The sequence below is a fragment of the Carya illinoinensis genome, chromosome 4 (assembly GCF_018687715.1).
Source record: "Carya illinoinensis cultivar Pawnee chromosome 4, C.illinoinensisPawnee_v1, whole genome shotgun sequence".
In the NCBI taxonomy this organism is placed as follows: Eukaryota; Viridiplantae; Streptophyta; class Magnoliopsida; order Fagales; family Juglandaceae; genus Carya; species Carya illinoinensis.
In genome coordinates this window covers 19,599,962-19,709,786 of record NC_056755.1, presented here as the reverse complement: position 1 = coordinate 19,709,786, position 109,825 = coordinate 19,599,962, and the positions used below count along the sequence as shown (strand labels likewise).

The 109,825-nt window shown below is 37.0% G+C and overlaps 3 protein-coding genes, 1 long non-coding RNA gene and 2 other non-coding genes across 10 annotated transcripts; 3 read left to right on the top strand and 3 right to left on the bottom strand.

The window, feature by feature from the left end:
- The first annotated feature begins 31,265 nt into the window (after positions 1 to 31,265).
- On the top strand, positions 31,266 to 37,317 carry LOC122307487 (ADP,ATP carrier protein 3, mitochondrial-like). Its single transcript, XM_043120395.1, has 4 exons — positions 31,266 to 31,530; positions 35,245 to 35,737; positions 35,894 to 36,268; positions 36,713 to 37,317. Exons 2-4 carry the CDS (start codon positions 35,267 to 35,269, stop codon positions 37,010 to 37,012), a joined length of 1,146 nt encoding a protein of 381 aa, XP_042976329.1. The 5' UTR covers positions 31,266 to 31,530; positions 35,245 to 35,266; the 3' UTR covers positions 37,013 to 37,317.
- Positions 37,318 to 39,178: 1,861 nt separating this feature from the next.
- On the top strand, positions 39,179 to 41,795 carry LOC122306335. Its single transcript, XM_043118766.1, has 4 exons — positions 39,179 to 39,357; positions 39,461 to 39,905; positions 40,236 to 40,316; positions 41,712 to 41,795. The coding sequence occupies exons 1-4, from the start codon at positions 39,179 to 39,181 to the stop codon at positions 41,793 to 41,795; spliced, it is 789 nt and encodes a 262-aa protein (XP_042974700.1).
- Positions 41,796 to 48,268: 6,473 nt separating this feature from the next.
- Positions 48,269 to 48,376, bottom strand: LOC122308660. The gene has a single exon (XR_006242174.1). It is a non-coding gene; the product is annotated as a small nucleolar RNA snoR31/Z110/Z27 (small nucleolar RNA).
- Positions 48,377 to 48,447: 71 nt separating this feature from the next.
- LOC122308661 lies at positions 48,448 to 48,532 on the bottom strand. The gene has a single exon (XR_006242175.1). It is a non-coding gene; the product is annotated as a small nucleolar RNA R32/R81/Z41 (small nucleolar RNA).
- Positions 48,533 to 53,057: 4,525 nt separating this feature from the next.
- Positions 53,058 to 55,348, bottom strand: LOC122307844. Its single transcript, XR_006241838.1, has 2 exons — positions 54,105 to 55,348; positions 53,058 to 53,266 (listed from the first exon to the last, which is right to left on the bottom strand). It is a non-coding gene; the product is annotated as an uncharacterized LOC122307844 (long non-coding RNA).
- A 21,942-nt stretch (positions 55,349 to 77,290) lies between these two features.
- LOC122307483 (dihydroorotase, mitochondrial) lies at positions 77,291 to 103,464 on the top strand. Of its 5 annotated transcripts, none has more exons than XM_043120388.1 (9): positions 77,291 to 77,603; positions 78,380 to 78,463; positions 78,563 to 78,708; positions 78,844 to 79,025; positions 84,755 to 84,891; positions 91,347 to 91,512; positions 91,624 to 91,740; positions 92,268 to 92,428; positions 103,067 to 103,464. In XM_043120388.1, the coding sequence occupies exons 2-9, from the start codon at positions 78,434 to 78,436 to the stop codon at positions 103,259 to 103,261; spliced, it is 1,134 nt and encodes a 377-aa protein (XP_042976322.1). In that variant the 5' UTR covers positions 77,291 to 77,603; positions 78,380 to 78,433; the 3' UTR covers positions 103,262 to 103,464. The 5 variants fall into 5 exon arrangements, with proteins under 5 accessions (XP_042976322.1, XP_042976321.1, XP_042976320.1 ...); XM_043120387.1 differs by having other exon boundaries at positions 77,292 to 77,599; positions 78,383 to 78,463; XM_043120386.1 differs by having other exon boundaries at positions 77,293 to 77,603; positions 78,383 to 78,463.
- Positions 103,465 to 109,825: the final 6,361 nt, after the last annotated feature.

Below are 109,825 nucleotides of genomic sequence, written 5' to 3'. Positions count from 1 at the left end.
ATCAGACCTCCACTAGCATCCAGTCAACCCTCTGCTACTTCTGCCTATCAATGATCTTTCTATTATCTTACACCCGCATTCTTATGCTTGAAATTGGTAAAACTTTTCATTTCTAACATTTGAGCACTTGTTGATTTTCACTTTCTATGCAAATTACGATCTGGGCATTTTCTACTTGCAGAGTCGTCTATAATAATGGGCATTGTGTTGTACTGTGCTTGTTCTGCCTTTCTAACATAATAACATGATTAAAATTTTTGCTCCTTTCATTATGATTGGATCCGATTACAAATCTCATTTTTTGTTTTTTGGGTTTTGTGATTAACTGACCGGGCTTTCAGCCATGGCCATAACCTTTACTCTTAGCTAATTAGTGTTAGTGTTATGTGATATTGGGACAAATTCTAGTTTATTTTGAATGAAAAACCTATTATACATGTGAAAGAGAGCACGGTGGAAATACACAAAATAGATGTGAAAGAAAATAAACATGAGAGACATTTTGATTGGTTTCTAGAAGATAATGAAGACTTGGACCAGCTAGATTTGGTGTATTTTCCAAAATTATGATTTTTGGCTTGCTTTGTGTATTTATCCTAGTAATGAAACGAAAGCCAAGCAAATGAAAGTGAGGAGTAGTGGGCCTCTTCTCTCTTTGATAAAATAGAGGGTCAGCGATTTATCAAATAAAAAAAATACCAAAAAACTCATATGATAAATTTTGATGATAAATTATCAACAACATATTTTAATTTTTCAAGACCCATATATAAAGCCCTTTAATATTTTAGATATGTCATTTTTGTGTTCTTTTTTGTTTGGCAATTGAGACACAATTAAGATTCTAATTGAATACATGTAAAGACGAAATTTTGTTGGCTTTTTTGTTTGTCTTGGAGAGAAGTTTAGAATATTTTTTTAATGGTTTTGGGGCTTTGGGTATGTCAATTGATCGTTGTTGATGATCACTCCTAGAATTTCACTTTTAATTTCATTTATGGTTTATATAAGAAGTTGATTTTTTATAGTAATTGATGTTTTATTTTCAAACTACATTATGTTCTATTTCAAACTATATTTGCTTGTTTTGACAGTAGTGCTATTTTTTTTTTCTTTATCCTTTTGTATCATGGAGGGCAATTCGAATGTTGTCTGGACAATGGATACCGACATAGAATATTCAAATAAAGAGTGATGAGGTAGGAATTGATAAGGAGATTGAATGTGATGAAACTATTGACGAACCTACAGTAGGAATGAACTTTTCATCTGTAGAAGAAATTCGGTCTTACTATATGAAATATGATAAGCAGAATGGCTTTGGAGTGTGTAAAAGGAATTCTAGACATGATGATTATGGAAATGTCAGATGAATTTGCTTGGCATGTGCACAAGGAGGCACATCAAAGAGTAAGGTTGTCAATGTTATGAAACCAAGACAAACAGAGAAAATAGGATGTATGGCTAGGATTAAAGCAACATTGAATGACGAAGGTGGATATACCCTATTTAAAGTGCTCTTGGATCATACACACGTTTGTAGTCCAGAAAAGGCAAGGCATTTCAGATACTTTAAGAAATTTTATGCTCATGTGGCTAAGAGGCTTGAAATAGAAATCTGGAGTTTTATTACAAGATAGATGTTGACAATAAAATGCGGTTAAAAAATGTGTTTTGGGCATACGCCCGAAGTAAAGTTGTGTATGAATCATTCGGGGATGTGATTATATTTGACATGACATATTTGACTAATGCGTGTAAGATGCCTTTTGCACCGTTTGTAAGTGTGAATCACCAAAGACAGTCAATCCTATTCGGGTGTTGATTGATATCCAATAAGGATGCAAATACATTCGAGTGATTGTTTGAGTCATGGTTGAAGTGTATGAATGATGAACCACCAAATACAATCATTACAGACCAAGATAAGGCTATGAAAATTGCAATTTCGAGGGTGTTTCCAACATTTAGGCATCGTTTTTGCTTGTGGTATATAATGAAAAAGCTTCTTGAGAAGTTTGGATCACATTATCGATATGAGAAAAAAAAGAGTACTCTCTACATAGGTGCGTTTATGACTATTTCAGTGAGAAAGAAGTTTGGGGCGATATGCTTAATATCTATGATTTGCATGAGAATGCATGGTCGGTATCACTATATAGTGATCGGCATTTTTGGGGCTAGCCTACGTTAAAAACACATTTTGGGCAAGAATGTAAATTACACAACGGAGTGAAGACATGAATACATTTTTTGACAATTACGTTAACTCTAGAACAACTCTTAAATAATTTGTTGACCAGTACGATTCAGCCCTTTGGAGGAAGGTTGAGAATGAAGCAATTGCTGACTTTAATTTATTTAACACAGAGATTCCTTGCATCACCATATATCCTCTTGAGAAGCAATTTCAAAAAGTAGATACAATTGCTAAATTCAAAGAAGTACAAGAGGAATTGCGAGTGTGATGACCCGCTTTTAAGTGTATTTTCGCTGAAATAATTGTTTTTATTTTAATTAATATATCAGTTATTTATTTTAATTTATTTGCGTTTTAAAATTTGGTTTTTAATTTAATTTAATTTATTTGATGTTGTGTTTTATTTCTTTTAGTTGTTTTGTGGTTTTAATCTTTTTGGCGGTTTGTTTCGTTTTCCCGGAGTGAGGACTGGACCTCATCTCTTTTCACATCTTTTTTTCCTTTTTTTCTCTTTTTCCTTTTTTCTTTTTCCCTTCTTTTCTTTTTCCTTCTTTTTCTTTTTTTCTTTTTTTCTTTTTCTCTCTTCTCTCTCCCCGATCCAGAACCCCCCCGTGCTCTCTCTCTCTCTCCTCCCTCTCCCTCACGCCGGCGTCCCCTTCTCCAGCCCCTACCGCCGCCGTCCGTCCACCGTTCGGCCTCCCACCGGTCCCATTCTCTTCCTCTCCCTCCGGTGCACCACCCCTCCAAAGCCCACCCCCAACCGGCCGGCCATTTGGCCGGAAAAAGCTCAACAAAGCCGCACGGTTTTGGCTCCGATCCGCCGCCGTCGCTCCACCTCCGGCCACCACTTCTTCACCACTTCATCACCGACTCCTTGCCGTCCTAACCCACCCATTTCCGGCCTCCAACGACCACTGGAACAGCTCCTACGAGCTTAGTTTCCGTTTTGGGTAATCCGGCCATTTCCGGCGATTCCGCCGCCACCCACGGCCAACCACCACTTCCAATAGCTTCACAACCATCCCTAGACCATACCCTATCAATATCGTGTCCTAGTTTGTCCCCGTTCAAAAGTGGGTATTTCACAACCCACGGCCACAGTGAATTTTCACTGTGACGTTGCTGTTTTTCCGCCGTTTGCAACGCCGCTTGTTTTCTAAAATTGCCATATAGCGCTGTAAGTATTTTCCAAACTCTATTTTCAGATTTTAATATATATTGCTCATTCAATTATTTACTGTTGTTGGTTGTTGATTCCGGACTGAGTCCGAGGAGTTTTCGGGGGTCGGATGGATGGAGGACGGAGTTGCCTGTTTATTTGATTTATGATTGTTGGATTATTTTATTATGCATTGTTATGGCATTACATGGTGCATGCACGTGTGTTTGTGGATTTATGTGAAAAGCCTGTGTTTTGGCGTAAGTGTATTGCGGGTGCGTGTGTATCACGAGCCCAAGCCGGGATGGGTTATTATCTCGGTGGAACTCCTCTGGTCACTCGGGAGCGGAATAAACTGAGTGATATCCCCTGAGTTGTCGAGAGAGATGACGGGAGCGGGGCTAGGGGATGCTTGGCTACGAACGCGCCGGGCGCAAAACCGGGCATCGCCCTACTCGCAGACTCCTTGGCCCTTCGCTGGCGAGGGCTAGAGGATGCTTGGCTACGCACGCGCGGGGCGCGGAACTGGGCATCGCTCGTTAGGTGTCACATGCGTGGTGGTACTCTACGGTGTGACACTGGAGCCAGGGTGTGCGGATGACCCCTAGGGGAGGTCATGGTGCATACGGTTAAAATTGGATAATGGTTTATGAGGCCAAATGGGACTTTTGGCGTGGGCCAGATGGACTTCTGGCGAGATATTGGGCCGGATGGACTTCTGGCGAGATATTGGACCAAATGTGACTTTTGGCGTATTTTTCGGAAAGGATGTGTTTTTGGGCCAAATGGGTTTTTGGCGTGTGTGGAAAACTGGTGTTTTATGGGCTTTGTGCATTGGGCATGGTTCATGCATCTTGTTTGAGTTTTATGTGTTTTTATCTGGTAGTGTTTGGGTTTTACTTACCTACGGTACCATTCGTGGTTCCGTAGCTTTTGGTGCAGAGTTAGAGGACGAAGAGGAGGAGGCTGAGCCCGAGGATGCGGCTCCGCCAGGTTGCTGATGCTATCTTTTATATTTGTTAAAGCTGTATTTGTGTTTTGTAATATTTTATCTATGTATGTTTTAAACAGCTTGTATTACGTTAAGAAAAATTCTGGTACTTAGTTATGACTTTCGTTATCCGCTGCGTGTTTCTCTGTACACATCTGTTGCCTTGCACACACTCGGCACCCGTCGATGGGATGGTGACCTGGGTTGTCACCATCCAGACGTCTCAATTTTCCCGTGTTCGGGCGTGGGGATTTTGGGGGCGTCACAGCGAGGACTTATATATTTGACTACCTCTTTATTGGGATGTGAGGGTGGTCGATATACGTGTGTAGTTGCCAATGAGATTCAAGTTGGTGATAACTTGTTATCACCGTATGAATTTCTATATCGAAGTTGATGAAGATCCCCTTGATGTTAAATGTAGTTGTAAGTTGTTTGAATTTAAGGGCATATTATGCAAGCACACTCTTCATATCTTGACTCAGCTAGGCAAGGATACAATACCATCAAAATACATCTTAGATCGGTGAAGGAAGGATGTAAAGTGAAAATACATCTTTGTGAAAAGTACTTATGACACTAGTAGCATCGACAATGCCTGAAGGTACGATAGGATCCAAAATGCTTTCTATGAACTGTGTTCCAATGCTTTAAAGGCCAAGAGCAGCTGTGTGAAATTGATTAGCCCGATAGAACAATTGAAGGTACAATACCCTAGTATCGCTAATTGTGATACTAGCACCACAGTTGATCCAGTTGCTTCCATGGAAAGCACGATAGGTAAGGTTCTTAGTCCATTAGTATTTCGGATTAAGGGAAGACCACCATCTAAATTAAGAAGAGTGCACCCTATTGAGAAGAGTCTTAAGAAATCTAGTACGAGAAGGCAATTGCACCACGATGAAGCTTATGTTCCTTTTTATTAATGTTGTGTACTAAATTTACAGTTCAAAAAATATTATTTTTCTTATAATGATAAATTTTTATTTTCATTCCAATGCACAGCGAAATAGTCACACTCCAGATGAATGCACTATGAGCAGCACACAACAGGAGGTTCCTCAAACTCAGGTTGTTTTTTCCTATTCACAATGGCTACATTTTTTATGTTTTAGAACATGGTAATCATAATGAACTTTTTCTATAGTATCAACAAAGTCGAGTTTGAACACATGTGCTAGATTTTTTCAACTCCTTCAATTGCTATGGATTATTTTGGCACTAGAGGGACTGCTCCTCCCTCACAGGTAATTCAAACGGATGCAAACGCTCTAAAACTACCAAACTTGTCATTTTACTCCCCCCTCCACCTCTTCTAATGGCTTATCATTAAAATATATCTAGCCTTGACATAACATCATTACTGAAGTTGCTTGAGAGATAGGCTCTAATGGCATACCATTAATTAGTTGTTTAATTTATGGGTCCAGATCTATCAAAAGATCAGTACTAATTTATAATATGATCTTTAATTCTATGGAAATCCTATGCAAAAGGCTATCTCATTTGGTAGCTTAATTCTAAGATTTTTTTGGTAGTAACCTGGATTCATGAGGCGATATACTAGGATTAATTATATGTAACAATTTTGGGACTGCTATTTTTTCACCTTTTAATTAAATAACTTTCTTTATGTCACTCACAGTACACACCTCATTAAGTATACATTAAGGATTATTTTGGTATTCGAAAAACTGCTCGTCCCTCACAGATAATGAGAAATACATTATTTTGGTATTATTTTTTGTTAAGTGCGTTGCCACTTTTAACAATTTTGTATGCCCTTCTTAGGACACAACTGATCAGGTATACACTACGGAGGCTTTTCATGTTGGATCGAGTGCTCCTATAATGCAGGTAGTCTGGACGTGAAATATAGCGAATTTAGTTTTTTCATATTTTCTTTAGATGATAAAAGTGACTTTTTGATCATTTAGGCGCAATAGAGAGGATTGCATCTCTCATATCAGGATAATGATCCAAAAAATAATCATAAATGATGCCACTTATGGTGATTGGAAGGCCCCGTATATTTTGGAAGATAGCTGGTATATAAATATTATATTTACTCCTCCCTTTTTTTTGGTTGATTAATAAGGAGGGTCCAATGGTATAAATTTTGGAAGATAGTTGGTATATATATATATTATATTTGCTTTATTTTTTTGGTTAATTAATGAGGGGAGGGTCCAATGGTATATTTGCTCCATTTTTGGAATTGAAAGATATTTTGTGATGAAGCTACAGTTTTTTGGGAGAGACCAATTATATATTTGCTCCATTTTTTAGGTTCCTCCATATTTTGTTATGAAACTACATTTCCATAGTTGATTAAATGAGAGGAGGGGCTACATTATGATATATTTCCTCTGTTTGTTTGGATGCCCCCTTATTGGTGCATTGGCGTTGCACATTATAACATCAAAAGATTGAAGAGTGAAGCAAACTGAGTTGTGAGTGATCTCCCACAGAAACCGAAACTTTAAGCAGCTTCCTCTTAATGCACTGTATCAAATCAGAATATATGGCTTGTTTTTTGCCTTTTAACTATCTGAATGTTGCACAACTGTTTATTTTTAGTTGACCAATGTAATTTTTAATCTGATAAACACATTTTTGGGTACGTTTTTTTAGTTGTGGTGAAATTAAATTTAAACCTTAAGAACAATCTTCATCCTACATGCTTTAATCTCAAAACCTTGAGGGTCTTTTAGATGAGGGTAAAAATCTCTCATAAGGAAAAATCTTGTTACAAGCACAACTGCGTATTAATATGTACACCAATTTAATGTGATTGATCAAAAGATAAATTTTATTGAAAATAGTGTAAATTTAAATTTTGAATATGAAGGAATCATAATTATTACGTAAATTAGTATGCGACTTTGCTTATACGTAGCATAACTCCTCTCACAAAGACCAGATTCAAGCAGCCATGATTCCAAGAGTTTCAAATTCCCATGGTGATTCCACTAAGAACAAGTACAACAAATTGGCAAGAAAAAAAATAACAAACTGGGATAGACTACAGAAAGTCGTCAATAAACATTCCTTACAAGTTTACCAATCCTCCCCTGAAAATTAAATTAAAATATATTACATTTTCTTGTTCTCAAAATTTCCGAAAAAGCATGCCTAAACAAAATACCTACAACATTGAAATTACTAAAAGTATACTAACCCTCTCAAACATTCTCTTGTGCCTCTCAGTCTCTATTTTTAGTCGATGTCGAGTTGTTTGGATTAGGGCTGAGCAAAAATCTGAAAATTCGACTTTGACCCCGACTCCACTCCGGCTTCGCTCCGCCTCCGATAAGTCAGAATTTTTTTTCCGGTGGGAAGTCAGAGTTAGAGTCGGAGGCCAGGCGAATCCGACTCCGATTCCAATGCTCCGCCTCCGACTCCCTATTCCGACTCTGACTCCGACTCCGCATCTAACTCTGCTCCGCTAATATAAATATTTCATAAAACATAAATGTGTTTTTCTATATATTAATCATATAAATATAAATATAATAACATGTAATGTTAATGTATAAATACTAAAATACTTAATAACATGTAACATTGTAATACTAATGTATAATATAACATATAACACTAATATATAAATAATAAATTTATAATAGCATGTAATACTAATGTATAAAAATTAAAATTGATTATATAGATTTTATATAACTATATCTTATATAGTAACATCATTAGTTAAATTCAATAATATACTAGTAATTAGCACTAGTTACTAGTTACAAACTTATAGTAAATAAGTTAATAAATATTACTAATTTACTATATACTAATAGACTAATAGTATTAGACTATTAGTATGTAGTAAATTACTAATATATATAATAGTATACTATTAGTTATATATATTAAATTAATATCTTTAAGTTATTATCTATTAGTACTAGTGTAACTAATGTTATTAAATATTATTAGTTACTAGTTATTACATCTAGACTATCTAGTTATTAGACTATAGTAAATAAGTTAATAAATATTACTAATTTACTATATATTAATAGACTAATAGTATTAGTATTAGTATATTACTAATATATAATATATATATATATATAATAGCATACTATTAGTTATATATATATATATATTAAATTAATATCACAATATAATTATATAAGTATTAAATATATTCCCTTGGATATAAAAATAATAAAAAAAAAATTCAAATTTCAAATATATAACTAACTCTCTAAGTTAGTAATAATTAATAAAGTAATAATTAACTAGTGATTTTTTTAGTGAGTTAATTAAATAATACACATTAAATTGTTACTTAATTTTATTTTTACTAACTTAAATATATTTTTACTTACTTATTAATTTATTTTTATTATTTAGAAGTAGAATTTAGAAGTAGAAAGTGGTAAACGGCGCCGTTATTAGAAACTGGGTTGCGTGAAACGACGCTGTTTCACACAACCCTTTTTTTTTTCAAATATCTGTCACTAAAACGGCGTCGTTTGGGGTTAAACGGCGCCGTTTCAGTGCTTTGTATTAGGTTCCCCCCCTTCAGCCTTCCTCCCCGATTCCCTCGCCTCCCCTTTCACCGAATCGCTCTCTCTCACCTCTCATCTCAGTCTTCACTCTTCAGAAATTAGAACCCTCACCTCTCATCTGAACCGTGCGTAACAGGCCGACGTCCCGTAACCCATTGCCGTGCTGTCGCCCTTCCGACCTCCGTCGCCCCTTTGAAAGCCCCTTCTTTGCAAAACCGAGGTGCCTCTCTCTCTCTCTCTCTCTCTCTCTCTCTCTCTCTATATATATATATATATATACTTTTTATATCTTAACTATTTTTGCATTATTTTTGTTTATTTTCTTGATAGTTGTGGATATTAGGCTTGTTTGTGTGCTAGAATCACTGGATAGTTGTGGATTTTAGGATTGTTGTGTGCTGGTTTGTGGTGGATAGAACCTGTGAAATAAATTTTCCCCACTTCTCGCTGTGCATTTCGGTAATTTTAGATGTTGTGTTGAAGTAAAGCCTTAACAAAAATCTTGTAAGGAGCCGGAATGATTGTAATGTTTTGCTTTAGTTATTTTTCTGCTTTAGCTTGTAAGTATGTGTTTCTTATTTATATATATCCTGTTTACTTGAGTTATGCTTATTTATTTGGACTAAAATTTCTCTTATATAAGACCCAAAGTGTCGCCTACCCATATATATATATATATATATATTATATTATACAATAATTAAGAAAACATGTCGGATTTTCATCAATATATATATGCTTGGGCAGTTGATAATAATTAAGAAATAATGGATGAAAAAGTCTCCTTTTTAGTCTTGTACTAGGAAAACATGTTGGATTTTCATCAATATATATATGCTTAGGACAACCTAATTACATGAATTTCTTTCCTTGTCTTTATGGAACTCAAACATGCTAATCAATGCTAATGTACTATAGCTCTCTTCTTCTTAATCTTCATTTTTTTTTATCGGCAAAGTTGTAGACCTTTAAATGACCTCTTATCATTTGTGGTGTGAATAGAAAACTAGACACATAGCTGTGTACAAGAGATTTCATTTTCTAATAACTGATCAAGTTTTCAAAGGTCAAGCATATTGAGAATGACAAAAAATAGTGTGAAAGAAATTATACTATGTGGTTTTGATCTCACCGCTTCAAAACCCGTACAAAACCTTTTTTTTTTTTTGAATGTGCAAGTAGTGAATGAATGAATTACTTAGATTTGGTTGTTGATTTGTTTTTTTTTTTTATATTATGAATGGGCAGATTTGGTTGTTGATTTGTTTGTTTGTTTGTTGATGTATCAGATTTTTCATTGTTCATGATAATGCTAATGAAGTTTGAATTGTGAATAAGCCTAAGTTCATATAGATATTATTTTTGTGTTTAATGCAATTTATTTTATATGGCATATATTTTGTGAAACTAGTTATGTTTGTTAATTAGTATACTATTTGTGAAAATAAAATGTTATGTATTGGATGCTTTGGAATATCTATAATGAAGTGAGGCTATGCTAAATGGATATTTTGTTGTGTTCTACAGTTCTAGTTATTAAATCATGGATATGGAAGGCACAAACACTCCTACATCCATAGGTGCATCTTGTCCTGGCATCCCAGCCCCAGAACAACCGATTGATATTCTCAGTCCAATAGTTGATGAGTCTGGCGGACCAATAGGCTCTTTGGTAGGCACTCCTAATGCCTTCCATTCTACCCCTCGCCCTCCACCTGGTAGCAGAAATCCTAAGAATAGGTTTGATGTATGGTCTCACTTCACAAGAGTGCTCGATTGTGATCCCGGAGAGCCTGTAGCTACTTATAATCATTGTCATAGGCAATGGAAATGTCATCCCAAAAGGCAAGGTATTTCAGCTATGAAAATACACATCCAACTTTGCCCCAAAAACCGTAAGAGTAAGTTGGACAAGAGTCAAATATTTTTTGTCCCGGAAGTAAGAAGTGAAGGAGAGAAGACCTTAGGAATGGCCAAATATAATGAGAAAAAAATCCGAGCTGCCCTTGCTAGGATGATGATAGTGGATGAGCTACCATTTAGATGTGTTGAGGGAGAAGGGTTTCGGAAATTTGTTAAAGCCCTTGATCCAAGGTTTCCTATTCCTTCTCGATTTACCATAATGCGTGACTGTAAGAGGGTATTCTTGAGAGAGAATGATAGTTTGAAGAAAATGTTTTTGACCACCAAACAAAGAGTATGTTTGACCATCGACACTTGGACTTCTATCCAAAATATTAATTACATGTGTGTGACCGCTTACTTCATTGATAATAATTGGAAGTTGCATAAGCGGATCATTTCATTTGTTCAAATTAGTGACCATAAGGGGGCAACGATTGGGAGGGAGTTGGAGGAGTGTATGCTTAATTGGGGCATTGACAAAATCCTCACAATTACAGTGGATAATGCTACCTCTAACGACTCCGCTATTGATTGGTTGAAAACAAGGGAAATAGGAACTGCAGATTGTGTTGCAAGTCATGAGTTTATTCACATGAGGTGTATGGCACACATCTTAAACCTTATTGTGAGTGAAAGTTTGAAAGATGTTGATGACTTAATTGTAAGGGTCTGAAATTTGATTAAGTATGTGAAGTCTTCTCCCTAAAGATTTGCCACTTTCAAGTCTTGTGTTGATAGATCAAAAGTTCAATGCTCTAGTTTTTTGACTCTTGACTTGTCTACTAGATGGAATTCGACTTTTCTTATATTGGACGTGGCTGAGAAGTATTAAAAAGCCTTACAACTTTTGCTTTATGAAAATCCCTACTCACGAGTTTATTTGTCTGAGGATGGACATGGGAAAAAGGGTCTAGAAGCTCCTGGGCCGGATGATTGGGAGACCATAAGAAACTTTTCAAAGTTTCTTCAAATATTTTATGGTGTTACATTGCGCATTTCTGGTACACTATATGTCACATCAAATATTTATGTTCAAGAGCTTATTGCCATTCATAAACACTTGAATAATTTTTGTGATAATAGTAATCGACGTTTGAGTTCAATGACTTTCAGAATGAAGACAAAGTATAATAAATATTGGGGTGATCTTGAAAAAATAAATCGATTGTTGTTTAGTGCTGCTATTCTTGATCTGCGGTTTAAATTGGTTACTTAAGCATATTGGTTCAAGAAAATATTGGGTAAGAAGAAAGGTGAGGAATTTGTTGCACTCCTCAAGAGAGATATGGAATATTTGTATGAAGCATATGTAGAGTCTGGTGGTGGGTGCGTAATTGGTGTTAACAAAACTCAGAGCAGTGAAGCTAGTGCATCAATGAGAAGTAGTAGTACTGTTACAAATTATGATCCCTTGGATTTTTTGATAGAGTTCCATAAAGAGCATACAACATCCTTGATGGATTGTAAGTTGGAGTTAGAACGATATTTGTTGGCGAGCATTGAGATTTCTACGGGAAGTTTCGAAATTTTAATTTGGTAGAAGGTCAACTCCACTAAGTATCCGGTTCTTGCTCTAATGGCAAGAGATATCTTGGTCATTCCTATCACCATCATTGCATTTGAGTCAGCATTTAGCACAGGAGGCCGTGTCCTATATCCGTTTAGGAGTTCTTTGACTCCTAGAACTGTAGAAGCTCTTGTGTGCTCGCAAAACTGGTTGAAATCTACTCCTATATGCTTGAGTCAAAATTATTCGGAAGCCATTGATGATGCAGAGAGCTATAAGCTAGACTCAGGTAATGTATTTAGAGATTTTTTTAAGTTATTATATAAGTTGATTTTAACATTTTGTAATATTAATTTCCTATACTTTAACATTTTAATGCAAAATTAGCCAATTTTATGGCCAGCATACTTCGTGAAGAGGATTAACAATCTTGTTTAACTGTTTATGGTATCTTATTTCAATTTTGTTTTCTTTATTTTTATAAATTTATATGGTATCTTATTCCCTTACTAATTTTGTTCTTTTTTTTAGGCACAAGTTGAAAAATGGTATTTTTTGTAATTTGTATTGGTTCTATTATTGCAAGTTGTAAATTGTAACTTATTGATGTTGGAATTAGAACTTGTTGATGGATGATGAGACATGAGTTGGTTGGATAATTTAGGAGGATAGATGATGGAATCTGGATGGGTTAGATGATTGGTGTTTTTGGCTCTATGTTATTTTGTTTTTTGTTGTTGTTGTTGAAATGACAATAGCATGGGGATGCTAGATTTGGTTGTGTTTTTTAACTTGTAATTTTGAATGAATGATTTTAGGTTGTAATTTTGGTTATGTATTTTTAACTTTAGGTTGTAATTTAGGACCTTCGGTTATGTATTTTTAATTTTAGGTTTTAATTTTGGTCATGTATTTTTAATTTTAGGTTGTAATTTTGGTTATATAATTTTAATATGTGTATTTAGTTTTAATTTAGTTTTTAATTTTGGTTGCACATTTCAATTTAGTTTTATTTTTTACAGTGATGGATTTTGAATTTAGTTTTATTTTCTAATGTGATAATTTTGGTTAGATAAATTAGAAATCTCAAATTATATTTTTTTTAAAAATTGATATAGAAGTCCAAATCCGATTAGAGTTGCAAATTGTAAAATTGAAATGTTAATTGGTTCAAGGAAAAAAGTCTAAAAAAAAAAGCCCAACAAAAAAACCCAATTCCGACTCCGCTCCAATAAGTCGAAGCGGAGTGGGGTACAATCGGAGTCGGAGTCGAAGTCAGAGTCGGAGGAGGCCAAATCCGACTCCGAAAAGTTGGTACTCATCCCTAGTTTGGATATCCATTACTAGTTGTATCTTTTGAGTTTCAGTTTTTAAATGGTTGATTCTCTTCTCACCATATGGTGGTATTTCTTGGTCTTACCAACAAAAAAACCCGCAAGAATGTCCAGCCTACCAAATCAACCAACACATATTAGCAAACAAATGTTATTAATAACTTCTTGATAAAAAAGAGTTAAATAACATAGCTTAAAGTTTTGGCAACTGAAAAATTGGCACCCCTAATTATTCTCTGTATGCGCGGTTCCTCGACATGCTTTAATACCACAAAAGCATATTGGCTATTTATTTTTACAAAAGTTTCTTGAGCATGCGATATTACTAGTGCTACTACATGTTTCAACATATTAATTCCTCTATTTCTAGACTACGAAATGTTTAATCATAGCCACGCTCGGCTTCACAACCCAACTTAATTATTAAAGATGTGTGGATCAAATACTGACTCTTCCAACCTTTCATGAACAATGGCACTCATTCATCATAGAAAGAATGGCTGTAGGGCTTAACCCAATTGTAATATAAAGAATGGCTAAGTCGAAAGCAACAAGAAAGGACAACAAAACTAACTTTTTTTTTTGTGCCTCATCAAAAAGGCTAAAAAAAATCAAGAAAGCCAACATGGTAAGAATGCATGTATTCTCTTATACATGAGATTAAAGAGTGTTAGAATATAGGAATTTATGTGTTCATTTCTCATTGTCTTGAGTATTTACACAGTGCTCTATTTATAGAGAGGATCACGATAGCATTGTAACAAACACATAGTGTGCTGGCAACCTACAGCTAGCTGTATGGTAGTGCTCACAACAGAAAGATGCCTTTAGTACAAACAGAATTACACAAGAATATTTCATAGGATTAAAGAGAAGAATTTCTAGAGAGTTCTTGCAAATATGATGACTTGACGTCCTTGTGTGCATCTGAGGTGGAGCTCTGCAACTTAGTGTGCTAAGTCATGGTTGAGTTGGAATCCTTTGTAATGTTATCACCCTCCCACGAGTCTAGCAGTGGAACCATGGTGAGACTCATTCTTAGTGTGAGAAACCTAGAAGAGAGCATAGGTTTGGTGAATATATCGGCTAGTTGATCCCGAGATGAGATGAAGGCAACATGTAATGTCTTTGAGGCAACTCGGACACGTAAATAGAAATCAATTTCCATGTCCTTGGTTCTTGAATGGAGGATTGGATTGGCTGAGAGATATGTGGCTCCCAAATTGTCACACCATAGAGTGGGTGGGTGTGAGAGAAACAGGCCAAGTTCTTTAAGTAGTGACTGCAACCATAGTAATTCAGCAGTGGTGTTGGCAAGAGCCTTGTATTCAGCTTCAGTACTTGATCTAGCAACTGTTTACTGCTTCTTGGAATCCCAAGAGACAATATTTGATCCAAGGAACACACAATAGCTCCCAATGGAGCGACGGTCATCTGGGCATACTGCCCAATCCTCATCAAAAAAAGCATGGAGATTGTAAGAGGGAGAGGGCCGAATGTGCAAGCCATAGTTTGTTGTGTGTTTGAGATACCTGAATATTCTTTTTACAGCTTGCCAGTGAGGAAGTTTTGGGTCATGCATAAACTGGCAAACTTTGCTTATAGCAAAGGCAACATCAGGTCGTGTAAGGGACAAATATTGGAGGCTTTCAACGGTGCTTCTATAGAGGGTTGGATCAGAAAAGGCAGGGTCATCATTAAGGGAGAGATGAGTAGAAGCTGCCATGGGAGATTTGACAAGTTTGGCCAAGTCCATTTTGGTTCTTTGCAACAGATCACATACGTATTTTGTCTAAGATAAATGAATACCATTGGACATGGTATTTATTTCTAGACCAAGAAAAAATCTAAGGGGACCCAAGTCTTTGACTGGAAAGGATGTGCTGAGAAGGGTGAGGATAGAGGTGATGGCATCCGAACTGGAGCCAATGAGAATTATGTCGTCGGCATACACTAGAATAAAAATGATAACAGAATTATTATTGTAAATGAAGAGAGAGGGGTCAGAAATTGATGGTGTAAATCCAATTTCAATGAGATGTGAGCTCAATTTGGAGAACCATGCTCGTGGTGCTTGTTTGAGACCATAGATGACCCTGTTCAAGCGACACACATGATGAGGATAATTAGGATTTATGAAACCGATTGGTTGAGACATGTGCACTTGTTCTTGAAGATCCCCATGAAGGAAGACATTGCTAATGTCTAATTGCCTAAGGGGCCAGCGTTTAGACACAGCAATTGAAAGAATGGTTCGGATGGTAGTGGTTTTAACAATTGAACTAAAAGTTTCAGAGAAATCGATACCTTCATGTTGATGAAATCCCTTGGCTACCAAACGAGCCTTGTAGCGCTCGACAGAACCATTTGAAAGCTTCTTGGTACGGAAGACCCACTTGCAACTAATTAAATTTGTGACGCCAGATGAGGGAACCAGGGTCCAAGTGTTCATCTGCAAAAGAGCATGAAATTCATCAGACATGACTTTTCGCCATGGTTGGTGTTTAACAACCTCTGTGTTGGAATTGGGATTTTCAGGGATGGAGCTAGTGATGGTAAGATAGCTATGGGGAGGTGGCCAAAGCACTGTACCATCAGTGAATTTTTTAGGACAAAGAGAGTTGGTGTGAGATCTAGTGATGATAGGTCCTGGAGGAGGAGTTGGGTTAGATGGTAGAGCTTGCGAGGAAGAAGACGTGCTGGATGATTCTGGAGAGGACAAAGAGCTAAGAGTGTCGGGTGAGGTATCAGGCTAAGAAGGTGATGAGTGTTGGGTTGAGGTTGGCCTGGTATATGGCGTGCTAGGACTGAGTTGATTAAGAGAAGAAATAGGGGCTAAGTTGGGACTAGGAGGTGGGCCGAGAATAGATGGAAGAGAGGCAAGAAGGGGCGTGGGATTATTTTGTGACGTGGAGGATTTTTCAACAAGAGGAAAAAGACGTTCATTGAAGATAACATCTCTGGAGACATAGAGTCTTCTAGTAGGAACATGGAGACAACAATAGCCTTTGTGAGAATCATTGTATCCTAGAAAGAGACATTGTGTGGATCGTAGATCTAAATTGTGGCGATTGTATGGCCTGAGATGAGACCAACAAGTATTGCCAAAAACTCTGAGAAAGGTGTAATCTGGTGGTTTGGAAAATAATTTTTGAAATGGTGATTGATGATGAAGAATTGGTGTGGAAAGACGGTTTATTAGATAGACAGCAGCGTGGAAGGCATCAGCCCAAAAATGTTGAGGTAAAGATGCATGGGCCATGAGTTCTAATCCGGTTTCAACGATATGCCAGTATTTTCTTTCCACGGCACCATTTTGTTGGTGACTATAGGGGCATGATAGACAGTGTGAAATTCCTTTTGATTGAAGAAGAGTGTGAAGTGATCTGTATTCACCACCCCAATCACTTTGTAATGAAAGAATTTTGGAATTAAAAAGTAATTCAACATGAGTTTGGAATTGAGTAAAGACTTTAACAACATCTGATTTTTGTATTAATGGAAACCACCAAGTATAACAAGTAAAGTCATCTAAAAAGGCTACATAATAATGACAACCATCTCTTGAAGGAACTGGGGAAGGACCCCATACATCAAAGTAGATGAGTTGCAAATGTTTTATTGAATGTTGATGAGAGTCACAGAAAGGTTGCTGAGAACTCTTTGCTTGACAGCATGATGAACATGGTGATGGAGGATCACGAGTAGAAACTGTAAGAGAGTTGTGTGATATGATTTGGTGGACTAACTAGAGGGAAGGATGCCCATGTTGTGAGTGCCACTAAGTGGAGGTAGTGCGCTCGCCAACAAGTGCTTGGGGTGGTAAAGATTAAGCTGGAAAGGAGTATAGGCCATCATGTGTGGGACCACAGAGGAGGGGTTTCCCCATCTTGGAATCCTTCACAATAAAATGAGAAATGTGAAATTCAAAGAAAACCAAATTATCAAGTCAAAACTGTCTAACTGAGACTAGGTTCTTAGTGATATTAGGCACATGTAGCAAATTTTTAAGAATGAAGGAACGAGAAGAAGAGGAGAAAACAGAATCACCAATGTGTGAGATTGTTAGTACATTGTCATCGCCAACCCGTATCTGGTCATTACCACCATAAGGAGAGGAGTGCATGTTGAGGTTGGCTAAGTAAGAGGTGAGATGATTTGTGGCAGCGGTGTCAGGATACCACGACTGGTCAGGAGACGAGGCAGAGGTAGTGTAGTGGGCTGTTAGAGTTTTCAGTGGGTCACTCTAATAGGCCTGGTCAAATCTATGATAGCAATGCATGACAACATGGCCAACTTTTCCAAAGAGTTGGTAGATGGGTTTGGAGTGGGGAAGAGAAGGAAATTGTTGAGAAGAATTGTATGAGGACGGTAGAGGAGAAAAGGAGTTGTTACGACCTCTGCCACGACCACAGAAACCACCATGATTATTACCTCAGTGGAATCCACGGACACAAGAAGAAGAACTAGAGGTAAAATTGGCAGAGAAGTTTGTTGAGCTGGGAAGATGATTAGAGTGGGACAAACGACTTTCATGAGTGAGTAAGAGACTGTAAATTTCTTCAGAGGAAAGAGGCTCAATGCGAGCGGTAACAGAAGTGACTAAGGCATCATAGTCACTGTTAAGGCCTGCAAGTAAATAGGAGACAAATTCATCAGATGAAAGAGGAGTTCCAGTTGCGCTCATGGTATTGGAAAGGTGTTTTACTTTTTGAAAATACTCAGAGATAGGGGTAGAGCCTTTTGAGACTTTGGCAAGCTGGTAACGTAGTTGAATAATTCGGGAATGAGATTGAGAAGCAAAGAGAGTTTCTAGAGCTAACCAGACATCAAGAGCAGTGGTTTTTCCAACCACTTTGTGACGAGATTATTCGAAAAGGATGAAATGAGAGTGCTGAGGATTAGCTGGTCTGTTTGGGTCCAGGTAAGATAGTCTAGATTTAGGGTGGTGGTATTGGGAAGGAAACGAGGAGGAGTACTTGACCCATCCACGTCGTGTAAAGTTGTTGGCCTTTAAGGTAGAGAACCATTTGAGTTTTCCATAGCAGAAAATTCTCATTAGTTAGCTTGACAGAGACTAAATGAGAAAGATGGGGAAGAAGAGAAGGTGTGGGTGATTGTGGGCTTGTGTTTTTCACCATGGGAGACGTTTGTTTAGAATGGCTCTGATGCCATGTTAGAATATAGGAATTTATGTGTTCATTTCTCATTGTCTTGAGTATTTACACAGTGCTTTATTTATAGAGAGGATCATGATGGCATCATAACAAACACATGGTGTGCTGGCAACCTACAGCTATCTGTATGGTAGTGCTCACAACAGAAAGATGCCTTTAGTACAAATAGAATTACACAAGAATATTCCAGAGGATTAAAGAGAAGAATTTCCAAAGAGTTCTTGCAACTGTGATGACTTGACGTCCTTGTGTGCATTTGAGGTAGAGCTCTACAACTTAGTGTGTTGAGTCAAAGTTGAGCTGGAATCCTTTGTAATTTTATCACCCTCCCGTGAGTCCAGCAGAGGTTTGGTGAATATATTGGCTAGTTGATCCCGGGATGAGATGAAGGCAACATGTAATGTGTTTGAGGCAACTAGGTCACATACAAAATGGCAATCAATTTCCATGTGCTTGGTTCTTGAATGGAGGACTAGATTGGCTGAGAGATATGTGGCTCCTAAATTGTCACACCATAGAGTGGGTGGGTGTGATAGAAACAAGCCAAGTTCTTTTAGTAGTGACTGCAGCCATAGTAATTCAGCAGTGGTGTTGGCAAGAGTCTTGTATTCAGCTTCAGTACTTGATCTAGCAACTGTTTGCTACTTCTTGGAGCCCCAAGAGACAATATTTGATCCAATGAACACACAATAGCTCCCAGTGAAGCGACGGTCATCTGGACACCCCGCCCAATCCGCATAAGAAAAAGCATGGAGATTGTAAGAGGGAGAGGACCGAATGTGCAAGTCATAGTTTGCTGTGTGTTTGAATTACCTGAATATTCTTTTTACAGCTTGCCAGTGAGGAAGTTTTGGGTCATGCATGAACTGGCCAACTTTGCTTACAGCAAAGGCAACATCAGGTCGTGTAAGGGACAGATATCGGAGGCTTCCAACGGTGCTTCTATAGAGGGTTGGATCAAAAAAAGCAGAGCCATCGTTAAGGGAGAGATGAGTAAAAGTTGCCATGGGAGATTTGACAAGTTTGGCCAAGTCCATTTTGGTTCTTTGCAACAGATCACATACGTATTTTGTCTGAGATAAATGAATAGCATTGGCCAACCACCTTCTATATGACCATGGAATAAGTGAGAGAAAATGAATAACTAAGTTAACTCTAATAAATAAGAACAAAAACATAAATATTATTACCACCATGAAAAAGCATATTAAGTTTTTTTTTTTTTTTTTAATGAAAGGAGAACTAAGCTCCTAAATTTATTGAAAAACCTTACTTTTAGTTGAGGAATAACATGGAGACAAATGAGGGGTTGTGAGTAGATTTCTCCAGAACTGCTTCCCAATGGGAACATAAATCGATTACAGAATCTCTAGTTTGTTGCTGCCATGTTTTTATTGTGGAAAATTTGCATGTTAAAACAATAATTTTTTTCTTCAATAGAAAGGTTTATGTTTCTTGCAGTACTTCTATTAATAGTACAAGTTAAAAGGGATGATAAGAGTTATGAAAAAGAAAATTACGTTAAACATTCTCCAAAATAAATATCAGAATAAAAGTATGCATTACCACTAACAGATTCCAGAACAAAAGTATGCATTCCAAGACAAACGGTATATTATGAAAAGCCATACTTCAATTCCTTGTGATAGGATGTCATCGTCAATTTCTTCATCTTTTCTTGTTAATCATTCTTTGAGGAATAACCCAATGTGCACTTGTGGAAAGCCTGCGTCACTTAGAACATCGAATATGCCAAAAAATCTGGGGCAATCATTCTTTGGGTGTCTAAAGTACAATACGAAGGGATAAACAATATCAATTACATTAGTGTGCATCTAAATTAACTTATTTTACAAGCTTCTTTTACATGCCTATTGTGCATCTAAATTAGCTTATTTTATATACCTGTTGTTTGTTTGTTTATAATCAAGGGTAAACGCATTGCAACTTTTTTAAATGGGCAGATAGCAGTGAGGTCAATGAAAAATCACTTGTGAAGATAGAAACTAAGTTGTCAATGAAGGAGGAAGATCTTCGAAAAAGAGAGGAAGAGCTTCAAAAAAGTAAGGAAGAGCTTTGAAAAAGTGAAGAAAAGATTGTAAAGATGAAGTTGGGATATTCAAAGGCAACGAGCATACTTCTTTGTATCTATTGGCTAATTCTTATATTAGTGTCATTGTACTTGATACAATCACAATGAATGCCCACTGAATGCAGTCATTGTTTATTTTGTTGTAATGGACGTAGTCATGTGTATTTTGATTTAATGGACGTAGTCGTGTGTATTTTGTTGTAATGGACGCAGCCATGTGTATTTTGATTTAATGGATGTCATGTGTATTTTGATTTAATGGACGTAGTCATATGTATTTTCTTCACTTTAATTTAATGGATATAGTCATTGATCACTCATGTGAGGAACAGGTTTTACCTGGGAATTAAATATGTGGACCTTATTGAACATTGAAAATTGACCTTAGTATTTTTTTTCTCTTCTTTTGTCAAGTAGCAGATGGATAGAGATCCTCAAGACTTCATTTACTTCCTTTTGCTTTCTTTTTCTTGCATTTACTTCCTCAAGACTTCAAGAGGATATAAAGTAAGAGAAATAGATGGATAGAGATCTTCCAATTACACTGTCCATTTATGTATTGAGGCAAGATGAAGTAATAATTACAACTATCCGTTTGTTTCCCATCGAGTGAGAAAAAATAAATAAATAACCACATACCCACACAAGAATTAGTAAGAGGAAATACAGAAATTGTAACTTCCTCTTGTAAAAAATTTGAATATCATATAATATTTCAAGAGCACATTTACAATTCAAGGTTACCTATCATCCTATACTTTTTCTAGCCTATGCATATTATTCAAATATGTTCAAAATGTTACAATTGCTGGGATCCATCTAGAATTCTGATAATAAATAAATGAATAAGATGAGAACAGTGTAACCCAAAGCTTGACTTGTGTATCTATGAGGTACCAACACAATATCATCATCAACAAAAGAGGCATGAATAACATCAAAATCAAAACTTATTGATTCTCATTCTCGCTATTTTATAAGGCAAAAGGATTAGAACTGTTTCGGGTGTTGGATGTATCTTTCTTTCGATCCCTTTACCTTCAACAGAAAATTGAAAATTAGAGAGGTTTGGACCATCCAAATTTTGTTATTCTATTTATTCAAGTTTTTTTCAAACATTTCTATTTCTGAACTGACACCACTCTTTGCTTCTCCCCTTTGATTTGAACCAAGATGAGCTGTCTCATTTACCTCATTTGCTTTCTCTATAAGATTCAGTTAGAGCCAACCTGTCACATAATGCATCTTTTTAAATGGAAGTTCAACATTTCTCTAGGAACTCATGCTATAATATAATCTCCTAAGATTACTCAAGTAACAAGAGGGCTTAGGCTACTGAGATCCATTAAGAACCACAATTATGATTATTTTGAAAATTATGATAAGATGACTGAGGCAACTCCAGCGGCTTGTGTTAAATTATTGTGTTTCAATAGCAATGACATTTTCAATTTGCTCTTGTAAAAGGAATCAATAAGAGGAAATACAGAAATTGTAACTTTCTCTTGTAAAAAATTTGAATATCATGTAATATTTCAGAAGCACATAAAAATTGACCAATTGGGTCCCAGATTGTATCTAGCAAGGATGAAAGGATAATTGCATTTCATCAGGCAAAAACCACAAGATCAATTGACTTCTGAGCTATAATGTTAGCAAATTTTCTAACCAATGAGACATGGCAAGAGGGACAAAACTACTCTAATCATATTCCAAGCAATAAATAAGGTACTGGACCTTGTATTCAGCAAGACGTTTGGTACTTTTTTCTCTAATTTTTGTTTTACTTTCTTGGCTAACGGAAAATTGCAAGAGTACTTTATAGCTAGCATTTCTGTTCTTCAATTTTTCTTTTTTCTTTTCCTTTTTTTGGGTAGCCAAGATTCAAATTTCATATATTTGAACCATTTACAAATAAAATTTCTTGGAAATCTAAGTCTAATCAAATTTACCTTCTATTCCAACAAGCCAAAGATGTTCACTCTCGCATCAATCTCTAAAGTCTATTACTTATGCAAGATAACAAAAAAAAAAAGCATTTTAGACAAAAGAAGTTGGTGGGTGTCAATTGAAAGAAGACATGCAAATTGACAATATACATAGTGACATCCTCACAAATCCAATAGGCTTACTTGAAGGTATGCCACCTGCAGACTTTTTGTCGGCTTAATGATCCAGATGAAGCACCCTTGACTCAGTGCTTTTGATTCCCTATTTTCTTGGCTTGCAAGATGAGAGAAATCTACCTTGTTTACAGGAAAATAACGAATGCAGCCTCAAAACCCCCGCCCCCGCATTTGACTTGTGTTGGATGAAAAGTGGTGAAAAGTTACATTATTTTTTAGATGAACAATAAAACTAAAAATGTGAAAGTAAATACCTTTTTGGGAAGATGATTTTTACATATGAAAGTGGAATGTTGGGTGCAATTCTCCTGCTCAGACTACTATGTACTCTAATGTAAACTTTGAAGCTAAACAGGGAGTAATCTGTAATGCTCCAAGAAGATATGAAAATGAGAGATGAAATTAGAGAAAGTTAGAGAGGAGTTGGCGAGCAGAGATGAGAATGGCGGAGGAGATCCGTGGAGGTGGTGGGTTTGGAGCAGACGCCACAGATGGGACAGATGAAAATAGTAGGACGAGTTCTTCTTCATCATATGTATTTTGTTTCCCTCATTTTTCACTCTTTTTTTTATATATTAACCTACCATGTCAGCATTGGTGTGTTGTTGGGACGTAGTTTTGCCTACCTGTAGAAGAACTATTTTCCTTTTATAAACCATTAGTACATACTTAAACAATTGTATAATTATAGTTTAACTACTTAAACAAAAATGCTCATATAATATAATTCTTTTTTCTATATGTTTAGTATTGTGTTCTTTAATCTATTGTATTCTTTAATTCTCTTTGCAATTTTTTAATTTAGTATTAGGTTTACTCTACTTATACATTCAATATCTTTGTATGTGAACAGCTTTAAAGATGCGGACGGTTTATACATCAATAAATGATATCACTCCAAATACAAAGAATTGGAAAATCAAAATGATCGTGGCAGACAAATCACCCAAACGAACAGGTCAATGCTAACTAGTGAAGTACCAAAGTCTAACATTGATTGATCCATAAGTAAAGTATTTGTTTCTATTTATTGTCTTTTTTTTTTATTATTGTACAGGAAACTAGGAATGGATTTTGTTATTTTTGCATCTTGTCTATTAAGCTTTTTTTTTTTTTTTAACTACTGATTTGTTGTGTCTTTTGATATTGGATTTTTTAAATCTTTTCATATTATATAAATGTCGATGATGTTTCATTCATTTAGTTCTCTACGTGTAACACATTTTAAAAAATATTATTCTTTTAAAACCCAAAATCAATTTTAAATCAAAAAAAATTATTATACTCAATTATTCATTATAATTTTTTATTGTAAATTATTCGCTATAATGTTTTATACTATACAAGGAAATTGACTAGAAGTTACGATGTTTGATAAAGATATTGATTCACAAGATGACACTTTGCATATTTTTCGATCATATTACATCAGCAATGCATATGTGAGGTCATTAGATCTGAAGTATAGAATTGAAACACATCAATATCAATGGATCTTAAATTCTAAAACGATAATTGAGGAAGTTCCAGACGATGAAGAACAATTGGAGCCACCAAAGTACCAACTCATTCTGTTCAATGAATTAGACACTTAAAAAGACTCAATTGCAAAAATATGTCATTTACTCTTTATTTTAAAATCTTTAATTATTAATACATTAAAAATTTAAATCTTATTTATCAGATATTTTAGCTGTTGCGATCCATATCAAGTCATGTAGAGAGATAACTTCAACGCATAAATCAACAATTATTCAAGAAATATATATTATTGATTAAAGGTAAAAATATTTTTTTAGTTGTTCGCTTGTTTACAAATTTTTGAGTTTCAATCTTAATTTCTTGCATATTTTATTAATTATTTTTTATTCCAATTTTATAGGTTAAACCTTATATATTTAACTATGTGGGGTTGATTTGTGCAAAATGAATGCAAACAAATCTCAGAAATAATTAGAACAAAGCCAATTATACTTTGTACAAGAATAAGAGTTAGTTCTTATAATGGTATTTTTAATAATTAACAATCTTATATTTTCTTTTATATCGTATATGCTTGCATTAATCATGATCTCTATTTTCAATGAAGGATTATCTATTTCATCAAGTCTAAAAAGTATATTTGCAATTAATCATGTTGTTCCTGAAGAAACTTTATTGCAAAAGTGGTAATTGTTACAAATAAGTCATTATTTCTTTTATATTATATACTTAAAATATAAGTTTCATGCCACTTGAATATTGAAATCTTCATATTTTTCTTTCTTATGTTGCATTTGTTTTTATGAATTTTAAAGGTGATGATTAGTAATTCATTACTTGAGAGTATTATTGCAAAATACTTGAAATACCCACCTATGTCTCTATCTTCTATTGGTATTCGAGAAATAATCAAGAATTGTGATGTTGCTAAGTTGATCAAAAGTTTACAATCCATGACAATAAAATTCTATTTTTAGTAACAAATTCAAATATTTATACAATTATTTCATCTAAAAAATTATTTCTAATATAATGTAGAAAACCAGTTTTTGGATACAGGCAAAGATAATTGTAATTGACTTGTGCCAACTACTTTTTTACATATCATGTATTGACTGTAATAAAGGAACTGGTTATGATTACAATGATAAATTCCTTTATCACCATTGCAAACACCAAAACATTTCTCAACCACGATATATATCTTTCAAATTTTTTATTTGATAATTTATGTGACAAATTTAATGTGTAATTTTTATTGATTCAAACTTAAAATGATATTTACATTAAATTTATAGTTGTTGAGCATATGTTGAACGTGACGATGGTACAGAAAGACTGCCTGCTATTATGTTTGGTGAAGTTATAGAAGAATCATTCAGTTGTTCAACAATTGAGCTTATGAATCATACTGGTGAGATATGTTTTCTTATTTTCCATTACTTTATTTTTGTGAGTAAAAAAATCTATTTTAGAATTTCTGACATATTTACTACATTATCTATAAGTACATTGGGGTTTATATTAAAAATAAAACTATTAAAAGCAAATTATAACAAAACCATTTTGATTGATTTTATATACTTGTTTGTTATGTCATTTTTATTTTTATTTATAACATGCATAGTAATTTAATTAAAAACATGGCATTCTGAGATTTGTATTAATTTACATGATATCAATTTCTAGCATATAAGTTCTTTAAGTTTTTATTAATCATGCAAAGCTATTAAAATTTTACTTTATATGAATATTTGTCATATATAGAAAATATTGTAGCACAATCTTCATAGAAAGAGTAGATGATTCAACTTTTTGTAAACCCTGACCAACTTAACCAACAGAAGCACTAGAATTTTAATGTAATCTCTATTGATGACACCAAATTATGGATCATAGTAGAAATATCAAAGGACTCATATTTTAAACTAATGTTTTTGTTATACTTGTTACTTGTATTAAACTTATCGCATGCAATTTTTCTACAACTATCAATGTTATAAATATGTATTGCACTATGTTATATTTTAAACTAATATTTTTATCTTTTAATCTATGCAAGCATGTAATTATTAAGAAAAAATCTAGTTGCAAACACAATTGTGCATTAATATGTGCACCAATCTATTGTGATTGGTCAAAAAGTAAATTTTATTGAAAACAGTGCTAATTTAAATTTTAAGTATGAAGGAATCAGTATTGGTATGCAGATTAGTGCGTGACTTTGCTTGTATGTAGCAAAACTCAATTATTATACTCTACTTAACTATCATTACCCCTAAATATTTGCTAGAATTCATATTTTTCCCATATGCCTTAAATTATTGATTGAAATCAACTTTTTTATGAAATATATATTATTTTTTTTTAAAATAATTTCATTTTACCCAACTATGCAAACTTGTTTTGCACATTGATCCTGTCCTAGTATATATATATGTACAAAAATTGAAGCTATAGCTATCTAATTGAATGAATTCTACTATAAGCTCTTATTCAATCCTCAAAGAAGGTTTTAAATTTTAATTATGGAATTAATCCTTTATATCCTAGGGAGCAAATGAAAAGTTTTAAAAAGATCAGTAATTTCCATCTTATTTTCTAAAACTCACAACAATGATTAGCATTACATGCACCCCTCTTCGAGCAAAATATATCCCATTCTCTTGATAGTCTCCTTTGTATTCCTTATGTTTTCTCCTACATGCACACGAAAGAAACCTCCTCATAAATATATTGTGTACATACCTACGAACACAAATATCTATATTTCAGTTATGTTTTCGTATAGGTGTATTTGTATGTTTGGATGCTTGCTTCCCATTGTCTTGTTGGCCTTGAGGAAGAGAGTAAACGTGAACTTGAAAGAGAAGAATTGAGAGATAGCAGAGAAAGTCTAGAGAATATATGTATATATAGAGAGAAGGTCAAATGGTCATTACGTGATTATTTTATAGAGAAGAAGAAGATGGGACTTTCAATAACTCAAATGTTGTGAGTAAGAAATTTTGAGAAGGAGAGGACTATATAATCGTTGTTGATTTAGGATAGTGCACCTTGCGAAGAGTTTTGAAAGATTCTACATATGCCTATAAGTTGTTGGGGTTGTTCACTTTGGATGATTCTAATTGGGTTGGGCTTTTTATCTGATTAAAGGTCCGCTTCTTAACTAAATCTTCAAGAGGCTTTAACATGGGTCGTGGCTTGTCTAGCACTCTCTAGTAAGTAGGGGTGGGCAGCAGGGGCTTGCACTCCGCTACCTCGCCCCCGTTCGCCCTGCCCTAGCGAGGCCCCACCCCACCCCCCACTTCGCCTACTTATATATATATTTTATATAAAGATATATTTATACATATTTATAAATATATGTTAATAGTTTTACTATATATAAATATCGTAATATGTATTAAGTATAATTTTTACTTAATACTTTGTACAAGTTATAGTATGGTATACTGTGGCTTTTATATAAGAGACTAAGGCAATACAAGTGTCTTATTTAAGCAATATGAGACTCTTGTATTGTCCTGTCATAGGGTGCATTAGAAAATCTAAAAATTAAGTTATTGGAGTGAGCGAGGGGTGGGCCGGATGAGGGGTCCACCATTGCTTAAGTGAAACATTTGTCATATGCAGTTCAAAACTAAAATGGCTGTTAAAATTCATGATTTTGTGGGTTCTGTAGTATAAAAATCCTTTTTCAACCTTAAAAAGTTAGAGCTCGGGTGTTCTATTATAAAGTTTCTTGGGCTTCAACCAAGTTTTTCTTTATCTCTAAATCGTGGGCCAAACCTCTCCAATGCTATCCAATTTGATCCATTTCAAGGTGACTTTTAGAGATTTGTAGGCCCAATAAGACCAACACAATTTCTAGTCATAAAGAATATGAAAAATGCTTGTATGCTCCTTCCATTTGTCCCCTCAAAGTGACCGCTGGTCACAAACTTTTTTGTTTTAATTTTTTTATTTAATAATTGAGGAAGTGATTTTAAGTATATTGACATTTTTTTATTTTTTAAAAATGTTTAAATATATTAAAAACTGTGAAATGAAAAAAAGAAAAAAAGATACAAAGGGCGGCACATCCAGCGGTAGACGCTGGATGGTAGGGGTGAAAACCGATCATTCGGTTTCGGTTTTGGACCACGCTAGATGGTAGGGGTGAAAACCGAAACCGAACCGATATCTTTAAAAGAGGAGAAATCTCGATCGAAATCGGCCATTTAAAGGGGAGAAAACCGTCTACATTGGTCTCGGCGTCACTCCGGTCGGTTTGTCGGCGTCTTCGGTGGCGACGGAGCTTATTTTCAGGAGATGATGCCGCACTGCCGACTGGGTGAGAGAGGACGCTGAGAGCTGAGAGGTGCGAGTCGCGACACTACGATTTGAGAGTGAGAGAAAGAGAGGCCCTCTGACTTGCCATGTTGTGCCGTGTGAGAGAGAGAGAGAGAGAGAGAGAGAGAGAGAGAGAGAGAGAGAGAGAGAGAGAGAGAGAGAGAGAGAGAGAGAGAGAGAGAGAGAGAGAGGAGGGGGGCGGCGTCTGATGAATAAAGGAGAGAAGAAAATCGAGGAAGAAGGAGTTTAAACCTTAGAATGAAGCGGCACCGTTTGGCTTAAGCCAAACAGCACCGTTTCATTAAGTTTTTTTTTTTTTTTTTTTTTTAACTTCAGATATTAAACGACGCCGTTTCACTTATTTAAGTGAAACAACGTCGTTTAAGTAAGGTATAAATCAAAATTATAAACCTTATTAAGTCGGTCGGTTCAGTGGTTTGAACCAGGGTCAAACCGCTACCGAACCGACATTGGTCGATTTTGAAGAATATCTGCCGTCCACAGACCGGTTCATCTGCAGTTCCGGCTGGTTCCTGACGCTGCTGGTCAGTTCTAGTCAGAGGAGGCTGGTGGCGTCGGTTTCTGTATACCCCTACCGGACGGCATAGTAGCATCGTCCAAGGAATATTGGTTTTGGCTGTAGCAATTTGAGCAATTACCTCCAAATTATCAAAAAATTGTAATGTATCCATATTAAATACAATTCTAGTAGTGAAAGTCTTGTATATTCATTTTTAAAAGAAAAAAAAATTCATGATTAAAAAAATATTTTTTCATATAAATTCTAGATTCATCCACTTTTTTCAAAAAGAATATGTGGAGGTTGCACACTATGACTGTAAATATCATTTTTCTTTTTTAAAAAGTCAAATTGATATTAGAATGTCTTAGAAACACAATATAATTTGATTAAATAAGAAAATAAAAAACACAATATCACCCAAATCCTTGTGGTTGTCACACTACGTTAAGGATATAAATTAATAAGAAATTTTACCTCTTCTCGTCAATTTAAATATTAAGATAAATAGTAATTTTATATCCGATTTTGATTTTGTCAGAGTTCGAATCCAAACTCCGAATTTTACTTATGCAGGCTTCAATCTGATTCCAACTTTAACTTGTTGGAGCGGATTCGGATTTAGACTTTTTTTAACTTCATATTTAGTCTATTTTTAAACAAAACTATTTTATGGGCTTTCAAATTTCAAGTTTGCTAAAAACATAACCATAATTCTTTGAACAAGATCAACAAGATGCTCTTGCTAATGGTCATTCCACATTAGTATTTATAATAAATATTTAATTATAAACACTAGATAAATAGTAAAAAAATCACAGGTTTAAAATTCAGATACTACCATGTATGCCAAATCAGTTGCTTTTGTTTAACTTATTTCTAATGTCTAATTATATGTTATTATATTTTAGAAAATTAGTATTATGTGTTATTAACTTATTAGTTATTTCTATACTAGCGTATATTTTATTTATATACTAGACTGATATTATAATGTCTAATTATATGGTATTATACATTAGTCTTACATGTTATACTAGTGTCTAACTTATTTCTAACTTAATTATATACTAGACTTTTTAGTGTCTAATTACATGTTGTTATATTTTAGTAATTTAATATTATGTCTTATTAACTTATTATACTAGATTTATTTCAATACTAATGTCTAACTTATTTTTATGGTTGATTATGTACGGTAGTAATATTATGATGTTTGCATATAATAAACAGTTACTAGTCAATTTATATTAAAATGTATAAGTATATTATTTTATAATATTTAGTCCATACTATTTATATTATTGAATTTAATTATATAAGTTCTAGTTATATAATTATATAAGCATACTAGTATATATGATCAATATATAGATAAATGCATATTTTTTTAACATATATACAATATCGAAGTCAATTTTAAAGGGCAAAGTTGGATTCGGAGTCTAAATATAAAGTCAGAATCAGATTGAATCAGAGTCGGAGTTGATCTGACAACACTTTAGACTCTAACTTTAATTCGTCAGAGTCAAATTCAAAGTTGAATTTTTGCTCATTCTAAATTTTCACAAGATTTAATAAAATATTTAACATATTGAGTTCACTCATTGAAGTGATTTTAGCCCACACATGAAGAGAAATTTTAAATATTTAAATAAATAATAAAATTTATTTTTTTATCAATTTAAACTTTTGAGATATCATGTGATTTTGCGTACTATTATAAATTTTTCCTTTGTATTTATTTGACTTTTTTATTCTTTGAAATTTTTAAAAGAATATCGTCACAATGAAAAATTTGGAAGATGAAATAATTTAAGGAGTCATATGTATTATTTTATATATATATATATATATATATATAAATCCGTAAATAATTTTACATATGCCGGGATGTCTTTCCTCTTGCTCACGGTATCAGTCTCGGATTGTCTCTCGTCTCTCAAGACCTTCCCCTACTACCTGGAGGACTTTCACTGTTTTAGTGGCACGTGTGTGATTTCTACCTTAAGTCAAGGTCAAATCCCTCATTCCGTGACAAACCCTATGGCTGCTTTGAACTCCCCATTTATACATTCATCTCTGTCGCCTACCATTTTCCCACCCTCTCAGTCGGTGCTGTGTCTGTGAGAGATCTTTGCCTACAACTCTCTTTCTGCGTCGGCGATCTATTCGGGTTAGGATTTCTTCCACCGATCTATACTTTCACTTTCTTTGACTCTTTCATCTTCGCTTAGACCGTTTGGCTGCCGAGAAAGTTGAGCCAAGGAATGGAAACGAAATGTTTCCACCTTGTATACCTGTCTATTTTTGTGTATTTCTTTAGAAGTGATCTTCGTCGTGTTGCTTTCACTTTCTATGAGATGTGACTTCCGGACTTATGTGGTTGTGAAATTTGTTTTGTGTTGTGGTCAAAGCTGATATTTGCAATTTTGCTCTCATTTGTCTCACCGCTGTTTGGTTGCTGCGGAAATCCAGTTAGATTTATTGAATGAAAATTGTGTTTTATGTTGTGCTTGTGTGGGATCGTTTTTATTTTGCTCTCATTTTCCTTCATAGACTGTTTGCTTACTGTGGAAATCGAGCGACAGAAAGAAGAAGAAACTTCCTAGCTGATGTATTTTTTTTCCCTTTTGCTTTATGATGATTTTAATTGAAGTTGATTGCAGTTGGTTTCATTTTCATTTGTATTGGTTTCTGTTGCTTAATATCATACAATATATGCCTCTTGGTTTGCTTGAAACTTAAAATATGTGTACCCTTTTTGTGTACGATATGCTTGGCTGCTGGGAAAGAGAAGAAAGAAAAGGAAATTTGGGTCTTGACATTGTATGTGCTTTTGAATGCTTTAAAAGTGAGAATCCATCATCATTAAATGAAATACTTAATTAAGCTCAGGTTTATGGAATATAGGACCTATTGTTTTATTTTTCTCAGTTTTGGAATTATCTCTTTTTAATGTGTGATTCAAACTGTGGTTTATCTTCTTTCAACATGTACTATGTAATTATTTGTGGTGTTTGATTTCATGGGAGGGGCACTATTGAAAGTAATTGAACGATGTTGGCCATTTTGTTAAGCAATGGGTTTTTGGTATTTGTAAGTTTATGCAGTATTGCTCTTGTATAGCATTGCTATAGATGTAGAAACACTATCTGAAAAACTTCTAGCAGATAATGTAGTTTTCATTTTATCCTTGCAATGCAAATCAGGCTTTTGAAGTGTTTTGAGCTTTACTACTTATATATGGTAGCAAGCTGTAAGGAGTGGCAGTGAGGTCCTTATACTATAGGAGGCTATAAGCAGTGGCTTGACTGTGGTGGTTTGAGCCATGGGAAGCCAAATGGCAGGTGTACCTTTATCCCCAACAGGAGATAGGTTGTAGCTATATTATTTAGAAGTTTAGAACTCTAACTGGGCCATTTGTAATTATGATGTGAGGTAGTGAACAGCACATCAAATGGACAAAAATTCACCTTTTAATTATGCCCTTTTACCATGCCACCACAACCTAACCAACACCAATTCAATCCTGCTTGGGCAACTAGAACGAATGATTCCTTGATAGGCAAAAGGGCATGGGAAGGTCTTGCTTGTGATTCGTGTCTCTGTTCTGTAAACCATATCCTAGTGCATATGTTTTCTTGCTAGTTAGCACCCCTTATTGAAAACATCAAGGAAAGACTTTAGATATTGATTCTTTTAAGGTGCTTACATTTTACTATAAATTGAAAAAAGGAAATGATGGGTAAATTTCAATCCTCCTCTCTTTATATCTGGCTTCTAGCTTGTAATTGCAGTTGTTGGAAGTGCACAACGTAAATCTCTAGTCCATTGTACAACCTATTGTCGGCAAAGCTGAGCCTTTTGGTTTACTCCCCTATTTGGTCCGCCATTTCACAAGTTTGTCTCCCCTCCCTTAACAGAACGAACAGTCTGTCTCATCTTCAGGTGTATTTCTGACAAACTTTTGGTTGTTCAGTCTCTACTACTGGGGGTGGGAGTGCCTTTTAATCAGGTTGCACAGGTTTGGAACGCTTTAAAAGGGCCATTTTCTTTCAAATGATAAATATATCTTCCTGCGGCAAAGGCTTTGCACAAAACCAACACCCTTCTCCCGCTCGATCTTTTTCACTTTTCTTTTGTTATATATTTATGTTGCATATTTCTTGTGCTGGGTTTGTTGGTCGCCTTTTTATATATAATTGTTTGTGACTGACGTCTTGGAATAATTGCTAAGGATCATAATCTTCACATGTTTTTTAAGTTACATTTTGTGGATGCACCTGATTATGGTTTTCAAATTTTTTTTTTTTGGTATGCTGTTCATATATTTGCATAAGAAAGAGTTTTTTTTTGTTTCTTTGAATACATTTTAGAGAAAATTGATCTTTAAGTAATGGTTTTTCCTTTCATAGCATAGGAATAGAATAGGAATTTCACCTTATTTCTCTGAGGAAAAAATATCCTAGGAAAACGCTAGCAACTTTTGTGTTTATACTCTAAAAGGACCATTTAAGGTTGGAATTAGAGTTTTTTGAGATCATTATAAGCCTAGATCCACCCAGTAAAGAACTAATGTGAGACTTTGCTCCCATATAACTTCTTAACTCTCTAATTCACTAGTCAAGGTTACAATTGAAGTTCTTGGGAATTATCATAAAGCTTGGTTCCACCTAGTAAATAACTAAAGCAGGATGTGATAGTTGTAACCTCCTCACAATTCACCTGCCTAATGTGGGATCGGGTTCATTACAATCTCACACACTCAAATTTCTGATGTACTCGTCATCAGAAATTCAGCTATGGTGTCAAGGTCAGCATCAAACAGTACTTTGTCATATGGTGTTACCAATTCAGCTATAACAACTCAAAGAAAGTGCTGACCACAGTGCATTTATAGTCTAAATTACTAGTAAAAGTTACAATTGGAGTCCCTTAGAATCATTATAAAGTCTGACTCCAACTATTAAAGGCATAGAATTTAGGGGTGTAAAAGTTTTCCTTTGTACTGAGAAAACCGACTGGTTTTGGTCAGTCCGGACTGGACCGATTAAGAGACCAGTCAGTCTCGGTCCAAGAAAGTGAAGAAATTGAGTTTTCATCTGGTCTCAGGGTGGGGTTTTTTCACCCACAATCAGACTGGATTGAATTTAATATATAAGTTTTTGAATAACTTTTTATATGATATTTATAATTTTTTTTAAGTAGTTATATAAATTAAAAGCGAGTAATTATGTAATTTTCTTCTAACTAATTATAAGTAATTATTTGATTTTCTTTTTCTCGAAAAGTAATTATTTGATTTTCTTCTAACCAAATTATTTATGCTTAGATTATATATAAATTTTAGGTTAAGAATTTTAAGACAGTATTAACTATTAATTATTAGTAATACACATACTATTAGCATTATTAAGTTATTATACTTAATTAAAATATTTGATTAGTTAAGTATATACTTAGTTAGACAACTTAGATTATATCATTCACTTGATTTTTTTTTTTCGTTTTATATAATCTTTTGTAAAAGAAAAAAAATATGGTCCAGACCAAAATACCCTGATAAGACCGACTGGACCAAATCAAAATGGTTCGGTCCAGTCCAAAGTCCTTAATGGTCCGGTCCAGACTTTTGGTGGACTGAAAAAATGCGACCAGACTGAAATTCTCCTCCAAGACCAACTGGACTGGACTGATTACACCCCTAATTGAATTCACAGAAAAATATTGCAATTATTAGATAATATATTCACCCAATACGAGATCCAAGGAGCTACATTTAATTAAAGATTTGTTACTGATTAGAAACTGATGCTGATAACGATAAATTAAAGGAGCTGTTTAGTTATTCATTCTTCAGTGTATATATAATGTTATTCCTTTGCAGGTCACCATACTGAATCTCAAACATGGCAGATGGATTGCAGCATCCATCGATTTTTCAAAAGATACATGGGAAGTCTTACCTCGTTTCTAGGTTCTCCCCCAACATGCACTCTCGGACTTATGGTGCTTGTGATGTGTATGCCAATGGGGGTATGCAGAGTTCGCTGCAGCTGGTTTGCCAGGGCACTGGCTTGGCACATTTCTCAACCATGTCTCCCGTGTTTGTACCAGCCCCTAAAGAGGAAGGTGCAAAAGGTTTTCTTATAGATTTTCTCATGGGAGGAGTTTCTGCCGCTGTTTCCAAAACAGCAGCTGCTCCTATTGAACGTGTTAAACTTCTAATTCAGAATCAGGATGAGATGATCAAGACTGGTCGATTAAGAGAACCGTATAAGGGAATTATGGACTGCTTTGGCCGAACTGTTAGGGAAGAAGGTGTCCTTTCACTTTGGAGAGGAAACACTGCTAATGTTATCAGATACTTCCCCACTCAGGTCATTTTTTTCTCTCTTAGTTTTTTATTGCCTGGAAATGTTTTTCTTGCATTTTTTCATGTTAGTGTTGATTGTAGGTTTCACTATTTCTCTTTTGTTTTGTTTTCATTCTCTTCACTTGAAATTTATATATCCTTGAACCTCCACATATACCAGGCCTTGAACTTTGCTTTCAAGGACTACTTCAAGAAACTCTTCAACTTCAAGAAAGACAAAGATGGATACTGGAAGTGGTTTGCTGGTAACTTGGCATCAGGAGGTGCTGCTGGTGCTTCCTCTCTTTTATTCGTCTATTCCCTGGACTATGCCCGAACACGTCTGGCTAATGATGCAAAGTCTGTGAAGAAGGGTGGCGGTGAGAGGCAGTTTAATGGTTTGATTGATGTTTACAAGAAAACCCTTGCATCTGATGGCCTTGCTGGGCTTTATCGTGGATTTACAATCTCATGCGTTGGAATTATAGTTTACCGTGGGCTTTATTTTGGACTCTATGACTCTTTGAAACCCGTGGTTCTTGTTGGTGGATTACAGGTATGTTACAAATTTGCACTGGTGCCTGCCTCTTAACTTAAAAAGAAAAAGAGAAAAAAAAGGGGTTTCAGTTTACACTCATGTCCACAAAAGGTGCTGAGTTGGATTCTCATTCTAAGCATTCTTCTGGATCTGTGGGATCTAACTAATCTCTCATTGTTTTCTCTATTTTTGGGATTGATTATGTTTTAATTACTGGGAAGGAGGCACACCTGTGAAGTCTCCAATTAGTCTTCCTTGCCTACACTGTTCCGACTCAGACTGAGCGAGTGTCATAATTATTACTGTGTCAAACTTTTGGACTTATGCATCTTTTTTTCTGCATTTGTTCAATCTCGTATTTGTTTTTTAGTTTATGTAATATAATGGTTAATGCATGTTTTAAGTGGTGTTAGATATTGGCTGGATTGCTTTATGTTCACTACCCATGTTTGTTGTTTGCAGGATAATTTCCTTGCTAGTTTCTTGTTGGGATGGGGAATCACCATAAATGCTGGATTGGCTTCTTACCCTATCGATACCGTACGTAGAAGGATGATGATGACCTCTGGAGAAGCTGTCAAGTATAAGAGCTCTTTGGATGCATTTAGGCAAATAGTCAAGAATGAGGGTGCTAAATCACTCTTCAAGGGTGCTGGTGCAAACATTTTGCGTGCTGTTGCAGGTGCTGGTGTTCTTGCTGGTTATGACAAGTTGCAGCTCATTGTATTTGGCAAGAAATATGGATCTGGTGGTGGTGGTTAATATGGGACGATTTGTGGTGATGTTGACGATGAATGCCGATGATGATTGTGTTTGTTTCTCTTCAAGCGTTGAATAATATTGGAAGGTCGATAGGACCCAGTATTTTAATTTTTGGGGTGGATATTACAAATTGTATATATGAAGACATACTAGAATTTTCCGTTGTTTGGTTTATTCGCTTGAGCTCGAAGGTGTAACTTTCTGTCTTTCTTTTGGTGAGGATAATGGCCAGAACAATGCTCGGTTGGCATTATAACGGATGCTTATTAGATAATGTTGTAACAGACGGTCTTTTTCTTCCTCTACTTGCATCGCTGTGGCTCTTGGGACAGAGAACATGATAGTTGCTTTGAGAGCCAAACCTGGGCTGCTAGATTAGAGAGTTTCCTTGACTGTGTTTGTCGCCTCAGTCTGAGTTCAGACCCAAAGGTAGGGACACCAAAGGTTTTGAGACACGATGGATTGTCTCGAGGGTTGGGCTATAAATTGACTATATTATTTGATAAATCGTCTATGATGGACAACAAATTTGATTTCGATTCATGAATAAATTATTCGTGAATAGAAAATCATGATCGGTTGTCAAATAATATTTGACTATGTTATTTTCCAAGTCAGACATACATGCCATGGTTCAAGTGGAGGATGGTACCGTGGAACCTTTGTTCCTTATTGGAGTTTATGGCAATCCTATGCAACTAGGAGACATGAAACGTGGAGCCTTCTTAGATCTTTATTGGTCCCTCAAAATCAAGCTGGGTTGTTGTTAGGGGATTTTAAAGAGATACCAAGCAATATTTAGAAGTGAAGTGTGGGGTACTGCGAAGGACAGAAAGACAAATCATAGAATTTAGAGCAGTGTTGGATGATTGTTCACTTAAGGATATAGGTTATAATAAGAATAAGTTCACATGGTGTAATAGGAGGGTGTCCAAGCATTAGTGAGAGGCTTGATAGGTTTCTTTCTAATCTGAAATGGTGTTCTTGTTACCCATTAGCTAGTGTGAAGCATGGTTTAGCTGCCTACTTTGATCATGTGTTAATTATTCTTATGTTGCAAGTTGAGCATCACCAAAGGAAGGGGGAATAGATTATTCGAGTTTGAGGCAATGTAAGTGGAATTGAAGGAATGCAAACAAGTAATTGAGACTGCATGGAAAGGGACCTCAGGTCCACAAGAGATGAGCACAATAATGAGGAAGATTCAATCTTGTGGTGAAAAATTGACTATTTGGAACAAAAATAACTCTGGGCATATCATAAAGGGATTAAAGAAGGTCAGAGCTCAGCTTTTGTTATTAAATACCATTGATCCCCAATATAGAAGAAGAACTGAACAAAGGGAAGCAAGAGCTAAGGTGCAAAAATGGTTGGAAATGGATGAAATAATGTGGAGGCAAAAGTCAAAAGCCCTGTGGCTAAAAGAAGGTGATACAAATTCAAGGTTTTTTCACAACAAAGCTTCTCGGAAAAAAGAAAAAGAACTTCATCAAATGTGTGAGGGATGCAAATGGAAATTGGCAAGTGAATGAAGGTAGAGATAGTGTTATCCTAGATTATTTCAAGTCTCTTTTTAAGGCCTCTAATAAGGTTCGGAATATGGACTTTTTGGAGGGTCTGGCAGGAAGGGTCAATGCATAAATAAATGAAAAGCTATCGAGGGATTTCTATGCTAATGAAGTTTGTTTGGCTTTAAAACAGATGAATCATACTAAGGCTTTAGGACTTGATGGCATGGCACCAATCTTTTTTCGAAAGTATTGGACAGTAGTGGGCAAGGACGTAACATAGGTTGTGCTGAAGACTCTTAATAGTGGTCAACTTCAAATTGAGATCAACCACACCTTTATTACTTTGATTCTAAAGAAGAAGTAACCTGAAACTATTTCTGATTATAGGCCCATTAGCCTTTGCAATGTAATTTACAAATTGATCTCAAAGGTTCTTGCAAATAGACTTAAAGGCATATTACCAAGTGTAATTTCACATTCACAAAGTGATTGTCCTGGGAAGGCTCAATACTGATAATGCCCTTGCTGCCTATGAACTAGTTCAAACCTAAGACAAAAGAGAGTTGGAAAGAAAGGCTTCATGTCTTTGAAATTTAACATGAGCATGGCTTATGATCAAGTGGAATAAGACTTTTTAGAGCAGGTGATGAAGATGATGGGTTTTGATGATAAATGGATCAATCTGACCACATTGTATGTGAAGACTGTGTCTTTCTCAATTTTGGTGAATGGAGAGCTTAAAGGACCTGTTTTCCCCACTCAAGGCTTGAGGCAAGGGGATCTCATTTCCCCTTATTTGTTCCCGTCATGCACGGAAGGTCTAATTGCACTACTGTAGCAAGTAGAAGTGTCAAGCAAATTCATGGAATACAAATATGCAAGAGAGCACCAAGATTAACCACATTTTATTTGCATATGACAGTATTCTTTTTTGCAGGACAACTTTGCAGACGAGTTTAAACATTCAATACTTGCTAGAAATTTATGAGCAAGCCTCTGGTCAGAAGGTGAGTCAAGAGAAGACTTCTATGGTGTTTAGCAAAAATGTTCCCCATAGTCAGGAAGAGGAGATCATGGATTTTTGGGGGATCCAGCACTACCATCAATATGAGAAACACTTGAGACTCCCTCCTATGGTTGGCAAAAGAAAGAAAAAGACTTTTTCTGATCTGAAGCATAAAGTGTGGACTGAGCTCAAGGGGTGGAAAGCGAAGCTACTATCTCAAGGAGATAAGGAAGTACTGATCAAGGCAATGGCTTTATCAATCCCCACTTATACAATGAGTTGCTTTAAACTCCCTAGTACTCTATGTTATGAGCTAGAAAATCTTATGGCTAAATTTTGGTGGGATCAGAAGAAGGATGAAAATAAGATGCAATGGGTGAGTTGGAAGAATATGTGTTAGTCAAAATCCAATGGGGGGATGGATTTTAAGGATTTGCATATTTTCAACCAAGTTTTACTAGCCAAGTAGGGGTGGAGGATTTTGAAGTAAGATAAAACTTTGTTACATCAAGTTTTTTAGGTAAGTACTTTCATGATACAAGCTTTAATAAGGCAAAACTAGGTCTGCACCCTTTTATGTTTGGAGAGGAATATGGGAGACAAAAAAGAAGTTGCTGTAAGGATGTAGATGAAGAGTGGGGGATGGGAAGTCCATAAATTATGGACTGATTTATGGTTGCCAAATCATAAACTGATGCCATCTCAGTCCAATGCAGCTGTTGGTCAAGAAAACGTGTTTGTGGCAAGTCTTATTGATGCTAATACTAAGTGGTGGAATGTGGACAAGGTAAAAAGAACTCTAACTCCTTGTGAAGCAGAAGAGGTGTTGAAGATCTTGCTTAGCTCAGAAAACATGCATGATTGCCTTATTTGGAAACATGAAAAGTAAGAAAATTTTAGTGTGAAGAGTGCATATAGATTCTTTAACTCAATTGGCCAACCAGGATAGGTAGGTGAATGCTTTAATGCTAAGGAATAGAAAAAGATCTGGAAGATGAAAATACCCAACAGAATTAAAGTGTTTGCTTGGAGGGCTTGGAAGGAGGGGATGCCAACATTGAAAAATTTAAAGAATCTAATGTGATTATGGAGGCCTCTTGTTAGTGGTGTAATGAGGAGGAGAAATATGTTAGTCATGCTCTTATTTACTGTCCCTTAATTAGAGAGTGCTGGTGTAAATAGTTTCCCTACTTGCTAGCTATTAAAGAACATGTTGATTTTTTGCAGATAATAAGAAAAGTGCTGCACATGTGGATTCAAGGAGAGTTAGAAAAGTTTTTTCTAATTGCTTAAGGTATGTGGTACAAGAGGAACAAAAAACTGTATGAAGGTAAAACTCTAAGGCCTAAGTAGGCAGTCGAGTATGCTTTATCTTTGCCTATGGAATACAAGGAAGTTCATGACTGTCACAAGAAGAACATGCAAGCAAGATGCAGCTGGCTTCCACCTCCTACTAGGACTTTCAAATTAAATGTTAATGGGGCTATTTTTGCTAATCAGTGTAGTGCAAGTGTGTGAATCATTTTAAGGAATGATAAGGGTAGGGTCATCCTCTTTGCCAGTAAAAAAGAAAGGGAGGTAAATGATCCTCTGGAGATAGAAATGCTATTTTCAAAGCCTTACAAATTTGCATCCCCTTGGCCTTACATGAGCTTCTCATTGAAAGTTATTCTCTTATTATGGTTAATGAGATTCTTGTTGAAGAAGAGTCTATGTCATTATCGGGCAACTTGGTTTATGAAATAAGGCAACTAATGAAGTATTTTTCAAAATGTTCTATCAAACATACTGGATGTATGACAAACGAAACAGCTCACAGTTTAGCAATATATGTCTGGCATCTTGAAGACTTAGTTATATGGTGGCATTCTTATCCTGAATGTACTGCTCAAATCATTTGGGCCGAGTCTTTGATGTAAATGTGGTTGTTCTTGAATAAATTTTATGTCTTGATATAATAATAATAATAATAATAATAATAAGAATAATAATAATAATAATAATAATACTCAATTAAAGTTTGGCTCGATTCGTATTAATTCAAACAATCAAACAACTTTAAATCTATTATTTTGTATAGTAATTTTTTAGAATATCTCAAATATTTAGAAGGATAAGAGAAAATAATATTTCTAATACTATACCTGTTTGAATCTTTATGGATATAATTACTACTATTTAGGAAGGCAAGGTTTTTCTGACTCCCAGACAAGAGATGGAAGAAGCCTTCCTTTTTGCCTTTGCTTTTGATTTGAAAAATAACTGAGTTGTTGGTGAACACAAGTGTAAGTTGGTAAAAAGGTAAGACTTGACTTTTCTTCAATTAAAAATTAAACAAACATAAATTGACTACCTACTACTTGCTCAATTTCGAGAATCATTTACACTATCAAGAATCGTCTACAAATGGATGTATGGATTGAAAATTCCGTTCAATGATGTCATTACAACATATTCAAAACCTCCAATTGAACTCATTAGTCAATATGGAATCGACATGAACACATTTATCTTGCTATTATTCTTCCCCTCTCCCAATCCTATATTTTCTCCTTTGTATTGAGAGCTATGTGATAGCATTAGCATTGGCTTAGCCAAATGCTAGCACCTAGTCAAATTTTGACTAACTTTTACTGAAGTGGTTTGCATTGGAGTAGTCAAAACTCCAATGCTCCACTTTTAAGCTACAATAAAGTCAAATAAGGTTCCAAATTTGGCCAGCTATTGTTTATCTCCAAAACAATATTTTACTATAAAAATATACTCAACTATTGTTGGATGTGAGAAGGGTTGGCAAAATATGCTTATTAGATAATTAAGATGAGGAAAAAAATAGTTGGAAAATAATAATTTTAAGTAAAAATTAAATTATTAATTAATATATGGAGTGCATTAGCAAAATATTAAAAAATTATTATTAAAATATCTAATATTATATTATTATTTTGACTTCTTTTTTTAAAACAAACTGTATCTTTGTATTTATCAAAAATTAATCAATACACAACTTGTCCTGTATAACAAAACTAAAACACCCCTCAGGCCATCTTCTATCCAGACTTGTTCTTCATTGACACTAAAAGAAAATTTAGCTAGAAAATGAGCTACCCTATTTCTTTCCCTATATGTATGTTGAATTGTCCATGAAGATTTTTTGCACATCATTCCTTTGATGTCTTCGACCAACTGTCCATGCCATTCCTAGTTTTCCTCTGTATTGTTGACTACCTTAACAACACCTAGGCCATGCCCTTCAAAGACTGCATTATCCACATTCAGCTCTGCACACAACTTTAGAGCCCTCCACAAAGCAGTAATCTCAGCAATTACAACTGACTGAATTTGATCCATTGGAATGCAAAGTGAGACTTGCAACTCCCCTTACTCATCTCTAATGACTACACCTGCCCCCATCCTTTTTTGGTTTAAGTTAAAAGTAGCATTCCAATTCACTTTCACAAATCCCTCCCTATGAGCTTTCCATCGAATCACATTCATCTCTATTGTATTGGACTTTGAACTCTTACTTGGAATGCCCTGAGCTTGTTGATATTCCATAGCACTGGTTCTAACCTGGTTAAACAACACTCCAGGACTAATGAACTTCTCCTTATAATTATATCCATTTCTTCTCAACCAAATTTGTCTCATCACAGTAGCTACTACTTCTAAATCTTCTTTTGAGAGTTTTCCTATCATTTTCAACCAAATTACATTCACATCCATTTCATTCGATGTCCACTTCTGCACTGGGCTCTCCTTCTCTGCCCATACATCTATAGCAACTAGGCAATTCTAAATGTTATGACATACTGACTCTTCCTCCCTTATACATATGGGACAACAAGGATTATCAACCACTTTCATTGATACAGATTCATTTTCGTTGGTAGACAATTATTGAGTGCTTTCCATAAGAAGGTCTTGACCACCCCTAGAACATCTAGCTTCCATAAGCCTAGCCATCCTTCTTTAAGCTTCTTCGTATCCAAGGATTCTCCTTTAACTTTTTTCTCCCTGCTCAACACAAGGTGGTAGGCACTTTTAACATTGTACATGGCATTCTTTGTATAGGCCCAAGTTCTTTTATCATTTAAACAAGTATAAGTGGGATACTACAAACTAACTTAGCCTCCTCCTCATTGAGGATTTCCTTCTCCATTTCAGCGTTCGACCTTCCACTGTCCCTATCAATCAGTTCCACCACTCTGCCATCAGCACTGAAGTTTTTAACAGAAGATTGAATTTTATGAGAGGTTTGACTTGGAAGCCATTTATCCTTCTATATTTTAATACTAAGTCCATTTTTCACTCTCCACACAAGCTCTGCCTTTAGTAGATCTAGAGATTCTCAGAAGCTTCTCCAAATTATTGAAGGGTCATTATCCAGTTTTGCATCAAGAACATCAATATGTTTAAAGTTTTTATCTTTAAGGATCATTGCAGCAACAGACTCTGGCTTGTTCAAAACTCTCCAATATTGCTTTTTTAGAAGAGTTGTGTTAAAACTCTCTAGCTCTCTAAAGCCCAAACCCCCAACAGCTTTTGCCTGCCCCATCTTCCCCCAGTTGGTCCCCTGTATTTTTTTATTATTATTTCTGAACCCCCTTCAAAATCTGGCCATTACTCCTAATATTTCCTTACACAACCTCTTTGGTAGTCTAAAAACACTTATATGGTAAATGGGTATAGATTGGATAACAACTTTGAGCAAAATCTCTTTGTCAGCAGGAGATAAAAATTGGTTTTTCTAATTGTTAATCTTTTACCAAATTCTATCTTTAATCTCTAAAGGTGTTGTAACAAGATCTCCCCATCATTGTATGCAAACTCAAATACTTCTCACAGCTGCTTTGCACCGTAGCTCTCCTTAGTCTTGCACTATCTGGTTCTTTTCAGCACTTCTGGCATTTAAGCTAAGCATAACAGTTGTCTTTTGCAAGTTCAGACATTGTTCAGAAGCCTTCTCATACACCTTCAAAATATGCTTTATTTTTTCCATTCACCCCAACTAGCTGTCCCAAAAATAATGCAGTCATCAACAAACAATAAATGTGTAGCTTTCATTCCACCCCTTACAACTGCAACACCTCTTATCTCTCATTTTGCTTTTTCCACATTTATTAAACTGCTCAAACTTTCAGCATACAACAAAAAAAGATAGGGAAATAGGGGATTCCCTATCTTAAACCTCTTGAAGGATGAATGACCTCACTAGGTTTCCTATTTACCAACATAGCATATGTAACAGAAGTTTTGCACTCCATGATCAACTTAATCCACCTTTCTCCAAACCCCATCTTATCTATTATTGCTTCTTGGCAAGCCTACTTAACTCTGTCATAAGCTTTTAAAATATCCAGTTTCAGTGCCACACTCTCCTCTCTACTCTTAGACCTTGTTTTCATGGAGTGAAAAGTCTCATAAGGTGCTATTACATTGTCGATCAACCTCCTTGGTATCAAAACACTCTGGTTCTTTAAAATAATGTCATTTAACATTATTATTATTTTGACCTTAGGATAGATAGTCGAATGTTGATTAATATCTCTAATGGACTTTTAGTCAAATTTTGGACTTAGCAATGGTATAGCCATTGCCAATGCTCTAAGGTTATAAGAAACTGTACAATCAACAAACATAGTGAACTTCGCCCCCAAACAAGTGGTAGACCTAGTCTTTTATGCCGAACTATGTAAATCTCTCTCTATTTATATTTTCTACGCTTTATTTATTATTTATTTCATAGATAAGCATCCAAATATCATATATGCACAAACAACTATTAGGGCCATTTAACCATATTGTTGGACTCCGACCCCACCGAAAACCTCTTCAATAGTTTGGTACCGTCTGTGGAATTGACAAATCACTCTCAAAACAAAAGGTCACATGATCCAAGAAAACTAATTCAACACAAATGAGGCAATGCACTCAACGGGGGATCACAATGAGTGAGAAGGAATAGAGTTCTAGATCAAAAAGGAAACCACACCAAGACATCCACGAAGAGTTCCTCAGGTTTTTACGGAGCCCTAAAGGGAACACATAGACAAACATGCTGACATTTAGCTTAGATAAAGGCACGAATGAAAAATCAACAAGGCATAAGGGCACTCAATACGCCTGTATCAAAGGCGGGTAATAAATCTTGCCTTAAGAAACAAACATGGCCCACTGGTGAGCATTTGAGACTCGACCTGAACAATGGACAAGAAATGGACACAATTGAAAAAGGCAATCTCAAACCAGTTATTAATAGAACCCACTATTTTTTCAACCTCCCATAAAAAATTATATTTATACATGCAAACATATATCACAACTTATTCAAACACAGCACAATGGGACTTATAAAATATTATTATTCACATATTAATTCAGATCATCTAAGACTATCTTAGCACCCAAATGCAACCTTAAGGCGAGCAATTGTGTTCACTCGAGAATGAGTAGACTTCAAGCGAGTAATCGCACTCACTCGAACAATGGGGAGACTTTAGGCTAGCATTCACGCTTGCCCAGAGCAACAACAAAGGATCGTGGGTGACCAACAAAGGACTGTGCTAATCAACAATGCTTGCCCTTGAGCAATAAGGAAGGGTCATGCCGAGAGTAACAACACTCTTCACGTAAGACACAAGGAGACTAGGGTGAGCAAAAAACAAAGGAAAAGAAAAAAAAAAGGAACTAGTAAGCACCCCCCCCCTTCCTTCACTTGAAGCATCACAAGCTGAGCTTTAAAATTGACAATTGTAGCTAAAATGCTAAATGCCCGGGTTTGCCTCTCTAGAAACTTACTATTTGAATTTTCTTTTCACTAAAAAATCTAGTTTTTGATTTACCCATAAGATTTCTTAGGTCTCCATGAGATCCATAAGAAGTGAATAAGCAAGAATACAAAAATGGATAAGCAACTCACTTTGTTCGTTGGTCTTAATCGAAAACAAGTTCATGCAATCCAGGTCCCAAAGAAGACCTTAGGGCGAATAAATGAAACAAAGAGGACACACAGTGGTGATCAAACCTTGCCAAACAAAGAACTTGGAAACCTGGCCACCTAATCTGGAGCACTGGTTACAAGGTCACCCTCAAGTACCTCAACTCCCTATCTTCACCATAACAGACCGTCCTAGAGCACTTGCTCAGGCACATTTGATCTTCATTATTGCCAAGGCAAGATCGCCATCACTTGAGCACCTTGAGCCCTCGCCACACTCTAGTAGAAATAAAGAGAGAGAAGGGAAAGTCCAAAAGTGCAAAGAATAAAAAGAAGAGATGAATGAAGAGATAAAGCTAAAACTGGTTGATAGACATAAAAAAATGTGAAAGCAATATAAAACATGTAGGACTCAACTACTTCAAATGAGGAAGGCGGCCTTTATAAATGGAATGTTAGGTAAAGAATATAATGCTACAATTGAGATCTAAGTATATATTTTTTTTAAAGAAATCTAAAAAGTAAAAGTTTTCAACTATTTTTTCTAACAAAATTTCAACTTTAAATGATCTTTGTAGTGTTTATTTCACTTTAGATTCATACTAAGAAACTTAATATCATATAATCAAGAACATTTAGGTCTATATTAATAATTTTATTATACCCTACTAAACTACTAAGTTTGATATATTAACATCATAACTATAATTATAATTAATTATTTTTATAATTAATTAGTTATACGTAATCCACATTAAAGAGCTTACTTATTTTGATTTGACTAATTTAATTAATTTTTTGTATTAATTTATCTACCAAAAATAGAGGAAAAAATATTTCTAATTCATATGGACCGAATTTGACCAATAGCAAACTATCCAGTCCGAAAAAATGATGGAATCTGCGGCCCCGACCAGATCGATTATATGTGCAAATTGATTACAGCCCAAACCTTATAGGTAAAAATTGGATACACATTTATATATATATATATATATATATATATGCAGATTTTTGAAAGTTTTGAAGAGGACATACAATGAGAAAAAAGGGCGCCCCCAAAGTGATAGTTGTGAAGGTTTGGTGCTTGGGGGTACCGGTTATTGAGACTTTTTGGGAAGGCTTGATGACCGGATGAATACAAATTTTTTCTAATCCGGTAGCTAATTGGCAAGATTTTAAATGCTGAAAGTCATTGTTGATTTGAATCATTTTTAATCTTTTTCCCTAATGATTGAATTAATGTCCAATGTCTATGGTTATCAACATATTACATTTTTTTGCGTTACATTGAAGAATAACGCATTCCTTTCGATTTTCACTTCTAATATTAGCACATTTGTTACAGAGAATGATGCGCGTGTGAACTGTGAAGGATGTTTGATGATTTGTGTAAAAAAGAAGTTGAAATAATACAAATGCAAGAATGATTTTTTTGGGCTAGAGCCAAACCATATGTTCTTGTTGCCAAGTACATATTAACCAAATAAACATTGTTAACATATACTAAATTGGCTCATTAGCCCAATTTTAACAAAAATACACAAAACCTCCATCCATAGCCAGATCCAAAGAGACATCTTTATCAATGAAGTATAATCAAGTTTCAAACCAAAATACCTATAATAAGCGAGTTCCATCGTAAGGATTTATAAATAAATTAAAAAATGGAGAAATCGCTAAAGAAAACATGCACAACTTTTTTTAATTCCCGAAACAAGAAGATAGATCAAGTAGAAAATGGTGAAAACAAAATAAAACAAAAAAAAAAAAAAAATTAATCAAGACGATTGATTATCAGCATCAAGTTATCAGAAAACATAAAAATCTTTCTCATAAACAGCACGCTCGTGCTGTTTCAGAAGGTGTCCTAAGATTTTTTCTGAATTCATCATCTTGATGATGCTAACAAAAAGAGCTTCAAAAAATTGCAAAAAAATAAATCCAGGAGAGAAATAACTGTAGATCGTTTAACAGACCAAGAATCAGAAAGAACGTAGCGAGGAGTTGTTGATCATATGAAATTGATCATCACCCGTCCATTACTTTCATCGCGTTCATAAATCTAAGCACGCTCAGTGAGATACAGAGAGGAAATGTGATAGAAAATCAGAGAGCAGAGGAGAGAAAATAAGGATAGGGTGAGAGACGGGATTCGGGAGGGTGCAGAAAGTGTGGATTTTATAGGGGGTGTGCTTTAACTCGAAGCCCTAGCGGGCTACCCTCCTGAATTCTTTTAACCCCGCTGTTTGGCTACAGATATTTGTTTGTCCACTTGTCCTTGATACTTTCATTCTTTGCTCGGGTAAACACAAACCCAAATCTGTCATGGTCCGGTTGCTTGTCCATATTTTTATTTACTAGGCAGCACCCTATTTGTAAGGTTTCTTCTTCTTCTATTTGTTTGTTTGTTTTCTTTTTTTTTTGAGGTAGAAATAGTGGTAATATATTAATGATAATTGTGACATTCAGCAATAACAAGATCAGAAATTCAGGGGATTACAAGATCAATATCAATCTTTTCGTTATCTAACAATATTGCTTCCCTTGCTAGATTATGTGCCAATCGGTTTGCATCCCTTTTAACATGTCTTAAGCACCAGACATGACCATGCATCAGTTGTTGAATGTCTGCAAGAATAGGATTGTAGCTGTCTACTCCGATCTATTGCAAACAACCAAGATAACATTTGAAGAGTCACCCTAAAAAATACAATTAGAAAGGCCAAGTGTTGTGCATAAATGAACAGCTTCAAAAAGAACCCTTGCTTCAGACAAATTAGCAGCAGAACAAAAAAACATAGGCTTCATCAAAGTAAATAGCACATCCCCTTCCTAGTCCCAAAACACAATGCCAATTTCAATCCTATTAGCATGTTTCTGGATAGCAATATCCCAATTGATCTTTATATGTCCATGTGGTAGAGACTCCCACTTGACTACAGTATATGGAACTGAAGCCCTCTATTGATTAATATCCTCCAAAACTTGCTGGTATGCATCACAATCAGTAACAACATGCCAAAATAAAACTGAGGGAGGAGTAAACTTCTGCTAAAAAACTAGGGAATTCCTTTTGTGCCATAAAGCCCGAGCCCCATAACCAAAATAAGCTAGGTCCTTACCTTGCAACCTACTCACCAACTGTTTACAAACTTGAGCAAAGTCAAAGTTTGGTGATTGCCATTTTCTGCAAAACCTTATTTCGCATCATCCAAACATCCATAGCAGCAGTACAAGACCACAGAATATGACTAGTAGATTCAACTTCCCTCAAACATAGAGGACATAAAGCATCATCAATGGCACTCCTCTTGTAAAGATTCAATTTGGTAGGGAGAGAATCTGAACATGCCCTTCATAAAAAGTTCTTAACAGCATTGGCAACATGTAAAGTCCATAATTCCTTCCAACAAGAATCATGCTTAACACTATTTGAGGACCCACCATGGGAACTGCAGAGTTTCACCATATACAAATGATAGGCACTTTTGACAGTAAAAAGGCCATTATGAGTCCCTTTCCACACCAGCTTATCAGGAATTCCCAAAACACTAACTAGTATCTAAAATATTGTTGTAGAGTCAGCTTTAGTGAATATTGATTGAACCAACTGGACATTCCACCAAGCAGTTTGTCTATCTATTAGCTCCTCTACCAAAGCTTTAGGGCCCAGTCTCTACATAGGAGATCAAATCATGCACAAGCTTTCCCTTAGAAGCCATCTGTCTTGCCATATTTTAATCTATCTACAATTGCCTACCTTCCAAATTAAACCATCATTGAGTAGCCTTATAGCCTGCCATACACTTTTCCACACAAATGATGGTCAATAGCGCAAATTAGCTTGCAACACTGATTTTGAAGGGTAGTACTTGGCCTTAAACATTATGCTAGGGAGAGAAATTGGAGCTGTGAGTAATCTCCATGCCTATTTAGCTAACAAGGTTAGATTAAACCCAACCAAATCTCTGAAACCAGACCCTCCTTTCTGTTTACCAGTACACAATACTTGCCAAGACTTCTAATACAATTTGTTTCTGTCTTTCGTACCACTCAACCAAAAGTTAGAAATTAAAGAGTTTAACTGCTGGCACAATGTCTTAGGTAGAAGGAATACACCCATACAATAGGTTCGGTTTGGCTATACAAAATTCTCATCTTAAATTTAAAATTTTCATCTCATCATTACAATTTTTTCAAATCTTCATACAAAATATAATAAATAATTCAACTTTTTCTTAACCTTTTCAAATTCTAAAATAATAATAATATTAAAATATAATATTTTAATATTTCATCTTAAAATTCAAAATTTTCATCTCAAAATTCTCAAGTGACCAAACCAAACAAGTTGGAACTGATTGAAGCACAGCCTTAATCAGAACCTCACTCCCAACTTATGACAAAAATCTATTTTTCCAATTTCCAATCTTGGTTTGCACCTTACTTATTATATTCTGAAAAGCCCTCACTCAATACCTACTAACAAGACTTGGAAGATCCAAGTATTTCTCCATATTAGATGAGTCACTCAGAATAACAACCTCTTTAATGTATGCTTTAGTGGAGGGCTTTGTATTTCTACTAAAAACTAAGGATGTTTTAAAATGCATATCAATTAAAACAACAAATATGATAAACGTGAAGATAGTCATAAATCTATGTAACAAATAGAGGTATAAAAAAAGCTAAAAAACAGGTTGAATAGCACCGGATTGGTGAGTTCGATCTGGTTTTTAAGTGATCCACTACGGTACCAGTTCTTAACAACCAAAATCAGTTTTCATATTTGGAAAACTGATTCAAACAAAACCGAACCGGTATATATATTTATAATTTTTTATATTATATATATTATATCCTAAATTACTAATTAATATAACATGAAATTCTAACGTATTATTCAATTCTATTAATTTTATAACATAACATAAAATTAATATAATATGTGATATAACATAAAAATAATCTTATATTTTTAATATAACATTTGATATAACATATAAATTTTAATCTTATAATATAAGATTAATATAACATAAAATTTTAATCTTAAACATAAACATTAATATTAAGCTATTAATATAAACTTACTTTTGATATATATATATATATATATATCAATGATACATTTTTGGCATAATAAATTATACTATATAATATTTTTGTAAATACATTTTTACACATTTGATCATATATACTCATATAAAAGGTCTAGCACTTATATAAACTATAGTTAAATTCAATACTTTATTAGTATGCATTAATTATTATAAAATTATGTATTTATACTATAATATAAATAAACTAATAGTTTATTATATATAGAAATTATATTATTACTAACATAGATAAGTCATAAAACTGAAAAAACCAGACCGGACCCTACCAAATCAAAATCGAAAAAATCAAAAATTTCGATTTTGGTAGTGAATCGATTGGTATCAGTTCTTAAAATTTCAAAATTGATATATACCGGTTCAATTCTAAGAAAATGTACAAAACCGGATTGAACCAGGCTAGTTACACCTTAGTAACAAATTTTACAAATTATTATAATTACACTTAAAAAAAAATGAATGAAACAAAAAATGTAAAATTATTAAACACATAACAAACCAAATATTTAGAACTCATTATATTGAAATCACAATAGGATATACATTACATTTAGTTACATATTACTTATTTGTAAATTTTTACAATTTTCTAACTCAATAGAGATTGTACTTGTTAGATTTTATCTAATTTTTATTTATTTAATTTTACTCAAAAAATAAAAAATAGACTCAAGCTACTTTTTGGGTCGAGGTTGAGCTCGAGCTTGACTTGGGATCTTAGCTCACCGAGCTGAGCTCGAACAAAGATTAGATTAAAATAGGGTTGAAAACAAAAAATAAAAAAAAAAACTGGTTGAACCGACCGAACCAAACCGGTGGGTTCTGTTAGGTTTGGTTTCGAAACAAATCTAACCAAGTTCGGTCCCTCTTTTCATGTTTTAAAAATCAGTTTAGATTGAACCGAATCGGAATATATTTGTTTTATTTTTTTATCTAATATATAAAATATTTTTTTACATAATTTGTTATATTATATATATTATACGCTAATTAATATAACATAAGATTGTGTTCCATGTGCTTTGAATTGTTGAAAACTTAATAACCAATAAAAAGGCTTTTATGCTAATTTGATAAATGTAAAGGATGTTGAGTAAGACTGCTTAGTAGGCCTGTTCATCCGGGTTCCGACCCGGAAATCCGGGTATACCCAAACCGGAATCCGGATTTCAAATCCGGGCCGGAACCCGGGCCGGATTTACCCGGATCAGACACGGGCCGAAACCCGGATAAATCCGGGTTTTCCGGATTCTGGGTTCCGGATTAAACCCGGTTTTTTTTTTTTTTTTTTTTTTTTTTTCCTTCCTTAAATCCTAATTGTATATCCTATATTTTCAGTAGCTCTGATTTTTTTTTTTTTTAAAAGGAAGAAATTTGATTGTGCAATTTAGAGGGCTGAAAAATATCATCTACTCCTGTATCACTTAATTTGCCTCACAATAAAAATGCATGTAAAACCAAAAAATATTTCAAATATTCATCTACGCAAGTCTGCATGCATCAGATTACAATCCACTACATATTATATTATTTGTTATTTATACATTACATTACAAAATACTAAATTACAACATATGAATTACAAAATCAGTAAATCAACCCATATCACAGATTAAGATAAAAGAATGTGCATCTCATTGTTCTCCACCTCTTGGGCTCCACCATTACATATATCTGTAAGCAAAGAGGAAATTAAAAGAATATTAGTATCATAAAAGGGAGGCAAAGAGCATCCATAACAAGTTTTTTTTTTTTTTATAGGTAACAAGCATCCGTGCTGTCTTAATTATTGTTTGGCTCTGGCTAATTATTTATAACCCCTGTGAAAGCTTAATATATACTTCAGATTATAGATATGCATGGGATATATAATACTGATCTTTACCTATTATAGGAAATCATGTCAATTATAATACTGATACGTCAATAATGAAAGGAAATAGGAAGGCTTTTCATGGAGTGGAGGTGGATCATTTGAGAGCAGAATTTATTAATTCCTCTATTAATATTTATTAAACTATTTCCTAATAGAAGCTGAGATTTCTCTTAAAGTTGCTCATTTCTTTTTGGGAGGCAAAGTTTAGACTAATGATCTATATGTCTGATATTTCTTTCGTTTAATGATAACTCAAGGTTGAAAAATGTATATATTGATAGAAAATCTTCACACGTTTCACAACAAGAAAATTGTTTATTTATGGTTAACTATTTCTTGCAAAAATGTTTATTTTATGTCAAAATGAATATATTTTCGTCTCAAATAATCATTATCATGAAGGGTCATCATAACACATACCATACATGCCCTGAAGCACATGTTTTCTCCAATCTCAACTCTTTCAAACATCAAACAAGCAAATAAACAAAATGAAGCAACAACAACAAAAATAGAAACACATGCAACAGAGAATGAGACCACAAACCAATCAAACCCTTCAATCCTTGGAATCAGAAAACCCACACCAGACAGTGATTCACAAACACTAAATACCAAATACCCAGAAGAGATTACCAATTTCTATCATCTGGGTTTTGCTCAAATAACAGCATATACATTATATCCAGATCTTCTCAGTCCTCCTCTCCCTTCTCAGATCAAATCGTCTCCCCTCCACACCTTGCAGATTCTCCATGCAAGCTACCCCTCCAGAATCATACAATACCAAATACAAAAAACTAGATCATGAAATCCCCTTAAGCCCAAAAAATTAGATGCATAAACGGTCAAATAATATGACATCCAATCAGAATAGAGAATTATCTAAACTGCATAGGAATTAGGAGGAGTTCATCTATTAATTGAATAGACCAGATCATCAAAAGCAAATGGCAAGTAAACTTTGTCACAACAACAGAATCATGCAAACACACTCAATCATTGCAGTAAACTGAAACTCTTGGACTTCAGTGGTAAAACAAGCTAAGTTCCTACATACAGCATACAAGCTTAGTATTTTGGTTGATGGTATCTTGAAATACTGAAATAATAATTTTTTTAGTGTTTAATCACTAAAAATTATAACTATAACCTATAAAAAAAGAAATTATATTTAATGACAAAATATGAATCAGATTAGATAATAATGACAAAATATAGTTAAAAGATGATGAATAATATGTTTTTTAAAAAGATAAAAGTCAGCCATTTCCAAATGAGTTTTAACATTTAACATTTAAATCGAAGTTCACACCATATGGTCCGAGTCTATTCTTCTGTTCATGAAAAGAAAAGAGTATCCAACTAGGACATGAATAGCTCGAGAGAAACCCTTATCCAAATTTTCTTTCCCCTCGTTTTCCCAGCAACCAAACAGATAAACAAAAACATAAGGCTAACGTAAATAATAGAAATGGCTAAAAAACAAAACAGACCCAAATCAACAAAGTACTCGAAGGAAAAAAAACCCTAAAAAAACTACTGCAGATCGAACTTGAACAGAAATGGCTAGCACAAATTTGACCCTATAAAACCCATAAAAAAAGAAAGGATACATGCAGATCTAACGTAATAGCAGATCTAAAAAACAAGAAAAAAAAAACCCATGTTTAAGAAAAAATAGCAGATCTACATTCTTTGTTGGGTCGGTCGATCGATTGATCGAGAGAAAGAGAGAGAGGGAGAGAGGGAGAGAGGAGAGACTACCGATCTAAAGTCCGATGGCGGCGGCGGCGAGAGAGATAGACGGCGGCGAAACTTGAAGGCGAATGCTAGGTTACGTTGGGCTCGGACGAGAGAGAGAGAGAGAGAGAGAGAGAGAGAGAGAGAGAGAGGGGGAGAGAGAGAGAGAGAGAGAGAGAGAGAGAGAGAGAGAGAGAGAGAGAGAGAGAGAGAGAGAGAGAGAGAGAGAGAGAGAGAGAGAGAGAGAGAGAGAGAGAGAGAGAGAGGAGTAAATGAGAGACGATTTTCTTTTATATAAAAACTGGGTACCGGGGTTTAAATCCGGTACCCGGTTGTAATACCCATAACCGGCCCGGATTGGGCCGGTTTTAAAAATGCGGGTTTCAGCCCGGATTTGATCCGGGCCGAAACCCATAACCGGACATCCGGTTATCCGGGTTCCGGGCCGAGCCGGATAAAATCCGGCCCGTATGAACAATCTTACTGCTTAGGCTCGGCAATGGAAATAAAATGCCTCTAACTTAACTTTTCCAGTCAATTTTAAATAAATTTATTGTCATCTTTATAAGTACAGGTGGAGCTTTCATCATTTCCAAAAACTCAGAATAGCATGTGTTGTTGTATTGATAAGTGCCCACAAAGGAAAAAAAGGAAAAAACAAAAAACAAACAAACTAAAAAAACCTGTTTCAAAAAGCAAAATTTTTACTGCACCAAAAATGGGTGACATGCAAATATCAATGAATGTTTAATAGAATTTGGACAAGTCAAATCTATTCACAATTAAATCAAATCGAATTGGATTGAAATTTATAAAAAAAAAAATTGAAAGTTTTGGATTCGGTGATAAATTAGTTTGTATCAATTTTTAGATTTTCAAAATCAATTTATATCGGTTCGGTTCCAAAATATGTCAAAACCAAATCAACCGGTTACCCTTTTAGATAAAAATCTAAGTGTAACGCCCCCAAATCCCCACGCACGGACACGGAGAAATCGAGACGTCCGGATGATGACATCATAGGTCACCACCCTATCGACGTGTGCCAAGTGTGTGTATAAGCAACAAATGTGCACGAAGAAACACGCAACGGATAGCAAAGTCATATAACTAAGTACCAGAATTTTTCTTAGTTTAATACAAAACTGTTCAAAACATACATAATAAAATATTACAAAACACAAATATAGTTTCAAAGCCAAATATAAAGCATAAACTCCACTCAGAACTCCGGCGGAGCCGCATCCTCGGGCTCAGCCTCCTCCTCCTCCTCGAACTCTACACCAAAATCTAGGGTACCAAAAATGGTGCCGCAGGTAAGTAAGATCCAAACACCATTAGATAAAAATATATAAAACTCAAACAATATGCATGAAGAAAAAGCCAATGCACATGACCCGTAAAACCATATTTTTCCATGCACGCCAAAAACCCATTTGGCCAAAAAACATATCGTTTAAAACCAAGCCTCACCATTATCCCAGATAATGGCCCAAACAACCATTTTCCCAGAAAATGGATCACAAAACCTCAAACCAAACCTCGCCATTTTTCTGAGAAAATGGCCCGTAACCAAAACCATAAAAACGATCCAATTATGCATGCACCATGATCTCCCCTAGGGATCATCCGCACACTCTGGCTCTGTACCACACCTCAGGTAACGACTACGCGTGTGACACCTAAATGAGCGATGCCCAGACTCGCGCCCAGCGCATCCCAGGCCAGGCCATCCTCTACTCCCCGCCACTTTAGGGACCACGGAGTCGACACGACAGCGTTACAGTATCGTGCGATCCGGTCGTCTCAGGGGATGTCACTCAGTATTATCCACTCCCGAGTGACCAGAGGAGCTCCACCGAGATAATAACCCATCACAGCTTGGGTTCATGAGACACACGCACCCGAAATCCATTTACGCCAATAAAACAGGATTTTCTCAATTAAATAAAATGCATGTGCATGCACCATGTAAATGCAACCTCAATGTACAAAACAATCAACCAAGCACAAACAGTCAAACCAATCAACTCCGTCCTCAATCCATCCGACCTTCGAACTCCTTGGACTCAGTTTGGAATCAACCAACCAACAACAAATATTTATTGTAAGAGAAAAATATATTTAAATCTAAAATTAGAGTTTGGAAAATACTTACAACGCTATACGGTATTTTTTGAAAGCTCGCGGCGTTGCAAACGGCGGAGGAAAAACAACGTAACAGTGTATTTTACACTGTGGCCGTGGGTAATAAATTACCCACTTTCAAACGGGGACAAACCAAAACACGAAATTGATAGGGAATGGCCTTGATATGTTAATGAAGCTAAAAGAAGTGAGTTTTGGCCGTGGGTGGCGGTGGAAATGGCGGTGGAAGGCCAAAAATGGGCTGAACAGAGATGAGCTCATGGGAGCTGCTCCGGCAATGGATCGAGGCTGGAAATGGGTGGGTTAGGTCGGTAAGAGGTAGGGGAAGGAGCTGTGAAGAGGTGGTGGCCAGAGGTGGAGCGACGGCGCCGGAATCGGTGAAAATTCGTGTGGCTTGGAGGAGCCCATGGCGGCTAACGGCGGCTCGAATGGAGGTGAAACTTGGTGGGGATGTTCACTAGTGGAAGGGAAAGAAAACTGGGTGGGTGATGTAGGCCACGCTGCTGACGAGTGGCGGTTCTGGGCTAAGAAAACAACCTGCGACAGAGAGGGAAAATAGGGCTAGTGCCATGACTTCCAACCGTGCCTGGCGGCTAACGGCTAGATGGATGGCTCTGAAAATTGGTGGGAATGATCATTGGTGGGAGGGGAAGATTTTCGTGGAGGTGGTGTACTACACGGCGGCCGGACGGCGGCGGTTTGGGCCGGTCAACAGGCGGCGACGGGAAGGAGAAATGGAGGCTCGGGCACGCTGGAAGAGAAGAGAAAAAGAAGAAGAAAAAAGAAAGAAAGAAGAAGGAAAGAAAAGGGAAAAGGAAAAAGGAAAAAGGGAAAAAAGAAAAAGAGAAAAGAAAAGAAATGAGGTTCAATCCTCACTCTGGAATCTAAAAACTGATCCGCCAAAAACGATTTTAAAAACCGTAAAACGACTAAAATAAATTAAACACAACATCAAATAAATTAAAACCAATTTAAAATACAATAATTTAAAATAAAAGAACTAATATATTAAATAAATTAAAAAGCGCCTTCTGTGAAAATACACGTAAATACGGGTTATCACATCCTTACCCTCTTAAAAACAAATTTCGTCTTCGAAATTTGCAAGATCAAACACCAGCGCCAAAAAGATACAGGATACAACTCTGAACATAATTGAGAGATACATTTCAACGACAACTCCCAACAAATCCAATGGTTATTATATTCACACTATAAATTACTAATATCAACGACGTCTCTGCTTTACCTTCCAAACTTTCATCTCATTCCAACTTTGGTAACCTAATAGCCACTTCCAAAGTTAACCATCCATAAACCAAACTGTACGACCAAATGATTAATCTCCCATTAAAACTTCGAATCACTACTAATTCTCCAAAATCAACACAAAATTTGAACTTTTAAGAATCTCCAAAAATTATGCTTTCGCGCGCACTCTGATAACTCACCAAAATACATAAAGGCTATATCCTCAAAAATTAATATCATGAAGTACAAGCTCAATCCACACCTAATCACAAGAAAACTTTTACCACATTTCTATAGAAAATCATATACCTCCGAAACCCACAAATCTCCACTCATTCCTCAGTTGGCCATCGCTGCCCCAAACGAAAAATCAACATTCCACAAAAATACATCCATTGATTGATGACAGAAACTAGTACTAAACAACCTCCAGACCCCAATTTGGAAATACATAACATCATCCCAAAATACACCTGTCTCTTTTAAAGATAAGGAACATCTCCAAAAGGCCCAAGTCCTTCCCGGCCAACCAACGAGAGCGCTTATAACTTCTATCCGATATCCCATACTTTAAACTCATTACCTATATTTTGAATAACATCTAATCTTGCAATAACTCACTCACTATAAACTACCACTAACTTCACCTAGACATAATCGAAACGCTCTTGGTAACTCACCCACCTACTTGTACTCTAAAAAACTCTAGTTTTAACACAACTAATTCCTTCAATAGCACTTCACAAATAAATCTCAAGACAGGCTATACTGTTTAAATCTTCAATCCATCAAAAACTATTAAACAATACTCATGGATCCTAATGCTTTATTACTTCATACATATGATTAATGTACCCACCTTTGATGCATAAGTTTCAACTTCCAAGATCTCCAAGATTACATACAACACATGTTGACCTAATAATCTCTTTTCAAATTAATTAACCATATCCCCAATTCTCCCAACTAGATACTTGATCTCCAAATAAAAGTATAACCTCACAAATTTAAATTCCTGACTTTAAGTCACAATTAATTCTCAAGATAAACACAACAGTCGTTTCAAACCATCATCCCAATGGGTAACCCGCTTCGACTGCACATTTCGTTCAACTTACCAAACAACTCAAAGCCAAAATCTCTTGAATTTAATATTACCACACAGATTCCTCTTCAACTCCTACCAAGTCAAAAAATAGATGAGACTAGGACCAGCACTCCCTGAAATCCATACGCACTTACCATTACTACTCATCGATCTCATGTACTCTTAGCCAACACCACAAATCATTCAAATGTACAAGTGATCCATTCCCAAAAGTCTACGGATCATATAGCCTCAAATTCAATCGTATTCAATACCAACACAAAATCTACTATTTCCAACACCCTGATGGACCTATATCTTTCGAATCGATAGAATCATTTCCTAAAATCTGCCACTACAACCTCGAGTTAACAATAATTATTTTCTAAACTAGCTCGAAATCTTCAATCCTCAAATAAATACACGAATTAGATCATTACCTCCAATCCTCAAAAGAATCTACTCTAGAAAAATTTTCATAACAATAACTCAACTCTAATCAACCCTATTTTAAAGGTTACAAACTAATCACTCACTAGAGTAGATCAAGCTACAGCACTAAATCTGTAAAACTAAGAACTCAATTCTTATTATAAATTAGTCCTTCAACTCTGTAATTCTAAAACCTTAAATCAAATAAGATTCATCTTCCGGAACTTCTAAGATCAATGAACTTACATCCCATAATAGAAAAATCGACTCCCAAATCTTTCATATTCTAAAACATTAATAGGTAATAAATCATTTTATGAAATTCTCAAGATTGGTGACTTTAATCCAAAACATTCACCTTAAAAGCTTGTAAAATCTAAAGCCCCAATTGCCACCAAATTATTCATCCGAATCACAAAATCTAAAACTCGAAATTTAATTATCTCCCCCAAAGCTTGTCGAACCTAACGCCTTAATTACCATAAACTTATTTTCCTAAAATCTATAAAGCCCCAAACTTTAAAACTTTGCTAAAACTTCATAAAACCTAACATCGAAATTTGTTGAACTTACAACCTACTACGTTATAGACCATTTTCCTAAACTCCACGGAACCAAAGAACTCAATTATTCCACTTCCCTAAAAGATCACCCAGATCATCCCACTCTCTCTAAGCCTCGATAATATAAAAAAAAAACAAAACAAAACCACATAAGGCGTTCATCACTAAAGATTATATTAGACCCTTACCTGCCATGACTCCAACATTCTGAGTCTCCGTAACCTCGCCTCCAACGGTACCAAGAGTCATTATGTATATTTGAATCCGAGCTAATTGCCTCTAGTTAGTTTTACCACTGGGACGAGCTCCACAGCTTTCTTGAACTCGACTAGGGCACTCATGAGCAAAATGCCCCGTCTGACCGCATTCAAAACATTGGTTACTACCCAGACAACACTCGCCTCCGTGAGCTCTATTACATTTGTCACAAACTGGAATTCGGCCTCCCATACGCACTCCGGGGGCTGCCAACAATCGGATTCCTGTCCTCTACATAAACTTTTGTGACGATCCAGAACTGCTTCCTTCACCATCAATGTTCAGCCTCTTCTGACCTAGAGGGGCGTCCACACTCAAACCAACCTCATGCTCTACTAGAGTGGCCAAAACAACTAATTCCTGAAAAGTTGTAATCCGGTGGCAAACTACCATTTTGCATATATCTGGTTGCAAACCTTACTAAAAACGCTCGGCCTACATCTCCTCTGTGGCGATGAGGTGGGGAGCAAATCGCCCAAGCTCTATAAATCTTCGAGCATACTGTTCCACGGTCATGCTTCCTTGGACCAAGCTTGAGAACTTTTTTACTTTTTGCCGCCTCACGGAAGCGGGAAAGAAGCAATCATTAAACTCTTTCTTAAAGAGCTGCCAGGTCACAGCGGCAAAAGACCCCAAACCTTAAATAAAATTCCCTTAAACATATCCTTAAAGTTCGTTGAACCTACACTCTCTTATACTATAGCCTCGTTACATAAATTCTACAAAACCTTGACCTCAATCATCTTAAGCAACTTATAGCTAATTCCTCTCCTCATTGCTACGTGAGTTCCCACCTTACAAAGATTGCCTAAACCATGACATTCCCTTCAGACCTCAACATCATACAAGCAAACCACATCGCTACAAATTCAAGCCTACTACACTAAATGTTCATGCCTAATAATAGTATCTTCGATTATACCGCCTTCCTGCCACAACACAATCTTTGGCCTCCTTTAAGAAAAACAATTAAAACCAACAACATAAAACCAAAAACCAAAAAACCCAAAACACATAACAAGAAATAAAAAGAAACCAGCATGCAATAACATAACTAAATAAATACAAACAAGTTAAATCAAATAAATTCAAATCAAATAGCAATTATACTCAAAATAAATTTCAAAACACAACTTTAAAAACATTCTAGTACTACCTACGGGACATGTGGTTTTACCCAAAGCCAAACCACTCTGATACCACCTATGACGCCCCCAAATCCCCACTCACGGACACGGAGAAATCGAGACGTCCGGATGATGATATCACGAGTCACCACCCTATCGACGTGTGCCAAGTGTGTGTATAAGCAACAAATGTGCATGAAGAAACACGCAGCGGATAGCAAAGTCATATAACTAAGTACCAGAATTTTTCTTAGTTTAATACAAAGCTGTTCAAAACATACATAATAAAATATTACAAAACACAAATATAGTTTCAAAGCCAAATACAAAGCATAAACTCCACTCAGAACTCCGGTGGAGCAACATCCTCAGGCTCAGCCTCCTCTTCCTCCTTGAACTCTGCACCAAAATCTAGGGTACCAAAAATGGTGCCGTAGGTAAGTAAGATCCAAACACCACTAGATAAAAACATATAAAACTCAAACAATATGCATGAAAGAAAAGCCAATGCACATGACCCGTAAAACCATATTTTTCCCATGCACGCCAAAAACCCATTTGGCCAAAAAACATGTCGTTTAAAACCAAGCCTCGCCATTATCCCAGATAATGGCCCAAACAACCATTTTCCCAGAAAAATGGATCACAAAGCCTCAAACCAAACCTCGCTGTTTTTCCCAGAAAATGGCCCGTAACCAAAACCATAAAAATGATCCAATTATGCATGCACCACGATCTCCCCTAGGGATCATCCGCTCACTCTGGCTCTGTGCCACACCGCAGGTAATGACTACGCGTGTGACACCTAAATGATCAATGCCCAGACTCGCGCCCAGCGCGTCTTTGGCCAGGCCATCCTCTAGTCTCTGCCACTCTAGGGACCACGGAGTCGACACGACAGCGTTACAGTATCATGCGATCTGATCGTCGCAGGGGATGTCACTCAATACTATCCACTCCCGAGTGACCAGAGGAGCTCCACCGAGATAATAACTCATCCCGGCTTGGGCTCGTGAGACACACGCACCCGAAATCCATTTACACCAATAAAACAGGATTTTCTCAATTAAATAAAATGCACGTGCATGCACCATGTAAATGCAATCTCAATGCACAAAACAACCAACCAAGCACAAACAGTCAAACCAATCAACTCCGTCCTCAATCCATCCGACCCTCGAACTCCTCGGACTCAGTCTGGAATCAACCAACCAACAACAAATATTTATTGTAAGAGAAAAATATATTTAAATCTAAAAGTAGAGTTTGGAAAATACTTACAGCACTATACGGTATTTTTTGAAAGCTCGCGGCGTTGCAAACGGCGGAGGAAAAGCAACGTAATAGTATATTTTACACTGTGGCCGTGGGTAATAAATTACTCACTTTCAAACGGGAATAAACCAAAACACGAAATTGATAGGGAATGGCCTTGAGATGTTTATGAAGTTAAAGGAAGTGAGTTTTGGCCGTAGGTGGTGGTGGAAATGGCGGTGGAAGGCCAAAAATGGGCTGAACGGAGATGAGCTCGTGGGATCTGCTCCGGCAACGGATCGAGACCGGAAATGGGTGGGTTAGGTCGGCAAGAGGTAGGGGAAGAAGCTGTGAAGAGGTGGTGGCCGGAGGTGGAGCGATGGTGCCGGAATCGGTGAAAATCCGTGTGGCTTGGAGGAGCTCGTGGCGGCTAACGGCGGCTCGAATGGAGGTGAAACTTGGTGGGGATGTTCACTAGTGGAAGGGAAAGAAAACTGGGTGGGTGGTGTAGGCCATGCCGCCGGCGAACGGCGGTTCTGGGCTGAGAAAGCAACCAGCGACAGAGAGGGAAAACATGATGCCGTGACTTCCAACCATGCGTGGCGGCTAACGGCTAGATGAATGGCTCTGAAAATTGGTGGGAATGATCATTGGTGGGAAGGGAAGATTTTGGTGGGGGTGGTGTACTACATGGTGGCCGGACGGCAGCGGTCTAGGCCAGTCAACAGGCGGCAACGGGAAGGAGAAATGGAGGCTTGGGCACGCGGGAAGAGAAGAGAAAAAGAAGAAGAAAAAAGAAAGAAAGAAGAAGGAAAGAAAAGGGAAAAGGAAAAAGGAAAAGGGAAAAGGGAAAAAGAGAAAAGAAATGAAATGAGGTCCAATCCTCACTCCGGAATCCAAAAACTGATCCGCCGAAAACGATTTTAAAAACCGTAAAACAACTAAAATAAATTAAACACAACATCAAATAAATTAAAACCAATTTAAAATACAATAATTTAAAATAAAAGAACTAATATATTAAATAAATTAAAAAGCACATTCAGTGAAAATACACGTAAAAACGGGTCATCACACTAAGCTCGAGCTAGAGCTCAAGTTTTTTGAGCCAAGCCGAGCTTGACAATCCAAAAGCAGTCTCAACTTTGCATTACAATTGCACTACTATATTTGAAGAGAAAATGGAGGCAAACGGCAAACAAATGTGCAAGACAACAAGCAGTGCACAGCCAGCAGGGATGGACATAGACATAACAAAAATCATCAAACAAAATTCATTGGGCATTGCTGGCTAATAATTGAATTTTCTATATAGAACAAAATTTTTCTATCTACCAAATGCTCAACTTATTTTTTTGGTGGCTAAAAATATTCCACGTAATTTATTTTTTGGACAAATTAGTCCCTATACTATAACTTTGACCCTTGTGGTTACACAATTCATATGAGATGAGATGATATGTTTTGAATTGTAATGAATAACATATTGTTGTAATATAATTTTTGTATTCGGATTTTAAAAAAATTAAATTGTTTATTATATTTTGCATGAGAATTTGAAAAAGTTGTAACGATTAGATAAGATGAGATGAGATTATTTAGTCTTGGTTAACCAATTCGGGCCTGAAATTCTTTTTCCAACTTTCACTTAGCGAGATTGAATTAGTTTTAATTAGTGAGTTTCCATAGTGATGTAGTATAGTTGTCGAGTGGCAACTTAGCTTAACGATGGGACTGATCAATCATTGGTTGCATCCCTATTATGGATGATGCCGAGAGACTCGTGGATTATACTTTAACAAGATTGATTAGGGGTAGGTGTAATTGCCAACTGGTTCGGTTTGGGTTGATTTTAGACCGAATCCATATATATATATATATATATATATATATCGATTTTGAAAATTTAAGAACCGATATAGATTGATTCATCACTTTTTTAGGTTTCTTTTTTTTTTAAAGAGAAAACCTGATCTCATTAATAAAACAGTTACCAAATACACCCAAAGTAACCTGAAAGAACAATTCAAGCTAGAAAGTATACAACATTTCCTTGGTAACTATAGTACGAATACATGATGGGCACACTTCTATGTCATAAACATCTTCAGAGCACAAAAGAGCATCTTTCGCTAGATAGTGAGCTACTGAATTAGCCTCTCGAAGAACATGTGATACAGACCAGTGACTATATTCATTAAGTAGCTGTCTTGCATCTCCAATGAGGCATCCACCTAGACTCCAGTTCAGTTTGTGATTCTTCAACAGGTCCACCACTTGTTTTCCATCCCCCTCTAAGTAGATACTATTCAGGCCAAGCTCTCTACAAAAAACTGCTACTAAGAGTACACCATATGCTTCAGCATCAAAGGGAGATCCTTTTAGGGGCCTGTTTGCACGAAGGGCTCTAATGACCCAACCTTGATGATCTCTGACAAGAACTCCTATGCCTATTTTTCCTTCCCTTGAATTAATAGCTGAGTCTCAGTTGACTTTGAAGCCTTCAGCATCAGGTCTTGACCAAGTGAGGGTCTTTGTTAGGGCCTTGCCATTGGAAGCTGTTGGTTCTTTAATTGCCTCCATATAGTCTATCATTTCTGTTTTTGCCTGTTGATAAACACACGTGGGATGTTTGAGGCCTTTTCCATGGATGAACTCATTCCTCCTAGTCCATATTCTTCTTGCAGTAATGGCTATCTTAGTAAGGTCTGGTGGGTCTATGGAAGCTACCATAAAGGACCAGATATCAAAGAAAAAGTCACTATGGTGAGACATCTTTTGCACCTTTTTCCCCCTTGATTCCACACATCCTTGGCTGCACTACATCCCCATAGAGCATGACCTGAAGTTTCTACCTCTTGCAAACATATCAAATATGTGTTGTCTTCCACAATCTTCCTTTTTCTCAGATTGGCCTGGGTGGGAAGAGCCTCATTGCAGGCTTGCCATAAGAACATCTTAGTTTGGGGAGTTGTATCTAATTTCCAGATGGCCTTCCAAATCAACTTATTCTTGTTTCTATCTGATGTCTCCCCTTTTAATTCTCTGTCTAGCTCTTTACTGAGGTGATATCCACTTTTAACTGTGTATAAGCCATTGTTGGCAAGTTCCCACACCAACCTGTCTTCCCTTCCTCCCATCCTTAAAGGTATAGCTTTAATGTTCTCAATTTCCTGTTGGTTGAATAATTCATAGAGAAGTGAGTCTTCCCATTCCAGCCTTTGAGGATCTATGAGGTCACTGACTTTTTCACACCAACATTCATCATCTCAGGTTGATAGTACCATGTGATTATGTATATGAGGTATCCATCTATCAGACCATATATTCACTTTGGCTCCATTCCCTATCCTCTACATGAGACCCTTCTTTAACAGATTTGCTCCTGCATTGATACTTCTCCATACAAAAGAAGGCATTGATTCCACCTGCGCTTCTGTGAATTCCACCTTACTAAAATACTTTTGCTTAAGTACCCTGGCCATTAGGAAGGATGGATTTTGTAGAATCCGCTACCCTTGTTTGGAAAATAATGCTAAGTTGAACAGCCTCAAATTTCTGAAGCCAAGTCCTCCTAAGCCCTTTTCAGTACTGATTTTGTCCCAACTAACCCATTGTATTTTTGAGGTCTCCTCATCAAAACCCCACCAGAACTTTCTGAGCATTTGATTCAGTTTGTTAGTAATGGACAATGGAAGAAGAAACATCCCCATGGTGTAAGTAGGGATGGCTTGCAAAACTGCTTTTAGAAGGACTTTTTTCCCAGTTGTAGAAAGGTGTTTTGTCTTCCAATTGGCTATACGAGACCAGGTCCTGTCTATGAGGGAGTAAAATGTTGCTACCTTGGTTCTGCCCACCAGTGCAGGAAGGCCTAGGTACCTTTCAAAAGTCCCAGAGGATTTAATCCCTGCTACTTGCAATAACTGATTCTGTGAAGACTGGTTTGTATTCTTGCTAAAGAAAATAGATGATTTTTCCTTGTTCAAAACCTGTCCAGATGCCTTCTCATATTGGTTAAGGATATTGAGGACACAGCTGAGTTCCTCAGGGGCTGCTTTGAAGAATAAGAAGCTATCATCTACAAAGAAAAGGTGGTTCACAGTGACAGGTCCTCTTCCAATTGGGACAGGTGTAAGATTACCACAAAGCTCAGCTCTATTGAGGAGGTAGGTGAGAGCTTCAGCACAAAGAATAAACAGATAGGGGGACAAAGGGTCCCCCTGTCTAAGGCCCCTGGAAGGCCAGAAACATTGTTGGGCTTCTCCATTTATGAGGATTGAATATCACATTGAATTAAGGCAAGTCTGGATGATGTTTGTCCAGTGGTTAGGGAACTCCATCTTTTTCATGATAGCTTCTATAAAACTCCATTCAACCCTATCATAAGTCTTACTCATATCTAACTTGAGTGCCATGAAACCTTTTTTTCCTTTCATTCTAGTATTCATAGAGTGTAATATTTCGTAAGCCACAATGGTATTATCAGAGATTAACCTGCCTGGCACAAAGGTACTCTGGTTGTGAGAGATAAGCATAGGGAGAATTACTTTCAATTTGTTTGCTATTGTTTTGGATATGATTTTGTACACTACATTACACAGACTGATGGATCTAAACTCTGCAACTTTTCTAGGACTCTTGACTTTGGGAATTAGAGTAATGAGTGTGTCATTTATCTCAAAGAGGGAACCACCTTGATTAAGGAGTTGGAGGGCTAGCTTGTACACATCTTCACTCAGTACTTCCCAGTGTTTTTGGTAAAAATGGGCTGGAAAGCCATCGGGGCTAGGAGACCCCAATGGGTTCATTTGAAAAGCAGTAGCTTTGATCTCCTCTCTAGTGAAAGGAATCATAAGCCAGGTATTCATATCACTTGCTAGCTTAGTATCCATGGCACTTAAACACTCATCAAAGATAGAAGGTTGAGAAGTAGTAAAGAGAGTAGAGAAATACCCTATGAAGACTGCTCCAATCTCTGTCTATTCAGTGATAGTTCTCCCATTCGGATCATCTATTGCTTTGATAGTATTGGTTTTCCTCCTTTGGTTGGCTTGCATATGAAAGTATTTGGTATTTCTATCACCAAGTTTGAACCAGTTTTGCTTTACCCTCTGTCGCCACTTTAAGTCATTCTCTGTCAAGTTTTTCTCCACTTCCATCTGAATTTGTTTCATTTGGGACAGATGATCACCTGTGCCAGTTTCTTGGAGGAAACCAATTTTTGCCATTCCATTGTTGATTGCCTTGTGATCTTCCTGTTGCCTCTTGTTGTTCCAACTCTATAGGTCTCTTTGACAAGCACCAAGTTTCTATCTTAACTGATTTGTCTTTGTCCCTCCTACTCCAACCTTCCTCCATGCCTCGGATACTATCTTCAAACAGTCTTCTCTCATCTCCCAAGCCACCTCATATCTAAAACAGCTCCCTCTTTTCTTTCCTTTAGGACCTTTTGTGTGCTTTTCAATTACTAGGGGGAGTGGTCAGATTGAATTGCAGCTAGTGCAGTACTCAAGCCATTCTTGAAAAGATCATTCCATTCCTTGTTAGCAAGGGCTCCATCAATCCTTTCTTTTATGAAGGCCTTTCCACCTCTATTGCTGGACCATGTGAACCTCAGTCCCTGTGAATGGATGTCATTAAGTCCACAGTAGTCTATAACCCTTCTGAAAGATTTAATTTGTCGATATGGCCTACTTGCTCCTCCCACTTTTTCTTTTTGGTGCAGTATCTCATTGAAGTCACCTGCACAGAGCCAGGCCATGGGGCTAGAGGGTTTTAGCATTTGCAACAATTGCCAGCTACTACTCCTTTTTGCCGATTCAGGGTGTCCATAGAACCCTGTGAATTGCCAAGTTGGTCCAGGATCTCCTTCTTGAATTAGTGCACTAATGTGCCATCTTGTGTAGTTGATTATTTTGACCTGACAGGCTTCCTTCCAAAGTAATGCAATGCCTCCACTCATTCCCACACAGGCCATAGCAAAACAACCCTCCATCTTCAAGCTCCTTCTCACCTCTTCAAGTCTTGATTTTCTGCTCTTAGTTTCCACAAGGAAAACTAAGTTGGACCACTTTTCCTTAGTTAAATTTCTAAGGACACTAACTGTCTGAGGGTTCCCAAGCCCTCGGCAGTTCCAAACTAGTATGCTCATTGGGGTTGGCAGGGCTGGGTACCAGCCTCTGCCATTTCATTGTGGTTTTCCTTGTTGTCATCAAATCTCTTTGTTCTTTTTATACCAGGAACATCCTCATATACCCTCCTCTTACACCCCCTCTTGTAATTAGTTCTCAAAGCCTGGTTAGAGATATCAGCCAGAAGCTCTGCCTCATTCTCTTCATTGTATGAACCTCCTTGTCTTGCAATTCTTTTCCATTTCTTAGTCTTATTCTTCAAACTAGCTGTACCTTGTGTCCTATATTCACCTTCTGCTTGCTGGTAATCTGTCTTTTTGCTAATGCTAGATTTCTTGACCTTAGGACCACATTGCCCCTCCTTAGACCCCTCCTTACTTTTAGCTGTTGTTATGTTCACTTCACTGTTTAGCACGTGTTGTGACGCCCCCAAATTTTGTTTGGGATCGGACGAACATTTGAAGCGTTGAGACATGCAACACAAGGTTACTTGCCCCCGTTCATGACATATAAGATGCAATGTTCCTAACATGCATATAACATTATGCAATATTCGCAGCGGATAATTTTTTTCTTTAGCAATACTATGCACCAAATTGAAAATATCTCAAATGCTTAAAACATATTTCATACATACAGACCCATTGAACAACTAAGATCACAACACTAGTCCAAAATGGTTATGATCCAAAAAGTACTAGAGATACAACTCCATCGTACAAGTAGTAATTTACGTTAACTATTATATTAACATTGACGTCACCGTCGCTTAGTCAACTGTGTCTAGTTGATCAACTCCTGATTCTCTTTCAGGTCCTGTAACAAGATCTACCATTCGGGGGGAATGGTAGTTGGGACTACCAAAGTGAGATTTGATTACAAATCTCAGTAAGTTAACAAAAAACTTCCATACAAGCTAATGATGCATGGATGACAGTAAAAACATAAATGCATAATCAAATTCATAAGTAATTAAAGCATAACTTGGCGTACAACATAGCATAATTGACATAACTTAAATTGAAACATGAACTGAACTTGACTTGACATGAACTTAATCTGAAACTTGACTTAGCATGAACTTGCTCTGAAACTTGAATTAACATGAACATGATATGAAACTTAACTTATCATGAATTTGTTCTAAAACTTGACTTAACATGAACGTGATATGAAACTTGACTTATCATGAACTTGTTCTGAAACTTGACTTAACATAAAAAATACATACTTCACAGTTGTTGTGGCCCCATGTATTCTACGCAAACTTGACTTAACATGAAAAATACATACTCCACAGTTGTTGTGGCTCCATGTATTCTACGTGTAGATACATACTCCACAGTTGTTGTGGCCCCATGTATTCTACACAAAATTGACTTAACATGAAAAATACATACTCCACAGTTGTTGTGGCCCCATGTATTCTACGTGTAAATACATACTCCACAGTTGTTGTGGCTCCATGTATTCTACACAAACTCAATATGAAACATGACTGGAATACAAAAAGACTGAAGCCCTGACGTAACATAACGTGACTTGAACATAACTTGAAATACATGACCAACTTGAGATAGAAACATTTCCTAACATGATATAATATATAATAGACAACATATTTAACATGACATATTTGCAACAGTGAATATTACATGACTCGACATACATGTAATAAATGACATACTTAGCATGACGTACTCGTAATGTATAACAATACATGACAGAATATATTATGTGACAGATAAAAACTGATGACGAAATAAATTCTGTATAACAGAAAATTACGTGATAACTTGGCATGGCATGACATATATGATAACATACATACATACACTATAGTTCCTTTACTTAGCACACATACACAGTAGACTGCTAGTAAGTTAAAACCTAACTTACTTCGATCTCCGCGTTTCTTATAAAACCTTAAACGCGATCATGAGGAACTGTAATTAGTGATTATAAAAGTTAGCACTAAATCACTAATAAATTAAAATATGGAAAATACTAACTTAAAGAGTAAAATTTTCATTTTACTCTCTACATGTAGGAAAATGACCGTTTTACCCATAACTTAAGGATTTTGCATACTAACTCCAAAAGTCACCAAAATTTACATGCGTCATGTAAATTTTATCCTCAATTCAAATATCAATTTAGAAAAATTTAAAACTAATCACAACTATTAAAACTCCATAGGGCCGAAATTCCCATATGCTATTTCTATTGATTTTTGTTTCCAACTTGTTTTGATCAACCTTTTGATTTATGACTTATAAATATGTGATCTTCAAACCAAACCATCACATGGTTTAAAAAGATGTTCTAAAACATATATAAGCTTCTAATTCAAGATCACATGGTTAAAAATTAACCAAAACATAAATTTAGCCAAGAACATCCACACTTTGGCTTATTTGAATATGTCTTTGCATAAAATTTCATATCTTTAAAACTAACATCAAATATCTTCAAAATAATAATATAACATGTATATAAGATGCTTAGAATCCTCCAATAAAATTATCAAAGTCATTGGAATAGGTTTAGACCACCAAAGAGTTAAACTTTCTCAAAACAGAAACTGTTTTTCCTCTTCCAGTTTCTAAGTTTCTAAATCTAAGAAAATCTTTCATCAAAACCTTTAATCATGAAAACATCCTCAACCAATAATCATATACACATGTTAACAATACTCCATAAAAATTTCGGACCAATATCTATCCATTAACTTGGTCAAAAACTCCAAACTATAACATATTCTCCAGTTTATCTCCCAGAATGACCTTTCTATAGTTTACACAATATTTGACTGACCAAATGATCTTCAAATGGGGCAAATAAGATATCCACGTAAACTAAACTAAAAAAGGAACAACTTATATGAAGGAGACTTTATGATAAAACACTTACAGAAGCTTCGAAATAGGCGTGCAAAAGAATACCTAAAAGTTGTTCGAGAGAGAGAGAGTTTGATATTCTTTTAATAGAAAGTGTAAATGAAGATAATTTTATGGGAAAGGGTGGCTGGAGATACTTATGGATGAGATATGGAAGATATGAGGCTGGAGTGAGAGTTAAGTGTATGACTCTCTTACCCGAAGTGAGAGTTAAGTGTGTGACTCTCTTACCAGAAGTGAGAGTTAAGTGTAGGACTCTCTCACCCAATAATATCCACAACATTAGCTTAAAATATTTTTATCCAATAATATCCACAAAATTAGTTTAAAATATTTTTATCCAATAATATCTACAAAAATTAGCTCAAGATATTTTTATCCAATAATATCTACAGTTTTGAGCAGACGTTTCGTCCGAAAATATGAAAAAGTGTTATTGCACCATAAGACCTTAAATAACCCTCTGAGTCTAATGGCACAAACCATAATACATTTTGATACTTCTAACTATCTCCAATAATCAAAAACACACTTTGGATACCATAGTAAATAATAACACTAACTATATAGTTAGACCAAAACTTATACGATTAATGGATTCGTGAAAACTTATGAGGTCTTCACGAGGTTCCTAAAGCTAATAGAAATTTCACAATTAAATTTCTAACGGGTTGTTACACGTGTGCCATAGTATTAATATCAACCCCTATTCCTCTAGGTGTTGTTAAGTCAGGCTCTATGTCCATTCTCGCGTTAGGACCCTGTGGACTTTGGGAACTAGTGTTTTCCTCCGCTACACTATTTCCATGGTCGTGCATTATCTCATTGTGTTCTAAAAGTTCACTTTTGGGCTGAACTGGGTTAAGGACCTCTAGGTAAGGACCAAGATAGTTACCTTTATCCGAGCTTCCTTCATTTAACTGTTGTGTGCTGCAAGCTCAAAAACCATTTTCCTTCTTTTTCACTGGTAAACTTTCCTGCTTTTCTGTCTTAGCCTATTGATTGACAGGTTGAGAGTTTTGCCATGTCTCTTCTCTGACACCTCCCGCTCTATCTCTTTGCTGTTCCCCATGCTGTTTTTTCTCCCCGCCGGAGCCACCATACCTGCAACTGTCAAAGATGTTTATGTTCCTCGGTTGCCCATGGAGCCAGGGCCCAAACTGTGTTGGAGCTTCCTCCTCACTTCGATGCTCAGGCCGCAGTTTGGTGCAATCTTTTCCTTTGTGAAAAAGTACCCCACATTGAAAGCAGAAGTTCTGCAGTCTTTCATACTTAAGCAAAATTCAGTGCTTCTTTTCTCCAAATTTTATCCATTTCCCTCTCAGAGGAGGTTTATGGATGTCCACTGCTACCCTTACTCTCAAGGTTCTCCCCCATGCACGTCCATCTGCTTCAATGTCCACCCATATCACGTTTCCAATGGATGCAGAAAACTGTTCTCCAAGTTCTTCTGTCATGGTGGCTAGTGGCAGATTGTGGAGCTGAACCCAGAATGGTTCATAAGCAAATTGTAGTTCGTTTATTGATACTGTTCCATCCACGTCTAACAGCATGAGGAGGTGTCTGTCAAAAAACCAGGGACGGCCATTGAGAACTTTCTCCTTGTCTACTTGAGTTTTGAACTCGATCAGAAAACTTTGGTCTCCCAACTCTTTAAACCTGACCCAGCCTTCCAACCTCCAGATTCGAGACATTGTGATTCTGAACACTTCACTATTAATTCCTTTTTGTCATCGCTCTTCCGACTATACAGTGCTTTCCTCTTCTTTCCTCCTCCTTTGAAAAATCTTATTTGACGTGAAAACAAGACTTTTCTTCCTTCGATAGGTGAAGTCTCTCCCACCTCTTTGCCAAATCCTCTGCCTCCATTCGATCACTCCCATTCATGATATACAAAGAGCACTAGATACAGAAACTAAGTAACAAACTTAAAACTCACAGGGTGTGAGACGTAAAACCTTTGAGACCAAAGGCACTAGACAACCTCACTCTTTCTCCGAAAGGAAAGGGAGGACTCTTTCAAAGCAGTATTTGAACTTTTCTAGATTGATTCATCACTAAAACTGAAACTTTCGATTTTTTTAATTTCGCTTCGATCCGGTCTAGTTTACAGTTTAGTAAGTTTAGTATTATATTTTTTTTAGTAAGTTTAATTAGTTTACAGTTTTCATGAGGCACTACATAAGTTTAGTATTATATTTTTTTTAACACTAAACTTAATTATTAGAATTTAGTATTTATAATTAACAATTACAAATTCATTAGTGTCTAATTATACTAATATGATATGAGTAGTGTATAAATTAGGGAATATCTTCCTGCAGGCCACACCCTCCTTTACTAAAAAACGGCATCCAATAAAAATGTGACACATAGACCCTTCATTTACCAACAATGTGGTTGCACGACAGAGGATTGAGATCCCATTTACCCTCCCTCCCGCTCTCTCTCCTCTCCCTTATGAACCATGAACTCCACTCCCTCGAGCCCTAACCCCCCCTCCCCCCAACCCCCTCAGCCCTAGCCCCATCCCTTCCTCCCTTCCTCTATAGGTAAAACTTTGAGGAAAACCTAAAAGCCCATTCCAGAACCAATTTTTGTGGGTTTCCATATATGATTGAAGAGAGCATCAATCCCATGAAAACAAAAACCCATTCCAGATTGTTCCAATTTTTGTGGGTTTAGTGGATTACTAAAGAATCGATTTTTGTGGATTTTCATGCGATGGCTAAAGGAGGGCAACTTGCTGAAAGGTACGAGGGGCCTGAGAAGTTCACGGGGCTAATGGGCTGCTATGGGTGAAGGGTACAACGGGCTGGAGATAGAAGTTGAATGAGACGAGCTGCAACAGTGTGGCAGTGTGGAGTGCATATAGGGTTACTTGCGTTAGTGTGGAGTGTAGAGGGAGTTGTAGCATTGTGGGTAATGGGGGCTCAGGAGGGAGGGTATTTGATTTTACCGTGTATTTGATTTTACTATACTACAATGGGGCTCATAGATTTTACATGTGGATTGCTGACGTGTTGGAATTTGATTCATTGCCGTTTAACTCTTGAAAACGGCTTACTCGTTGAGAAGAGGCTCTGTATAAATTATTAGTGAGATTAACAGACTTGAATCATAAGATTAAAATAGTATAATTAGTGTTTAATTATATTAGTATAGTATAAGTAGTGTCTTAGTTATATAAAATGTTATATTAATTTTATGTTATAAGATTAATAGACTTAATAATAAAATTAAAACTTCATGTTATATTAATTAGTGATTTAGCACATAATAAAATATATAAAATTATATATATTATTAAAATTAAAAATATATATATATATACTAGTCTGATTTGGTTCAAAATGGATTTCAAAAAATCAATATCAAGTCAGTTTAGGACCGATTTCGATTCTTAAGAACTGGTACCGGACTAGTTATGAACCAAACTGAGTCCACTAATTCAGTCTGATTTTTTAATTTATTTTTACACCCCTAATTACGAGAGTGGTATAGGTATGAAACCCATATAATTTATCCTTGAATCTTAGATAATCAAGAATAATGTTAATGACGTGCTTCACACCACCAACTACACTGTTGACTTGCAATAGATGAGATGGCAGCATGAGGTGCCCAATGGGACTTTGATGCCTAAGTTAGAGAGAAGTAGCCTCAATATAAGTATATAAATGAATGCCAAATACGCTACATTAGGTGTTATTTATAGTAGTATGAAGATAGTGATAAAGACTACCTCTAGAGTTTATCTTGGAAACTCCTCGAATAAATTGGTAAGATAACATTCTTGATCAGTTATCTATTATCTATATTATCTAATATGTGTTAGTAGGTTCAATCTTTGGGCTTGCAGATAAGCCCTGGCTCTTGAAGCCTCAGAGTTACTCCAACAGATGAGCTTATTCCTCTAAGGCTCTAAATATCTCTTCGAGTTAGCTCGCTATTTCTTTCGTGCTTGCATGTGGAAAATTCATCAATTCATGCTTTCTCTCTACCCTGCTAGTTTGGGACAGATGAACGACTCTTGGGATCATTACCCTGCTAAGGTTTATGCGAACTTAGTTGTGGGCTTTGGAATATTCAACTTCTTGTTATGTTAAAGACTTGGCCCACATCATCTATAACTATTCTTGTGCTCATTATTTTTCTTTTATTACAAAATTATAACTAATGGCGCTGTCACCCTTTCACCTTCTCAAGAATCCCTCATCATTTTTTTCCCACTCCACTTCTTTCATCTTCTTGAGTCATTTCCTCTCCTTGTTTCCATCCCTTAGCATTCTTCTCAATTTTCAAGAGAGACTTGCAACCTTCACCCTTTTGATCTTGTTTCTTCCAGTTCACACAACAATGGCTCAACATGGTTCTTCCCATGTTCCTAGACGAGCTTCTACCCAAATTAAGGCTTTCCTCCCACTCTCTACCTGAATCCTTTGATGGTCAAATCTCACCTTTCTTTGAGGGGTTTACATGGCACTCTACACTCGTCATCCGAGATTTGACAAAGCTGAGGACTTCATATCACAAACCCGACATCGTGGTTCTCACTATCCCCTCTAAGGGTGCCATTGACGAGGAGGGTTTCTCGGGAAGAGTTGCTCTTCTAGTTTGTGCCCTAATTTATGGTTTGGCCTTCCATTTTGTCATCGTATTCGTGATGTCCTTGATTTCCTTCAATTGGCTCCTATCTAATTTCATTCACACGCTTGATGTGTTCTTTTATGCTCATGTGTGATGTTCTGTATGATTATGGAACCTTTGGGGGAGATGTACTCAGATATGATTGATCGTGAATTCCTATCTTTCAACTTTGTGAAAGAGCTATCAAGTAACATCTGCAGTTTTCACCTTCACTCACAACGTTTGGCAGCATTTGAAAGTTATCATTCGAATGCCAAATAATAATAAAAGAAATATTTTCCTTTTTAATGATAGTGGCTGGAAATTCCCAGCCTTCGAAATCACTATTCGGGACTTCCCCATTCTGAAATTACAATTTTTACCCTTATTTCAAACCCAGCTTCTCTTCTCCGTATACTCACCCGCGGAAGGAATAACAGCTCACTCATTCACTCCGCTTTCTTCTCAGGCAAACTGAACTCCTCCACTCTATCTCCTTCAGCCGTTCGACGGAAAGATTTCTCAGGCAAAGCTCGCTCGCCGACCACGGTCTCAACGGAAAGGCTTCTCTTTCTCAATCTCGTTCTGGCGAGCCACCAAATACCCAGGCGGGTGGGATATTTCCCTTCCCTTTTCCTTCGACCTTCAGCTTCCCTTCCATTTCGTATTTGGTCTGTGAATTTTCGAGTATTTATTTCCCTTCCATAAGTCTGTAGAGAGAGAGAGAGGGTTATTTCTTTGTCATTTTTATGTTAATTTTGCTTGAATTTGGATTGGTTTATTTTATCTGTTTGATTTTTCAATCATATAACAAATGTGATTGACATTGTAGTTTTGGTGGCGATGTTGGGGTAGTAGTAGTTTTGGTGGAGGGTCTGGACATGGTAGTGGTTTTGGTGTAGATGTTGGCGGAATTGGATGAGGAGGAGGAGGTGGTGGTGGCAGCATATGCATATCCAAGTTGTTCAACTGCACAGATTTCTTTGTCATTGGGCTTAAATAATCAAGTACAATGAGTGGCTTCAACAAGATGCCTTGTCAGTTCTGAGTTTGCGTCTTGGAGTGTGCAGTTCCACCCCCAACGGAATGCTATTAGGCTGAAGAAGTAGAAAGAAGAAGAAATACGATCAGAACATAAATGTTACAGAAAGAAGAAGAAATGCGACCAGAACCAGAAATACTATTCGGTTGAAGAAGAAGAAAGACTAACTACCAGACCAGAAAAATTTCGCTACTTGCGAACTTCTATTTTTAATTTTTATATATATATATATATATATATATATATATATTAAAAGGACTCCACGTTGGGGTGTGCGGAGTCTGCTATATATAAAGAGGCTTCTCTGTAGCATTTTTGTTTTCTGATATTAAGTTTTGAATTTTAGCAGAAAAAATCCCCGTTTTCTAGAGAGGCTTTCGGTTGTGTGGTGGCTTATAGAATGATTAAGAGTGTGGTCCTTCCTTCGAAAGTATGTACAAAGGCATTGCAATTACCGTATAAAGAGTTGAAACTTAATGCTTTTGAATTTTTGATTGCCTTCATTTTCTTTTCGTTTGTTATTATACAGGCATTGAAGTTCCAGGTGGGAAAGGTTGAAGGGCCTAGGCAATTAAGGTGCAAAGGACCTAAGATGGAGCTTACTCTAACACAACCTGATGATTGGCATCTTCACCTCCGTGATGGGGACATGCTTGAAGCTGTTGTCTGTCACAGGTAATTCGAAGAATTTCACTGCAAATTGTTCTTGGTCGTTGCACATCATTATCCATTTTTTGCCGCAAAAGTCTCCTGAGTATGAATACAATTTGAGTTGTTCCTTTCTTGTCTTGTAAACTATTGCACCTATAGTGCAAGTCATTTTGGAAGAGCGATAGTGATGCCGAATCTGAAGCCCCCCATTACAACCACAGCTGCTGCTGTGGCATATCGAGAATCAATCTTGAAAGCTCTGCCTGCCAATATCAACTTCACTCCTCTTATGACACTTTATTTGACAGATACAACAAGCACAGAAGAGATCAAGTTTGCAAGTGAGTGTTGTTAAAATATGCAACTGAGGAGTTTTCAATCGAGTAACAATTGGAAAAAAATTGTCATCATGATTTTACTCACACTTTGAACTGTTTCAAAATACATCCGGTACTAAAATTGGTTCTTCACTTTGAATTCATGAGTTCTCTTTGCCTGGAAACATATGATTCTATTGGAAAGTTTCCAAAATTTGCCTAGTCAACTCTGCTGTATCCTAGGAGATATTTTGTGTAAATGTGTGAATATTCTAGGAGATTTAGTTTCCTTAGAAGTTAGCATTTAATTTATTCTTTCCTTTTTCCTTCTGCTGTAATCTATTTATACTGCCTTGTACCTATGTTACGAATTAATGAGAATTATTCCTACAAACTATTCTCTCATTCTAGATGGTATCAAGAGCCGGTTCCGTTTCTGATTCATCTAAAAAACCCCATTCCCTCTTCTGTTGCTGTCAAGCCTTTTAGCATGGCTGATACTTCAAACGAGGCCAAATTAAAAAATAGGCCAGAACCAAAACCTACCCATTTTGAACCATACTCTGTCCAAATTACAAACATCCGACTAAATGAGGTTAACTTCCTACGATAGTCACAATCAATCAGGATGTATATTCGAGGGATAGGGAAGATAGGGTACTTGACTGGTGAAACCAAGGAGCTTGAGAAAACTGACCCATCCTATGCTGTATGGGATGTAGAAAATTCCATGGTGATAGCGTGGCTTGTGAATGCTATGGATGAAGAAATTAGTGCCAACTATATGTGCTATTTGACTACAAAGAAGCTCTGGGACAATGTTAGATGTATTCTGACCTTGGAAATTATTCTCAGATATACAAATTGCAGCAGAAAATCAGTAATACTCACAAAGGAGAAGGCAGTATGACCAGGTATTTCAATGTTCTTAAGGGACTTTGGCAGGATTTAGACTTATTTGATTATGAATGGAAAAATTCTGATGATTGCAATCATAATAAGAAGATGGTGGAGAATGCTAGAATTTTTAAATTCTTGGTTGGACTTAATAATGAATTTGATTAAATTAGGAGAAGGATTCTAGGGAGACAACCATTACCTCCACTTGGAGAGGTATTTTTAGAGGTGCGAAGAGAAGATTGTCGTCGGAATGTCATGATGAAAAAAAGGGAGGATGAAACTGTGGAGAGCTCTACATTAGTTGCTACCAACCCTGCTCGTTATTGTGCTACTAGCACAAATCTGTCCTCTTTCAATATTTTTGCACAGCTCCTATTCTAACCAAAGGGGGTTTGAAGATAAGCCTCGAGTATAGTGTGATTATTGCAATAAACCACGCCACACTAGAGAGACTTGCTGGAAACTCCATGGAAAGCCTGCAAATTGGAAGAGCAGCAAATTTGGAACCTCTGGCAGCAACTATATAGCCTTAGAGCCAATGAAGCAAGCCTAATTTCCTAAGTGTTGAGCAGGTGGATCATCTTCTTCAATTGCTGAAATCCACTCCTACGTCTGGTCCTCCTACTAGTTACTTGGCCCAAACAGGTAATACCCCTATTACCTACTCTTGTGGCTTAACTCTTGCAGTATGGATTATTGATTCTAGTGCATCTGACCATATGACCAGTACTTCCCAATTTTTTCAATCTTATTACCCTTGTCATAGTAATAAAAAAGTCAGAATTGCAAATGGAGGTTTCTCATCCATTGCAGGAACAGGTTCTGTCCAAATATCTGAGAAAATTGAACTAAAATCTGTCTTTCATGTTCCTAAACTTGCTTGTAATTTGTTGTCTATTAGTAAACTCTCAAAGGATTCTAACTGCCGTGTCATATTCTTTGATTCCCATTGTGAATTTTAGGACCAACTCTCGGGGAGGATGATTGGCAGTGCCAGGATGGTTGATGGATTCTATTATTTTGGAGTTTTGTTACGTACAAACGAATTTGTGTACCGATTTGCGTACCAATACTGCTGCCTTCATATTCAAAATTCAAATTAACACAATTTTCATTAAAGTCCGACTTTCTGACTAATTACATTGGATGAGTGCGCATAATCGTTTACAACTAAATTTTTCCATTATTTTGATGAGACCCTATTCTACATTAAACAAGCTTAGGGTTTGAGTAGTAGTAGTACTAGTTCTATGCCTGTACAAAATTATGCTTTGGCATCTTAGACTTGGACATTCTAGTTTTCTCTATCTAAAACATTTGTTTCCCAACTTATTTAAAATTATTAATTGTAACTCTCTTCATTGTGATACTTGTCATCTATCCAAGAGTCATCGGAACACTTATCAATGAAAAAGTTATCGTGCTTCAAAACCTTTTTATTTAATTCATAGTGATGTTTGGGATCCCTAAAAAATACTAGTGCATCTGGAAAAAAAATGGTTTGTGACATTTATTGACGATCATACATGATTGTGTTGGGTGTATTTGATGAGTGATAAATCTGAAATTGAAAAATTATTCAAGGATTTTAATTATATGGTTGAAAATCAGTTCCAAACACAAATCAGTATTTTTAGAACTGACAATGGTACTAAATACTTTAACAAATGTTTAGAAACTTTTTTGTCAGAAAAATGTGTTCAACATCAATCTACTCATCGTAACACCCCACAGCAAAATGGTATTGCGAAGCGAAAAAATAGTCACTTATTAGAGGTTGCACGTGCCCTAATGTTTTCTATGCATGTTCCTAAATATTTATGGAGTGATGCTATTTTGATTGCCTATTATCTCATTAATAGGATGCCTACTCTTGTTTTGAAATACATCACTCCTTTAGCTTGCCTAAAGCTTCTTTCCCTACTTGTCGAGTAATATCAGATTTACAACTAAAAGTTTTTTGGGTGCACTGTTTTTGTTCATATACCAACCCATCTTCGGTCCAAACTTGACCCTAGGGCAGAAAAATGTGTTTTCCTCGGATATGCTCCTAATAAGAGAGGGTACAAATGTTCTAACCCTATTACAAAGAAAACTCACATCAGTATGGATATTTTTTTCCTTGAAAAACAGCCTTACTTTAGCCATTACTATCTTCAGGGGGAGAGAGAAGAGTGAAGATTAGTTTTGGCAAACTTCTAATCTTTTTCCTAATGTTTTCATTGACATTGACATGAACATCCATACTCCTTTAGAAGGTTAGAAAATAGAAAATTTATCAAGTGAAAATAATGGAAATCTGAGTCTACCTGTACAAGGCATAAGTGATTCACAACCAGGGGGAGAAATACAACTAGAGACATTTGAACTTCGTGTTTATACTAGAAGAAGAGATCTTCATAATAATAAAAATCCTTCTTCCAATCCGGAGCAAAGCCAATCATCATCGCCTCTACAAGTTGGTCCTTCCAATACAATAGGTAACTCTTCCACTCCTCATTTTGTTGACAATTCTGCTGATCTAGATTTACCTATAGCCCTTAGGAAAGGAGTTAGAACCTGCACCATACATCCTATTGCCAAATATCTATCCTATCATAGACTCTCTGATACCCCATAAGGCTTTTACATCCAATATTTCTCATTTGTTTATTCCAAGAACCATTCAAGAAGTCTTGGATCACCCAGAATGGAGATTGGCTGTTCAAGAAGAGATGAATGCACTAATTGCTAATGACACTTGGGAAATTGGTGATCAACCAAAGGGGAAGAAGACTGTGGGTTGTAAATGGGTATTTACAGTCAAATTCAAGGCTGATGGTAGTGTAGAGAGGTACAAAGCAAGACTTGTGGCAAATGGCTCAACCACCAGTCATATGAAATTGACTACCAGGAAGCTTTTGCTCCCATAGCCGAGATGAACTCAATCTGTGTGTTATTATCCCTAGCAGTCCACTCCAATTGGCCCTTGTATCAATTAGATGTGAAGAATGCCTTCTTAAATGGAGACCTAGAGGAGGAAGTTCTTATGGATCAACCACCAGGATTTGAAGGCAAAGAAGGCAAGGGGAAGGTGTGCAGATTGAGGAAGTCTTTGTATGGACTCAAGCAATCTCCTGGAACTTGGTTTGAACGCTTTGGGAAGGTGATAAAGAGTCATGGCTACTACAAAGGTCAAGTTGACCACACTATGTTCTATAGACACATTGGTGGAGGCAAAGTAGCTATACTTATTGTCTATATTGATGATTTTATTCTGACAGGGGATGACAACAATGAAATTGAGAGATTAAAGAAGATTCTTGCTAAGGAGTTTGAAATCAAAGACTTAGGTAACTTGAAATATTTTCTTGGCATGGAGTTTGCAAGGTCAAAGAAAGGTATATTTGTTTCCCAACGAAAATATATTCTTGATTTACTTGGAGAAACAATTCTATTAGGGTGTAAAGCTACAGAAACACCTATAGAGCCGAATCTAAAACTTCAACCAGCTAAACCTGAAGAATTAATCAATAGAGAACAATACCAAAGACTGGTAGTGAAACTCTTGTATCTCTCTCACACACGGCCTGACATAGCCTTTGCAACAAGTGTGGTAAGCCAGTTTATGCACTCACCAGAACCCGAACATTTTTATGTTGTATACAAAATCCTAAGGTACCTAAAGGGTACTCCAGGTAAGGCTTATTGTTTGGAGGTCATGGGAGTTTATAAGTGGAAATATACACCGATTCAGATTGGGCTGGAAGTGTTACTGATAGGAGATCAACTTCTGGCTATTGCACATTTGTTGGAGGAAATTTAATAACATGGTGCAGCAAGAAACAAAATGTGGTGGCAAGGAGTAGTGGAGAGGTTGAGTTTAGGGCTGTTGCTCATGGAATTTGTGAAACATTGTGGATTAAAAGATTGCTGGAAGAGTTGAAAGTTACTAGTTCATGAACAATGAAATTGTATTGTGATAATAAAGCTGCGATAGCTATTGCTCACAATCCAGTTCTTCATGATAGAACAAAATATGTGGAGGTGGACAAGCAAAAATCAAGGAGAAAATAGATAGTGGGGTAATTTGTTTGTCCTATATTTCTACAGCTGAGCAAGTAGCAAACATACTTGGGACTGCCGAAGAAACAGTTTGAAAACTTAATTAGCAAGCTGGCTATGGAAGACATCTTCAAACCAGCTTGAGGGGGAGTGTTGGAAATCTTCCAAAATCTGCCTAGTCAACTCTGCTATATTCTAGGAGATATTGGCTGTAAATGTGTGAATATTCTAGGAGATTTTTCCTTAGAAGTTAGCATTTAATTTATTCTTTCCTTTTTCCTTTTGCTGTAATCTATTTATACTACCTTGTACCTATGTTACGAATTAATGAGAACTATTCCTACAAACTATTCTCTCATTCTAGATGCTGATATGATGTTGCCTCTGCTGTTAAATGTTGGTTGATAGATTTAGGAGAGAGTTAATGTTAAATATTTAAGAGAAAACCTTAAATGTAAAAGTATAGGGTTTACTTATTAGTTAGTTATTTTGGTCAACATTTCATTTGTGGATGAGATTGGGCTTTATTCTTGATATATATTAATTGTAGCATGTCTTCAAATCATATATCTATTTGCGGAGTTATTATTATTCTAAGACACTAAATCTTGGAACATTAGAATTTCATGAATGTTTTGTTGGGAAAAAGATGTAGCTTAAACTTGTTGCTTCTTAACAACTTTTCCTCCTTAAGTGCAAGCTGCTTCCTCTTCTTTTCTTATCCTTTTTTTTTCCCCTTTTATTAACTGTAATAAATTGCCCCTTCGACCATCATCCCAAGTTCATGATAATGCTGGCTGGATTGACAGGAAGAAGTGGGGTTGTATTTGCTGTGAAGTTTTATCCTGCTGGTGCTACAACTAATTCTCAAGATGGGGTTACGGATATTTTTGGGAAATGTCTACCCGTCCTTGAGGAGATGGCTGAACAAAATATGCCTTTGTTGGTAAATTCATCATGCTAACTCTATTCTTCTCTGTACTTTTCTAAGTGGTGTCCATGTTGTTAATTTTGCGGGTCTTTCTATTGGTGATTTGGTTGATGTTATTATCTTTTTCATGGTATTCTTAGCAAGTTAAAAAAAATGACCATCCTTACACTTGGGCTCTTGCCTATCCTTATGATCAATAAAATCTTCTTTACTGATAAAAAAAAGTGACATGCTTAATGTTTTTTTTTTTTTTTTTTTTTTTTTTTTTTAATTTCTTTTAAGATGACGACGGTACCACAATTTTATTGATAGCCCTCACTTGTGGTGGAGGAAAACCGTGGTTACAACCCGATGCTTGGGGGATACAGATAAACAAGAAAAACCAAAACCCAGGCATCAAAAACTAAAAAGCAACCAACCAAATTACAAGAGATTACTGGACAAAAACCAAAACCAGATCCAAAACCAAACCTAGACTGCTAAAAAATTCCAAATGCAAACTACAAATCGAAAAATAAACAATTCTAGCAAAGCCTCAAATGTGGAAGAGAACATCTATCCAACCTAATTAGATCCCGAAGAAGCTGAGAAGTCCAGCGAATGCCATCTTTTATGAGCCCCTTCCTTAGCTAGGTAATCCGCCACCATGTTCCTCTCCCAAGAGACATGTTAAATTGTAGCCTTGATAGTCTCCATCAACTGCAGCACTTCCTCCCAGTAATCCCATAGGTACCACATAGTGCACTTCCCCATTCGAAGCCAATGGACCACCACCAAGCAATTGGTTTCCACTCTAATGCCAGTTAAGCCCATGGCACAACAAAACTGTAATCCATCTCTCAAAGCCCATAACTCTGCAGTGATGTTGGACTGTGTGTTATAATGTCTCGCAAAACCCCCTACCAGGTTCCCCCTGTAATTACGAATTATCCCTCCATCTCCAGATGGCCCCGGGTTGCTAAGTGCACAACCATCAACATTGAGCTTCAAGTGACCAATCGGGGGTGGGCACCAAGCATAGGCACTTGGCTTATTGAGGCAAGGTGGGACAATTGAACATCTCAAGCTCCTTAAAATGTCCTGATCCTTGGAGGAACTCGACATGCCCTTACATGGTTTCGAAAAGTAAACATGAACTTGAGTAAGAACTGAACCAGTAAGTTGCTCCATCGACATCATGATATCCTCCATATGAGCCTGACATCACCATTTCCACAAAGCCCATATAATAATGGAGGGGAGGATCCCCCGAATGATCCCAACCTGTGTAGTACCTTTGGCCCATGACCAACATAAGGCTATCCTATCAAATAATCTTTGCCCTTTCATGTACAGAATATTCAACCATATCGAAAAAGAGCTCCACACATATTCTGCAACATCACCAAACGCAAAGATATTTCTGCCGATTCAATCTTCCTCATTTGTTCACAGCAAGCACACTGAGATGCCAACGGCCAACCATATCGAAAAAGAGCTCCACACATATTCTGCAACATCACCAAATGCAAAGATATTTCTGCCGATTCAATCTTCCTCATTTGTTCACAGCAAGCACACTGAGATGCCAATGGAATGCCTAATTTCATTACGTTTTCATCTGTTGGTAAAGCAAGATTCCATAAACGGCAGGCCACAAAGGATATCTTTTTTGGAAGACCACGATACCATGTCCATTTTGTCCAAGGTAATCTTGGCATTTTAAATCTAACTTCTTGCCAAATGCTCTTTGTGGTGAACTTCTTGTCTTGGTTTAGTGTCCAAAGAAATAGATCTTTCCTTGTGCGAAGTTGGATGTTAGATCTTAAAATCATAAGCTTTGTCTCCTCGCCCACTAGTTGAGAGAGCAAATTGATATCCTAGCCTTCCAAATGCAATACATCTCGAACCTGAACAAGAGGATTTTGAATGCTTGTCACTTGAATCGCCAATGTACCTGTCGACAACCACGGATCAAACTAGAAATTAACCTCACCACTTTTGATCTTCCACAGCCCATTTCGGACAACTGTAGGCATGACTTTCACAACATTTCGCCAAAAATAAGAACTATGGCCCTGTGCATAAGGCACAACAATATCTCTATACCGGGCCTTGAAGAACCTTGCCCAAAAGGATTCACCAACAATAAGGTTCCAAAAAAATTTCATAAGCAAAGATGTCTATACCTCCGATAAAAGTCTTAAGGCCCAAACCTCCCTCCACCTCTGGAGAACACACTTGACGCCAAGAAATCCAAGCCTTCTTCTTCTTGCCACCTTTGGACACCCAAAGGAACTCCGAAAAAATTCGTTGGATGTCACAAAGAACTGCAGCTGGGGCTCTTAGAACCGAAAGTAGATGGATAGAAATGCTATTGAGGACATGTTTTAATATAATAATTCTGCCTCCCGCTGAAAGATAATTCTGCTTCCAACCTGCCAGTTTCTTCCGTATTTTATCTAGCAACGGATCAAAAAGCTTGGCTGTCACCCTCCCTGAGTGGAGAGGAATTCCCAGATAAGTGCAAGGGTAAGAACCCTCTATGAAACCTATTACCTGCAGCTGACTCTATTTGCGAGAAAAAACCATCGACTTTGAAAAATATGAGGCTGATTTGTCGACATTGATCTGCTGGCCCGAAATCGCCTCATAAATTCTTGAAGTCTTCACTAAATTTCCCAATTACACCCATTGGCGAAAATTAAGAGATCATCTGCATAAAGTAAATGGGAAAGCTTTGGACAATTGGGCCACTATAAAAATTATTTTACCTTCTACAAACTGTTTGTCCAGCAGCCGAGAAAGGAAGTCTTCCGATAAGATGAAGAGCAAATGGGAGAGGGGGTCTCCCTAGCGAAGGCCTCTAGATGCCTTGAAGAAACCTTTAGGAATGCCATTAAGCATCACTGAGAAAGAAGGAGATGAGATACAATTATTAATGAGATTGCACCATCTGGGAGAGAAACCAAATCTCAGCAACATATCTCGGAGATAACTCCAATCCACTCGATCGTAGGCCTTATCTATGTCAATCTTATACATCACGTTACCGCTCCACACCTTATTGATACCGGAAACCATTTCATGAGCAATGGAGATGTTTTAAAAAGTACTCCTATCACTTAGGAAAGCCGATTGGTTTGGTGAAATCACTTTTGCCAATAGAGGAGCCAACTGATTAACTATGATTTTGGAAAAGTTTTTATAAGCCACACAACATAGACTAATCGGTCTAAATTTTGAGAACCTATATGATTCCTCATGTTTTGGAATAAGAACTAGATTTGTGGCCCCATAGAAGGTCGGCAAAGAAACTCCCTCAAAACATTATGTAGTAGCCTGCCAAAGATCCCTCTGTATAATATCCCAAACCGCTTTAAAGAAACCCGCCGGGAAGCCATCCAGGCCTGGACTACTGTCTTCTGGCATAGACATCAAAGCTACATGGACCTCATCCAAACTGGGGGGCTCGCAAACAGCCATATTGTCCGCCTTCGTAATCAAAGTTGGAATAAACTCTAGCATTGAGTTGTTTTTTTGCGTCACTCTCTTGGTCAAGAGATCCTTGAAATAAACAATGGCACCTTCATGCACCACTTCAAAGGAATCTAAAACCGTTCCATCTTCCAACTACATTTTAATAATGGAATTTCTCCGTCTTTTTTGAAGAGCCTGCATGGAATCTGGTATTTGCATCCTCTTCCGCCAACCATTTGACACGAGATCACTGTTTCCATAGAACCTCTTCCCTATTCAGCCAAACTTGATGCTTTGCCTTTGCCTCCAAAAGCTTTGACTCCGCATCCTGACTGAATTGATCTGCCACTTCGTGCTCAAAATTAATAATCTGATCTTCCATATTGGTCAGTTCCCTCTCAACTTGACTAAAGGTAGCAACATTCCACTCTTTTAAGGCCTGCTTAAGCTTCTTCAACCCAATCACCAACCTTACCAACACGCAACCTGTGGCTTCTTCATCCCAAACATTTTTAACTAGCTCAAGAAAACCCTCATGAGAGGTCCACATGCATTGGAAACAGAACTGTTTTGGTTCATGCAAAGGATTAGGGCGGAACAGATTAATCAACATATGGCTATGGTCAAATGAAGTGCGAGCCATATAAGTGAGTTTGACCCCCTGAAACTGCTGGAGCAACTGCCCATTAATCAAAACTTGATCTAATCTCGCCCAAATGCGTCTTCTTCCCTGTTGACTATTGCACCACGAATATTTAGAGCCATCAAAAGGGGGCTCCAAAAAGGCCTCCATCTTCAATAAACTGGTTAAATCCCCGCTTCGCAGAATTTGAATGGCATACCCCACCAATTTTCTCAGCATTCTGTCTAATAATGTTAAAGTCCCTAGAAAAAAACCAAGGATGATTCCCCAGATTCAAAGCCAACAGCTCATCCCACAGACCTCACCTTTGCTGCTGAAAACAACTCAGATAGACAAAAGAAACGAAAACTTTTATATTTCTAGAAGAAAACCAGTCTGATAAAGACTGTTTCGACTCCAACACCAGATCAAACTGAAAATCCGAATCCCAGAAAAATCAAACTTTGCCACCCTCTTGAGCATTGGAGCAGAAGCGAGGAATCCTCAAAATTTGAGACAACCGTCGCATCTTGTTTTCCTCTAGGAAAGTTTCCAAAATCGTCACCACCCTGGGCTTTCTTTGAATCATAATTCTACGTAAATGACTTGAAGATGTAAGTAACACCCGAACATTCCAATGAGTATGTCAATCATCATTAAACTCATTTTTTCTTGGACCTAGTGGTGACACATCGAGTCACCCCATCATTCCTCCACTCTTGTTCTAACAAATCTTGGACCGATCGGGACAATTTTGGATCAGATTTGTACCTCTTCTATGAGTCTTCTTCTACATCCTCATGATTTTCAGTATCAAAGGTAACCAACTCCACATTAGGGGTGTTATTTTTCTTTGCCTCGAACATTTCATCTACCACTTGCTGATCCACCACCCCAAGTTCGTACTCCATTAATTCATCAACCAGTTTCAAAGCACTTCGAGGGGAGTTGAGTGAATCCTCCAGCCACTGATAAGCCACATCTTCCTTCATGGAACATTCATTTTCCATTACTATCCTGTTCATAGGGGCTTCCTGCAAATTGTTCTCCAAACTACTTCCTGCATTAAATCCCTTAGCTCCCACGACACTTCCCAACATATTTGCATAGAGAATATCCTTTGAAGATAAGAACTGGCCTGAGATTTGCAAATTTGTTTCAGTTTGAGTTCTTGTCTCTTCTTCCTGTCCTCCCTCACATTCTCTTCCATAGAAGCGTTGTTTGTTTTGTTAACCTGGCGCTAGTTCTTTTTATCACGTGGCTTTTTCACTACCTCATGCTCCATTCCGGACTCTTTGGATCCTCTCCGAGGGCAGGTATGGACCGAATGCCCTTGAACATGATAGTCATTTGCAAAAAGCTGGTTGGGTTTAAAAAATGACCTCTTGATAACGACTATTAGGATCTCCTAGGGAGCCGATCCAAAAACCACGTTGCACAAGCTTGGATAAATCCATCTCAATGTAGATTCGGGCTCCCTCCGGCCTAGAGACACTGGCTGTTGCATTGTCCTGCTTCAAAAATCGTCCGAATCCTCTGCCAAAAATCTTAAGCATTGAAGTGTGGTAGAAATTGGGGGGTAGGCCAGGAAGAAACATCCAAACAAGAACCAAGGTTGGCTCTTTTTGCTCATCATATAATGGCGCCCATTGAAAAATATGATAGGGCACCCCATCAATGTAAAAAAAAAAAAAAAATCATGAGCCAAAGCAGTGTAATAATCCTCCTCAGAAATCATTCTAACCATAATCGATGATGGAGAACGCATACCTTCTACCACAGGCTGGTTCTATAAGACCCATCTATGCTTGATGAAACAATGAATATGATCCAATGATGGCCGCTTACGTAGGAATTTCAAAACCATGGTATATTGCAAAGGAGCCGCCGATCGGGCAATCTTCTTATGGTTGAAGTGAAAACCATCTCAAACGAGGGCTGTCTCATCTTTATTTCAACTTCCGGAATAGGTTTGGGGACCTCCAAAATTATCCTTGTCTAGATGTCATGCACATCTTTAGCAGACAAAGAAAAATTGTTATCTGACAATAGTGTAGAAGTCTTAAGTCACACCAGTCTTGTGGTTTGTAGAATTTTGTGGGAGGTTGATAATTCCTTGACACATTGAAAAAACACTCATGTACAATTGTCCAAGATTGAAAGGCATCATCACACTTTACTGGCCTAAATTACATTCTATGTAAAAGTTTGAGCTTCTTCCAATCATGAATGGGTAAGCTTGCTCAGAGCATTACATCAACTAGGCCAAATCCAAATGGATTTTTAACTAAAACACTGCAACGTAGTTATGTTGTGATGCTTTCCTACCTTTAGATGATGTTGGTTTATATGTTAACTTCTTTATATGGTTGTGCTTTTCCTCTTGCAGGTTCATGGGGAAGTTACAAACCCTGATGTTGATGTATTTGATCGAGAGAAAGTCTTCATTGAAACTGTTCTACAACCGTTAGTTCAGAGACTTCCACAGCTGAGGGTAGTGATGGAACATATCACAACAAAGGATGCTGTTAGGTTTGTTGAGTCCTGCAAAGAAGGTATCCTTAATCACTTTCATTATTGACTCTTTGGCAGTTGTCTTTTCTTTTGTTACTTTCATTTTTATTCCTTTTCCAGATTTATGCTTTCTGCCTTGATTTAACTTTCAGGATCTGTAGCCGCCACTGTTACTCCACAGCATCTTCTTCTCAATCGAAATTCTCTCTTTCAAGGAGGATTGCAGCCACATAATTACTGCCTTCCAGTACTCAAAAGAGAGATCCACAGTACGTTACATAAAAAATCTCCATTTTTCCTAGAGCAACAATTGGTTCTCACTCTTACCACATGTGCCATTCAATATTTTTTTTTATAAGTCCATATGTGCTATCTAATTTCTTGGCTTATAATTTGTTTCTCAAAAGCATGAACTTTCCTTTTCTTTTATGAGCCAAACACACAAACTATATATGGCCTTATAAAGTATGCCCATTATCTTTGTAAAATCGCAGTCAGATTGGTCCTTATGTTTGACATGCTTGATGGCGCTGACCTGATGTTGTAAATATGTTTTAATGTCGAAATAGCATCTAACACATGAAGTAGTTTTTGGGAAAGCAATTTTAGTTGTCTTTGTTTGACAGTAGCTGCTAAGGTTAGAATCCCCTGGTAATTAATTTTTGAGCTATTATTTTTTGGTTTCTATGATTTAGTTACAAACTATTCACATAGTAGAAATTTATAATGATGGTTTCAGAAAGAGACTCTCCTTCTGACTATGTTACATGAACTCATTCATTTGTTTCTCGTTTAGGACAGGCTATTGTTGCAGCTGTGACCAGTGGAAGTAAAAGATTTTTCCTTGGAACTGATAGTGCTCCACATGAGAGACAAAGAAAAGAATGTTCTTGTGGATGTGCTGGTATATACAACGCCCCTGTTGCCCTATCACTATATGCCAAAGTCTTTGATGAGGTAACTTTAGAATTTTGTATATCTACTGCAAATTTCTAGTTGTTGCTAGTTCTTCCTATGAATTTTGTAAATTCTTTTCCTCTCCCTTGTTAGTCCGATCATGATGTGAAAAGACCTGAACTTGATCTCAAACCTCAGCATATATCTTCCACATGTTCGGCACTAGTTTAACCGTTGTCATTGATGCTCTATGGATTTTTGAACTTCCAACTATCTGAATAGAAGTTTTGTGCTTAGCCCATCTGACTTGATTAATTGGTGAGGGATGGCTTTTAGAAACAGGAGAGTGGGTGGGTTTACATTCTTTGGAGCCTTAAAACCTAACTTTTAACAAGAAATGATGTACTATCATGCTATAAGCTAACTTGCAAAATGTTTAAACCTTGTTACAATAATGGGGAATGTAATTTGTAATTTAGCATGCATGATATAAAATTTCAATTTTGTGTCAAGGTTATGTCATAATTCTTACTATCATGAAGGAAATTGATACGCTGTGGATAGTCTGAGCAGGGGGAAGGCTTATGATTTCCAATTGATAGCTGTGTATTGTGGTTTCCAGCAGGGCAGGGTAGTATGCCCTTGTAATTAGACACTCTTTCGATGTTTGTAGGTAATGGGAGGGATTGTGGATCGATCCAAGCAGGGGGTAGGCATGTGATTTGATCCTATTGATAGCTGTGCATTGGGCTCTGCATTAGGGCAGGAAACTATGGCCTTGTAAGACTCTTTCGATATTTATAGGCATTTGGGAGGAACCATTGTATTCTGAGCCAGTAACAATGTGTCTTCCCCTAGAGAGTGGGCTATTAAGAACTTCTGAATGGGTCTTACAGAAAATCCGAAAGTTTCCACATTGTTGGTATTTCATGGGAAGGCTTGAAAAGGAACTTTGGGCTTTATTTGTAGCCATTGAAGCTAGTAGAAAGTCAAAGGAATTGGCCTCTACTCCTAAACCAGTTTTTAGAGGCCTAAGGAGTTAAAAATGCTGATATGCTCCAGTAATTATGAGTAATTGTAACTCTAGCCATGGTAGAGTTAAGGGGAAGTGCCCTTTTATTTATTCATGAATCTCAAGATGTTATGGTGGAATGTCAGGGGGTTTAATGACAAGTATAAGCGCCTTCATGTTGGAAACATGCTTGTAGATCAGAAAGCTGATTTAGTTTGTTCTCTTTGGGAAACTGAAAACGTCTCAATCAAAAAAGTATTGTTCACAATATTTGAAGTGGCCAAAATGTGGATTGGTGTTACTTGGATGATGATGTGGCCTTGGGTGGTATCTTGATGATGTGGGATAGTAAGATAGTGGAAATAGGTTTATGTTCTTAACACAATGCTCTCTATCTCCCTATAAAAAAAAAAAAAAAAGCCCTATCAATGTTTTCTCTCCATACAACTCTTTGTTCCCTCTCACTCATCTCTGGCGCTTCTCACCGGAGATGATCCATTGGTTTACCTTTACCCATATTGAAGTTTAGGACATCTTAGTGTGTCTCAGAATCCCTTTTCTATACTTAAAAATTTTTTCCCCAGTGCATTTTTATCTTTTCTTTTCATATCCTTGTTGTGGTATTGAGATGGAGTCAATTAGAAACGTTATCATCGAACGAAAATGTTTTGAGTTTAAGAAGGTCAATGATAGGTGGTGGAGAATCACGGAAAGTAGCTGCCGTGCTGTGAAATAAATCTCCATGGATCAAGACTTGTTGGGATGGCTGACAAACATGGTGAAAGAAGGTGTAGTAAATGGGGGCTCATCTGAGTTCTTTAGAACGAAAAGAAATGGGGCCCAGGTGTTGGTGGTGCAGTGGCAGAGCAACTTCTATGGGAGGTTCTTTTCCATATCGAAGTTCGGTCAAGTGAAGAGGTGTGGAATGCTAGTGATTCCAGAAGGAAGGGATGGGGTAGGGTGGAGGACTTTTGGGGATATGTTGAAGGAGATCTCTGGAGCTTCCTCTGGTTTGGGAGGAAAGAACAGAGACAACCAAGTATGGAAGCCCACTCCACCGCTACGTACTATGCCACTTCCGTCGTATAGGGAGGCACTCCAAGGTCGGATTGAGGGGCCTTGAGACACAAAAAAGCTAGAGGTGGCAGGTCTGTTCAGGCTAGAGACGGGAACTCTTTCGGAAGGGGTGCAATATGGTGAAGAGGATGGTAGAGGAGATGTTGGCCCGAATGAGGAAAACTGGTTGGAGACTTTGATCGATATCGAAAAGCAGATGGGAGAGTTGAGTTTTAAAATGTAGTGGCTGAAACGGTGTGTTTTGAAACAGAAGGTATTGGAGGTGGGCTTGAGTGAAACGGGCTAGGGCTAGGACAAGCCAAATGGGCCGGAATTAATGGGGAAGGGAAAGGGCCCAGTGGCTGAAAATGAGGCATGGCCTATCTGTGGAAAGGGCACGGCAGATATAGAGATCCGTGGCTCATCTGAAGACCCAGGCCCATCGGTCTGCGGGCCTAAGCCATCATCGTCGGCGAGGCCTCAGGTGACTTCGCCGCCCTCAGAGGACGGCACGGTGCCGGTGGTGCTCACAATAGAGCATGAAGATAGCTCTCGATTCATCCACGACAACAAAACTGGTTTAAGGCTCTCGGACTCTGCACAGAAACGTGCAATGGAGGTTGCTGGGGCTTCGTCGATGCCAACACAGGGGTTCTGTGAGTTCGGCATAGGTAAAGAGGCATAAACCATTAACTTGGTTTCACTATTTCTCTTGGAGGAAGTTACGGAACCAAGTGGCAAGCCTATCTCTCACCATGGGTTGTTGGCATATGCACAAACGACACCGATGGTCATCTTTGAAGCACAGGAAGCATCTGAGGGCATTTTCGAAGCACGAGAAGGGGAGGTTGAGCTAGAGGAAGGGGAGGTGAATAAGTCTGAAGTGGAGGGGGACATCAATAAGGAAATGTGGTTGCTAGAATTAGAAAGGGGGCCAGAGGGGGACATTGGGACATTAGCAGGCATGAAGGAGGTTGAGTTGAGGGATATTGAGACTAGCGGGGCTGAGGGAGATATGGATGTCAAGATGATTCAATACCTCCTGAGTGAGGGTTTCCTTTCATTATATAGGCACAAGTGTGCAAGATACAAGGCTGAAATCAAGGCTAAATTACAGGAATTAAATCTATTTACAAGAAAGGAAACTATGACTATGTACAAAATCTGTCTAAGTATGGAAAGTCTGCTATCTAAATAAGGAAGTAAATATATACAACTCATAACAGAAAATAAGGCAAGTGGAGACGTATCATGCTGTCATTAATCTGTCTAAGTATGGAAAGTCTGCTATCTAAATAAGGAAGTAAATATATACAACTCATAACAGAAAATAAGGCAAGTGGAGACGTATCATGCTGTCAATGGATAGCCCTATCTCGCTATGTACTCTATCTCCAAAGCTGGTGTTCAGATTTTCCTCAGACTGGGTGTGAAAAGAAGTTGAGAAACTTCATGAATGTGTGGGGATTTCGTGTCCTGGGTTTGAAGATCAGTTCAAGGCTCTTCTAATTGCGATAGAGGCAGGGAGAACTACAGTTTTGAAATCAGCTGTGAAGCAAGACCGGGAGTTGAAACACCTCAAGAGTTCTATTAACTATTATAATAAGGAAGGAAGTATGGGGAGGGAGAGGGTGAAGGGAAGGGGGCCAGCGTCTTTTCTTAATGCCTAAAATCATTTCGTGGAATGTAAGGGGGATCAATGATGTGAATAAGCGCCCCTTCGCATTAGATCTCTTCTCCATATTTGGAAGGTGGACATGGTTTGCCTTCAAGAGACCAAGTTGTGTAGCATTGACAGACACAATTCGTAATTTGTGGAGTTGCTCCTTTGTGGGGGTGGTGTTACTTAGCTTCATCAGGGGCTTCAGGAGGTGTGTTGGTATTGTGGGATAAGCGAGTGGTGGAGATGGTAGAGGAATGTATCGGGATGTTTTTAGTGGCAGTATCTTTCAAGAATATAGAGGATGGGTGGACGTGGGCTCGAGCGAACTTGTATGGGCCCAATGCGGATAGAGAGAGAAGTTTGTTGTGGGAGGAACTGGTGGGTTTACATGCTGTTTGGGACTTACCTTGGGTCTTTTGTGGAGATTTTAATATAGTTAGGTTCCCTAGTGAAAGGGAGGGGGCATCCACGTCGACAGGCGCAATGGAAGCTTTTTCAGAGTTGATATTTGATTTGAATCTTGTGGACTTGCCGTTGCAAGGCCCCTACTTGGTCCAACTATTGAGGTGGGTCCCGACTGGATAGATTTTTAGTCTCTTCTTCTTGGGAGACGCGTTTCCTGGATCTATGTTAGAAAAGGTTGCCATGGATGTGTTTTGATCATTTCCCAATTTTGCTTGATTGTGGTGGCATTCATGGGGGTAGGCATTCATTCAAATTTGAGAATATGTGGCTGGAAGTTGAAGGATTTGTGGACAAGGTAAGGGCTTGGTGGGATGGCTACTCTTTTGATGGTACTCCTAGCTTCATTGTGGCGGGTACAGTTAAAGCTCTTAAGATTGATGTAAAAAAGTGGAATATAGAAGTTTTTAGACATACAGAAGTGCAGAAAAATATCCTATGGGAAGAGTTGCATGCATTGGAGGAAGGGGATGTTAATGGGGCTTCTTTGTCAAGGAAGAATGTGGTTGTGACTGAAATTGAGAAAGTTTTGTTGATGGAAGAGATATCTTGGAGGCAAAAATCTAGGGCGCTTTGGTTGAAGGAGGGGGACAAGTGCACCACGTTCTTTCACAAGGTGGCCAATTCAGATAGACGCAACAACGCTATTGAAATCCTCCATTCCGGCTCACAAGTGCTGCATTCTACTGAAGAAATTCAAGACCACACAGTGCAGTATTATGAGGAACTCCTTGCTGAAAAAGTAGGTTAGCGCCCCAAATTTGATGGTTTAAGTTTTGAACAGCTGGGTTCGGAGGTAGCAGGATGGTTGGAGAGGCCGCTCGAGGAAGAGGAGGCATATTTTGTGGTGAAAGGTATGTGTAAAGACTGCCCCAGGACCGGATGGTTTTTCCATGGCTTTCTTTCAAGAATGTTGGGATATAGTAAAGGAGGAAGTAATGAAGATTTTTCATGATTTTCATACTAGTGATAAGTTTGAAAAGTCACTAAATGCTACATTCATTGCTCTCATTCCGAAGATAGTGGGTGCCAATGACTTGAAAGATTTCCGGCCTATCAGTTTGGTAGGTGAGATTTACAAAATCATCTCTAAGGTGTTAGCTAAGCGCATGAGCGTGGTGATGGATAGTCTCATATCCAAACCTCAAAATGCTTTCGTTTGGGGTTGGCAAATTCTAGACTTAGTCTTGATAGCAAATGAGTGTTTGGACAGTCGGTTAAGAGAAGGCATTCCGGGGGTCCTTTGCAAGCTAGACATGGAAAAAACTTATGACCATTTGAGCTGAGATTTTCTTTTCTATATGCTTAGAAGATGTGGTTTTGGAGATAAGTGGTGTGAATGGATCAAGCATTGTGTATCAATAGCTCGGTTTTCAGTTCTAGTGAATGGAAGATCATGTGGCTTTTTCCAGTCTTCTAGGGTGTTGAGACAAGGAGACCCGTTCTTCTCTTTCCTGTTTGTTATTGTGATGGAGGCTTTGAGTTGCATGGTGGAGGCTGCCGTAAGGGGGGGCTTTCTCGCCGGTTTCTCAGTGGGTAGCAACAGTAATGTTAGCCCCATTTTTCATTTACTTTTTGCTGATGATACCCTCATTCTTTGTGTTGCAGCTAGTGGCCAGATTCGAACCCTAAGGGAATTGTTGTTGTGTTTTGAAGCTGTATCGGAGCTCAAGGTGAACTTGGAGAAGTTGGAGTTGGTCCCGGTGGGGGACGTGAGCAATATAGCCTCTTTAGCGCAGCTATTGGGTTGTAAAATTGCGTCCCTCCCTTTAAAATACATAGGGCTTCCCTTGGGAGCACCTTATAAAGCAATGAGCATTTGGGATGGAGTAGTAGAGAAGATTGAGAAAAGGTTATCGGGTTGGAAGTGGTTATACCTATCAAAAGGGGGAAGATTAACTCTCATTAAAAGCACACTGTCCAATCTCCCCACCTACTATCTTTCCCTGTTCCCTTTAACGGGAAGGTGGCAAACCGGATAGAGAAGTTTTTTAGAGCCTTCCCATGGGGGGGCTTGGGGGAGGAATTCAAATTTCACCTTGTGAGTTGGCAAATGGTGACCTAGCCGATTGCTAATGGGGGGTTAGGGGTGCAAAATTTGAGTGTGTTTAACAAGGCATTATTAGGGAAGTGGTTGTGGAGATACTAATTGGAAGGGAACTCGTTGTGGAGGGAGGTCATTGATCAAAAGTCCATTGCGTGGGGGGAATGGTGTTCTTTATAGGGTAGGGGGTCATGTGGAGTAAGCCTGTGGAAGTTCATAAGAAAGGGATGGGATGCTTTTGAAAAACATCTAAAGTTTGAGGTCGGTGATGGAGCACGAACCCCTTTTTCGTTAGATGCATGCAGTGGGGAGAGTTCTCTTTGTACCATATTTCCAGCAGTATTTAACTTGGCTGGATACCAGCTGGCATCAATTTCAGAAATATTATGTCGTGCCACTGGGACGGTAACTTGGAATATCACTTTTACAAGAAATGCTCAGGATTGGGAACTTGAAGAGCTGGTAGATTTTTACAGTTATTTGTATTCAGTAAATCTAGGCGTCAATGGGGGTGACCGTATGTTGTGGACTCACATGGGGAATAAAAAGTTTACTGTTAAATCTTTTTATAAGGCCTTGACAATACAACAGTCTACTTTCTTTTTGTGGAAGAGTAAATGGAAGGTGTTAGTACCTTCTAAAGTTGCTTTCTTTATTTGGACAGCCGCTCATGGGAAGATTTTAACGATTGATAACCTTAGAAAGTGAGTTATGGTTGTAATGAAGTGGTGCTATATGTTCAAAAAGAGTGGGGAATCGATAGATCACCTGCTTTTACATTATGAGGTGGCTGGGGAGTTATCGGCCGGAATCTTTAGTAGAGCTGGGCTAAGCTGGGTTATGCCTAGGAGTGTGGTGGAGGTACTTGCATGCTGGAATAGATCTCACAACAGTGCTCAACAGGCAGTAGTGTGGCGGATGATACCTTTGTACTTAATGTGGTGTTTGTGGTCGGAAAGGAATGAGCAGTGCTTTAATGATAAGGAGCGTGGAGTGGGGGCAATCTGGAATTTTTTTGTATTCTCTCTATTTCAATGGTTTTCTGCTATTGTTCTAAAGGGCGGGAATGTTCATGAGTTTCTACTTTCTTTATAGCCCACTAGAATGTAACTAGGTGTCTCACTTTGTATACTTCCTGTGTACTTGGGCATTGCCTAGTTTCTTCATATTCAATAACATGGCATGCTCTTTTTGGAATGTAAAGGATAAGCTTGAGTGGGTGCATGGGTCCTGTTTGTGATAATATGAGAATGGCATGAACTAGCCGGTCTTATGAGTTGGTGGAATTGGCATTCGTGTGTTGGGGCAGATTTTAATGTAGGTACTTTCCTAGTGAAAACTTGGGTGAAGCATACTTGTGTCAACTCATGATGGAGTTTTCAGTTACCATATTTGAGTAGAACCTAATTGATATGCTGATGGTGGGAGGAGCTTTTACATGGTTGAATTGTTGAGAAATTCCTTCTTGGTCTAGACTGAATCACTTTTTCAGAATTGGTTGGTTTCTGATCATTTCCCCATTCTTTTGATTGTAGGCATATTTAAGTTGGTAGACAATATTTACATTTTGAAAATTTGTGGCTTAAAGTTCTAAGGCTTTGTGAAAAAAGTGAAGCAATGATAGGGGTCTTACTATTTTCAACGTACTCAAAGTTATATTTTGGCGTGTAAAGTTATGGCCTTAAAAGATGGCCTACAAGTTTGGAATGAGTAGTTTGGTGATGTTGGGAAAAATAAGAATCTTCTTTTTGAAGAGTTAAAGGGCCTTGAAACAATTGAAGAGAATAGATCTTTGTTTGACAAAGAGAAGTTGAGGAAGGTAACGCTTATTTATGGCCTTTTTGTGGATTCCAGGAATGGAGTAGACTGTAGGGCTCAATATCTCTCATCTTTTGTTCAGAGAATGATACCTTGGTATTTTGTGAGGCAAACAAAGGCTATCACCATTACTTGCATTGCTTATTCCTTTGCTTTGAAGCCGTCTCTAGTTTGAAGATTAACTTGGCTAAGTTGGATTTGCTTCCAATTGGTAGGGTTGAGAATGTGGTTAGTATGGTGGAAATTCTTGTGTAGGATTTCTAGCTTACCCATGACTTATCTTGGTCCTGCCTTGGAGCTCCCTTTGAAGCTAAAACTGTTTGGTTTGATAATATAGAGAAGATGAAGCATTGATTGGTGGATATGAAGAGGTTGTATTTGTCTTAGGCAGTAGATGCACATTGATCAAGAATACATGATCTACTTGCTAGCTATTATACGTCACTTTTCCCATTACCTGAGGGAGTTTCCAACCAAACGGAGAAGCTGCATTGAGGAGAAGTATGGGGGAGGAGCCTAAGCTGCATCTTTTGAAGTGGACCAAGGAATGTTCAACGATTGAAGGTGTTTTGGAAGTTAGAAATAAGTTTCTCTTTAATCAAGCTTTGATGGGGGCGTGGCTATAGTGTTCTGCATATGAAAGATAGCCCTTGGAGGGTTCTAGTGGACACCAAGTATGGAAGCTTGGGTAGTGACTGGTGTTCCCATGAGGTGAATGAATCTTACTATTTTGGTCTTTGGAAAAAACATCATTGGGGATTGGGGAACTTATCCTACTTTCCTAGATTTATTATGGGTGACAGGTCTAGGATCTGCTCTTGGCATGATGTTTGGTGTGGTGACCAATTTTTGAAAGGTGCCTTCCCAAGTTATTGAGAATCCTTCACCCTAAGGTTAGAGTTATTTAAAACCCTTCACTCTAAGGTTGCTTATGTGGTGGGTCATTATCAACCCTTACATGATTCTTTTCAGTGGTTTGTCAATTTTGTTTGGGAGGTCAATGATTGACTGAGATGCATATCATTCTTTGATTGATTGTATGTGAGTAGGGTGGGACATAATGGTGTGGATAAAATGGTTTGGGGTTCATCTAGGAAAGGAGTGTTTGAACTTTGAAGTAGTCATTTTATAAATGTGTGGTGCCCTCATGTTGGGGCCCTTTGTTACAAACCAAGGAAGACTCAAGCCACGTTTGTGCTTATACGTCAAAAGGACTAGTCTATGTTAAAATTGGAGCCCCCTTGGAATCAATTGTAAAGGGCTTGAAGTTCTCCCTACCAAGCACTGTGGGATCCTATTCACCACTTCCTATACATAATTCGGGGATTACAATCTCTCCCCCTTAAATCCCCTCTGATGTTCTTTGTTTGGCATTCCATCATAGGTGGCACAATTTGGGGTATTACAATCTCTGCCCTTATGGCTCAAATCTCACATGTTGAGATTGTCTTCTACCATTTGTAATAGCAAGAAAAGCCTAGGCCACATCTGGGCCTATACTCCAAAAGGTTTAGTCAAGGTTACAATTTGGAGCCCATTGGAATCATTATAAAGGGCTTGAACTTCTCCCTTCCACCTAATGTGAAAATCTAGGAAGCATATTTGGATGAATAAGGCTCCCCAAGTGTAAGAACTTCACTTGGACAGTGACTTTAAGGAAGATTACCCTGATAACATCAGGATTCTAATCATTTTGGAGTATTTGGAGAGAGAAATGATAATGTCAAAGGTTGTTGTTAGACCTCAAGTCTTTCTTGTTTAGTACCCTGTTCATTGGAAAATGTATCAAACAATGTAGCTTGCTTTGTTTCTTCTTCTCAAGATTTTCTAGCACTTTTCTCTTTTCCCAGTTAAGCAGATTTCTTGTGTACTGGGTAATAGTCTTTTTTCATATCAATAAATTCTTATCATATAAAAAATAATAGTTCTAACCCAGTAAGTAAAGGGGAATGTGATGAGACAAAAATGAACTGCTTTTGGTGTTAATATATGTAGTTCATATTGTTTTACATGAGCTTGGATTGTATTGGAGAGCTCAATTCGGGCTTCCAACATTCATATTGAGCTCCTGTATGGCTTAGCTCATCCAGTTTTAGTGAGCACAGGTCACAATTGGTTGAGCCCAATTGTGACCTGTTTCATTTAAGCTCATAAGTGCACGCAATACAAATCTATGATTCAACATAAAAATATCCCTGTGTGTGTATGGATGCTACCACTATCTCATATTGATTAGGGTTAAGGAGCTATAAGAGACGTTTTCAATAGCACACATCTGGCCAAATGAAATATAGTCTTTTAGAAGAAAAAGAGTTTTGATTATTATTAGTTTTTTCCCAAACTTTTGCTTTTAATAAAAAAAAGTGAAGGAAGTATGTATTTATTGAAATTGATCTGGCCTTTCTTATTTGATTCATGCTTATTTCTTCATTGTTTTTCTTTGTTCCAGACTTTGATGTGTTCAACGTCTGAAATGCATGAGCTGTATTTTGGATATTAATTTTGGTGAATTAGTGTATGATATACTGATTGTTGTGTGTGATTGATCAAATAACATGAGATAAGGTTTTCATGGCTACACACTAAGCAATATTTATCGTTCATGGAATGACTTGCATGAAACTTGTCAATTGCATCTTTCAGGCAGGTGCACTCGACAAGCTAGAGGCATTTACAAGCTTCAATGGACCAGACTTCTATGGGCTTCCAAGAAACACATCAAAAATAAAAATGATCAGGACTCCATGGAAGGTACCAGAGTCTTTCTCCTTTTCATTTGGAGATATCATTCCAATGTTTGCAGGTGAAACACTTGAATGGCAGCCGTCCCTGATTTGATTCAAATTTTGTCTTGCTATGTTGAATAGATTGGTGTCATGGAAGTCAGTATTTATGTCAATTTTCCACATTAAAACTAAGTAGACTGAATTTGGGGAAGTCAGTATTTATGTCAATTTTCCACATTAAAACTAAGTAGACTGAATTTGGTAATCTTTGAAGTGCTTTTTCTATATAAAAAAAGCAACTTACTGTTCTGATCCCGTGTTTAGATGTAAGCATTGGGTATAGTTATGAGTTTTTGACGCATGGTAGCCCCTCTCCCACATTAATAAAATTATTATATTTTCTATGGTTGTTTGAGGCTTTAATCTGGTGGGTTTGGGTGTTGAGAAGTGTTGAGGAGAGTTGTGAATAGTAATAAAAAGTAGGTGAAAAGTAATAATAAAGTAATGAATAGTAATAAAAAGTAGGTAAAAAGTAATGAATAGTAATAAAAGTAGGTGAAAAGTAATAATAAAGTAATGAATAGTAGTGAGAAGAGTTGAGAAGTGTTGAAGATACTTCAACACCCAAACACACCAGTCGCTATGTTTCTACAAAATTCAGCATATTAACTTGAACTGTTTGCATCTACTCTCTATGCTGTCTTTTGATGCAACTATCCACTCTCCAAGCCTGATATTGGTCATTCAGATAGTCTAGTTTAGATTTCAAAGATAATTTACATTTTGGTGAGTACTCTAAGCTACTAACTGAGTAGTATCTAGCTACCTGGTTTTTAACCTTGGGGTATTTTCAGTATGTATGTGTGTATTCACAAGGCTACTGATAATTGACTTGGGGAAAGCACCGAAATTGTCTTTGTTTGCCTGTCTTTAGAACGATCAGCACAGCCACTAAATGTTGCTGGACTAGGGGATTTTGTGAGGATCACAAAGACACTGCATCTTTCTTGCGCAAAGATTTAGGCTGATGCAGGAAATCAGAATCAGGGTGGGTTTAGTCGTCCTCCCATTACATGGGTGCACATATAAAATTTCAGTAGATATGCTGCCTTTAAATTGTTTGGATTTTTCTTTTATTTACACTAGGAGAGCTTAGTTGAATGGAAACCACAAATCCCAAATCTTATGCATTAGGTAGCACTGCTTAGAAATTGCATTGAACTCAAACTGTTATGGGATCTGATACCATCTCCCACGTTAGTCTTTCTGGAAAGCAGACAACCACCTACCCAGGCAAAATATTTGGATTGGTTAATTTATAACAAGAATTGACATGGTTGGGTATTGTTGATTCGGGGTTTCTGTGCAGAAGCTTCAAAAAGGCTTCCAGTCTTTCTGATAACATGCCTAATGGTTCTCTAGAATCTCTTTTGTTTCGAAAGGATGCCAAGATTTTAGATTGAAGTGTATTTCATTGCCCATTGGGCTGCTGGATGCAGAATATAGGCCAGTTCGATTTTACTAAAGCTCATAGGACAAGATTTAGCTTGGTTTTGGATACCATGGGGGAGACTAGGGTCTGCCTTGCACCATAAGGGATTTCAGGAGAAGCTGTCACTCTAAAAGCTGATGTATTTAGGTACTAAATGCTGATTTCTGAAGTTGTTAGGCACTGAAACAGGGACCTGTTTAGATGATGGATGATGATCATTGTCAATGCCCTTGCCTTGCTGGATTGTAGGTTAGAAGGTAAATGCAGATCTAGAGAGTTCGTTAGATTTTGCAGAATTGCACGTTGTGGAATTCAAGATAATGATAAAGACGAGCCAATTATGGTGCATGGGTTTTCAATTCTTGAGAAAGTTTCATAAGTTGAGGTGCCTCAAATCCCCATGGTTCTAATTCAGATTTATGAACATGATTTGTGTTCCCAAGCACCTATAAAGCTAAATGCACCTTTTCTTTGGTGAATTTCTTGCTATGTAAATGAGGTATTGTCAATGCAACTTGCAATAAAGGATTTGCATTGTCGATGTTTGCTTACAAGTGTTTTTTTTTTTTTTAATAATTTCTAAGCAAGCATATTATAAATATATGAAACAGATACAATAGTCAACAGAGTTGGAGGCCCCAACATTTAACCGAAACCAACAAATACAACATGAGAAAAAAAAAAAAAAAAAGTGGGATATGGGGTCAAAAACTTGACCCCGTCGCAAATCCCACAATGGGATGCGGCTTAAAGCAGTTTTGATACAGTCCGATAAACGGACTGTGATACTATAATTGAAAGTTACAGTGAAGTGATTTGTGTTGCATTTTGCTAGTTTGGATTGGTTGTAGGAGATTTTCACAACTCATTTCCCATGATTCTTGATTAGGAGAAGCGATATCATAGGTAGAAAGCAAACAAGAGAGCTGTTGAATCACCGGAGGACGACGGTTAGGGATTGTGGCGGCACGTGAGGGACACACGCTACGCTAAGAGTGTGGCGGTTAGTCGGATCTGAAGGATCCGAGGTTGTGCGCTCTAGAAAAGCTATGTGTGGCAACAACAAGGGCTTCCCATTGCGGTGGCACGTGGATCTCACGCATGTAGCTCAAGCGTCACTCCATTCAACAAAATTCTTCGGCCGTATGAAGGATTGGCGGTTGGGGAATCCTGCGGTGAGGCGTGTGGTGGTCGTTGGGCTTCGGTAAGCAGCAGATCGTCGTTTCTCCTTGCTTCAGACGGAAAATAGAAAAAAAAAATTAGAAAAATAAAGCTACATTGTATCTGGACTAAGATGGGAGGAGGGTCCACCCCCCCTTCTGGGCTGAGAAGGCTGGATATGTTTTGTGTGGGTTTTGGCTTAGGGAGAGAGCGAAACGCTGGGGAGAACCTCTCGAGTGATTAACCACAACTTCATTTATTCATTTTAGAAGGGATTACAAGTAGTTTAAGCTTTAGGATTTGAATCAAAGCAAAAGTTTCTAAAAGACCCAGCAAGTGATGGACCCACCTTATAATTATGATTGGCGATGAAAATGTACCGGACATTTGAGCCTATCCAAATCCACAAGGGCCCGTTTGTTTCCCCGAGGACATTTGAGCCTATCCAAATCCACAAGAGCCTAACACCTTCACAAAAAAGAAAAAAAGAGAAAAAAATCCCACTAGAAATCCTCCACCCCACTCTCGAAACGAAGCCCCCTCACCTGCTGACCCTCCTCCTCTCTCAAAACCCAGCGTTGGTGTTGTCTCCCCCTCTCTCGCAACCCATAATGAAGCCCTCCCATCTCATCGGCAGTTGGAAATTCGAGCTTTTCAATTTTTCAATAGGATGCAATTTTTGCAAAAAGAAAAAAATAAAACATTGAAAAGAATTAGACATTTTTGCAAAAACATTTGGAAAGTGAAAGTTCATTCCAAGGGGCTTTTTTCTATTGGGTGGTTTTTTCAGGCAAAGTGTTGACTGTTGAAAATCTTAGAAGGAGAGATATATTCATTTCTGATTGGTGTGTTATGTGCAAGAAGGATAGAGAATCTGTAAATCATCTCTTTCTTCATTGTGAAGTGGCTAGGTTCGTGTGGAATGAGGTTTTGAATCGGGCTTGTTTTCTTTGGGTAATGTCCAAATGATGGATTTATTGATAGGGTGGAAAGGTTTGAAGGGTAGTAGAATCCTGTTCATGTTTGGAAGATAATTCCTTCTTGTTTTATATGATGTCTAGGGCTTGAAAGGAATGAGAGATGCTTCGAAGATAAAAAATGATCACTGGGAGAACTTAGAGATTTCTTCTTTAGTACTTTGAGATTGTGGGCTAAAGCTTTTAGAATGGATCGAAGACATTTTCCAGTTTATGTTATAGTTTTCCTTTTGTTCTTAGAAAGTAGTTGGTATTTCTTGTGTATATGTCCTGTGTATTTGGGCTTATGCCTATTTACTGGGAATAAATCTTTTATTACTTATATAAAAAAAAGAATTAAAACAACAATTTCTCGAATCCAAATAATCAATTGCCTTTCTCAAAGTAGATAACTTTAGTATAAAACTCCTGAAATGGATGTTCTTGTCTTTTTTCATCCACCCATTTGTCCAAGAAAGACCAAAAGATTTATAGAAGCATGTAAAACCAAAAAGCAAGCCTACCTAATGATGGCGGACCCATACCAGGAAATAGATTCTTTTCTCAGTGTTCTTCTGAAAACTTTTGACGGGCTTAAATTTTAGTAAACAACACTCAATCTACTATCAAGGATTCACAATACAAATGGTTTACAAATGAAAGAAACATTTGCAAATGGTATCTCACATTTTCCAGTCAAATGGTACCTCAAATTTTTCAATCGAAATGCTATAGTTGTCTTCTCGGTTTACAGATGGGTTTCGAAATGGGTTTGGGTGCTTGGGTCCTCTGTCCAACCTGAAGAAGGAACAAATTTTTCAACTACTACATTTTGCTAGCATGTTCGCCCTCCATCCCTCCATACCCCCTAGGGGAGTCGGTATCTCTAATATTTTCCATACATGAAACACTGCTTAGACTCTTGCAGTTTGAAGGATGAACACATTTTCAGTATTTTGAAATTATCGTGTGTGATAGTCATATGTTCATTTGTGTAGAGTTGCTGATGTGACAAACTTTCATTAGGGGCTGTTAAAGCCTACATAACAAACTAGCTACTCCAAAGCGGCTTTGTTAAGAGAAATGTTTTAGTTAGAAGAATTTTATGAAAGTAAACTCATAAATTATTGTGACTAAATATGGTACGTCAGATTGTAAAGTTATTTTTATTGTAAAGTATATCTAACGTATTAAAATGAAGTCTTGTCATTTTGTGAGTTTATTTTTATGAAATATTTTTTGTATTTGTAGCACTACTCCTTATTCACTAGTTTCTAGCAGTAGACATATGGTAGTGTCATTTCACTGAAAGTATTTTTTGAATTTTCCATCTGATGTGAATTTTAAGTTTTATATAAATGTATTCAATTTAAAAGAGAGTTGTGAAAATGTCATTAATTTATGATTGAGTGTTGCTTGAACAATAAATAATGAATAATTCTACTTATCATTTCCACATACCATACACCATACTTATTTTAATTTGTTTTTTATTTTTTCTATAACAAATATGTGGTGTATGGATGATAAATATAACAATTCAATAGTTTAATAAGAATAAAATAAAATAAAAATTGAAAAATAAAAAATAATATTAAAATATGTATAATGTATGGTATGGAGTGATGAGTAGCATCCCTCATAAACAATGGATGTCATGACGCATGAGAAGAACAACTGCTTGGGGTTAGCTCAAGTGATAAAGATCTTGAGTTTGGGAGTATGCTCTCTCAAGTCTAATGTTTAAATCTCATTAGGTGCAAACAATTTTTAAGGGCAATTAGATTGAGAGATTTTCTCATCGAATTATCTGATATATATTTGAAAAAAGCTCATTGCCGAGTGCCTGTACACTTTTGTAATTAGTCGGGATGATATTTTCAAGCATGTGCACCCAATGCCAATAATAAATCATGTGTACAAGTCTACAAAATAGTAAATCATTTGGGAAACGAAAAATTGAGAAGAGGCATTGACACACTTCTAAAAGTAATGTTTTATGATATAATTAATGGTTTACGGTATCCACACCTAATTATGACATATTTCACTTTAATACTATTCCTACATAGGATTAATTTATAAATGTGTCACACCTAATTTCCAGCAAGCAGAATACTAGGTAATTTATATGGGTACCAAAAAAAGGACAACCTTGTCCGCACGAGTAATTATCTTTGTGTAATTATATTATATGATAGCAGATACACACATCATAAATACAGTTGCTTGGTTGAACAACCAACCTTGTCTGTAATAATATTGTTACTTGATGAAACAAAGACAGTTGGATTCATAGACTTCCACTCTTGACTTAATTATAAATACCCTTGAAAAAGTGAAAGAATCGAAACTGAGGTATTTGGCCCAACAAAGTGGTCGTCATGCGGGGAGACGTCAGCTAGCTGTATGAGTCATGATGACCACGTGGCCACGTGGGTTTAGTTATCACATTCTAGCATTTATCATGAGGAAGGAACTTTTTTTTACTCGCGCGCCTAATATACAATAATTCGTCTTTTATTATCCTTAACAGAGCCCTAAAGTTTCTTACCTAACTCTTTAAAATTGAGTTATGCGCTACCGTCACGGGAGCATTTTACAGGCTGTACACGCAAAAGATAAATCTCTTTTATTGTTGATCCCAATGTTTTTGCAAAACTCAAATTTTTTTACTGTTGAGCCTGTAAAATTCTTATCGTATATTTTGTATTTGCTTTAAAAATTATAAGTATTTGCTTATATTATTAATATGTATGTGAAAATCTAAATATACTAAAATAAGGCTTGCTATCCGCCCTATGTAGGTGGGCAACTGGCCACTCCACTCTCTGCACTCGCTTGAGCAGGGTGACCTCTACTGGACCCGACCCGCAGCCCTGTCTAACATGGATAGATAGTCCCACTTGGTTGCTGGGCTGGGTGGACGAATTGGCCTATGCGCCGTCTGGCCACCTATGAAGAGTGGCGATGGCGATTGAAGATTGGAGAAGAGAACACTTAAGAGAAAGGCCTACGATGACTGAGACGACAAGGACAACTACAACCACTATATGGTGAATGGACA

Bases quoted from the DNA above. Each gene is read 5' to 3' on its own strand.
- LOC122307487 (XM_043120395.1), top strand. From the start codon at position 35,267: ATGGCAGATGGATTGCAGCATCCATCGATTTTTCAAAAGATACATGGG. The intron at 35,738-35,893 runs GTCATTTTTTTC...CACATATACCAG, and splicing joins TCAGATACTTCCCCACTCAG to GCCTTGAACTTTGCTTTCAA. The intron at 36,269-36,712 runs GTATGTTACAAA...TGTTGTTTGCAG, and splicing joins TTCTTGTTGGTGGATTACAG to GATAATTTCCTTGCTAGTTT.
- LOC122306335 (XM_043118766.1), top strand. From the start codon at position 39,179: ATGGGTTTTGATGATAAATGGATCAATCTGACCACATTGTATGTGAAG. The intron at 39,358-39,460 runs GTAGCAAGTAGA...TCTTTTTTGCAG, and splicing joins GAAGGTCTAATTGCACTACT to GACAACTTTGCAGACGAGTT. The intron at 39,906-40,235 runs GTGAGTTGGAAG...ATGCCATCTCAG, and splicing joins ATGAAAATAAGATGCAATGG to TCCAATGCAGCTGTTGGTCA.
- LOC122307483 (XM_043120388.1), top strand. From the start codon at position 78,434: ATGATTAAGAGTGTGGTCCTTCCTTCGAAA. The intron at 91,513-91,623 runs GTATCCTTAATC...TTTAACTTTCAG, and splicing joins TGTTGAGTCCTGCAAAGAAG to GATCTGTAGCCGCCACTGTT. The intron at 92,429-103,066 runs GTAACTTTAGAA...TGCATCTTTCAG, and splicing joins ATGCCAAAGTCTTTGATGAG to GCAGGTGCACTCGACAAGCT.